We start from the raw sequence: 144,179 nt of genomic DNA, 5'->3' as shown, positions 1-144,179 counted from the left end.
CAAATTAACTGAAAATGAATCAAAGACCTAAATCAATAAAACTCTTAGAATAAAACTTAGGACAAATTCTTCATGACATTGGATTTGGCAATGATTTCTTGGATACGACATCAAAGGCATAGATAACAAAAGAAAAAATAGACAAATTGTACTTCATGAAAATTTAAAAATTTTGTGCATCAAAAGACAGTTTTGGGGCTGGCTCTGTGGCATAGTGGTTAGATTTGCTTGTTCCATTTTGGTGGTCTGTGGTTCATGGGTTCGGATCCTGGGTGTGGACTTGGCACCACTCATCAAGCCAAGTTGTGGGGGTATCCTACATAAAATAAAGGAAGATTGTCACAGATGTTAGCTCAGTGACAATCTTCCTGAAAAAAAAAGCATCAACAGCACAAAAAGGCAACACACAGAATAGCAGAAAATATTTGCAAATCATATATCCAATAAGGGATTAGTATCCGGAATATATAGAGAACTCCTAAAATTCAACAACAACAAAACAACCAGATTCAAAAGTGGGCAAAGGACTTGAATTCACATTTCTTCAATATACAAATATATGAATGGCCAATAAGCACATGAAAAGGTGCTCAACACCACTAATCACTAGGGAAATGCAAATCAAAACTACAGTGATATACCACCTCACGCCCATTGAGATGGCTACTATCAAAAAAAGAGAAAACAAGTGTTGGCCCGAATGTGGATAAATTGGAACCCTTGTACACTGTTGGTGAGAATGTAAAATGGTACAGTCACTGTGGAAAACAGTATGGCAGTTCCTCCAAAAAATCAAAAATGGAATTACCATATGATCCAGCAATTCCACTTTTAGCTATATACACCAAAGAATTGAAAGCAGACATTTGTACACCTATGTTCATAGTAGCATTATTCACAATAGCTAAAACATGGAAGCAGCCTAAGTGTCCAGTGATGGATGAATGGATAAGCAAAATGTGATATATGTACAATGAACATTGTTCAGCCTTCAAAAAAGAAGGCAGTTCTGACACATGCTACAACATGGGTGAACCTTGAGGATATTATGCTAAGGGAAATAAGCCAGTTACAAAGACAAATACTGATTTCACTTATATGAAGTGCTTAGAATATTCAAAATCATAGAGATGGAAAGTAGAATGGTGGTTTCTAGAGTGTGGCGGGGGGAGGAGGAAAGGGGAGTTACTGTTTAACAGGTATAAAGTCTCAGTTTTACAAGATGAAAAGAGTTATGAAGATGGATGATGGTGATGGTTGCACAACATTATGAATGTATTAAATACCATTGAACTATACAATTAAAAATGGTTATGATAGTAAATTTCATGTTGTATATATTTTACCATGAACAAATCCTATAAGTCAATACGTTCTCTTTTTGCTTAAGATGTTTGGGTTGGTCATTCTGTCACTTGCAGAGAGTCCTGATGTACACCTTTTTTAATTTTTTCAAGTTTTTGAAAATTATTTTTCCTTCTTCTCCTCAAATCCCCCCAGTATATAGTTGTATATTTTAGTTGTAGGTCCTTCTAGTTGTGGCATGTGGGATGCTGCCTCAGCATGGCTTGATGAGTGGTGCTAGGTCTGTGCCCAGGATCTGAACCGGCAAAACCCTGGTCTGTCAAAGCAGAGCGCATGAACTTAACCACTTGGCCATGAGGCCGGCCCCTGATGTACACGTTTTGTATCTCAAGTTTCATCTCAATCATGAGTAATACAGATGAACATGAAAGAGCTGCGCACAGCGTCCTGGAAGCCTTCCCTTAAGTTGATGTCACTCAATTAACCAATACACTTTGGGTATGGTTATTAAAGTGGTGACTACTCTATTTAATTGTAAATAGCATGTAATCCATATTTTTTTACACAGTCCATAAGCATCTCATGAAAGATTGTCAAATTCCTCGTGTGCTTTCCAGACCTTCTTGTAGCAATGCCATTGAGGAGCAAGAGAGTCTTCCAAGTCACTGGTTCTTGGTGACCCACTCAGCCATCACCACTGATGTTACTGCTTGTGGTCATGGCTTTCTAACCTGGACAGTCTCCCCAGACCTCTCCTTCCTTGACATTAAGGAGTTTGTAAAGACTCTTGATGGAGTTTCTCCACTCTCTTTCAGGTGCCTCCTCCTCTCACAAGACTGGGTTCTTTAGAGTCTGGGCACATACAGGCCAAGCTTTCCTACAGCACTTAGAGAGAACCACCCCTGTGTTAAGGGTACATGTGTGATTCCCAGAGTCTGACCCTTCACAATCAACTCATCATACTTCTTTTTAGTGATTCGTGGCAAAGTAGACTTAGAGTGACTTAGACTTGTTAGAAATTCAGAATCTCAAACTCCATCCCAGACTTTCTGAATCCAAATCTGCCTTTTAACAGGATCTCAGGTGATCTGCACATTACGGGGTGAGACACATGGATTTCAATTTTCTACAGTGGAGGCCCCTTCGCCCATGTTCTCTCAAACCTAGGTGAGTGGTGTTCTTCTGTGTTGTCTTCACTAGTCTTTCATGTTTTCTAACTCTCCATGGTCTCTCCAAGTTATATGTCCTCTTGAAGAGCAGCTCTCCATTGAAGAATTGATCTTAAAATGCCTAAGTTATTAAACAAAACAAACTTTAAAAGCCCTTGGAGTCTGGCTCAGCTTTTTCTTTTACATGTCCTAGCTTGCTATAACCTTTTGCTTCCTGCTATTTTTCTTATGTGTCTGGATTGTTCTCTTCTCTTTGTGCATGGTGCCAGTCCTGTTTCCATCTTGGTACATCACATTTAGAACTGTTGGCTCAGGGCTAGCTTTCTGGGCATAGGTTCTTGTTCTTTAGGTACCATCCATTTTCTTCCAAGATCAACTGCAAACATATTTTTAGAATTACATTTAGAGACCTTTCAAACCTCTAGGACTGCCTCTTCTTCCTTGTCTCCTTGCCCAAGAAATTTCTTATCTTTCCTCTGAAATAATTTTGTATAGTACATGCACATGGTTAAAATGTCAGGTACAGTCTCCCCCACCTATCCAAAATTAGAGTGTTCCTATGAAACCTTTCATAAGCCAAAATGGCGTACAGCAAAGAAGCAAATGCCATTAATTTATATAAGAAGAATTTTTGAGCGTTCTCTTTGTAAAAGCAAAAATCATCTTCAGATTTCTTTCCATTAACTAAAACAGTTACTAACGTAGGTCTTTCGTGAAAGAAAAAGTGGTGTAAAGTGAACATTTGTACAGTGGGGGAAACCTATACTTCTGAATTGTTTGTAATAAGAAGTATGGTCCCGGTACCTGTGATGGTCATTCCCTCTCACCCGTTTTCTCTGATGCTCAGCTTTCTGTTTCTATTTTTTGTGCTCAGACTGAAATTTGTTATCAATTTTAGATATTATCTATTGATTTTTAAAATTATATTAGATTGAAGGTTTACCTTCTTGTACCACTCTATCCCCACCTTTATTTCCCATCTCCTATCTTTCAATCATAGGTTTATCACAATTTTGATTAAATCACTGTAATGATTACTTTATAAATATTGTTAACTGTACATTCAAGTAGCATATTATGATTTTCTACATGATCAAATAAATTTTTATTTTCTTATGATTCTCTGTATGTATAGGTAATTTTTCTCATGCCTTCCTCAGCCTTTCAATTAAATTTTCCACATGGGGAGAAAATCTATCAGTTGCAGTTTTGTTCCACACACATCCCTCCTGGAGCCCTCTGGCTTCCTGTTTCAATTTGAACTAATTGATGGACAGGCCACCTCTCTGGCTAACATTCTGGGGCTTCCCTTTATTATCACCCTGAATATCACTTTGGATCCAAACAGGAGACAGATACGAGACAGTAATTTGAAAACAGGAAAGTTAACATAAAGAAGTACTAAACTATTATAGGAGAATAACTATCAAGATGTAAAGAAAATGAGAGTGTGCCCTAGGGTGGAGGGGGAGTCTCCTAGGAAAGCCACACTTGGAAGGGGACCACCTTATTAGAGAAGGTGTGATAACAGTCTCCCGGATGATTGAGAAGTTTGCTGGGCTGCTGGGCCACAGCTGGTCCACAGTCTCCAGGTAAGCAGGAAACAGGCCTCCAGGGTGCAAGTGAGTCAAGGCTGGAGGTGGGCACACAGAAGGAGTTTGGGCCCCACTGCAGACTCAAGTGCAGTGTCTGTATCAAGAGGATCACAGAGATGGCCCGTGGGCCCCAACCAGGACTGCAAAGTCTCCAAGGGGCTCATGCTCTGGGTATGTGAATGGAGCAGAGCACCACTGATGCTTCACACAAACACGCTGATGGTCTCTGCAGCAGGAGCAAGACAAAGCAAAACATAGCAACCGGAACCAGAACAGAAACTTTCCTGTGGTGCCCTCTACTGACAAAACCTAACACCATGTTCACTGTAAAAAGAGGAAAATTTAGGGTTCAGTGATTATTGCAGAGCAGGCACTGAAGGGTAAATTTGGGGCTGAGAGGCAATAAGTGGTTACCTGAAAGCCTATCCCTTTGGCTAATCAGCTTCCACGTGCACCCTTCTATACACATTTGACTTTCATACCAAGACAAAATAACTCAATATTTCTATCTAACAAGATCCTTCTTACAAGAGAAGGAGTTCTCATCTTTCCCCCACATGAGAAGATACACAGTCCCAACAGTTATGTTATCCATTACCAGCTATATTAATTAATCTTCAAATTTAGTCATGGAATATTCTGTTACCTAAAGACTATATTGAAAATTAGTCTCCAACAATTTGTATAAAAAATAAAAATGGGAAAGAGGTAAGAGAATAAAATGGTTGGTATATGCCAGTAAACACAGTCACATAACAAGCAAAGAAAAAATATGCAAAGCTTCCACAGTTCTCACTTCTGCATTTGGTCACAAGGTCATGGTTGTTACCTATGGCTACCTTCTTCCACTGCCCGTCCATATCTCCCTTTCCCTCCCTGCCAGAACCTCAGATGCTCAGGATTCTTTACCCGGTGGAGTGACCCAAATCCCAAAGGGCTGAGTCATCAACTGTTCTGTCTTTTTTTGTTGTCGCTACACAGTTTTCCATCAATCTTTACTATTGGACATGGGAATATTCAGAGATGACTTAGTGAGTCTCCTTGGGTCCCAGCCAGAGTCCTCCTTGCCTCTGTTGTGTTGCAGTAGCCCGATTTACCCTGGTAATTGGGATCAATCACTTCAGCCAGTCTGCATACTGTCATCAATGTTCTGGGCCAGTGTGATGCTTTGTGGAATGTCAGGATGATCAAGATCTCTGCAGACTATTATGGCAGATAGCAGGGCAATTGATGTAGCCCTGAGACAACACAGCGAAGTTATACTTTTGGCCCAATGGCAGCATACCAAGTGCCAGGAGCTATGCTGATTTGCTCCAGTAAAGATACTACACTGGGGACAGTAGCTGCAATTAGAATCTCACCACTTCATTTAGTTTAGGATGGTCCACAGTCATTCTCCAAGAACCATCTGGCTTCTGCACAGGCCAAATTGGTGAGTTAAATGGGGGTGTGATAGATATTGCCCACCCCTGCTTCTTTCAAGTCTTTGATGATGGTATTAATCTCTGCAATTCCACCAGGGATGCAGTACTGCTTCTGGTTTACTATTATGGTAGAGAGGCGGGGGCGGTTACCAGGGTTTCTACTTAGCATTTCCTACTGTAATGTCCCTTTTTGCCAAGTATTCAGGAACTGGAGAAGCAGCCAGAGAGTGGGTCCACTGTGAGTTGAGTTAAGACTCCAATTATCACCTGACCACCGTAAGCTTCTACTTTGACTTGTGGACTAGTGTAATTTTGAATGAGCTGACATTTGGCACTGTTTTCCCCTGGAGTCATTTGTTGGTTCTAAATCTGTACCTAAGAGGCTGAGAAGCTGAGCAGAGTTTTCAGCATTCCCGTGGTGGGAGAGAAAAACATTAGGACCCACCAAAGAGCAGAGGCCCTGAGAAGCCCCATGGCTTGCAGGTGAGACTCCAAAGCGATATACCATAGAAGGAAGAGAAATCTGGAAACAACCCTGCCTTCACAAGATTCAAGAAGACTGACTTCCAAACAGCTCACTCCCTGATTGGATTAAGATGATCTGCCCAGCCTGTTTGCAGAGTAAGAGCTAATGCTCTCTGGAAAAAGATAACATCATTCAAAGCCTCAAATTATCTTTCAGATTTTTTTATACTCAATGTCTAGTACTCAATTAAAAATAAACATACATATAATGTAAGACTTGGCTGAAGGGATCTTTTTCAATAAATGATGCGGGGTCAATTGCACATTCGCATGGTAAAAAAACACAACTATACACAAAAATTAATTCCATATAGGTTGTAGATGTAAATGTGAAAAGAAAAACAATCAGGTTTCTAGAAGATAACATAGGAGAAAAATTCAAGACACTAAGTAGGCAAGGATTTCTTAAACAGAACACAAAAAAACATTAACCATAAAGAAAAAGATTGATGGGGCTAGCCCGGCGGTGCAGGGGTTAAATGCCCACATTCTGCTTTGGTGGCCCGGAGTTCACCGGTTTGGATCCCGGGTGCGGACATAACACCGCTTGGCCTTATATATACAGAATATATATTTTTAAATTCTGATATATCAAAAAGAAAAGACCAAGCAAACTAATATAAAAATGAGCAGAATACTTAAACAAGAATTTCACAGTAGAGGATGTTCAAATAGTTGATAGACCTATGAAAATGGACTTTAGTTATCAGGAAAATGTAAATTAAAGTTACAATGAGATCCTACTGCAAATCCATTAAAATGACCCAAGTTAAGAAAACTGATCCTATTAAGTGAAAATGTGGAATAACTGAAAATACTCATATATGCTCCTGGGAGGGTAAATTGGTACAACTTGGGAAAACTATTTGGCAATATTTTCTAAAGCTGAGCATATGCATGTATTATCATCTAGCAATTCCACTTTTAAGTACATATTTGTGTGAGGCAGATTAATGGCATCCCCAAAGATGTCCGCGTCCTAATTCCTAGAAGGTGTGAATATGTTATCTGACACAACAAAAGAGATTTTTCAGGTGTGATTAAATTGAAGCTTATCAGCTACAGAAATTATCCTGGATTATGCAGGTGGGCCCAATTTAATCACATGGGTCCATATAAAAGGGAGGCAGGGGATCATATTCGGAGAAGGGATTGTGACAATGGAAGCAGGGTTTGCGGTGATGGGATTGCTGGCTGAAATGGGCCACAAGTCAAGGAACGTGGGTGTTCTTTAGAAGCTGCAAAAGGCAAGGGAAGAGATTGTCCCCTAGATTCTCCAGAAGGAATGCATCCCTGCCACCACCTTGATTTTAGCCCAATGAGACCCATTTTGGACTTCTGATCTTCAGAACTGTAAGATAATAAATTTGTGTTATTTTAAGCCGTTATGTTTGTGGTAATTTCTTACAGTAGCAATGGGCAATGAACACAATATCTAGTGGAAATGAGTGTATCTATGTACCAAAATACATTCACAAGAATATTTCAAGAGAATTATTTGTTAAATCCCAAACTGAAAACCATCTAACATCTATCAGTAGTAGAATGGATAAGCACATTGTGGTATAATCATTCAATAGAATACCATGCAGCAATGGAAACGAATGAACTACTGCTACACACAACAAGATGTGATGTAGATTATGTGTACTGGTAAGTGGTTAACAATTGTCTCTCTGGGAAAAAATTTATATATATACACACACACATATAAATTTTATTGATATAATGGATATATAGGACACAATTTACAAACAAGAAAATCTATAATACTCTTTATTGTAAATTCAATTTGCCGATTGATCCTCAGTCAATTTTGTTAATGTTTTGCAGACCTCTCGTATCTGTAGCCAACTCGTGGTTACAATTGACAAACAAGTGTAGCTCTGACATGAGTGTTAGTTGATAGTTTTACTTAAAGAATATGACAAAAGACAGTAAAGATTTCTGTCAAAGCTTCTCTCATTTGTCAATGACTTGAACAACTTCTATACTGAAGTACATAATAGTTTTGAATACTGGAAGAATATTATCTCAATTTTTTGTGTTCTTCACAATGTAATGGCTACAGACACAACATACTTTTAAGTTTAATCTGCACTATCAATTAACATTTTCTCCATCATTTTCTTAAATCTAGACAATCAACAAAACAATAAAGTAAGCCCTGATTTATAGCATTTACTGATTTCCATGATGTAAATACTCCCAATGTGGCTAATTTCAAGCTACCGATGGGACACTACTGAATGCAAGATTGGAAAGAAATATACAATAGTGCTCCATATAGAATACTTATTCCATGCAGTTATCATAGTTATAAATAGCCTCAAGAGCATAAATAATAGTAAAATGTACTTAAATAATTAGGAAATGATGAGTTTCAAGAATTTATTACCTTTGTATTTAGTATAATTTATTTAATTATGAATATTTATAATTTAGTTTTTTAATTGAGGTTATAATACTTTATAATATTGTGAAATTGCAGTTGTACATTGTTATTTGTCTGTCACTATCTGATTGTGCCCTATTAAGCCTTATACTCGCCCCCAAACCCCCTTCCCCTCTGATAACCACTAGATTGATCTCTTTTGTCCTTGTATTTGTTTATCTTCCACATATGAATGAAATCATATGGTGTTTGTCTTTCTCTGTCTGGCTTATTTCACTTAACATAATACCCTCAAGTTCTATCCATGTTGTTGCAAATGGGACAATTTTGTTTTTTTTTTATGGCTGAGTAATATTCCTATATATATATATATGTTATATATTATATACATATACACCACATCTTCTTATTCCATTCCTCAGTGGATGGGCACTTGGGTGGCTTCCATGTCTTGGCTATTGTGAATAATGCTGCAGTGAACCTAGGGGTGCATAAGTCTCTTTGAATTGTTGATTTCAAGTTCTTTGGATAAAAACCCAGTAGTGGAATAGCTAGGAAGCACAGTATTTCGATTTTCAGTTTTTTGAGAACTCTCTATACACTTTTTCCATAGTGCCTGCACCAGTTTGCATTCTCACCAGCAGTGTATGAGGGTTCCCTTTTCTCCACCTCCTCTCCGACGTTTGTTATTTTTTGTCTTGGTAATTATAGCTATTCTAATGGGTGTAACGTGATATCTCAATGTAGTTTTGATTTGCATTTCCCTGACAATCAGTGATGTTGAACATCTTTTCATGTGCCTATTGGCCATCTGTATATCTTCTTTGAAAAAATGTCTGTTCGTATCCTCTGCCTGTTTTTTGATCAGGTTGTTTCTTTTTTGTTGTTGAGTTGTGTGAGTTCTTTACATATTTTGGAGATTAACCCCTTGTGAGATATATGATTTGCAAATATTTTCTCCCACTTGGTGGGTTGTCTTTTCATTTTGTTCCTGGTTTCCTTTACCTTGCAGAATCTCTTTAGTCTGATGAAGTCCCACTTCTTTATTTTTTCTTTTGTTTCCCTTGCCCGAGTAGACATTGTAGTTGAAAAAATCCTCCTAAGACCAATGTCAAAGATGGCTATGTTTTCCTCCAGGAGTTTTATGGTTTCACATCTTACCTTCAAGTCTTTGATCCACTTTGAGTTAATTTTTGTATATGGTCTACATTCATTCTACCTTCAAGATAATGGTCTACCTTCACTCTTTTGCATGTGGCTGTGCAGTTTCCCAACACCATTTATTGAAGAGATTTTCCTTTCCATGGTATGTTCTTTGCTCCTTTGTAGAAGATTAACTGTCTGTATATATGTGGTTTTATTTCTGGGCTTTCAATTCTGTTCCATTGAACTGTGTGTCTGTTTTTGTACCAGTACCATGCTGTTTTGATTATTATAGCTTTGTAGTATATTTTGAAGTCAGGGATTGTGATGCCTCCAGCTTTGTTCTTTTTTCTCAGGATTGCTTTGGCCACTGGGGGTCTTTCATTGCCCCATCTGAATTTTAGGATTCTTTGATCTATTTCTGTGAAGAATGTCCTTGGGATTCTGATTGGGATTGCATTGAATCTGTAGATTGCTTTAGGTAGTATGGACATTTAAACTATGTTTATTCTTCCAATCCATGTACATGGAATCTCTTTCCATTTCTTTATGTTGTCATTGATTTCTTTCAGTAATGTCTCAGTTTTCATTGTTCAGGTCTTTCACCTCCTCGGTTAAATGTATTCCTAGGTATTCTATTCTTTTTGTTGTGATTGTAAATGGGATTGTATTCTTCAGTTCTCTTTCTGTTAGTTTGTTATTAGAGTTTAGAAGTGCAACTGATTTTTGTATGATGATTTTGTAACCTGCGACTCTGCTGTAGTTGCTTACTATTTCTAATAGTTTTTTGATGGATTCTTTAGGGTTTTCTTTTCTTTCTTTTTTTTTAAAGATTTTATTTTTTTTCTTTTTCTCCCCAAAGCCCCCTGGTACATAGTTGTATATTCTTCGTTGTGGGTCTTTCTAGTTGTGGCATGTGGGATACTGCCTCAGTGTGGTTTGATGAGCAGTGCCATGTCCGCACCTGGGATTCGAACCAACAAAACACTGGGCTGCCCACAGTGGAGCCTGCGAACTTAGCCACTTGGCCACAGGGCCAGCCCCACTTTAGGATTTTCTATATACAAAATCACATCATCTGCAAACAGTGAGAGTTTCACTTCTTCCTTGCCAGTTTTGATACCTTTTATTTCTTTTTCTTGCTTAATTTCTCTGGCCAAAACCTCCAGTACAACGTTGAGTAGGAGTGGTGAGTGGGCACCCTTGTCTTGTTCCTGTTCTCAGAGAGATGGCTTTCAGTTTTTCCCTGTTTAGTATGAGCTGGCTGTGGGTTTGTCATATATGGCCTTTATTACATTGAGGCACTTTCCCTATACCCATTTTATTGAGAGTTTTGATCATAAATGGCTGTTGGATCTTGTCAAATGCTTTCTCAGTGTCTGTTGAGATGATCATGTGGTTTTTATTTCTCATTTTGTTAATGTGGTGTATCACATTGATTGATTTGTGGATGTTGAACCATCCCTGCTTCCCTGGTACAGATTCCATTTGATCATGGTGTATGATCCTTTTGATGTATTGCAGTATTTGGTTTGCCAATATTTTCTTGAAGATTTTTGCATCTATGTTCATTAGTGATTTTGGCCTGTAATTTTCCTTTTTATTGTTGTCCTTGTCTGGCTTTAAGATTAGAGTCATTCAGTTTTGGGAGGTTGTATGAGTCTAAGAATTTATCCATTTCTTCCAGATTATCCAATTTGTTGGCATATAGTTTTTCATAATATTCTCTTTTAACCCTTTGTATTTCTGTGGTATACATGTAATTTTCCCTCTTTCATTTGTAATTTCATTTATTTGAGGCCTCTCACTTTTTGTTTAGTCAGTTTGGCTATGAGTTTGTCCATTTTATCTTCTCAAAGAACCAGCTCTTAATTTCATTGTTTTCTACTTTTTTTCAATTATGTTTATTTCTTCTCTCATTTTTATTACTTCCCTCCTTCTGCTGACTTTGGGCTTTGTTCTTCTTCTAGTTCTTTTAGGTGTAGTTTAAGATTGCTTATTTAAGATTTTTCTTGTTTGTTAAGGTATGCCTGTATTGCTATGAATTTTCCTCTTAGGACTGCTTTTGCTGCATCCCACGTGAGTTGGTATGGTGTTTTTTCATTTTCATTTGTCTTCAGATATTCTTTGATTTCTCTTTTAATTTCTCCATTGAGCCAAAGTTTGTTCAGTAGCATGTTGTTTAGTCTCCACATATTTGTGACTTTCCCAGCTTTTTTCTTGTAGTTGATTTCTATTTTCACAACCTTTGGTTGGAAAAGATGCTTGATATGATTTCAATCTTCTTAAATTTATTGTGGCTTGCCTTGTTTCTGAACATATGGTCTGTCCCTGAGAATGTTCCATGTGTACTTGTCAAGAATGTGTATTCTGCTGATTTTTGTGGAATATTCTATACTATATCTATTAAGTCTATCTGGTCTAATTTTTTCATTTAAATCCACTATTTCCTTGTTGACTTTCTGTCTGGATGATTTATCCATTGATGTAAGTGGGGTGTTAAGGTCCCCTACTATTATTGTGTTGTTGTTAATATCTCCTTTTAGGTTTGTTAATAGTTGCTTTATGTACTTTGCTGCTCCTGTGTTGGGTGCATAGATATTTATGTGTTACATCTTCTTGGTGGAGTGTCCATTTTATCATTATATACTGCCCCTCTTTGTCTCTAATTACCTGCTTTATCTTGAAGTCTACTTTGTCTCTTATACATATGGCAACCCCTGCTTTCTTTTATTTACCATTTAGCTCGGAGTATTGTCTTCCATCCCTTCACTTTGAGGCTGTGTTTGCCTTTAGAGCAGAAGTACGTTTCCTTGAGCCATCATATTGTTGGGTCTTATTTTTTGATCCATCCAGCCACTCTGTCTTTTGATTTGATGATTCAATCCATTTTCATTTAGAGTGATTATTGATATATGAGGACTTAATGCTGCCATTTTTTTTTAAAAGATTTTATTTTTTCCTTTTTCTCCCCAAAGCCCCCCAGTACATAGTTGTGTATTCTTCGTTGTGGGTTCTCCTGGTTGTGGCATGTGGGACGCTGCCTCAGCGTGGTCTGATGAGCAGTGCCATGTCCGCACCCAGGATTCAAACCAATGAAACACTGGGCCGCCTGCAGCGGAGCGCGCGAACCTAACCACTCAGCCACGGGGCCAGCCCCATTAATGCTGCCATTTTATCACTCGTTTTCTGGTTCTCTGTGTTTCCCTTTTTCTCTTCCCATGTATTTTGGACTACTAATTCAGTTTGGTAGTTCTCTATGATGGTTTTCTCAGTTTTCTCTTTATTTATCATTGGTGTCCCTCTTCTGATTTTTTGTTTAGTGATTGCCATGAGGTTTGTATTAAAAAATCTCATAGATGAAATAGTCCATTTCCTGATAGCCTCTTATTTCCTTAGACTAAGCCGATTCTATCCCTTTCCTTTTCTCCTTCTAAGTCATTATTTTCACAACATATTCCATCTTGTGTTGTGAGTTTGCAGTTAAAATGATGAGGTTATATTTAATATTTTCCTCCCTTTATCTTTAATGTTTTAAGTGTTTGCTAACCCATTCTGACAGAGAGCTGCAATTTTCTGATTATGTCTACCTATTTACCTCCTTGCTCAAGGCTTTTTAACACCTTTCTTTTTTTCTTCAGGTATGAGGGCCTTCTTGAGCACTTCTTCTTGGGGGAGAGGTGGTCTTGTGGCAATGAATTCCCTTAGCTTTTTTTTTATCTGGGAAAGTTTTTATTTCTCCATCACATCTGAAGGATATTTTTGCTGGCTAGAGGATTCTTGGTTGAAAGTTTTTGTCTTTCAGAATTCTGAATATATCATTACAATCTATCCTAGCCTGTAAGGTTTCTGCTGAGAAATCCACTGAAAGCCTGATAGGGATTCCCTTGTAGATTATTTTCTTCTGTCTTGCTGCTCTTCATATTTTTTTTGTCATTGACTTTTTGTCAGCTTTACTACTATGTGCCTTGGAGAAAGCCATTTTACATTCATATAATTAAGAGTTCTATCAGCTTCTTTCATTTTTATTTCCAGCCCTTTCCTCAGGTTTGGGAATTTCTCAGCTATTATTTCTTTGAACAAACTTTCTGCTCCACTCACCGTCTCTTCTCTCTCTGGAATACCTATAATCCTTATGTTCCATTTCCTAATTGATTCAGATATCTCAGAGAATTTATTCATTTCTTTTTGGTTTTAGTTCTCTCTCCTCCACCACCTGAAGCATTTCTATATTTGTGTCCTCCAGATGGCTAATAATCTCCTCCATAATATAAACTCTGTTATTCAGGGAGTCCAGACTTTTCTTTATCTCATCCATTGTGTTTTTCATCTGCAGCATTTCTGATTGGTTTTTCTTTATAGTTTCAATCTCTTCTGTGAAGAATTCTCTCTGATCATTAATTCTGTTCCTGATTTCATTGACTGTCTCTCTGTGTTTTTTTGTTACTCATTGAGTATTTTTATGATAGCTATTTTCAATTCTCTGTCCTTTAGATTATACATTTCTGTGCCTTGAGGATTGATTTCTGGCTGCTTGTCATTTTCCTTCTGGTCTTCGATATTAGCATATTTCTTCATACTGTTTGATGGCATGGATTTGTGCCTCTGCATAGGGATAGTGTCTGGTCACAGCTTCCACCCATTGTCATTGGGTCAGGGTCAAGAGCTGTGTAGTCTGAGGCTGCTGTCATCCCCAGCTCACTAGCTCACACTTGCAGCTTTTCTTCTTTGTTTTTTTATTGAGTTCCTAATAGTTTACATCACTGTGAAATTTCACTTGGATGTTACTTCTTGTCTGTCACCATATAAGTGCTCCTCTTCAACCCCTGTGCCCACCCCCCAACCCATTTTGCCTGGTAACCACTGAACTCTTCTCTTTGTCCATGTGTTTGTTTATCTTTCACATATGAGTGAAGTCATATGGTGTTCATCTTTCTCAGTCTGGCTTATTTCACTTCGCATAATATCCTCCAGGTCCATCCACGTTGTTGGAAATACAATGATTTTGTCTTTTTTATGGCTGAGTAGTATTCCATTGTGTGTGTGTGTGTGTGTATACCACATCTTCTTTACCCACTCATTGGTCAATGTGCAGTTGGATTGCTTCCATGTGTTGGCTATTGTGAATAGTGCTGAAATGAAACTAGAGATACACAAGTCACTTTGGATTGTTGACTCCAAATTTTTTGGGTAGATACCCAGTAGTGGGATAGCTGGGTCATATGGTATTTCTATTTTTAGTTTTTTGAGGAATCTCCATACTGTTTTCCATAGTGACTGCACCAGTTTGCATTCCTACCAGCAGTGTATGAGGGTTCCCTTTTCTCCACATTTGTTATTTTTAGTCTTAGTGATTATACCCATTTTAGCAGGTGTAAGTTGGTATCTTAGTGTAGTTTTGATTTGCATTTCCTTGATGATTAGTAATGTTGAACATCTTTTCATGTGCTTATGTGCCATCTGTATATCTTGTTTGGAAAAATGTCTGTTCATATCCTCTGCCTATTTTTGGATTGGGCTGTTTATTTTTTTGTTGTTGAATTGTGTGAGTTCTTTATATATTATGGAGACTAACCCCTTGTCAGATATATGATTTGCAAATATTTTCTCCCTCTTGGTGGGTTGTCTTTTTGTTTTACCCTAATTTCTTTTGCCTTGTGGAAGCTCTTTAGTCTGATGAAGTCCCACTTCTTTATTTTTTCTTTTGTTTCCCTTCTTTGAGAAGACATGGTATTTGAAAAGATCCTTTAAGTTCTATGCCAAAGAGTGTACTACCTATATTTTCTTCCAGAAGTTTTATGGTTTCAGGATTTATTTTCAAGTCTTTGATCCATTTTGAGTTTATTTTTGTGTATGGCGTGAGATGATGGTCTACTTTCATTATTTTGCAAGTGTTTGTCCAGATTTCCCAATGCCATTTATTGAAAAGACTATCTTTTCTCCATATTATGTTCTTGGCACCTGTGTTGAAGATTAACTGTCTGTAGATGTGTGATTTTATTTCTGGGCTTTCAGTTCTGTTCCATTGCAAAGCCTGTTTTTGTAACAATACCGTTCTGTTTTGATTGCTATGGCTGGTAGCACATTTTGAAGTCAGGAATTGTGATGGCTCCAGCTTTGTTCATTTTTTTCAGGATTGCTTTAGCAATTTGGGGTCTTTTGTTGCCGCATATGAATTTTAGGATTCTTTGCTCTATTTCCACGAAGAATGTCATTGAGATTCTGATTGGGATTGCGTTGAATCTGTAGATTGCTTTAGGTGGTATGGACCTTTTAACTATGTTTATTCTCCTGATAAATGTGCATGGAATCTCTTTCCATTTCTTTATGTCATCATCTATTTCTTTCCTTAATGTCTTATAGTTTTCATCATATAATTGCTTCACATCCTTAGTTAAATTTATTCCTAGATATTTTATTCTTTTTTTTTTTTAGGATTTTATTTTTTCCTTTTTCTCCCCAAAGCCCCCCAGTACATAGTTGTACATTTCTCATTGTGGGTTCTTCTAGTTGTGGTATGTAGGACGCTGCCTCATCGTGGTTTGATGAGCAGTGCCATGTCCGTGCCCAGGATTCGAACCAATGAAACACTGGGCCGCCTGCAGCGGAGCGTGCGAACTTAACCACTCGGCCACGGGGCCAGCCCCGATATTTTATTCTTTTTGTTGAGATTGTAAATGGAATTGTATTCTTGAGTCTTCTTTCTCTAAGTTTGTCATTAGAGTATAGAAATGCAACTGATTTTTGTAAGTTGATTTTGTACCCTGCAACTTTACTGTAGTTGTTGCTTGTATTTAATAGTTTTCTGATTGATTCTTTAGAGTTTTCTATATATAAGGTCATGTCATCTGCAAATAGCAAGAGTTTCACTTTTTCATTTCTTAACTGGATTCCTTTTATTCCTTTCCCTTGCCTAATTTCTCTGGCCAAAACCTCCAGTTACTATGTTCAATAAGAGTGGTGAGAGTGGGCATCCTTGTCTTGTTCCTGTTCTGAGAGGGATGGCTTTCAGTTTTTTCCCATCGAGTATGATGTTGGCTGTGGTTCATCATATATGGTCTTTATTATGTTGAGGTAATTTCCTTCTATCTCCATTTTGTTGAGAGTTTTTATCATAAATCGCTGTTGGATTTTGTCGAATACTTTCTCTGCATTTATTGAGATGATCATATTATTTTTACTCCTCATTTTGTTAATGTGGTGTGTCATACTAATTGATTTGTGGATGTTGAACCACCCTTGTGTCCTGATATAAATCCCAGTTGATCATGATGTATGATCTTTTTGATGTATTGCTGTATTTGGGTTGCCAATGTTTTGTTGAGGATTTTTGCATCAATGTTCATCAGTGATATTGGCATGTTGTTTTCCTTTTTTGTGTCGTCCGTGTCAGGCTTTGGTATCAGAGTGATGTTGGCCTCATAGAATGTGTTAGGAAGTGTTCCATATTCCCTAATTGTTTGGAATAGCTTAAGAAGGATAGGTATTAAATCCTCTTTGAAGGTTTGGTAGAATTCTCCTGTGAAGCCATCTGGTCCTAGGCTTTTATATTTTGGTGATGCTTTTGATTACTGTTTCAATATCTTTACTTTGATTGGTCTGTTCAGATTATCTATTTCTTCTTGATTCAACTTTGGAAGGATCTAGGAGTCTAAGAATTTATCCATTTCTTCTGGATTTTCCTTTTTGTTGGCATACAGGTTTTTGTAGTATTCTCTGATAGTCTTTTGTATTTCTGTGGTATCCATTGTAATTTCTCCTCTTTCATTTTTAATTTTATTTATCTGAGCTCTCTCTCTTTTTTTCTTTGTAAGTCTGCCTGGAAGTTTGTTGGTTTTGTTTATCTTCTCAAAGAACCAGCTCTTTGTTTCTTTGATCCTTTCTACTGCCTTTTTTGTTTCAATTGCATTTATTTCTGCTGTGATTTTTATTATTTTCTCTTTCTACTGACTTTGGGCTTTGTTTGTTCTTTTTCTAATTCAGTTAGGTGTAGTTTGAGATTGATTATTTTGCATTTTTCTTGTTTATTATGGCCATGACATCATGACAAATTTCCCCTTCATACCACTTTCGTTGCGTCCCGTTTGAGTTAGCATGTTTTCATTTTCATTTGTCTCCAGATATTTTTTGGTTTCTCCTTTAATTTCTTTAATAATCCATTGGTTGTTCAGTAGTATGTGGTTTAGTCTCCAAATCTTTGTCCCTTTCTCAAGTTTTTTCTTCTAATTAATTTCTAGCTTCACAGTATTGTGATCGGAAAAGATGATTGCTATTATTTCAATCTTCTTAAATTTATTGAGGCTTGCTTTGTTTTCCCATATATGGTCTATCCTTGAGGATGTTCTATGCTCACTTGAGTAGAATGTATATTCTCCTGTTTTTGAATGATGTGTTCTGTATACATCTATTAAATTCAACTGGTCTAGGTTTTCATTTCATTCCACTGTTTCCTTGTTGACTTTCTGTCTGGATGACCTATCCATTGATGTGAGGTCTCCTACTATTATTGTTCTTTTGTTAACATCTCCTTTCAGGTTTGTTAATAGTTGCTTTATGTACTTTGGTGCTCCTGTGTTGGGTGCGTGGATATTTATAAGTGTTATGTCTTCTTTGTGTCCCTTTGATTGTTATATACTGCCCCTCTTTTTCTCTCTTTACCTCTTTTATCTTGAAGTCTACTTTTCTGATATAAGTATGGCAACACCTGCTTTCTTTTGTTTGCCAGTAGCTTGGAGTATCATCTTCCATCCCTTCACTTTGAGCCTGTTTGTTGGAGCTGGGAGGTGTTTCCTGGAGGCAGCATATTTTGGGTCTTGTTCTTTAATCCATCTTGCCACTCTGTGTCTTTTTATTGGAGAATTCAATCCATTTACATTTAGGGTGACTATTGTTATATGAAGGCTTAAGGCTGCCATTTTATCACTCATTTTCTGGTTCTCCTGCATTTCCTTTGTTCTCATCCTGAGTATTTCGGTCTACCAATTGAGTTAAGTAGTTTTTTTATGTTGAGCTTCTTAGTTTTCTCCTTATTTGTTATTTGTTTCTCTGTTATGCTTTTTTTTTTTTTTTTTAGTGGTTACCATGAGGTTTGTGTGTGAAATTTCATAGATAAGATTGTCCATTTTCTGATGGCCTCTTATTTCCTTACACTAAACCAATTTAGTCCCCTGCCTCTTCCCCTCCTATGTTGTTTTTGTCACATCTTATTCCATCTTGTGTTGTGCGTATGGTTAATATGACAAGTTTATCTTTGGTTTTGGTGTTTTCCTTCCCTTTGTCTTTAATGTTATACTTGAGGATTTGGTAACCTGTTCTGATGTACAGCTACAATTTTCTGATTTTGTTTACCTATTTATCTCCTTGCTCTGGGCATTGTAACCCCTTTCTCCCCCTTTTGTTTCAGGTATGAGCACCTTCTTGAGGATTTCTTGTAGGGGGGATCTTGTGGCCATGAACTCCCTTAGCTTTTGTTTATCTGGGAACATTTTTATTTCTCCATCATATCTGAAGGATATTTTTGCTGGACAGAGTATTCTTGGCTGAAAGTTTTTGTCTTTCAAAGATTTCAATATATCATTCCAGTATCTCCTAGCCTGTAAGGTTTCTGCTGAGAAATCCACTGAAAGCCTGATAGGTGTTCCTTTGTAGATTATTTTCTTGGGACTTGCTGCCCTTAGTATTTTTTCTTTGTCCTTGACTTTTGCCAGTTTCACTACTATATGCCTTGTGGTATGTCTTTTTACATTCATATACTTAGGAGATCTGATAGCCTCTTTCACATGGGTTTCAATCTCATTCCCAGGTTTGGGAAGTTCTCCGCTATTATTTCTTTGAACAATCTTTTTGCTCTATTCTCCTTTTCTTCTTCCTCTGGAATACCTATAATTCTTATGTTGCATTTCCTAATTGAGTTGGATATTTCTCAGAGGCTTTCTTCGTTTCTTTTTAGTCTTAGTTCTCTCTCCTCCTGTATCTGGAGCATTTCAATATGTGTATCCTCAATTGTGCTGATTTGCTCCTCAGTGATATCTGCTTGAGCATTCAGGAAGTCAATATTTTGTTTTATCTCTTCCATTGTGTCTTTCATCTCCAATATTTATGATTTGTTCTTCTTTATAGTTTCAATCTCTCTTGTGAAGTAGCTCCTGAGCTCATTGAATTGTTTCTCTACACTCCTTTTTTTAACTCCTTGAGTGTTTTGATGGTAGCTGTTTTGAATTCTCTGTCATTTAGAGTACATATGTTTGTGTCTTCAGAATTGATTTCTGGATACTTTTCCTTCTGGTCTGGAGATTTAATATAAATTTTGATACTTCTAGAGGATATGGCTCTGTTCTTTCACATTGTGGTATTATTTGGTCGCCATTACCACCTATTGCCATTGGGTGGGAGTCAAGAGGTGTGTATTCTGAGCCCTCTGTGTTCTCTTGGTATCCCAGGTGCTGGAGCTGGTGCTGGGTGAGTAAGGGGAGATGTGCTTTCTTTCTCCTGCATGCTCTGCCCTGGCTATTTGCTCTCCTTGGGCATTGGCTTGATGAAGTCACCCCCATGATAGTTTTCACCTTGGTAGCCCTTAGACTGTGAGGGACCTTGGGGATCTTTGATGTTCCCATGAAGGGGTGCCCCCTCCCCACTTCCTTCCTTCTTGGAGGCTGCACACAATCCCTGGATGACAGTCTTTTGGGGAGGGAGAATATCGTTCTCTCACCCTGTTCCACCTCCTTTGAGAGGGGGCTCCAGCCTCTCCACTCTCCCATGTAGGGCTGTGTGGGACACTCTTTTGTGTTGTGTGGATGTTCTCTGTCAGAATATGAATGTCTTTTCATTCTATCATGGAGGGGAGAGATCACCGGGAGAGCTCACTCTGCCATGATGCTGACTCTTCTCTTTCTTTTTTTTTTTTTTGTGAGGAAGCTTCACCCTGAGCTAACACCCATTGCCAATCCTTCTTTGTTTTTTTTGTTGTTGTTGTTGTTGCTTGAGGAAGATTCGCTCTGACCTAAAATCTGCACCAATCTTCCTCTATTTTGCATGTGGGATGCCTTCACAGCATGGCTCATGAGCAGGAGTAGGTCTGCACCTGGGATCCAAACCTGTGTACCCAGGCTGCTGAAGTGGAGCACATGGAACTTTAACAACTTGGCCACAGGGTCTGCTTCTTGCTTACAGCTGCTGCTTTTCTGATGTATGTGTGGGTGCTCTGGCTGACCAGCTGAGCAGGACTGTGGGGTGGGGGGAGGGGTGCTTTCTTTTGCCTGTGCAATTCCAGGGGTCTTCTCATTCTACCCTTGCTATCTGCTCTCCTGGTATGCTGGCTTGATGAAGACACCCCCATGATAGTTTAGCCACCTCTGTGTGGTGCTTTCCCATGGGCTATGAGGGAACTTGGAGAGCAAAAGTGTTCCCTCAGAGAACTACCCTTTCCCCTCTTCTTTTAGAGCCACAGACAGTCCTGTGCCCTGGGTCACTGCCACTGAGGGAGGGAGAAGAGATCTGCTTACCTCCTTGCACTTTCTCTTGGAAGTCCAGCTCCACCTTCAGATGTATGGCTGCATGCTTCTCTCAGATGTCTTTTGTGTTGTGTGAATGTCCTGTGCTGGGTTATAAATGTCTTTTTTGTTGTATCTTAAGTGGGAGAGTCTAAGGGAAGAGCTCAGTTCACCATGATGTCGAGGTCTCCTCCTTCCTTCTTGGTATTTTTATTAGATGTGGAGAGGCATGGGACAGCTAAGCAAAAAGAACAGCTTGAAACCAAATCACACTGCTGATGATTAAGCAAGAGGCCTGCATTCAAGATTTAAGTAGTTAACAGCTAGCAGAGGCTGCCTTCTACCTACAAATCACGGGAAGGGAGAAAATGGACTTTGTTAGCCTTGGCCTCATTGATCAACAGCTCTCCCTTTCCCAGAACTCATCTGTCATCTGGGCATTTTCCATCTGCCTCTAGTTGAAGTGGCAGCCAGAGGTTGAAGTTCAGCAGACTGGCAGCTTAGGGACTTAAGCTGAGGGGCACTTACCTGGACACAGGGCCAGAGATGTGTGGCCTTCCCCTTTCCTCTTCCATCCTGCCTCCCTCCCCAGGGCTCCACAACAATGGGTCCTTAACAGGCTAAAAGCCTTAGGACTATCCAACTCCATCTCAAACTGGAGGGCAATCAAATACTGCACCTGCCGATGCGGAGATGAGATGTAGTATTTAAAGACAGAGCTCTTTCTTTGGAGGGAGTGAGTTTGATAAGTACCAGGAGTTTGGGGTCCCCAGAAGCTGTGCTTGAGTCGAGGATTCCTTTGCAGGTAATCCGTTAAGGAAGGGCTGATGAGTGAGCAGGGGAACTAGAAAGGGAAAGGGAGAAACCAAGGAAGAGTACACTTTCAGGCAACATCTCAACCTTAGCCTGATGGCACGGGAGCTTTGAGGTGTAAATTACATCTCTAAGTACAGCCCAACTCCCTGCAGAGAGAAGCTTTCATACCCTTACCTACTGTCACCTGCTAAGGCCCACCCAAAGGAACCTAAACCCCCAATTTAGGTTTAGGCAATTCCAGCTCTCTGCTGCTGTGGGCAAAGTGGCTCAAGGGATGTAGTCCCAAGAGAGTCACAAGTGCAGGCCTTTAGGAGAAAAGAACACAGCCGTCAACGGATGGCCACACACAAATATCAAGAAGGATCCAAGGATACCTTGGGGGAGCACCAATAGCATCCCTACAGTCCTAAAGAAGAGTGTGGCTGACAGCAGTGATGAAGGAACCCTTTCTGCATGCGTATTTGCATGTGTTTAAAAGGATATTTACACAAGAATGTTGTTTTCAGTACTATTTTTAAATAGAAAAAGATTGGAAAACACCTAACTATCCACTAATGGTGGATTGGATAAACCAATTATAATATGTTCAGATTATGTAATATTATTCAGCAGATACAAAAATATACCAGATTTTTACGCTCTTCAAGGTATATTATTAAGCAAAAAAGATCAAGTTGCAGATTAATGACCTTACTATGTAAAATATTTAAACTAAAATAAGATACGTAAATAACCTTAGTCACAGAAAAAGTCTGGAAAAGCATATGTCAAACTGAGGACATAGCAGGGTTGATGTGTCAAAGGGGATTCATAATATTTTATTCTATACACTTTATTAGATTTTTTCTAATAATTGTGTATTTAGGTATTATTTATGTAGTTACAAACAAAATTACCGTTGTAAAAGCAGGCATGACATTTTGAAATATGGAGCTATAACAGGAAATTCATGAACCAAAGGAAAAGATCAAAATTTTTACTTCCCATTCTTACTTTTTTGTTGTATGATGCCCTTGACAAAAACTGGGTTTAATTTCCGAAGACCTCCTCCCCCAATCATGATGGCCAAAAGGCAGAGCAATTTTCTGTTTTCAGTTGCCATTCTGTTATGCAACTAATTGGACCCTTATTTCTCAATTCTTCAAACTTTAAAGGGTCTTCCACAAACCTTTTAGCAGCAAACATCCCCAAGCCGTGCAAGATGCCTATTATAAGATATTATATAGTGCCTGGGACACTCTTTCATGCGGGTTCACTTCACAGCCTCTGAATGTAGAGGTTGGCTGTGTGTCACTGGCTGGCAAGCTCCCAAAGACTCTCCAGGTACATGAGTACTTTGTTCCTCAAGGGTGCTAGCATACTTATATTAATAAAGAGCTCACTCATCTTAGGGCACTTTGGTTTGGATGTAACTTGACTAATTGTAAGGTAGACATGTGGTTTTTATATGTTAATACTTATGCTGAGAAGACAGTGGAAAGCATAGACTATATAATAATTTGAGATTGGTGACAAGGAAGGGGAATAAAGGAAATAATAGAATCGTTTAGGAGAAACCGTAAGTTCAAAAAGGAGGGATGAAGAGTAGATAAGTAACTGTGTAGAAACTGAAAGAGGTTTCTCCTAGAAAGGAGGTGACTCAAAGATCTCATGCCCTTCTACTTTCTCTTTTGCTTCAGTCTCTAAAATGCTTGTGCCTCCCACTTCATAAAGAAATTCTCAACTGTCTCATGCAGATATAGCTGTGCCTCCATCTCTCTCCTTCCATTCTGAGTCAGGTCCTGATTGATTCCCTGTGATCATCACTTCCACAGCTGTTCAGCTCTTCCATTTGGCCCCACCTCCACCTCTCTTGTTAAGGTCATCTGTATCTTTAGCATTTCAGAATGTAATGGAACATTTTAATTCTTAACTTACTTGAGAGGCAGTTGAGTGTCATGAAATGAACCTCAGCTTGCTTCTCTTTTGAGATTTGACTTAAATATCACCTCTTTCAGCAAGGCACACACTGACACTTCTCAGATGAGTCAGAAACTCTCTGCTCTTTGTCCCTGTAGTATTTTGTACGGAAATTCACCTGAGAACTCATGTCTTATCATTACTTACAGACCCATCTCCCCCAGGGGTGTGTGATGTTCTTAAGGCCAAGACTGTATCTACTTCAGTACCTTGTCTCCGTGTTCAGCTTAGGGTCTGACCAAGGGGAAGAGCTTCAGTAATAACTATGGAATGAATGACTGAATGAATCTGTAAATGAATGCTTGTGAGTAAGTCTGGAGAACAAAGATAAAAAGAGACTAATTCTTCAGGTAGCTAAGACAAACGTAGCTATAACTTGGATTGAGGAGCAAGCAAAGGAGGAACCAGAAGGAAGGACTGAACAACCCCAAGTTTGGGTCTAAAAACATAAACCCTTGGAATGAAATACAGAGAGATAATTAGCTTAAGTAGTGTTTAACGAGGTCAAACCTTCTTTGAGCAGGTTGAATAAGAATAAAAAAGTTTTTGTTTAGCCTCCCTGCTTATACAGGATACGTGACTCCAGGTATCATCACATTGTAGTAAAATAGTTTAATTCTACTTCACTGACAGAGTCTGTGTTTACCACTACCAGACAGTAGGACAGGGAAAGGCCTTTGTTCCAGGGACTCAGCATATGAAGGAAAAATTCTATTCGGTTCCTTGAATAGTAGCCAAGAAGTCACTAGGCCATAATGCTGGGGAACCAATAGTTCAGGGCCAATTGCATTAGAAAGAACAAAATACATCTTTAAAGGTATCAGAATTTATTCAAACTTGTATTTCAGACAGAAATTTGCCTTGGCTGTCAGGCTTCGGAAAGAGGCCTACCTCTTCCCCTTGGTCTGGCATACCTCTCTTAAGGACAACAATGAGGCAGGTATTCTGAGAAAGGATGATCTCCCCCTCTTGGAATAATACCTGATCATCTGGTGCCAATTAGATCAGTGTCTTGGCAACAGGTTAGCCCAGCTCAGGTCTGTGTCTGGCCTCAGTGTTGATGTGCCTATTGCAGTTCTGCTCAAGTGGAAGAATCTACAAATCCCACCATCTGCTCCTGGATAGGCCTGTCCCAGGACTGGCAGAGAACCCAAAGCCTGGGAGAAATGATACTGATGCAGTGTTAGGCCCTTGCTACATTAATATTAAATATTAATGACTGGGTAAATGGCGCTCCTCCCTCCTTTGCACCTGCAGACAAAGCTATTAAGGGGCCAGGTAGAAAGGTTTATCATCTCCTACTCCTCTAAAGGGGACCACTAAAGAGAGTCAGGCCTGACTGCCCCCATCCTTAACCCCCTCAACCTCATGATTCTCAGTGTGGACTACGATATTAGGCTGTCTGGGCATACATCTCCCTTGCACTTGTTAGCTAATGATCTAACTCAACCAAACCTTATTTTCCTCCTTAGTAATGGAAATAGTATTAGGAACTCCTTAATAACATCAATTAGAAGCTTGAATGAGGGACCGGTCCGGTGGTGCAGTGGTTAAGTTCAAACCTTCCACTTTGGCAGCCAGGGATTTGCCAGTTCGGATCCCAGGTGTGGCACCCATGGCACCGCTTGGCAAGCCATGTTGTGGTAGGCATCTCACATGTAAAGTAGAGGAAGATGGGCATGGATGTTAGCTGAAGGCCAGTCTTCCTCAGCAAAAAGAGGAGGATTGGCAGCAGATGTTAGCTCAGGGCTAATTTTCCTAAAAAAAAAAAAAAAGAAGATTGAATGAGATACTGGATGTAAAGAGTTTAGCACTCCGCCTCACTAGTGTTGGATATTATTATTGGCCATGGGACCAAGAGACAAGGTCAAGGTAAGTGAACTTCCCATTGCATAGACCAACAGACAACACTCCTCAGTGGGTGACAGCCAATACCCAATAGGATCCTTCTCTCTCTGGGCACCAGGCTGATAGTACTGCTTAGTACTTGAGAGCACAGGCTTTGGAATCAAGTTTAATTCTGGCTTCTCCACTTAGAGCCTGTTGACCTTGGGCAAAAGGCTTATCACTTTTGAGCCTCATTTTTCTCATCTCTAAAATGAGGATAACAATACCCATGCCTTGTGGAGTTTGAGCTTAACTTGATGCCTGGATAAATTGTATGCCCTCAGTAAACTATAGCTTTTCCTATTGTAATAGTATTTTTCTCATTATCATTGTCTCTAGTTCCAGTATACTAGGTCAGGAAGACAAATTAGGGTTATGGAACAGAGAGTTTTGCTCAGATGTGTACCCTTTTAAATAAAAAGAGGGAGAAAAATCTAGGAAAGATGAGAAGAGATAAATGGAGACAGGGAAATCCAGTCCTTTGGTGCCTTGTCTTTCTTCCTTCTTTCCTTCTTTCTTTCTTTCCTTCATTCCTTCTTCCCTCCCTCCCTCCCTTCCTTTCTTCCTTCCTTCCTTCCTTCCTTCCTTCCTTCCTTTCTTTCTTTCTTTCTTTCTTTCATATGCACTAACCTTTCAATGGAAGAAATTTGAGTACAGGAGTTTAGTTAAACAGTATTACTTTTCAAAGCATTTTGTTTTTTATTTCCTGTAAAAACATCTGTCAAATATTTGCAAATCATATGTCTGATAAGGGATTAATATCCAGAATATATGAAGAACTCCTATGGCTCAACAAGAACAATAAAACAAACAACCAATTTAAAAATGGGCAAAAGACTTGAATAGACATTTTCCCAAAGATATAAAAATGGTCAATAAGCACATGAAAAGATGCTTAACATTAGTAGTCATTAGGGAAATGCAAATCAAACCCAAATGAGATACCACCTCATATCCACTTGGATGGCTATTATAAAAACAAAACAAAAATGGAAAATAAGCGTTGGTGAGGATGTGGAGAAATTGGAACCCTTATGCATTGATGGTAGGAAGGTAAAACATGCCAAAGTGCACACCACTGAAGCATGGATTGGACAGAGAATGGATGTAGGAAGCTATGACAATGGTACAGCCTGGGGCACACGTCCCCCACAGGACCGTAGCAGAGCTGTGCTGCCTCTTCCCCTCACTGGCCGTAACAATGGTCTCCAGACCCCTTTCCCAGGTGGCAGGAAGGGTATGAGAAAGCCTCTCACTCTCCCTGCAAATGTGTTTAAGCTCTAGCTTGTGGTTACAACTTCACATGGGTGAAGTTTCCCCCTCTGTTCTACACCAAGGAGCTGAGTGATTTTCCTTGCAATACTGGAGTGGTGGTGGGAGAGTTGGGTATATTTCCAGGTTAAGCTTACGCTGAAGGTGTGGTTGTTGGGGGTCCCCGCTTTGTGGAAAGAGGATCTCCTAGGATAGGCCACTTGCCTGTCCCAAGCTGTGTCTCTTGTCTCCTGTGCTTCACGAGGCAATGAAAACTGGAGCTCAGGTTCACTAAGTTTGACAAATGCCTGAGGCTGAGAGCTGACCCTGCTTGCTTCTCTCTGTTCCCACTTTCCCTTCGATTTTGCCCTGCGTATTTCTTGGTTTCTTGCCAGCTCATCAGTGCTCTTAAGAAACCTTTAATTTTCCACCCTTTTAGTTACTTTCAACAGAAAGGATGACTGGGGTAATTAGATTGCCGTATTGCCAGAAAGAGAACCCCCCTGTAGGGTTTGTTTCTGTGAAACATAAAGAGAAGAAAATGATGCTTAATAAAATGCACAGCTTGGTAAATAAAGCTCTGCTCTTAATCTTGTAAACAGATATATCAATCATATTACGTGACCAAAGCCCAAAGTGACTTTTCTTCCTTCCTAGGTGGTATGAAGCATTACAAGTCAACTGTGGGACTTTCTAAGAGAGAGAGAAAAGACACCTGAAGAAGGAAATGGATTACAGAATTGAAGTGGGAGGATTGCTTTTCCTTGTTTAGGATTGCGACGTTTCCAAGTAAAAGTGAACAAATCTATACCAGCGCAGAATAATTATTGGAGTGGAAACAAGTAATCCTGAATAAATAGCCCGAATGCTTCGACACTCTTAAATCAGCCTTATAAAAATATATAGAGTTTACCTGCTAACTTTCCCCCAAGTATAGACACAGAAAGTAAACTAAACACAAATTATTTTCTCTTTCACCCACATAGAAAAATGATTTTTGTCTAGGTGAAAGTGAGAGCCACCAGAAACAAGTTCTCCTATTTCAACTCATCAAAAAACGAGCAGAAACACTCGAGTGAGAGTCTCCTTTCCAAGGAACCTTGTGCCAAGTCACTCTGCCATCTGTGGATGCTCCCCTTCAATGCAGGTGGACACTGAGCTTTCCTCTTTTATGGAGGGTGGGGGTGGACTTCAGGTGCTGCTAGACTGGCTAGGGGGCTGGAGACCAGGAAGCAAGACCTTTGTCTGGACTGTGTGTATGAGCCTAGGCTCAATGCCCTGTTAATCAAACTATGAACTGAACCGGATTATCTCCAAGATCCCTCCCGCACCCTAAACAAACAAAGAAACAATCTGTCTGTAGGAAGCCTTTGTTTCTCAGGCTTTCATCTAGAACCAGCTGTTTGACTCTTCCTTCTGAAGCTTCTTCCATACCATGGGAGAGGCTGCCCTGTCCTCCCTCTGCAAGGACTTTGCACACACCCTAACCTCTCCCACAGCCCAGCCCTACTTTGGCCCTGGTCTCAGTATTCCTGCTGCAGTAGCACCTCAGATGGACTTCAGCTGCTAGAAAGGTCCTACGGAAGGACTTTTATGAGGAAGTGAGTGGCAATGGGAAGGGAGGTTTCTAGTTGGGGTGAGGTTATAGGAGGTGCTGGGAATGGAGAAGTTAGGCTCGCCTCTGATGCTAAGCTGGGCAGGTGGCCAGAAGGATGAGAAAACAAGGATTCTGTTAAGTTCAAACTGATATCCTCATGCTGAAAACAATCCATGGCTTTCATACTTTGTCCCGCTTGAACTTGTATTACAAGTCATGGTCAGTTTAATCTTCCTAAGCGTTATTATCATCTAACTCTCATGCCCTAAATAATCATGGCTGTCTTCTGCTTGCACGATACAATCAAAAAGTCTTAGCTTGGATGTCAGGGTCCTCTAGGATCTGTTACTGATTTATAACGTTCCAAAATTCTAGCATCGTAGAAGTGCCTGGATCCACACACACCCCCTTGAACTTCTTACTTTGTAGAGGTATTTATTAATTCTTTCTCTGAAATATGGTGAGACTTTGTTCTGAAGTTGGCTCCTACTTGATTAGGAAGAAGATAGAATGTTCCAGGACAGAGGCAGACAGTTGTCTCAGCTTTGAAGGCACTTAGATTTGGCTCAGTACATCCCAGTCTTGCTTCTGTAAACTATCCTCATTTGTAACCCTGTCATCCACCACTGAGTCCCACATGATTACCTATTTCTGATTACCTGGTTCTGAGTCATTGCAAGGTCTGAATTGCCTCAGGAGGAGGCCTTGACTCAAATCTGTATCTAAGCTATGGACTGACACTAATCAAGTACATATATGGTATGTGGTATTCCTTGATTCTATATGTATTAGTTATCTATGACTGTGTAATAAATTACCCCAAATTTGGCAGCTTAAAACAATAAATATTTAAGTAATTATTATCTCACATAGTTTCTGAGACTCAGGCATCTGGAAGCAGTTTTGCTGGGTTTTTCAGTCTCAGGGTCTCTCATGAGGTTACCCTCAAACTGTCAGCTGGGCCTGCAGTTGTTTGAAGGCTGGATGGTTCACCCTCAAGTTCATTCATGTGATTATTGGCAGGCTTCAGTTCTTTGCAGGGCGATGGGTGGAGGGCCTCAGTTCCTTGTCTCTAAAGGGCTGCCTGAGTCTCCTCAAGACACAATGATGAGAGGAGGAGAGAGAGAACAAACAGAAGCCCCAGTGTCTTTTATGAGCTAATCTTGGAACTGACTTGCCCCCGTTTCTGCCATATCGATCCTTCACATAGAATATGGGAGGGTACTAAACAAGGTGTTAATACCGGGATGTAGGGATCTTTGTGGTCATCCTGAAGGCTGGCTACCATGCTGAGCCACACTTTTACCCCCTATATTCTAACATCTTTGAAAAGGGGATGCATTTTACAATCAAAGGTATATCGTAGTTTAGTAGGCAAAAATCCCATTTAGTGGTATATAAAATAATCTTGTGTCTTACAGTCGTGATGTCTTACCACTACAGGGAGATGTAGTACATGCACTTCAGGCTTCGAGGTGGCTCCTGGGTCCTGGCTCGACTGCAGTTGCTCATGGCCCCATCTGCAGTCTAGGTGTCATCCTGCCATGTGCCACTTGACTCCACCTCTGTGCCCTGGCCCACACCAACCCTTCTGAAGTCTTGCTTCATGACTTAAATGACCATATCAGGCACTGAATCCTCAGAAGCTTCCCTTGCCCACCCTAAAGCATCAGTCTCTCTCTCCTCTATATTTCTATATTTCTTGGTGCTGGATTCATTCATTTGGTGCTTATGATTTTGTGCCTTATAGTAATTGTTGAGTTTTCACGTGTACATGTTTCGTGTGTAACTACTGTGTACATGCACAGTGTGCAATAAATGTTGCTTTATGCCTTTAGCGGCCTGTTTTTTTATGGCAGAATTTTTGAACCCTTCATTTAACAGCAACAGTGACGACAAATTTCTGCTCCTCAGGTGCAATTGTATCACAAATCTGATGTACATCAAAAATGTACAATTGTACAAGCATGTACAAGTCAACTGCTATAAGTCAAAGGTGCAAAAGCTGAGTTAGAGATCTCCATTTCCAAAAGTTCATCAAATTCACGATTGTTCCGTTCTCTACATCTAGGTTCTAAGGTTTATTTGGACTTGGCTTCTATGTACTGCTTTGCATGGAATGGTACAGGGGTGCCTGGTCTACTTTACTCACAAAAATACAGACCCTGACTTAAGATGATTTGACTCACAATGATTCTGCTTATGATGTTTTGACTTTACAGTGGTGCGAAAGCGATACCCATTCAGTGGAAACAGCACTTTGAATTTTGAAATGTTCTCTTTTCCTGGGCTAGTGATATGCAGTAGGATCCTTTTTCGTGATGCTGGGCAGTGGCAGCGAGCCACAGCTGCCGCTCAGCCACACGATCAAGAGGGTAACCAACGGATACACTTACAACCATTCTGTACACAGACAACCAAAATGTTTTTCACTTTCAGAACAGTATTCAATAAATTACATGAGCTGTTCAACACTTCATTATAAAATAGGCTTTGGGTTAGATGACTTTGCCCAACTGTAGCCTAATGTAAGTGTTCCAAGCACATTTAAGGTAGCAGGGCTAAGCTATGATGTTTGGTAGGTTAGATGTATTAAACACCCTTTCAACTTACAATATTTCCAACTTACAATGGGTTTATTGGGATGTAACCCCATCATAAGTCAAGGAAGATCTGTAAGGGTTTTGTAGGCCATGGGGTTAGGAATAAAAGATCAGTACTTAATGAAAGTCTTGTAAGTGGTTAATTTTGTAGTCCTGTAATTTTTTTCAGATTTAATTTTAAAAAGTGAATTGATTTGATCTACAGAAGGCAATTAAAAAAGGGAGAGGGATAAAATGAATGAACTGCAATTAAAACTGATTAGAAACCCAGTAGAGAATATTGCTAAATTTGAGGATTTTCTTTCTGTTACTCAGATCATTTACCACTTGCCTCCTTCGAAGAAAAGCACTGCTAGACCATTGCCAGAAATACATCAGGGAAGACCCAGGCTGGCTCTTCTCTGGGACTGGCTGGAAACCATGTCTACCACTGGATATATGTATAGGAAAATGAATCATCAGCCTTACCTCATACTACATCCCAAAATTAACTAGAAATGGGTCATACACTTAAACATAAAAGCTAAAACCATAAAATTTCTAAAATAAAATGTAGGACAAAATCTTCATATCCTTGGGAATAAGCAAAGGTGAGTAGGACCAGGTAAACTGTGCCCTGGGCACCACTTTTCAACTTGGGGCATGATATGGGGAGTCCTAGTTGGGTCTTGGATCTTGGTCATGTTGCCCATCTAGCCCTAAACAGGTGTCACATTGAACTGAGTTTGGTTTGTATCTGTTATCAACCTAGGTTATAACTCAGAAGAAGGAGGATTCATTGGTACCTTCCCTGATCTCTAAGAGCACATGGGTCTAATGTCCTTTAGTTTTCCCAAACTTGAGAAGAACTATCTTACAGAAGGCATTGCAAGAGTGGCTGAGAGAGTGTCTGTAAAACACTGAGATCTCTAAAGAAAGACACCTAAGATTCACCAGGGACCACTAGGGTAGCTACTCTTCCCAAGAATATGTGCTGACTTGTTGCCAGGGGCCTGTCTCTGATCTGTGTCTATGAAGGGATGTCTGTGTTCAAACAGTTAATTACTGGGCTGGTGGGGGGGTGGGGAATGGTCATTTAACACACTGTATTCCACCTGTTCTGGGCCCTCCACCTTCCTCCGTGGTCTCCAGCTCCCCTTTAGCATGTGACATGTAGAATTGGCTCGAATGAAGCTATCAAAGAACTCTCCTATTAACTTAGCCCCCAGGTGTCAGAAGAAGCCGCCCAAGTCCCTGAAACATGGGACAGAGATGTGTCCCCAACTGAACAATGTAACATCCCATTGCTTGCACACTGTGGGAAGCATTAATCATGTCCCTTAGGGAATAAGCTGCAGAGCACATATCAAAGGAGGAGGGCAGAAGTGAGGAAAAACAATTATGTTTAATAAATGAACTCAAACAATTATGTAGCCACCCACTGAGTACAGAGCTTCGAGCTCTGCTTCAAATGGAATATGAAATAATTAACTGAGAAACTGTATTGCAATAGGGCTGGACAGCTGTTTCCAAGAACTCTGTCATGGGATGAGCACACTGACATTACTGGTTAGAGAAGTCTAAAGTGCTCTCTTATCTCCTGTGAATCTACAGTGAGTGATTCTCCATAAGCTCAATCATAGCCATTTGAAGACTTTAAAATCCTATCTCTGGTGATCTTTTGACACTGAGTCACATATGCCATAATTTGTGACTGCCAGCAACTTTTCAACACTATTCCTATGTTTGAGGAACTTCCCTCATTTTACCTCTCCTCCCCTAAGAAGAAGCCAGAAACATACTTTCCCACCCTACCTTGCCACTAACACAAGGATACAACATAGGCTCTGCCGATCACACCCACCCACATGAGGCTTTGGTGGGAGAAGAGGAAGCAGGCACAAAGTGGGATCTGCTTCTGAGAAGGATGGAGGCAAAGGAATGGAGCGCTCCCACTGCTGTGGTCATAGTTCTCTCCAGGGCCCATTGTCTGGGTGTTGCTGCAGTATCTCCCCAGGGCAATCCTGTGGTGTGACGAGCCCAGTTCTGTTGGTGGCACAGCCTTGAAGCTTTCACTGGCCATCTAGAGGTTCTTCAAGGCCCCCGATAATCTTTTCTGCTCAAACTAGTTACGTTGACTGATACACATTGCTTTTCAGAAGCTAAATAACAGGAAAAGAATGTACAAGTGCTTTGAAAACTGTAAAAGACTGTACTAATCTCTGGTAGCAATTATATACTTGGCTTTTCAAGGTAAGAAGCATCAGCCAAGCTTGCAAATATATAGATCACTCAGTAGCTTGCTCAATGTTTGGCATTCTACAAAGTAATACATGGGTAACAGGATAAATGTCATGGATGTCCCTTTGTAGACACATGGCAGGAAATCTTACCCAGGATGAAGAGGTGGGTTTCCAGAAGTTCCCAAGGCCACTCGTAGTGTAAGAACTAGCTGAGATTATTCCTGTCCCCTATGCTTTGACATTGGACATTTGTCCTCTGGGAGGGCAGACAGCATGCAACACCAAATTGGTGGTCAGCCCTTGAGGGCTGCAAATGACTTCAGCTGAGTTAGATATGACCCAGGAGGGACAGCACATGGAGGTGTGAACCCTGCAGCTAACCAGCTCACAAATGACAACTTCCTTCTGTGTAGTATGGAGTGAAATGATTAGATAGGATTCCCTAAACCAATGTCCTTACTGCCATGTCTTTCTATAACTATTAGGCACTGAACACATAGAGCAACCCCACAGCAACTTGTCTAAGCAATTATGTTTTAGTTTTTTGCCAAACAGTGCTAATTTCAGTTTGTGGATATGTATTAATGTTTTGGGGTTTTTTTTTGGAGCAAGCATATCTTTGGCACCCTAATATGTCCCTCTAAAATTAATTTTGGAATTCTGTGCCTGTCAGTCTCTCTTAGGTCAAAGAAAGTCTCCTGTTATCTTAGGGGATCAGGACCCAGTGTAGAAAGACCTAGAGAACTTGAGAAGCAGTTCTCAGCATTGACTGCCATGCAGACAGGCTTTCAGACAGCTGGAGGGTTGGCTCTTGGCATGAGTTATTTTGGGGTTCTCCCAGTAGCAGGCACTCATCTGGCATTAATGCTCCATCATTGCTGTGATTCAGCTATGTTGTCACTTCTTCCTCTGCTCCTGCTACTTGGAATTACCTTCTCTCTCAACACCTGAATTCTGTCTACCTTGTGGCTTTTGCTTCCTCATAGCTACTGCTGCCTCGTGGCTTCAGCTGAATGCACTTTCTTTAAGTCTTTCAGCTTCTGCCCTACAGCTAACTGGTGATATTAACAATAGCAATTATTTTCAAATTCTCTGTGAGAGGCTCTGCTGATATTATTTAGTCATTCTCTGCATAGCACATCCTGTTAGGTGGAACTCTCCAGCAGACCTCCAGAAGGCAGATTTGATGATGTGCCGGAAGTGGTGGTCTGCCTCGTTCCAGCTGGTCAGTTACTCTTTTATGTCCCATATTGAACTCCACCTTATTGATGGCTGCTGTGCTTTCCCCCGCAGCAATCTCTCACCTATTACAGCACATGTAGGAGATGAACTGCCAGCTTATGAACATCTTGAACTTATAAATAGCAAGTTGTACAAAGTCTACCTGGGCAGATTGTATTTTCCAAAGATGGCTGCACCCATACAATCCCATCCTACATGCTCTCTTTAGAATGGGACATTGACATTCTGGGTCTGCAGTCCCTCCCCTTGAATCTGGGCAGGCCCGTGACTGCAGTGGAATGAAGCTACGGGACTGCCAAGGCTAAGTCACAGAAAGTGATGTGGCTTCCACCTATCTTCTTGGGGCCCTTGCCCTTGGAATCCGGCCACAACGCTGTGGAAAAGTCAAACAGCCAAGGGGAAAGGTGCCATAAAGGTGTTTCAGCCCAGCCTCAGCCTTGGCTGAGGTCCTTGCCAACAGCCAGCATGCACCACCACATGAGAGAGTGAGCAAATGAGTGAGTGAGAGAACTTCAGATGTTCCAGTTCCCAGGCTGGAATGGTAGGCAGAGCTCTTCTGTGTCAGCTGCCTCATGACCCAGAACCAAATCTGCTTCCTTTGGTTTCCACAGTGATTTCTCTCAGGGCCTCATCGCCCTTCTCCCAGCTGGGGGCTTGATTATGTGCAGGGTTACTCCCACACATTTTGGTATTTCCCCCACGCTACCATCAGATGGGAAAGAGGAAGTGTGCCCTCTTTATTTGTATTGTCCATTCTTCCTCATGGATCCCTACCTCCGAGGGAAAGTGAGCAAGGGAAACTGAAGGTACCTCAGTCTCTTCTCATTTAAGTAGAGCCTCTCAGACAATTCAAAATGCATCTCCCTCGCTAGGCAGGATTAAACACTCATTTGGAAGACCCAATCTTTTTCAGGTAAAGTCTCCCTCTTTCCATTTGTCCTCTGCCATCTCCTCCTTGCAATGGATCTGGTGTAGGGTGAGTTGGGACCTGAGGGCAGTGGAACAGAAGGTCCTTGGATTTGTACTGCATCCTGTGGCATTGTAGGTCTTTGCTGTGGGATTAGTGTTGAATATTATTCAGCACTAATGGTGGAGAACAGAGAGAGAGGAAGCAAACTCCCTCATGTCTCTTATAAGGGCACTGATCCCATTATTAGGGTCCCCCCTTCATATCCCATCTCTAAATATCATCACATTGGCAATTAGGGTTCTGGTATATGAATTTTGGGGGAAAGAGGGACACAAATATTCAGTCCATAGCAGAATCTAAAACTGCTCTAAAAATAAATTCTAAAATGGGAAAAAATTAACCAAAATCTATTACATGCAAAACCGATGAGTATACTTTATTACTCTATATTTATTTTATAACTGCAAATATATACTATTTACCTAATATATTCAAAGAATAAGAACGATGAGGTGATAAAAAAATGAGGAATCAGGAGTTACAGTTGATAGTTTGAGAGTCAGCATCCAAACTATGTCTTGTCTTATTTTGTGTTTGCATTTTGTTTCTTGAGAAAAATTTGGTTACAGAGATAAATAATTGCAAATAAAAATTGACTCATTACAATTTGCCTTGAAATCTCAGGACACTCCTTAATTTAGCTGATCCAGAAGCTTGAAGAAAAGATGGTAGAAAAATCTTTGCTTCAAAGTTGTGTCACTAAGAATGAATAATACATGCTTATATTCCTAAACATAAACATTTAAAAATTTTATAGAAAGCAGTCATAATTTACACCATGTTGTATTAAGCTCTCACACCTCACAGTTATTCCATAACTGGCTCTCACATCCTGTGGAGAATGTGAGAATCCCAGGGAAAAGCATGAGTCAGGCATGCCCACTTGAGCAAAACAGGTGCACATTTACCACCTTTGCCTAAGGTTTTACATGTTAGTCCAGGAGGAGACATTTTGGCCAGGTGGTGAGTGGTGCTAAAAACCATCCTGTGCTTTGCTCCCCAAGTGATATGCCCAACACAGAGCTGCCCAAAGAAAGGGGCTTCTTTTCCTAATCCACACAGAGGCATCATATAAAGATAATAAGGCGCTGTATATCCAGCAGTGTAAGGAGCAGCTATACATTCATGCATATAATTTGGTTTTATACATGTGGGAGATCAGAATTTCCCATTCCAAAATGTGTCTCTTTGGATTATTTTTCAGAACAAAAGCCTCCAATAAAAACTTTGACCTTTCCCTAACTGCCTAAAAGAACCTAAAATAGAAGGCCTGTCCCCAGGACAGGCCATCACTATAGGTAACTCTGGATGTGGTAGACTGGGAGGGTCCTCTCTAAGCCCATTTTTATCAAAGTTCTTTCTCTTGGGTCACATTGTCTAGAGATGGCCCAGCAAACATTTGTTTATCAAATATTTGCTTTTCCCTCTCCGTGCCAATTGCATTCCTCTCCTTTGAGGTCCCGAACCACTACCCTCAACATCCTTCTTTGTCTTTAGCTGAAAGTGGTATTTAAGGTGGTGGCTTCAGCCATTTTGGTAAGTTACTCAGTTTTCCTGGGTTTCTCCCACGTAAACATGTTATGAAACTTTGTTTGATCTCCCGTTATTCTGTCAAATGCCAATTTAAGTCTTAGACCAGCCAGAAGGACCCAGAGGGCAGAGGGATAGTTCTTCCTCACCTATATATGCATGAACATGCACAGGCCTGACTTTTTTAAAAGAACAGTTCAGAGATTAAATTTTCCTAATTGCATTTGGAAGATCAAAGATATGCACAGTAATGCAGAGAAAAATTTATTCAATAATCTGTACAAAGATAAATGAATCACGGCTGCATAAGTTAATGTGGTGGTGTTTTGTAATGTTGAAATGCAATATATAACACATCTAGAGTGTTGTTTTCATCATTTTAATAGAAAAATGAATGAAAATATTTTTAAGATACATGAGTAAGGACTAAAAGTGCATTCTCACAGGGTATCACTATAAAATCTAAATTAAAATGGCCTAAAGTTCTCACCCACTTGCCTAGACGGAATTTGAAGGTCAAAGACTGCTGGAGCTGTTGGTTGGGGTATCAGTGTTGGCACTGACACCTTGCAATGACAGAAATATGCACAAGGTATATGAGATCATAAGGAAGAGACACGTAAAACTGATTTAGAGGAAGAGGCTGAAAAAATGTCACGGAAGACTGCAGTAACTGTGTCTTTTATATTCTGTATTAGGATGCTTTGATATCTGGGGCCATCTGACCCTGGAGGGACTGCCCCTCCCAGAGCTAGTCAATTCCTAGGGAGAGTAAACAACTCACCTAGGGGTGTGCTTTTCAAACACAAACCAATCAATCCAGAGCCCACACCCCCACCACCTACTCTGGCAGGGTTTTACGTTCAGGGCCCTAATTATACCAGGGCCAGGTACCAAACAACTAGGGCCAGCCCCTATGCCCCAGAGTCTGCTGAAATTATTCAAACTAGCCAGTCCTAACCTGCTGACACTGCCTACCCATTCCTTCCTGTGGAAATCACAAGAAAGGTACTTCCCCACTGTCCCCACCTCCTCCTGACCAACCCTGGTGCTCCCTGTATGACTGCCCCCATGGCGTGGTATGCTCCCTGCTCTTGGGATCTGTGATCAATGGCAGTCATCTTCTCATCTGTTGGCCTTACTATACCTAGATAATAATAAAACTCATAAATTAAAACAAACACTTCCTGGAGGAGGTGATATGTAAGGTGAGTCCTGAAGGATGAGTGGAAGTTTTACCTTTGTATAATAAACCAGTAAATGGTCTTTTAGGCACAGAAAGCAGCATGTGTGACCACCTGGAGGTAAGAGAAAGCAAAAGCCATCCAAGAATTCAAGAGGTTCACTGTTGTTAGGGCACAAAACATGAGAAGGAGAAGATAAATCTGGAGTTGAAGAGGTCAGCAGACATCGGATCTGGAAGGTCTTTATATGCCATATTTAGTAAACAATGGAAGCTGTTGGCTATTGTGTTGTGAGCAACCACTGTGCTTTCTCATTTTGCTTCTTCTGGAAACAGCATGCTGTTTCCTCTGGGTAATTTCTTCCATGCTTCATGAAGTCTGGTTGGGGAACCACACATATAAACACACAGTGATTTGTCCACTTGGCTTAAGTAGGACCAATCAGAATCTTCCCTGGGATTGATATGTAAATGGTGGAAAGGAGATGTTCTCTTTTTTCTGAAGTTGCTGGCCTTTGTGGGATGTGATTCGGGAGCTGGCAGTGGCCATCTTCCCTGACACTTGAAGAGACTCTGACCAAAGAAGAAAGCAGCTGTGTGGAGACAAATAGACATAAGACATGGACAGGGAGAAATGCAGTTCTGCTGATTTTGAGTCCCTAGTTCTTAATTCTGAAATTCTAGTTCTTTAGCTCTTCCTTAGATATTATGAACTACTACAGTATCCTTCCCTACATGAACCTGAAAATTCTTTTGTTTTGTTTTGTTTGTTCGCTTTTCCTTTTTGTTCAACCAGTTTGCTTTGGATTGCTGTCACTTGGCAACCAAAGGGTTTTGCAAAAATCCTACATCAATGAAATTTGAACATCCTTAGGAGATATTGAATAATTTTAAGTAGGAGAAGGACATAAGGAAGTATACATTTTAGAATGATCCTTTTGGAGTCAGAATAGAAAATGAATTGTTATAAGGAGAGTAAGGGAGGAGACATGTGGCTGGAGATGGGAAGGTGAATTGGAAGTCTGTTGTAGTAAGCCTAGCAGAATGTGGTAAGGACCTGAAGCAGAAGGAAGGAGGAGGGAGTGGAAAAGATGAGACATCTCCAGAGATGGGAAGATTAATGAGATTTGGTGGCATCTAAAATTGTTAGGCTTCTAATATACTTATTTTGGGATTTAACATTTGAAATCTTAAAAATTATTTCTGGGAGTGATGAAACCATAATCTTTGCAGTGATTAGAGACTCTGAAATCTTAATTGGTCTGGTTTATGGACTGCCAACTGGAATTTGAGAGCAATAAAAAGCCATTGAAATGTTTTCCATTGAGTGGGTGGAGGATGGCGATAGAATTCCTTTTGCATTTTTAAAAGAACACTTTGTCTACTGTGTAGAGAATAGAGAGAATGAAGGCAAAAATAGAAACAAGTCATTCTTCAATATTTATGGAACACATACTATGTGCCAGGTGCTGTTCTAGACCCTGGAGATGGAAAAATGAAAAACAAGATAAAGTTGCTGCCCTCGTGGAGCTTCCATTTTAGTGGGGGAGGCAGATCCTAAACAAATAAATATATGCATAAATATATACATATCAGGTGTTGACACACATAGAAAGAAAAGTAAAGCTGGGTATGGGCACGTGGTTGAAGGGAGCAGGTTGGTATTTTATATAGGGTAGTGTCAGGGAAGGCTCTTTCATTTGAGCAAAGACCTGGAGGAAATTAAGGAATGAGCAGTGGTGCTATTTGAAGAAAAATATTCCAAACAAGGCAAATAGCAAACTCAAGGTGGGAGCGTGCCTGGGGTGTATGCAGAATGGCACAGAGGCCAATAGTGCTGGTGCTGGAGAAAAGTGAGCAAGAGGGCAGTGGTAGGAAATGGGTAAGACAAGTGTGGGGTCAGCTCACAGAAGGCCTCGAAGGCCATTTTAACGATTTGTCTTTAACTTTGTGCCAGATAAGAAGCCCTTGGTTTGGAATAGGAAAGAGGCCTGACCTGACTTAGATTTGAAAAGAATCCGTCAAGCTGCTGTGTGCAGAATAGACCTGGGGTGGGGAGCCAGGGTGGAGGCAGGGAAACTGGTTAGGAGATTATTTGCATTAATGTAGGTGGAAATTTCATGGCCTCTGTACTCTTGACATTTTGGGCCAGATAAATTTTTGTCATGGGAGGCTGTCCTGTGCACTGTAGCACGTTTAGCAGCACTCCTGGCCTCTACCACTAGATGCCAGTAGCACCCCTGCCCCCAGTTGTGACAACCAAAGTATATGCAGACGTTGCCAAAGTCCCCTGGGGGCAGGTGGACAAAACTGTCCAGGACCACTATCTAGGTGAGAGGTGATATTAGCATGTTCCTGAGAGGTAGATGCCAGGGTACGAAGAAGAGAGATCCTCTATTTATTTTGAAGGCAAAACACCGGATTTGTAAATACATTAATTGTGAAGTGTGTGAAAAAAAAGAGTTGGGATGGTTTTAAGATTTTTGACATCAGGCACTGGAATTGTTACTAAACCAAAGTGGGTTCACTTCTTAGTGAGTGGAAATCAAAGTCTTCACCAGAAGTAGTTGTCACACAAAGTAAAATTTGCTTGCAGCAAATAGAGACCACAGGGAATTGCTTCCAAAGCCATGGCCCCCAATCAAGTGAAAACCTTTTATTTTGGATGGGAAATGAATAGTCAAAGGGAGCTTTCATCCTCACATGTGTAGGTGGGTATTCACTTGTACAGGCGCAGTTTGAAAACATGCTTCCGCATATACCACATGTTATGGTAATAAGGCCTAAGCTCTTCCTGTGGTGGAGATCTTAACATTAAAATGATGCAAAGGTAACTCTTGGACACTCCTCGGCCTGGCCTCTGCATCTGCTCAGGTGTTGCTCTTGCTGTGGGGTTTGGACTAGTTCACAGCTGTTGGTGATTGCATCTCTTTACATAACTAAAAAACACCTTTGAGAAACAATTAAGTGCTTCTGAAACTTCCTTTGAGTTACTCAGGGCAGTTAGTGACAGAACAATGAAGTTGCCATTTACTAAAATGGGAAAAAGTATAAGAGAAGCAAGTTTGACAGGAAATCAGGAGTTTGACAAGAGTGGAAAGCAAAGGGAGTGGCAGAAGCTAAGCGAATAAAATATAATATTTCAAGAAAAATGGAGGGACTGCTATGTCAATTATGACTGACAGGTTGAGTCATTGCAGGTCTGAGAATTAACTATTGGATTTGGCAATGTGATGGTTATTAGTGACCTTGAAAAACAGCTATGTAAGTGTAGTAGTGGGGCCAAAGACTGCAGTTTCTATGGTTAAAAAAACCTCAGGGTTTGGGGCCAGCCCAGTGGCACAGCAGTTACGTGCCCACATTCTGCTTCTCAGTGGCCCTGGGTTCGCTGGTTCTGATCCCCGGTGCGTACATGGCACTGCTTGGCAAAGGTCATGCTGTATAGGCATCCCACATATAAAGTAGAGGAAGATGGGCATGGATGTTAGCTCAGGGCCAGTCTTCCTCAGCGAAAAGAGGAGGATTGGTGGTAGTTAGCTCAGGGCTAATCTTCCACAAAAGAAAAAAAAAAACACCTCAGGGTTTGGATTCAAATGGGAGCAGTGGATATGAAGAGCAGTGATCAAGTCTGAGTTCTGTTTTGGAGGTAAAATCAATAGGATTTGCTAATGGATTAGATAAGGACAAAATAAGAGAAAAGGAGAAATCATCTTGGGGTGAGTCTTTAGCCACTAGGTAGGTGGGGATGCCATTTACTAAAATCAGGGAGACTGGGAGACGAATAGGTTGAGTAGGGAGCAGGTTAGAAATTATGTTGAAAATAGCACTCCTGTTACACTTTCATATGCAGAAATCCTGTAGGTAGTAGGACATACAAGTCTGAGCTCCAAGGGCAGGTTAGGGTTGGAGATACCAACTTCAGAGCCTTCAGTTTATAGAAAGTATGTAAATCAATGACACTGAATGGCATCATGTAGAGCAGTGGTTCTTAAACTGGGGGTGGAGGTGGTCTTGCTCCCAAGGCACATAGGGCAATATCTGGAGACATTTTTGGTTGTCACAACAGTAGTCACCCTGGCATCTGGTAGGTAGAGGCCAGGGATGCTGCTAAACATCCTACAGGGCACAGGACAGCCCTACAAGAAAGAGTAATCCAGCCTATAGTGTCAATAGTGATGAGGTTGTGAAACCCTGATCTAGAAAGAACATAGCTGCGGAAGAAGGCCCCAATTCAAGCTCCAGGGTTTTTAAATACGTAGAGATCAGTTAGATAAGGAGGTTGAGAATATAGTTCCAGAGTGGTAGGAAGAGAAGCCACGTGACTATGTTAGCGCCACTGAGTCAGTTAATACTGGCATAACCAAAAGTTAGCATAAGAGAAGCCATCTTATAGAAGAAAGCCATGTTACAACTATGTATGACCCTGACTCACTAGCTCTTCTGATAAAATGTTTTAGTTTATATGTAACTGAAGTACTTAAGCACCTGTCTCTGGGAAAAATGCATGCACTACTAGTTTTATGGCCCTGGTTTGCACATAAACCTCCCTGTTGCGATAGGGCATAACTCTGTTCTTTAAGTTTTCTCAGGAATGTAACGACCTCCAGGAAGGATGCCCTATGCTGGTATCCAACACCCATGACAGAAAAAGAGATGATATGGTGTCTCCAAGTCTGCCACACCAGATAGTCAACATTCCAGACCCCCCTTTTTCAGTTTGTTTGCCCTATATAACTGCCTCAAGATTTTGTAGTTTTAAGATGGTTCTTTTGGACATTAGTTAGCCATTCGCACCTTACTGGCAAGTTGAAATAAAAAACTCTTTTGTCTCCTACCACCTTGCCTCTCAACCATTGGCTTGTCCTGCAGTGAGAAGACAATCCCACTTTGGCAGTAACAACTAGAGTGAACTGAGCAAAGAGTGGGAAGTGAGGACCTGGAGGCTGAGTGTGTGTCGTTTGCTTTTGCTAGGAGGAGACTCTTTTTTGTTCACACCCCCCCCCCCAAGAGAATTTGTGCACTACCTTGAACATTTGTAAGTTGACGACTGAAATTTTTCATCATAAATGTACTTTTTTTTTTATTAATTAGAGGTTGAAAATGTGAAAAATTTCTTAGAAATGAAGAAGGAAAGGATTGACTTCACAGGAATAAAATTTTCCTGTTACAATTTGGTATTTTTTAAAATGCAACAACCTAGTTTTCTTTTATTTTATGTGCTAAACCACACTGAATCTGATAGAAGTCAATAAAAATGCTTATTTGTGTTTTTTTTTTCCTATAGTATCTAGAAACATCTGGTAGTCTCTTTAGTTTAATTTAAAAGAATCTTTTAGTTTAATTTAAAAGAATCAGTTTCCTTAACCCAAACTGATTGTGTTTTTCTGATTCAGAGCATTTGAATATCAGTCCAAATACTCTTTCTAATGCTAACTTTCAACCTTAACAAGAAGGAGAGGGAGCCCTAAGGGTGGAAGGCACCAAGATTAACTACTGAAGGAGGTTACTTGAAATGAAACCAGTATTTCAGCTTTGGTATCACCCCAAGGCACATGCTATAACAAGATGTGTGAGGGAGGAATTTGCTGATCTTTTGGAAAGTGAGAGGAGTGTTGTGTTATCAGACTCATTCTTGGACATATCAATTTTACTAAAGAGCATACATGGAATAGAGGATCTGGAAATGGACTCCTTTAAAATGATCTGAGCACAAGGATTCTTTAGAGAGTTTTCAAGTATCCTTAGGAGCATGCTACCCCAATTGGGCAACCACAGGTCTAGACAAATATTTCAGAAGTTATACTGTGAATGAAAGGAGGGGAAAGAAATGTAGAGGTTGCTGTAGGAAGATGTAGGATCAAAGGAAACTTTTTTTTCTTTAGGAAGATTAGCTCTGAGCTAACTACTGCCAATCCTCCTCTTTGTGCTGAGGAAAACTGGACCTGAGCTAATATTCATGACCATTTTCCTCTACTTTATACTTGAGACACCTACCACAGCATGCTTTTGCCAAGTGGTGCCATGTCCGCACTGACGAACCCTGGGCCGCTGAAGCCGAATGTGTGCACTTAACTGCTGCGCCACCAGGCCAGCTCCAGGAAGCTTTTTTTTTTTTTTTTTTTTTAAAGATGGAAGCTTGTTTGTATACTGAGGGGAATGACCATTAGAAAGGAGACGTTGGAGCTGCCCCCTGGCCCAGTGGTTAAGTGTGTGTGCTCTGCTTCAGCAGCCCAGGCTTTTACTGATTCAGATTCTGGGCACGGACATGGCACTGCTCATCAACCCATACTGAGACGGCATCCCATTTGGAACAAAAAGAAGGACCCACAACTAAAATATACAACTATGTACTGGGGAGCTTTGGGGAGAAGAAGGAAAAATTAAAAATAAAAGAAAGGAGCCGTTGATGTTAACCCTGGTAGTGGAGTCCTTGAAAGGGCTGGAGGGAATGAACCCCAAGCAAAAAATGGGGGACCCAGCTGGTGAGAGCTGGGATACATACTCCCCAATAATAGTCTCTCACTGCTCCTCTCACTAATCCTACTTTATCGTTAGCTAACATTTTATTTTTCTCTGTTTATCATACATTTCTTTAACTACAATGTAAATTTCATGATGACAAGGACTTTTCTGTATTCCTCACCACTGAATAACCAACACCCAGAGCAGTGCCTAGCACTTAAGTATTTAATAAATATTTGTTGAAGAAATAACAACAACAACAAAATGGATACAGGTGCAGGTATAGATTTGATTTGATAATGGGAAGATAATGTGATTCCCGCATAATTTGCTTCTATTGTCTTAAGGTGTGACACTAGGGCATGGGAGTGAGGGATGTTGTTTGGAAGAGGTAGGGAAGTGTTGAGGCAAGTCTTGAAGGTGTGAAATAATCATCTCCAGTAGAGGGAAGGCAAACCCATCGAAGAGACAAGGGAGTGGGCAGCCAGTGTTGAGTATCCATTTGAGGCTTGTGGTTGTGTGTTTTAAAGTGCAACAGGTTGGCTCAGTTGTGTGACTCATTCTTGGGTTTTTGGTATATGCAGCTGGCATATGGTGGAGCCATTTATCAAGAAACAAAATGAAGGAGGATAGGCAGGTCTTTCAGAAAAGATGCATGAAGATTTGAATATGTTGAGTTTGAGGCACCACTAGGACATCAAAGTGGAATAGTACAAGTAGGTGGTCAGTTACATGGGTCTGGTGGGGAGGAAAGAAGTGGATAGTGGAGATGCAATGGGAGAGGTGTTAGTACGTGGATGGGAGCTGAAACCAAGGGCACAGTTGAGATCCCAACAGGAGAAGGTAGCATGGAAGAAAAAGGTTAACTGAATCCTGAGGAACACTGATGGGAGTCACATACATTTGTCTTGCATGACAATGTCTAAACAGATTATAGCTTCCACGGCCAGATGCTAGGTCTTGAGCGTCATTCATTCTCAGCCTCTGACATAAGGCTGGCCACATAGAAGGTTAATTCTAAAATTCACTCTGATTTGATTTCTCTCTACTTTCATTTACTAGAATCTTATCATAGTTTATTATTTGAAATGCTGTAAGGGGATAATTTAATTTTTTTTAAAGGTAAAAACATGACTTTCATACAAATATAAAATGAACAGTTGTAAAGATTTTATTTAATTCATTAACTAACAAGGGAATCAGTAAGAAGTTACCACTACCTCAAGGGAGAATCCAAAGAGCAGACACATATAAAATCAGTAATGCTTAATGAATTTGCTTTTATAGATGCAAATAGATAAGCAAATAGTTGCAAAATTGGCTTCTTCCAAAGGAGAGAGAGGATCAATTGTACTTCTAGTGGACAAAATTCATCTACATGTCTATAGACAAGAACTGTTTGCATTGATATCAATTATCTACAATTTACAGAGTTGTAAAATAGCCCAAAGACAAAAAAGGCACAGAATACTTCAATAGAATCAGATAGCCCATAGGGTGCACTAGATAACACCTATTTTTCCTCTGAAGACACTAATCTTTTTGGTTAATTTCAAAGTCTTCCATGTTTTCCCTATAGTGCTAAAAAAAGTTATCCCTACCATTTCTGTTAGTTGGGTCTGTTATAAAATATACATGGAAGAATATTCCAGTATACTATACCAGAATTTGAGTACTAATTGATTAGGGAGATGAGGCAGAATCTGTCTTCCAGTTGGAATGGGAAATATTTAAGAATCAAACCAAACCACCTCAATGCACTCTGAAATGAAGCAGAGTATAAACAAAATAAAGAAGATGTTGACATGGCCCTGTTGGCTCACTGTGAGCTCTCTAAGTTGAATGGAGGCCTCCATGACCATGCGTGGCCTCCCTGCTCTGTCCCCCATGCCTGACTTCCTCTCGGAATGAAGGACTGTCAGACTGTATACTCAACCCTCAATTCGTAATTTTCAGATGTAAAAATGGAAACCCTCCTTTCCTGAGGCAGTGAACAAAAACAACAGTTCAGGACAGGATCAGAAGAAGAACACACTGATGATTACTGGAGAAAATGCTCCTATGAATTTCCTGAGCACAATATTTCTTTGTGCAATTTTTGAGTGTTCTGTAGCAAACCTGCCAAAAATGTGAAAACTATAAACAGGGAAGAGTGGGAAGAAAAATGGGGACCTGTCACAATCCCACTGAAAATAGAAAACTAAGAATTTTTCAGAGATTCAAAGTCAAAGGGGGGAGGTTAGTATTTACTTAGAAATGAGGTAGCAGGCACATGCTTTAGAATGAAATGAAGGCAAGAAAGACTGAAATTAGGGAATATAATAGAGAGACTTGAAGATAGAAAAATGTGTCAACCTAAAGTCTCATTTTTAAAATTCTTTTCAGAAAGATTAGCCCTGAGCTAAAAACTGCTGCCAATCCTCATCTTTTTGTTGAGGAAGACTGGCCCTGAGCTAACATCCATGCCCATCTTCCTCTGCTTTATATGTGGGACGCCTACCACAGCATGGCTTGCCAAGTGGTGCCATGTCTGCACCCGGGATCTGAACTGGCGAATCCCAAGCCGCCGAAGCGGAATGTGTGATCTTAACTGCTGCGCCACGGGGCCGGCCCCTAAAGTCTCATTCTTAAGAAATGTACGGATCAGAGAATGGGGGAAAAATCAGGATATACCGACTGCTTATTATGTCTTGCACTGATTAGGAACTTTATATCAACTTTTTAATTTAATCTTCCAGCTCCTATTCCAGTTCCTATTTCCTACAGAATAGGTATCATTACAAAAGATGAAATTCAAATATTTAACAGTAGACAAATACTTAACATCACAGACCATTAACCAACCAGCAGCTGGCCAGAGGACCCCTGCTGAGCCAGGCATTAACCCTCTAGTGGCTGGATCCTGAGGCTTTGGTAGGGATCTTGGAAGGGGTCAGGGCAGCAGGGGACTGTCATCCACTAATTGTCCCGAGGAACTCAGGGGTGGGTTTGGAAGCGTTTAACTGTTTTTCCAAATTGGTTTTTTTTCCCCTTCATCATGTTAAGGAGATGCAATCATGAACCACCCTGAACCAGACCAAGCCTCACCACAAGAGTGATGCCTATGATCTTTGCCATATTTTATTCATTTATTTATTTTTAAAGATTTTACTTTTCTTTCTTCTCCCCAAAGCCCCCTAGTACATAGTTGTATATTTTAGTTGTGGTGCTTTCTAGTTGTGGCATGTGGGATGCTGCCTCAGTATGGCCTGATGAACGGTGCTAGGTCCATGCCCAGGATCCAAACCAGCATACCCCTGGGCTGCTGAAGCAGAGCAGATGAACCCAACCACTCAGCCACGGGGCCAGCCCCAACCTTTGCCTTATTTTTATTTTTTTTTATTTGGTTTTGGTGAGGAAGATTGGCCCTGAGCTAGCATCTGTTGCCAATCTTCCTCTTTTTTTTTCTCCCCAAAACCCCAGTACATAGTTGTATATCCTAGTTGTAAGTCCTTATAGTTCTGCTATGTGGGATGCTGCCACAGCACAGCTTGATAAGCAGTGTGTAGGTCTGTGCCCAGGATGCAAGCCAGCAAACCCTGGGCTGTCGAAGTAGAGCACACGAACTTAACCACTATGCCACTGGGCTGGCCCTGGGCCTATTTTCAATGCTAAGATCTCTCCAGGAGGAGCTTAGGCCTTATTACCACAACCTGCAGTGTATGTAGAAGCATGTTTTCCAACTCAGCCTGTGCAAGTGAATACCTACCTCTCCCTTTGGCATATTCATTCCTCATCCAAACTAAAAGGTCCCTGTTTCCCTTTGTTCAGGGAGCCATGGTTTTGGAAATGATTTCACATGGTCTCCTATTTGCTGCAAATATACTTTACTTTGTGTGACAACTACTTCTGGTAGAGAGTCTGATTTAACTCTCCAGGAGGTGAACCCACTTTGGTTTCGGTAACATGACATGCAGCAGGCTCTGGACAGAAGCTGTTCAGCAACCTTTGCATGGCTGAAATGGTGTGTCCCAACTGAATATCAGCTCTGAGTAGAAACCCAGGGCTGTATCCTCTGCACAGATTTAGGCTTACTCTCCCTCTTGCCTTTGTTCTCCTAGGGTACTCCACCAGCATCAGGGGTCTTTCCTGCTGCTCCTGGCTTTGGTGGGCTGCATCACTGCCACAGCCAATGGCTCCAAGTGGCAGCCCACTCTCTGGGGTCTTGGCTGCTCCCTACTGGTGCTTGGGAGAACAGCAGGCAGCAGGGACTCTCACTACTCTTTGCCACCTAATCCCTTCAGCATCCCCAAGGTTAGCATACCAGGCTGTACAAATTTAGGTTCCTCTCTTTACTCAAGACCTAGGAAGAATTTCAGAAGAGAATTATAAGAAAGGAAGGAAGGAGTTCAAGCTCTAGCTCATTTACACTGCTCTAGAAGGCAGCTTTGTTTGGTGTGCCCAGCATCCTCGCCCCCTTTCTTGGTGCCTTGGTTAGAAGCATGGACTTTGCAGTTTGCACTGCCTGGGTTTACACTTGTCATTCATTAGTAGTATGGCCTTGGGCTAAAAGCCACACCTCTCAGAGCCAATATGGGCTGGCCATTAGAACCGTTAATTTTGTTAGGTCTGATGATGGCATTGCAGGTTTGCAAGGAAATGTCTTATTTTTGACAAATAAAAATGGCAAGCAATAGAATATATTGGAGTATATGAGGAAGCCATTTGGTATAAACCTAATTCGGCCTGACTTTGTTTTTTCCAAAAGGGCCTGACTGTGGCCGTTGAGCATGCATTGTATATACATTTCCTATGGCAAGAACAAAGGCCCTTGAGATAAAGGTGCAACTTCCCTCCCCCACCCAACGTTGGCATTTCCTTAAAGATTAAGCATCTTTCCTTAGGCTAGGAACTGATTGTGGCACTCACCTGTGACCACTCAGCTGGAGACAACAGACTGCCACCTTGCTGTGTTCACTGAGACAGAAGGCCTACCTGCTATTTCCATCAATCGCTGTGCCCACAGAGCAGTCTGGCGACTATTGTGAAAGGGACACTTCAATCCTACGTGAAACATCCTCTCTGGGGGTATATAACCACTCTGTGCACCCCACTTCTTCGGTGCTCTTTCTTCCTTTGGGAAGAAAGGCCCTGGGCCATGGTCTTCAGATTTCAGCTCAGAATAAACTCACCCACATTTTCATTTATAGATCAGTTATGGATTATTTTCGCAGAAATTTTCTTCTTCTTCTTTGATCTGTAAACTGAGGCATCTGAGGAGCAGGAAATGATATGATGTTTGGGATTTGCTTTAAAATATATCCCAGCCAAAAAAGGAGGTGGTGGTACAGTGGTAGGAGGAAGACAGATGAAACAGGTATGACAAAATGTTGATGACCGTAGAAGCCCAGCGATGAGAGCATGGGGGGTATCCTTGTTCTCGCCAGACTTTGTGTTTGTTTGAAAATTTTCATGATAATGATGCGGGGTCGGTGAGCCAAGGAGTCGAAAGAAAGATTTCTTAGACTCTCAAGATCTGGCAGGAGTGCTCTTTTATTTAGAGAATAGTGTGGAATAGCATGGGGACAGGGCCCATGGGCAGTCAGAGCTTCTGCTGCCCCAAGTTGAGGGTTAGAGCTAAATTTAAGGCATAGGTATGTGAGTTATCTCTTTACAAGACAAAGAATATGTAAAAAAGTTAAAATGGTATCAGCGCCCACCCGTAGGGTCCAGCCATTTGGTGGTCCCCAAAACTTTTAGATAAGAATCAAACCGGATTGAGTAAATGGCAGAAGTCACCGCTTGAATTTTATCCTCAGCTAAAGACAAAGGAGGATTTGGTGGGGGGGGTCAGTTACATGAGGTTGCCAGACAGTAACCAACTTAAGTTCTTGCCTCTGGCATTGATTAAGAGTTTCTAGAGATAAGGCCATCCCCCTTCTTCCTGGCACAGAGAGGGAGGCATCTTCACAGGTAGAGGTTTCCCTTAGAAATGTAAATGTTTCCCAACAAAGGGACAAGCAAATTCTACTCCTTGGAGCCTGCCTCTCATCTGTAGTTTTAAAAGTAACCAGCCTAAAAATCCTCATTTAAAATTAAGCAGCCTAAAAATCCTCATCAATAAGAGTAAGCAAACAAAAAACAAATAACGAGGCTTTCATTCCCTGTATCCAAACAAACATAACAGGAACACAGGGGGCACTTTTTGCAATTGCACCTCTGGCAATTTATTTTGATTCTCCAGGTAAGTTCCAGTGCTCATCCTATCTCATCTTCTCTAGATGTTGGCAGGGAAGATGCTCTTTAATAGGCTTGGCAGGCCCAATGCTAGGGTGTTTTGGATTCTATATCCATATTTTAAAAGAGTGACCACTTTCCTATTTGGAGTAACTTGAATACAGGAGTCTCATTTTAAGGCATTGCCTTCCTCTGTCCCATTCCTTTTGAAGGGCTAAGATGGGTTAATGTTATGCCTAAGAAGAAGACAGCATTGGGAGGAGCAGCCTTTTCCAGGTGTCGACGAAAATAATCCATATCCAATCTATAAATGAAAATTTGGGTGAGTTTATTCTGAGCTTAAATCTGAGGATTATAACCCGGGAGAGTCTTTCCACAAAGGAACAGAGCACTCCAAAGAAGTGGGGGTATAAGGGTGGTTATATACCCTCAAAGAGGATGTTTCACATAGGATTGAAATGTCCCTCCCACAATAGTCGCGAGACAGCGATTGATGGAAATAGCAGGTAGGTCTTCTGTCTCTGTAAACACAGCAGGGTGGCAGTCTGTTGTCTCCAGCTGGGTGGTCACAGGTGAGCTGGGAGGTGAGTGCAGCAATCAGTTCCTAGCCTAAAGAAAAATGCTAATGTCGGGGGGAAGTTGCATCTTTATCTCAAGGGCCTTTGTTCTGGCCAAAGGAAATGTCTAAGCAGATATGCAATGCGTGCTCAATAGCCAGTCAGGCCCTTTTGGAGGAAAAAAAAAGAAGTCAGGCCGAATTAGGTTTATACCAAATGGCTTCCTCATATACTCCAATATATCCTATTGCTTGCCATTTTTATTTGTCACAGGTTTACAAAAGACCCATGTTGCAGGGAGGAAAGACTTGCAGAGTGAAGAGTGTGAAGTGAGCTTTGTGGTTTGAGTAGTCAGAGTGTGAAGGAGAAACAAGGGAAATGAATCGTGATCATGTAACCATGGTATTCGCTGCTAGAGGAAAGGACAGTGGGAGAAAAAGCAAGGGAAGAGAAAAAGAAAGAAAATCTCAGAATAAAATTGGAATGGATCTGGGAAGAGAAGGGAGAAAGTTTGAGAAATTGGAGGGGGTAGTGATTGCACCAATACTGGCTACAAACACAAAAATTTGCCCATTCCTGATTCAGATTAAAAATAAATATTTATGCACATGTATTTGTCTGCTGTGTTTTGACTAAGCAGCTGGTGAGGCACTCCTTGAAGAACCCTGAAGACCCAAAGCTGTGTTCAGAGGCTGCCCACCTGAAACTGAGCTCAAAATTGAGCAGCGAGCTGTCAGCTAACCACCTTCTTCTGCACAGGACCCGGGAGCTGAGCTCATGGGAGAAGACTCTACTCTCGCCTGCTGGCGCCAAGGCGAGGAGGGGAGGCCCGAGCTCCCGCAAAGGCCCCAGCGCCCGGATAGCAGCGGAGAGCGCAGGGAAGGGAGCAACGAGCGGTGTAGGGTCCAGCCCTGGAACACCCTCCTGACAACGAGGGGGCTGACATTCGACAATGACTCCTCTTTCAGCATTCCAAAGCGGTGCAATCTCGGGAAGAAGACACTGGAAAAGCGCAGCAGGCGACTTTTCCCAGCGGAAACGGTAGGGTGGCGAGTGAGCCCGGCTGGCGGATTCGGCCCTTCTCCTCCAGGGCTCAGTCCCGCCTCCTTGGGAGCCGGGCCGCCCCGCGGCGGCGAGCGCGAGGCTGCAGTGCCGCCCTCCACCGCATGGGGCAGCACTGACTGCAGCATGGCAGCGGCGGCAGACCGGTGGGACTCTTGGCGGCGGCAGGCGAGGCCGGCTGGCGGCCCTCCCTCATTGGCCGTGGCGCGGGCGCCGCCATGTTGGCGGAAGTGGTTCTTTCCGTGCGGTGGAGACGCTGTGGCGGTCGCCTGGTCCCTCGGTGGAGATTCCTGCTGCTTAGCGTCGCTGGTGTTGGCGCTGAGAGGCGGCGGCCGGCGGGATGGAGCAAAGTAGGATGAACCTGCCCAGGGGGCCGGACACGCTCTGCTTCGACAAGGACGAGTTTATGAAGGTGCGCGCCGAGCTCACCCCGAGCTGGGCTTTGGGTGCCGGCCCTGCTCCGCCGCGGGCCTCCCCTCGGCTCCTCCTGCCGCGTCTCGGCCGCCCTTTCCCGCGGCGCTCGCTCTGTGACAGGCCTCGCCCTGCCCTGCGCGGTCTCCTGGCCTCAGGTTTGGCAGGTGCACCTGGAGAGAACACGTCTGTGAAATCGTGCATGTTGAGTGAAATGGCCTGAAAGTTCTGGGCAAGGAGTTTTGAGCCAAATGTAAAAGCCCGTGTTATTACCTGACCTTGTTATCACGCAGTGCAGGCAGATTACCAATCCTCTAGTCAGAAGGAAGCTTGTTGACCAGTGCATTGCACCTGGAGGCTCAGTAAATATGCGTTGAACCTATCTCTGAACCCATGTACCTACCCAGGGATCGGGTCGGAACAAAGGGCACTTAATCTAAAGTTTTTGCCTAACATTCATCTAAAGCTTCTGGAATAAGATATTTAAAAGATTAGAATACTCTTACTGATTTTGTAGCAGTACAACAAAGCAAACCATTCTTTTCTAAAGTTGCCCTACTTTCTCTCTTTATAAATTGAACTTGAATTTGGTCTGCAGGTAATTGGAGTACATAAACTTATAGATTAGCAATATAAGCTGGAAACGTTTTACTGATAATAGAAGTTCCATCAGGCACAGCCTTGAAAACGTCCAAGATTTGAATCAGAGCTAGGAGAAGCTTTGCCTACCTATTTGGTATCTGCAGTTAAACTATCAAAAATGTAGTTATGTTTAGTTTCTAAGTATTGAAACTTTTGACATCACTTAGTAGCTGGTTTCGGTGTTAAAAAGTTAAAAAGTTTTGGCTCAGTAGATACAAAGTTTTGAACGAGTGAATTTAAATTTGTTCTTGTCCTGTCTTTTGTGATGACTTCAAGTCAGAATATGTTTTTCTTTTGCTGGGTTAATTAGCTTCTCTCTTTTTGATATTTACAGTCAGATCACATCTTCAAAACTCTGGTTTTAAAAAAGGATTTACATCTGGATCCTCTCCAGTGTGGCCATATCATTTTTAATATGTGAGCCTATCTAGACTTAGGAGTGATATACTTTTGTTCTTGTACAGCGATGTTTCTGCTAAACCACTGTAATAAAAGTTGTAACTTGACTAGGATATCGGAAAGAGAGTACAGAGTGAACTCACGGTTCTAGAAACCCTTTGTTCCACCTCCTGGCTAAGAGCTACCGTGATGTGAGGGTGGAAAGAAAGAACTGAGGAGACACGATGGGGAGAGGTGCACTGGAAGAAGAAAATGTACACACAGAGATCAGGGACTTTGTTCTGACTTCTCTTACTTCAAGGATCTTGGAGTACAGAAAACTCTTGTCCATCTTTTGACTTTTTCAGGCTTCTTCAGACCCAATACCAGCATCCTTTCTGACTCACTAGTCCCACCATCTTTCTCACTCTGAGCTGACAGAATGCCTTTGGTAAAAGCAGCTTCAGAAAGTAAAAATCTCAAAATATTAGTTCTAAAATAGAACGTAGAGGTAGGGAGAGAGCAAACTGGGGAACTAGATGGAATGCCAGCAATTCCATATTTTTTCCTGGCTCTTAAACCTCTTAATATGCCATACAATTTGTAGTGCTAATAAATGTGACCACTCCACATCAAGAAGAAAAATACATAGAACAGCTGTTTTGTGTAAAACGTTATTGATTTTCTAGGTGGGACCCGGAGATAAAGGTTATTTGCAAATTTGTGTTCCCTTCAAAGAGACATTTAATAAGTTATAGTTCCATGCACAAAGGATGGGTGGAGAGCTTGCTGTTGTTGTTGTATTTCTACATTTCTGTCTCATTCAACACATTTTGGAATTGGGTAGATTTTGTGCCTGTGGGAATGTTAGGGAATATCAGAGTTGGCATTAGGAGAGTTGAGATTGCTTGAAATCCAGTCAGTTGATTGGAAATTTTGTCATTAGTCTGCCAAATGTGATGAGCACCTGGTAGGGCAATAGTAACAATTGCTCATTTAAAATAAACAGGCATTCATTGCTCACCTACTGTGTGCCAGCCAGCAATCTAGACGTGATGGCACAAGGAAAGATAAGATATGGTTTTGGCCCTTGAGTATGGTGATAGGAAGAATGTGTGTGCCAAGAAACTGCACTTAGTTCAGAGTGGTTTGGGTATGGAAGAATGGCCAGATATGAGACTGGAAATGTAGAAAGGTAGATCGGGTGGGGTTGCAAGTTGTGCTGGGCCTTGTACACTGCACTGAGGGGTTTGTGCCTGATGCAGTATTCATTATGGAGTTATAGTCAAGTTTAAAGCAGGAAATTATGTGGTCATTTCTGTTGCATTGGAGCTGACCGGTGGCAGGAGGCTACTTAAAAAATCATTTCAGTGGCCCTTATGAGATCTAACGAAAAAAACAGAGGAGGGAACAGGTTTGTGAAAGCTGTAGGTGATCAAAAGGCAGGACTGGCACATGGAAGAATCACTTTGAGGCAGAGCTGGTGGCAACATCATACTGTTAGCTTTGTCAGCTTAAAAAAAGTACAAAAATCCTGAGAGAGCTGACTAATGAATGTAAATAGGACTTAAGATAGCAAGAGAGAAAAAGGGGCATGCTAACAAAGGTGAATTAGACCCGTTCACCTAGGTGTGCTTTCGAAATCATAGCCTCCCCTTCTCTCTCAGCATATGACTTCATTTCCTGTTTAACAGAAAAAATAAAGGCCATCAAATGGGAACTCATTCATCTTGCTGGTAACAATCCCATTCTTTAAAAAAAAAAAAAATCCAAAACAAACAAACAAAAATCTCATTCTTGTATTTGTACCCATTCTCTTTCTCATTCTTGCCTGGTACGTAGAGGGGCTTTCTTTCCTCCTAAGGTTAATTTTTCCACCCATGCTTGGATCCCATGCTCTCTTGCCTTCTCAGGACTTTCTTATCTTCTCCTTCTCTATCCTCCTATTTCAAACACACTCCTATTTTAGTCTCTTCCACTTGATCCTCCTGCCTTTAGTTATGGCCCTGTCACTCTTTTCCGTATCACAGCCAAATGCTCAAGAATTGTCTTCACTTTCTCACCTTTTACTCTTAAACTCTTTCCATTCTGGCTTCTGGCCCCATCATTCCACTGACCATTTTTGCCAGTGCTAACTAGATGTAAGTCAATCCAGCACACCTTTTTCTGTCTCCTTACTTGACCTCTCAGCAGACCAAATGCTGTCTTCATTGCTTTCTGAGACCCAGTGCTTTCTGGTTTTCTTCTTACCTCTCTGGTCTCTCTGTCTCCTGTGCATAATCATTCTCCTCCTTGTAGCCATTAAATGGCTGCTTATGGGCTCAATCACATGTCCTCACCTTTCCCTAGATGATCCTTTGTGCAGCTTCAGTGACCATCTATAGGTAGGTGACACAGATTCATATCTCTGGCCCAAATGTCTCCTGATCTCTAGTACCATACAATCAACTTCTCCTTGACATCTCTTTTTGGATATCTCTCTGGCACCTCAGACTCATCATGTTCAAAACTGAATTCATGAGTACCTCCTCCCCGCAAAACTAGATCTCTTGTAGTATTACATATCTCAGTTAATGCTCCACCATCCATCTAGTTGTGAGTTAGAAAACCAGGAGTCAGCTTCTCTCTCTGTCACCTTTCCAAAATCCAATATGTGGATTTCTACTGAGTCCTAGAGATTTCACTTCCTGAATATCTCTTGAATCCATCTGCTTCTCTCCATCTCCTCTTTTTCTACCTTCCAAGTTATCATCTCATGGAATTTTACTAGAATGCCTTCTTAATTAATCTCCTTGCATCCATCCTTGCTCTTTCTAATCCATGTTCTACATTGCACGCAGGGTGTTCTTCTCAAAATGCATATCCGATCTTGTATGTAACAGGTGGATAGTCAGTCTGCCTAGTCATGAGAAAACATTTTTCAAAACATTTGAAAATATTTTAAAGCAGCTCATTCTATTGTTGAACGGTTTTAATGGTAGACAGTTTGTTTCTCTGCTAAGTCAAAATCTGCCTCCATTGAACTTCTATTCATCAGTTCCTTTCCTGAATCCCCGCCTCTTAGTGGCTTTGTTGGCACTTTTGATAGGCACATGCTAGCTTTTTAATGAAAAGAGAAATTGGGAACTCTCCTTATGGTGACTATAAGCATCTATACTATGTTAAAGAACTAGTAGAAGATAAGTCATTGAGGCTCCTCTCTGTTCTAACTGGCTGAATTGGGAATATTGAAACTGGAAGTGTGTCCAAGAGTGTCCCTGTTCTCAAGGAGCATATATTCTGATGGAAAAAGGAAAAATGAGCAGCTGTTCAGATCTCTTTGTGTTGTGCTGGTTGAATAGCAGTGACCTGGAAATGTGGGTCCCAGTTTGAGCTCTGCTGCCCACTAGTGTGACTTTGGGCAAATTGCTGGCCTCTGGGCATCATTTTCCTCATTAGTATGATGGGGGTGGTACTTAATCTGAGTAATACTTGCAGTCTCTCCAGTTCTTGGCATTTTATGTTTCTGTGAAAAAAGACACTAGTCAATTTTTCTGGTTTGCAGTTAGGGAAACTGAGGCCCAGAGGTGCCATAACTTCCCCCAAAGTCATATACCTAGTTGGGGCACATGTGGCTCTTATCTCCTGATTCCCTGACTCCCGGGCTTCAGTCCTGGGAAAATAATAGTGTGTAACACTTTTCTTTCCAGAGTTCCAGAGGTGGGAACTTTGGAAAGTGGGAAATTTGGAATATCATCAAGAACAGCCCAAAAGATGACACAGAGTCCTTATGCCGAAGTTCCTGCATTTTACCAATAGAGAAGAGATTGGGGGCTGTCTCTTATTTTAGAAGAAATTCTTAACAAGTCTAGTGATCTGGACTCTTGACCTGTAGATTAGGTATAGGAAACATGGTGAGAGGGAAAAGGTGGACTGTTTGAAATAGACTCATTGGCAACAGCAAGAAATAGTGCCTGACAGGAAAGGAAAAGAGAAAAGTGACAAAACGCAGATAGCAGTTTGAGAGCAGTACTGTTTATGCTGCCGAGTGCTCTGTTCCTGGGAGCCATCCTCCTTTCACAGCAACTTAGCGCTTACCTTATAGGTTCATAATTTGACCCTAAGTCTTCATCAAAGCCTTGAATTCTCTTCATCAGTTTGAGACAGATGTAAGTAATGTATTTGAGACTGAGTGCCACAAAAAAATTCTGATTAGACATATATGGAACTTCATTTTGTAGAAAAATTTATGTATGTGAAATACTTTTCTTGGTGATATAAGTAACATTGATCATAAAGTTTATTTGGTTGGCACTTGGTAAAAAGAGGTTCTTTGCAAAAAGAAGTTTATTTTTGTCCTTGCTTTTGATTTTGTAATTCACTTCTTGCAATGTTATAAAGCTTATCATTTGAATAAAATGTTGAACTTACGGCCCTTTGAGTTATTATTAAAGTCATCCCTCCGTATCCACAGTGGATTGGTTCCAGGAACCCATGCTGCTGACACTCCCCCCCGCCCCCTCCCGCCATGGCACCACGTGGCAAGCCATGCTGTGGTAGGTGTCCCACATATAAAGTAGAGGCAGATGGGCATGGATGTTAGCTCAGGGCCAGTCTTCCTCAGAAAAAAGAGGAGGATTGGCAGCAGTTAGCTCAGGGCTAATCTTCCTCAGAAAAAAAAAAAAAGAGTTCTTTGTATATTTTGGATTCAAGTCCTTTGTCATGTCTGTGTTTTGTGAGTATTTTCTTCATTCTGTGACTTGTCTTTTCATGCTCTTAAAACTCTCTTTTGCAGAGAAGTTTTTAATTTTGACAAAGTCCAACTTAACAGTTTTTTCTTTCATAGCTCATGCTTTTGGTGTTGTGTCTAAATAGTCATTGTCAAATTTCAAGTTACCTGATTTTCTCCTATGTTATCTTCTGGAAGTTTTGCATTTTACATTTAGGTCTACAAACCATTTTGGATTAATTTTTTGTGAAAGGTATGAAAGATCTATGCCTTTATTCATTTTTTTCCATGTGGATTCATTCTTTTTACACTGTTACAGTACCATTTGTTGAAGACTATCCTTTCTCCATTGAATTGTCTTGCATATTTGTGTGGATCTATTTCTGAGCTCTCTATTCTGTTCCATTGATCTATTTGTCTCTTCTTTTGTCAGCGCCATTCTTTCTTAACTACTATAGCTTTAATAGTAAGTCTTGAGGTTGGGTAGTGTCAGTTCTCTGAATTTGCTTTTTTCCTTCCATATTGTGTTGGCTACTTTGGGCCTTTTGCCTTTTTGTATAAACTTTAGAATCAAATCAATTTGTTGATATCCACAAAATAACTCTGAGATTTTGATTGGGATTGCACTGAATCTATAGATCAATTTGGGAAGAACTGATAGATTAACAATATTGAGTCTTCCTATCCATGAGTATGGAATATCTCTCCATTTATTTAGATCTTATTTTCCTTACTTTCTTTCATCAGAATTTTGTTATTTTTTCTCATATTGATCTTGTACATATTTTGTTAGATTTGTGCCTGAGTATTTCATTTTTTTTTTAAGATTTTATTTTTTCCTTTTTCTCCCCAAAGCCCCCCAGTACATAGTTGTGTATTCTTCATTGTGGGTTCTTCTAGTTGTGGCATGTGGGACGCTGCCTCAGCGTGGTCTGATGAGCAGTGCCATGTCCACGCCCAGGATTCGAACTAACGAAACACTGGGCTGCCTGCAGCGGAGCGCGCGAACTTAACCACTCGGCCACGGGGCCAGCCCCTGAGTATTTCATTTTTTTGTCTGCTAAAATAACTGATGTATTTTTAATTTCAAATCCCACTTGTTCATTGTTGGTATATAGGAAAGCAATTGACTTTAGTATATTAACCTTGTATCCTGCAATCTTGCTATAATCACTTGTTAGTTTCAGGAGTTTTTGGGTCATTTCCTCAGGATTTTCTACACTGACAATCATGTAATCTATAAACAAAGTTTTATTTCTTCTTTCCCAATTTGTGCACCTTTTATATCTTTTTCTTGTCTTATTATTTTGGACTTCCAGTACAGTGTTGAATAAAAGTGGTAAAAGAGACATCCTTGCCTTGTTCCCCATTTTTTGTTTTCTCATCATTAATATGTTAGCTGTGAGCTTTTTGTAGAAATTGTTCATCAAGTTACTAAAGTTCCTCTCTATTCCTAGTTTTCTGAGAGTTTTTATCAAGAGTGGGTGTGGATTTTGTCAAATGCTTTTTCTGCATCTGTTGATATAGTAGTGTGATTTTTCTTTTAAAGTGATGGATCACATCAATAGATTTTCTAATATTGAACCAACCTTGCGTATGTTTGGTTTTGGTATTAGGATAACGGTGGCCTCATAGAATGAGTTAAGAAGTGTTCCCTCTGCTTTTATTTTCTGGAAGAGATTGTAGAGAATTGTATAATTTCTTTCTTTTCTTTTCTTTTTTTTTTTTTAAAGATGGGCACCTGAGCTAACAACTGTTGCCACTCTTTTTTTTTTTTTTCCCTGCTTTTTCTCCCCAAATCCCTCCAGCACATAGTGGTATGTTTTAGTTGTGGGTCCTTCTAATTGTGGCATGTGGGACGCTGCCTCAACGTGGCCTGATGAGCAGTGCCATGTCCACGCCCAGGATCCGAAGCAGTGAAACCCTGGGCTGCTGAAGCGGAGGGCGCGAACTTAACCACTCAGCCACAGGGCCAGCCCCTGTATAATTTCTTGTAATTGTATTCTTTCTTCCTTAAATATTTGGTTGAATTCACCATTGACAATGGGATCAGTAGTGATAATCCTTTTTTCATCTGATGTTAGTAATTTATGTCTTCTCCCTTTATTTCTTTGTTAATCTGGCTAGCAGCTTACCTGTTTTATTGTATTTTCAAAGAGCTAGATTTTGGTTTCATTGATTTTTTTTTTTTGATTTACTGGTTTTAATTTCCTTGATTTCTGCTCTAATTTTTATTTTTTCTTTTCTTATGCTTACTTTAGACTTAATGTTCTTTTTTTAGTTTCCTAAAATGAAAGCTTAGATTATTAACTTTAGAGCTTTTTTCTTTTCTAATATTTGCATTCTATACCACATACCTTTAAGCACTGTTTTTGCTTCATCCCACACATTTTCCTAAGTCATATTTTATTTTCATTTAGTTCTAAATATCTTTTCATTTCTTTTGACACTTCTTTATCTCATGTGTTATTTAGAAGTGTGTTGTTTAATTTCCAAGTATTTTGGAATTTTCCAGCTACCGTTCTGTTACTGATTTCTAGTTTAATTTCATTATAGTCTGAGAGCATACTTTGTATAATTTCTAATTTTAAAAATTTTTTAAGGTGTGTTTTATGGCCCAGAATTGGTTTGCCTTGATGAATATTCCCAGTGAACTTGAGAAGAATGTGTATTCTGCTGTTATTGGATGAAGTTGTCTATAGATGACCATTATATCCAGCTGATTGATAGTGATGTTGAGTTAACTATATCTCAGCTGATTTTTCTGGATCTGTCGGATCCTTACTGCCTTCCTCCTAGATCTGTCCATTACTGATAGAGAGGTGTTGGCCACCAGCTATAATAATAGATTTGTTTATGTCTGTATAGTTCTTTTACTTTTTGCCTCATATATTTTGAAGCTTTGTTAAGCAAATACGCATTAAGGATTGTTCTGTGTTCTTCGTGAATTGACTTCTTCCTCATTATGTAATACTCTTCTTTATGCTTGATAATTTTCCGTGCTCTGAAAACTGCTTTGTCTTAAATTAATGTAGCTACTCCAGCTTTCTTTTGGTTACTGTTACTTTGGAATTTTTAATGTATCTGAAGATTTTTCTTGTTGATATTTTTTTCTTTTTTTTGTTGAGATATAATTCATATAAAATTTACCATTTTAAAGTGTACACTTCACTGGTTTGTTCTATGTTTACTATGTTGTGCATCTGTCACCACTCTGTAATTCTAGAACATTTCCATCACCTCAGAAAGAAACCTCAGACCTATTAGTTCCAATTCTCCCGTCCCCCTGGAAACCACTAATCTGCTTTCTGTCTTTATGGATTTGCCTATTCTGGAACATCTCGTATAAATAGAGTCGTACAATATGTGGCCTTTTGTGTCTGGCTTCCTTCACTTAACGTAGTGTTTTCAAGGTTCATCTATATTCTAACAGGTAATAGTACTTTATTCCTTTTTATGGCTGAATAATATTCCACTGTGTGGATTTTTATCTGTTCATCACTTAATAGACACTTAGGTTGTGTTTTCTTGTTGGCTCTTATAAATAATGCTTCTAGGAACATTCATATACAAGTTTTTATGTGAACATCTGTTTTCAGTTAGTTCTATCAGGTGTATAGACCTAGGTAGGGAATTGCTGGGTAATTTTGTGTTCAACGTTTTAAGGAACTGCCAAACTGTTTTCTACTGCAGGTACACCATTTTACATTCTCACCAGCAATGTATGAGGGTTCTGGTTTCTCCACATCCTTGCCAACACTTTTTTTTCTTTTTCTTATTTTATTGTAGCCATCCTAGTGGGTGTGAAGTGGTATCTTGTGATTTTGATTTGTATTTCCCTAATGACTAATGATGTTGAGCATCTTTTCATGTGCTTATTGGCCATTTGTATATCATCTTTGGAGAAATGTCTGTTCAAATCCTTTGCTCATTTTTTAATTGGGTTGTCTTGTTATTGTTGTGTTGTAAGAGTTCCTTCTATAGTCTGGATATTAGACTCTTGTCAGATATATGATTTACAAATATTTTATACCATTCTATGGATTGTCTTTTCACTTTCTTAATAGTGTCCTGTGATGCACAAAACTTTTTATTGTGATCAAATTGAGTTTATCTACTATTTCTTAAGCTTTTTGTGTCATATCTAAAAAACCATTGCCTAATCCAAAGTCACACAGATTTTCACCTCTGTTTTCTTCTATGAATTTTATACTTTTAGCTCTTATTCAAATCTTTGATCCATTTTTGAGTAAATTTTTGTATATGGTGTGAGGTTCGTGTCCAAATTTATTCTTTTGCATGTAGATATTCACTTGTCCCAGCATCATTTGTTGAAAAGACTCTTCTTTCCCCATTGAATGGTCTTGGCATCCTTGTAAAAAATCAGTTGACCATAAATCTATGGGTTTTAAGTTTTTTCTTTTTAAATGTTTAGTAAATATACAATATAAAGTAAAACAATTTCTGGTAAAGAAATGTGCCTGTTGTTATATGCCGCTGTGAATTTGAGAGTGTTTGTTGCTGTAGCAAAAGCTGCCTAATTCAGTATTCGCAAATGTTCTAAGTAATTTAGTCTTAAGCTGTGCAGCATTTGTTTATCTGAGAATAAGTATATAAATGGTAAGTTGAGTATTAATATTACCTAATAGCGTTTGTTCATTGGAGCTGAGTTATATGATTTGGAATGCCATCATGAAGTTCAGATCTGAACTTCATCTGTGAGAAGTTCAGAACTTCAAAGAATATGTAACTGAGTCAGGTAAAGTGATTTGCCTAAAGTCATACAGCTGGTTAGTGGCAAGGCCAGGATTACAAGCTGTGTCCTCCCATTTTCTTTCTGTGATCTGCTATGTAACTATGAATGTAAGGTGTTGTCTGGGGTAGTCTCAAGAAGGAAAATGACCAGGCTAATCCTGGCCCCAGATAAAGAGGCAGATGGGTTTTCAGTAGGTGGCTGTGAAATTATGATTTGATAAGAAATCCTCATACCTGACACTATCAGGGCAGGTGTTTGGCTGATTGATTAAGAAAGTCAGTTTGAACAAGTACTCTTATGGGATGATGCATAGAGTCCTTAACATTTTAGATTAAAACATATATATATGTACATTTATTCTCCATTGATGTGGTGCTGAGCTCTTTTCTCTGAAAATTGATCTGCTGATGAGATTTCTGTATTGTTTTTTTTTGCATTCAGTTTCAGTTTAAGTTGAATGAGAACCCTAGGGCATTTGCAAAGAATCTGGGTGTATAATGCTTCTAGGTTTGTATGATCCTCCTCCACCTTGTGCTGCCTGATTCATGATGATCTCACTCATAGTTAATTCAACAAAAGTTTTCTTATCAATTTCCCTGTATTAAGACTTTCCAAACCATCTGCCTTAGTTTTCATAAAAACAGTTATCTTTTTGCACTTGTATTTTGTTGATTTACATAATATTTAGTAAAATTATTGGAGGGCCTGCCCCATGGCCTGATGGTTGAGTTCAGTGTGCTCCACTTCGGCAGTCTGGGTTCAGTTCCTGGGAGTGGACCTGTGCCACTTGGTGGCTGTGCTGTGGCAGTGACCCACAAATAAAATAGAGGAAGATTGGCAGGTATGTTAGCTCAGGACAAATCTTCCTCAAGCAAAAAGAGGAAGATTGGCAACAAATGTTAAGCTCAGGGCTAATTTTCCTCAGGAAAAAAATTATGTAATCATGATAAGTACAAGTGGCCTTAACAAGTTTGGGAATTATCACATCTGATTCTTTTTGACTAAACAGCTCAACTAGTAGCAGTCAAAGTCACAGGTGAAGTAGACAATAACCTGCTGGTTCTAAGCATGTCAGCCTACCAGGGGCATCAGAATGTTATAAAGGGGAAACAGAACATAGCTAATCCTGTGAGACTAGTGCTTGGAAGTTGGTTATGAGCGATTCTGAACATCTGTTCAATGGAATACTCAACATTCATATAAAATGTTAATACAAATTTATATGTAATATGAAAAGACATTAAAGTTATATTTTTATATGGGAAAAAACAGTTTGGAAAACAGCATGAGTATGAAGATTCTGTGTGTATGTCTGTGTGTGTGTACCCACAGAAAAGGGTCTGGGGTTCCACTTCAAGATGGCAAGGTAGGAGGATTGTGAATTCATCTCTTTGCATGGGCACACTGAATCTACAGCTACATATGGAACAGTTGTCTGAAAAAAAAAAAAAAAACCCAGACTAGCTCAGTGACTCCTCCACGTCAGATGAACAAGAAAAAACCCACATTGAAGCCCATGGGAGAGGCTAAGACACAGTCTTGCCATAAACCCCACGCCTGTTGCAGCGACCCACAATTGGGAGGGAACTGAAACCCTGAGCTTCTCCCTGAGGAACAAAGGGTTTGAACCCCACATCTGCCACCCCAGCTTTTACGACCTGCACCTGAGAGATGAGCTCCTAAAACATCTAGCTTTGAAAGCCAATGGGGCTTGTGTCCACAAGACCCACAGGTTATAGGGAACTGAGAAACAGTTCTTAAAGGGGTTGACTGTAGACTCACCCACCCCAGGGCCTGGCACAGGGCAGCCAACTGAAAAGCACCCAGACTTTCTGTGAAAGAGGCTTATTTGCTTATCTTAAAGCATTGGTCTGAGGCGCAGGCATCTAATTTAACACACATCTAGGGGCCTCCTGAAATACTCTCCAAAGACGGAGGCTGGCAGTTGCCTTCTTTATGCTCTCCCTCTGCCTCGCTGCAGCTCGCCAGTATCTCCTGGAAAGGAGCTTTATGCTTGTCTGGCACCCAGATTTTTGTGGCTGCTGCCCAGGGCACACCTTTAGATCACCTGGCTCTGGTGGCCAGTGAGCCTTATGCTCACAGATCCCCCATGTTCATTGCAGCATTCTTTACAATTGCCAAGGCATGGGAGCAACCTAAGTATCCATTGATGGATGAATAGATAAAGAAAATGTGTATATGTCCAATGGAATATTATTCAGCCATAAAAGAAGGAAATCTTGCCATTTGGGACAACATGGCTAGACCTTAAGGGCATAATGCTAAGCAAAATAAGTCAGACAGAGAAAGACAAGTATTGTATGATCTCACTTATATGTGGTATCTAACAAAAGAACAAAAAAACTCATAGGTACAGAGAACAGATTGGTGTCAGAGGTGGGGCGTGGGGGAGTGTGAAATAGTTGAAGGGGGGGTCATTGGATACAGACTTAGACTTATAAGATGAGTAAGTCCTGGGGATGTATTCTACAGTTAATAATACTATATTGGGGCTGGCCCGGTGGCACAGCAGTTAAGTGCGCACATTCTGCTTCTTGGTGGCCCAGGGTTCACTGGTTCGGAACCTGGGTGCGGACATGGCACCGCTTGGCAAAAAGCCAAGGTATAAAGGCGGTCCCAGGTAGGCGTCCCAGGTATAAAGTAGAGGAAGATGGGCATGGGACATGGATATTAGCTCATGGCCAGTCTTCCTCAGCAAAAAGAGGAGGATTGGCAGTAGTTAGCTCAGGGCTAATCTTCCTCAAAAAAAAAAAAATACTATATTGTTTATTCGAACTTGCTAAGAGAGTAAATCTTAAAAGTCGTTATCGCAAGAAGAAAAGTTTGTAACTTTGTGGTGATGGATGTTAGCTAGACTTATTGTGATGATCATTTGCCACTAGACAACAATATGAAATCATTGTGTTGTACATCTGAAACTAATATAATGTATGTCAATTATATCTGACTTTTAAAAAAGTAATTTATATTTTAAAGAGAAAGACAAAAAACGTCTGGAAGGATGTGAATCACATGTTAAATAGTGAAAAAATCATAAATATTGCTTATCTGTACAGCATCAGAATTTGGGTGATTTTTTTACTCTCTATTATGTAATTACTTCTTTGTTGGTTAAAAGTTTTACCTTGAACATTTATTACTTTTAAAATTAAAGGAGAGGGGCCGGCCCGGTGGCGCAGTGATTAAGTGTGAACGTTCCACTTGAGTGGCCTGGGGTTCACTGGTTCAGATCCCAGGTGCGGACATGGCACGGCTTGTCAAGCCATGCTGTGGTAGGCCCACATATAAAGTAGAGGAAGATGGGCATGGATGTTAGCTCAGGGCCAATCTTCCTCAAAAAAAAAAAAAAATTAAAGGAGAAAAGCTACTTCTGTTTTGAGAAGAGCCTATTTGAAATGTGCAATTTAACAAAATAAAATCCCTTGTAGAATTTAGGCAACAGGAGAGGATACGCTTGGTCGGACCCCCTTTTGGCACCCGTATAAAGTGACCAGGCACCTTCGTTGTTGTGTGTACTTAAAGGTACTTTTTCCCTGCAGCAATATACTCTTATTCTTTCTCTCATTTTATTTTTATATGTAAAATGTGATATCATTGCAGTAATTTTTCTTTTCTGGTTTTATTTTCAGGAAGATTTCGATGTTGATCATTTTGTGTCTGACTGTAGGAAGCGTGTCCAGCTGGAAGAATTGAGAGATGACCTGGAACTCTACTATAAACTTCTTAAAACAGCCATGGTTGAACTCATCAACAAGGATTATGCAGATTTTGTCAACCTTTCAACAAACTTGGTAAACCATAAATCCGAAATTTTTACAGTCAGTATTTACACACATAACACTTTCTCACTCATATTTATTCTTAAATGTGCTGTGTTTTTAGAAACCTTTTAGTTGATTTTTCCCCCCAGAAACTTGAAGAGATTACTAATCTCATTAATAAAAGAACTAAACTTTCTTGGTATACATTTGGTTTTTTTACTTATTTAAGATGTTCCAGCTTGATTTTTTTTAAATTAGTAATTAAGAAATAGCGAAAAGTAAAAGACGATAATATCAGAGTAATTGTTTTCGTTAGTTGCTAAGTGATCACCATGAAATCTGACTGGTTTAGATTAATTTACAAGAGCAACCACATATCAGCTATTCTTAAGGAAATGTTTAATTTACTTTCAGGCACATGTGCTAGCCACAGCTAGGTTGAAGAAACATAGGCCAATATTGATCTTTAGGAAGCTTGGTTTTTTAAAAATGTAAGACTCGTTTGTAATGAGCATATCAATCGTTTGTAAAAGTTGTTTAGAAATGCTTGAGTTTTAATATTCATGAAAATGTTTTTTTGTTCATATTTTATTTTGTTTTTAAATATGTTTGTCCAAAGAAGTACAGAAAGTAGCCATCTCCATGCGAATTTCAAGAAGTGTTAAAATTAATGAGCCATGTTTGCTTTTGGGAAATACACAACTAAGATACATGTTCTAGTAGGATTTGAAGCCCCCCAAATTTTATTTCCATTCTATTTAACTTGGATTTTTCTCATATCCAAATTATACAAGTTATAGTAATGTTTAGGAGAGATGTAGTCCATCAGACTTTAACATCAGCTGGTTGAATATCATAAATTATAGACAAGTATTCACTTCCTGTTAAACTTTTCTGAATTCATTTCTTATGACTTCCCTTATTTTTATAGTTTCATGTATGTCAACAGATTTTTTTCATATTCTATGAGCAATATTTGTGGCAAAATAACATTTCTGTTATGTAGTTACTTAGCAATATATGGTTGTCAGTTTTTGTTGTACAGAAAGAATAACCTAAGTCTAGTACTGCTTTGATCATTGAGCAGATACTTCGTTATTACTCTGGGTTGGATGTGTTTGTGCCAACGTGATTTTGCCTTTAGGTTGGTATGGACAAAGCCCTCAACCAGCTTTCTGTGCCTTTGGGACAATTACGAGAAGAGGTTCTGGTAAGTCCCCAAGTAATATTCAGCAGTCCACCATAAAGCATGTTATGCTTGTTTGCCTTCTCCAAGAAGAATTCCTTTAATCTGTTAACTTGGTTAGTAGTTGTTGTTTAATGGTCGGTGACTGTGGTCCCCACCTTCAAAAAAGTTGTGAATGATTCTCTAGTTTTTACATGCGGTATTACAACCTGAAAACCATGTTTGATTTGAAGATGACAGATTTTCAGAGTAGACAGCTTTAAAATGCCAGGGGAGGAGAAGAAGGCTATTTTAAAATTCAACTTGTTAATGCCACCTTACTTATATGTAAGTGGTCTCCAATTTACAAATGGCTTATATTTTACGAATTTGTAGTTTTGAAAGTATTTTCCAGATATTTGTCCGCAAGACAAGTTCACAAAAGCTATTTAACCCCGAATGCAACTGAAAGACAATGTAAACATAACCTACTACCTAGTAAACATTATATTTTAATGTTTCTCTGAGAAAATCTCTGGGGCCGGCCCGGTGGCACAGCAGTTAAGTTTGCACGTTCCACTTCTCGGTGGCCCGGGGTTCGCCGGGTTAGATCCCAGGTGTGGACATGGCACCGCTTGGCACGCCATGCTGTGGTAGGCGTCCCATGTATAAAGTAGAGGAAGATGGGCATGGGACATGGATGTTAGCTCAGGGCCAGTCTTCCTCAGCAAAAAGAGGAGGATTGGCAGTAGTTTGCTCAGGGCTAATCTTCCTCGAAAAAAAAAAAATCTCTGCTGCAGAAATGGGACTCCTCACCTCTAAGCCACTGGGGACAGGGACTCCATCCGGATGAACAATAGAGGAGGAATTTGGCATGACTTCCACTGTCGGATTCCACACTAGCCTCTGCGTGGCTCTCCTGCCTTCTTTTTGGTGCGCCTCTTCCTCCCCCGATCCTTGTAGCTGTGGTGTTTGCTGAGCCCCAGCCTTTCTTTAGCTTTCCACTCTTCTCTCTAACTCTGTTGAGGTAGATTTGCTCTTCTGACTTCTGCTCTGAACTTTGTGGACTGTTCTCATATGCACAGATGCTAGTCCTGCCTTGCCGGCTGCCAGCACCATATCCTCTTCCTTTTTCCAAAGCCGTGTTTATAGTCGCCTTTCTCCTAGTCAGCTACAGACCTTACCTTCCTTTTTGATCTCAACTCATGAAGTTACTCTGTGAGATTCTAAGATCATTGAGGGATAAGACTATTTCTGTCTTGTTCATCATTATATCCTCATTGGCTACCACAATAGCTGACATTTAGTAGGTATTTCATAATGTTTATTGAATGAATGAATTCACCTTTCTGTAGAATTTTTGTGATTTGTTCAGTTTATTCTAATTGTTTCCATTACCTTCATTTTTGCCCTAATTATCTCATAAGTTGTCTTAATTCGTTCTCTTCTGGACATATTTCTCCACCTGTGACCTCTCCCTTTTCCTGGCCATTCTGTACCTTACTTCTTGATTCCCAATATTCCCAAAACAACGTTTCTTCATGATATAAGTGCTTAAACATTCTCTAGTTCTCCAAAATGTATAGACTCTAGTCTAAAGATCTTATCTGAGTAAAGTCCTCCTAAATTCACTCCTTTTTTATTTCTACTTATTTCCAAAATTAAGCTTACAGTGCACCTGGGTGTATGCCTCACTGACTGATTATGTCATGCTCAGTTATATCTTCCTTCCTTTCACCTTCTGATAATCTCCTCTCCACCCTTGTCAACATACACAGATTTTCAGTTGAACTCAAGTTTCTTCTCCTTTGCCAAACTCTCCTATACTTTGATTCAGATTATCCTTTCTCTACCCTGCCCACCTGTGACATTCATTCTATGTGTATTATTATTCTTTTGGCCATTAATCCTGTGTGACCTTGGCTTTACATGTCATTTTGCCTCCGAATCAAGAGTACTCTTAGTAGCAGTTGTGTCTGATACTTTGTATTTTTGTCAATATCTGCCTAATATTGGCTTTAGATATTAAATTCTGTGGAATTGAATTAAAAGTATAAATTTCATAATGTTACCAAAACAATTTCTGCAATACATTTTCTTTATTCTTTTCAAGAGTCTTAGGTCATCTGTCATTGAAGGAATTCGGGCAGTAGATGAACGAATGTCTAAACAAGAGGACATTAGGAAAAAAAAGGTATACGTGGACTCAGGATAGCACCTTGGAGTTAAGGCACTTTCATGCATATGATCTGATTTACTCCTCTGGGGACCTTTGCAGGGAGGAAACATGAGTCTCTCTTCTCTTTAGGGATCAGTAGCTGAGCAAGGCTAGTGAGGGGAAGAGCCAGAGCTGGAGCCCAGGTCTTCTCACTCCTGGTCAGCTTAAAGTCCTGTTAGTAAGAGGGGTGTGGTAAAGTAATTAATTAAAAAAAGGAGAAAGAAAATTGTATATTCTTCTTGTGCTTTAATTTATTTGTGGTAGCATTAACATTTTTAAAGAAAACTGTAGATTTCTTATGCTGCATGCCAGCTAAAAGCCTCTCCTATGAAACTGGTTTTTTTCCAAAGCTTTTTTGCATGTATATATTTATGCATTATAATGTCATGTTACCTATTTGAAATAAGACAAAATTTTAGAGGTACCCAGTGGTCACAAAATTAAAATTGTTCATTTTTTCCAGAACAAGAAACAGTAGTAACTGACATCAGTGAAGCACTTTACAATTTAACAGGCATACATGTTTTCTGCACCCCTGTAAGAAAGATATTCATATTTTAGAGATTAGGGAGTAAGTGGGCTTTCTAAAGCAAACTTTCAATATTCTACTGTAGGCTTACTGTTTTAGAAAAAGTAGTGGGTTGCTCTCTCATTCGGCTATGCTTTTGTCTTCTTTTGTCTCCCCCCTTTAAATATACCTCTGTATGTACTGCCTTTAGTTTTTAGTGGTCCTTTGTTTTAATTTTCTTTTCTGATTTCATTTATAATCGTAATAAAACAATGACAGAGTTGGAAATAGGATTCAAGACTTCTGACTCTAGGCTGGCTCTCTATCCACTGTTTCCTAAATTTATTTATTAGCATATTTTTAAAAAATTGCAAGGGAGAGAAGCCTATTTTAGAGAGCTTCTGTTTACTTCCCCTTTAGATCTCCTCTCAGCTTTTGTCCAAAGATTTCAAGAATGTAGTGCATTTCTAGAAAAGATTGTAAGCTTCATGAGAGCAGGGAATTTTCCTTGTTTTATTCACTAGTGTCCCATTGTCTAGAAGAATGTCTAGCTCATAATAGGTTCTCAGTAACTATTTATTAATGAATGACTTTGTATCTTTTGTTCTTTTAAGGATGAGAATTTTTACAGTGCTCAACCTCTGTGATAATATTTGTAGTATAATAATGTCTTTAATGAATCTACACTTAGGCATATAGATATATCATGTAAATTGAGAGGATAAATATGATCAGAAAGTAAAATTAAGCATGAAAAAAGGGTCATAAGAAAATAGATTAGTGTCAATAGAGAGGATCATTTAAGATGGGAAAAGAAAGAAGGAATAAGAGTGGAATATGAGAAAGCAAAAAAGTCTAGTTTTTTTAAACTATAAACTTGCAATAGAATATTGAAATAAACTTGTTTTAGAAAGTTAAAATTGAGATTTGCATTCCTGCGAATTCAGTGTTATGTAGAAATATTCAAAATGTGGGATGCTCTAAATATTCTAAGTTTTAACTTTGTGTTTTTTCTGCATTTAGCATGGGGAAATAAGATAATTAAGATTAAACACCATAACTTTTCTTTTTGCTTAATTTTTATTTTTATAGATGTGTGTGTTGAGGCTTATACAAGTTATTCGATCAGTTGAGAAAATTGAAAAAATCTTAAATTCTCAAAGTTCTAAAGAAACGTCTGCACTAGAAGCAAGCAGGTAAGTATTTTTTACTAACTAGCACATAAATTAACATTTCACACCCACACTAAATTTTTTTTTTAGTTATAATTCATTTCTGAAAATGAAGAAAATCCAAGTCTATGGCTTAGTGTTTTTGAATGTACCTCAAGAGAAGTGGAGTACATGAAGTAAAGTGTATAATATGTTATGAAATCTTTGTGGTTGTAGGCCACAGTTCTAACACATCACCTTTCAGGGACTCGGAGGCAGTGTGCTTTCACTGGAAGGTTTTTATCTTTGGAATTGCCTTTAGTTAAAGGCTGGTAAAATCCTTATTAATCTTCAAGGTGTGGCATAGCATTCATCTTTCTTACATTGTTTTAGATATGCCCAGAGTATTACCATTGATGTATCTTGCACTAGCACTGTATCACTAAGAAACAGTATAGGACACATTTAGTTGAAATTTATAAACAGGAAAGAAAAAGCTTATAAGAAAAAGACCATTTCCTTTGTTATTCTGTGACTGTCTTATTACCTTCATAGTGTGAACTTTAAAGCAGCCAGGTAGATGAGTGACTCAGAAAATGAGTTGAGCAGTGCATATCAACACCAGTTGAAAGTGCTGTGGTATAGGGGAAAGAGCACAGGTTTGTGTTGCACCTGCCAGCTGGGCTGCCTGAGTCAAGGTACTTCAGCTCCCTGTGTCATCTGTAGTGTAAGGCTAACAACTCCATTTGCAGGATTGTTTGACAATCACTGAGATACTGTCACTAGCACCTGGCATATGTAGGCACTCGTATGTGTCCAGTTTGGGTCTAACAAGAGCTCTTTTTTTTTTTTTTCCAATTAAAAAAAATTTTTTTTTTATTAAGATTATGATAGTTAACCTTGTGAAATTATAGTTGTACATTATTGTTAGTCATGTTGTAGGTACACCACTTCACCCTTTGTGCCCTACCCCCACCCCCCCTTTCCCCTGGTAACCACTGATCAGTTCTCTTTGTCTATATGTTAACTTCCACCTATGAGTGGAGTCATATAGAGTTCGTCTTTCTCTGTCTGGCTTATTTCACTCAAGATAATACCCTCAAGGTCCATCCATGTTGTTGTGAATGGGATGACTTTGTCCTTTTTCATGGCTGAGTAGTATTCCATTGTGTATATATACCATATCTTCTTTATCCAGTCATCAGTTGCTGGGCACTTAGGTTGGTTCCACGTCTTGGCTATTGTGAATAATGCTGCAATGAACATAGGGGTGCATGGGACTTTTGGAATTGCTGATTTCAGGTTCTTAGGATAGATACCCAGTAGTGGAATGGCTGGGTCATAAGGTATTTCTATTTTTAACTTTTTGAGAAATCTCCATACCTAACAAGAGCTCTTTTGAAAGTCGCATTGACAGCCATAACATTTTGCCATGAGTCATATTGGATAATCTGCTGCAAAACCAACCAAAGCCAAATAGAATATACTTATGGTTCAAAGTCTTGGTCATACAATAAAGGCATGTTGAATTTCTTAATGTTGGGGATCAAAATTTTAGATTTGAAAGGACCTTTAAGAGATACGGAGATAATATGCTCCATATCTCTCATTATATAGATTAAGAAATGAGGCAACCCAAAGGGAAGTGACTCTTCTGTCCTAGGTCTCTACTTCCTCTCATAATCAAGATGTATAAATAAGTAATCAGTACCTGCCGTCTTTGTTTTCTCAGCCCACTGCTTGAGCTTCTGCCCTTTCCGTTCCCCTTCATCTCTGCTTTTCAGAGTTTCCATTAATGTACATTCTGACCAGTCCAGTAGAGCCTGTTTGTCTTGACCTGCTCTGCTTCTCTGTTGCCCTGGGCAGCATCAACAGCCCCTTTCAGCTGTGTCCTTACTTGGCATCCATGATACCTCCCTCCCCATTTTCTTTCCATCTTTGCCCATTCCTATTCTGTTCCTTTGAGAGACATACGTCAGTGATTTCTGTTTATATAATACTATTCTTTTGCAGTGTTGCATCTTTAATGTAATAGACATTATGCTGTTTCTTGCTCAGAATCACCTTTGAGGACCTTTTCTTTAATTCAGATCAGCAACTTTGAGCTGTAGAGAAGGGAAAACCAGAGCAGTGTGCCAAGAAATGTTTAGATAATTTATAAATAATAAATCCACGCTAGGTTATTCAGGTAAGAGTTAGGGATTAACCTTTTGGGTGGGTCATGCTAGGCAGTTATTCTTCCTCTAAACTAGTTGGATGCTACAAATACAAGACGGGCTAGACCGCTGATGGTCTCAATATGGTGTTTCCTATTTCCTTATGATATGGATTTTTTCCCTCACAGATTGATCCTCACTGGGTATAAGATGCCTCAGAAAAGCCCAGCACGTCCTTCAGTGCCTTTATATTTTTCTTCTTTTGCTATTAAACTTCCTGTTGAGTGGTATTGATGCTTTTTAATGTGTTTTAGGAAGAAAAGTACGTTTGCTCCACTTTGTGGGAGAGACACAACAAATGTCCTCTCAGTAGAACCGAGCATTTAGATCGACTGTTCTTTCACTATTTAGTAAATGCAAATTTAAAGTAAACTATTTTGAGGTATTTCATTGGCTGTTCGTAGAGGGTCAGTTTTATATTATTGAGGAGACAGTAGTATTTGGTATTTTATAAGTATTAGAAGTATTTTAGAAGAAGGGAGAATGAGACAGTTGGAGAAGTGGAAAAGGATTCACGTGTAAATAATAGGATAGGACGAGAGAGAGATGGGAGGTTAAACACGAAGAGGGTCATGAATGGGAGAGCCTGGAGAAGGTGGTGGAAACATGTAATTGCGCCTGTACTGACCTAGTCCGGTTCCTGCTTCCTGTCTGGGCCCTGGCCCAAGGCCAGGCAGCGTTGGTGGCCTGTACTTACTACGTCCCCGCTGCCCCTAGAACATGCTGTGCACGTGACTCGTAGTGAAAATGGGTGTTTTAGCTCTCAGCTTGTAATGAGGGGCCTGTGGAAAACACTCTGAGGAAAGTTAAAACCCAGAGGGTGCTGCTAAAGCATCACCATTGCTAACCGTGTGATGTATTCTCTTGGAAACTAGAAAACTTTAGGAATTAAATTTCTATAATTGTCTCTACAAGCCCACTTTTGACTGGACAAATTTTGGAGAGAATTGCTACAGAATTTAACCAGTTACAGTTTCATGCTGTTCAAAGCAAAGGCATGCCTCTTTTGGACAAAGTAAGACCAGTAAGTGTTGTTTTATATTTTCACCGTTTGTTATTTAGGAATTTGCTAAATAATTTTCGTTTAACCTAGTAATGCCTCTGATAATTGTTGATCTACAACATTTTGAAGCTGGTTTTGAATTTTTCTTTTTGTTTTTGGGCCCCTGTTTCCTAAGTGTCATACATTGTAGATTTTGTGTAAAGACACAGGCATATTCTCTGAATTATAAGAGTAAAATTACTTCTGAATTTCATGTAAGTGGAATTTTAACTTTATACATAGTATCTTCTGTTGGAATAAGTGATTTGTTATGTATATAGTGAATTTTTAGAAATTGTTCTGACTGGAGCTTTCTTTACTTATCTGTTTTTTTCTTGCAGCGTATAGCTGGCATTACGGCCATGTTACAGCAGTCACTCGAAGGCCTCCTGTTAGAAGGTCTTCAGACTTCTGATGTTGATATAATACGACACTGCTTACGGACTTATGCCACGATTGACAAAACACGGGATGCAGAAGCGTTAGTTGGTCAAGTACTAGTGAAACCATACGTGGATGAGGTTTGTCCATGTCAAGGCCTTCATTCAGTAGATGTTCACAGAGCATCTACTCTGTCATTGATATTTCACTAGGTGTGAGGGATAGATCAGAGATCTTTCTGTAAAGATTGTCCTAGTTACTGCAGAATCAATTGTATGCCAGGAATCGGGCATGCTCTCTAGTATTATCTAGTGATGCCACAGCCCAGGGATCATCTTAATTTAGTGAAGGTAAGGGTCTTGCCAGGTAAGAAAGTATGTATCAAAACATTTTTCGGTGAATTTTATGGTATGTAAATTATACATCAGTAAAGTTGTTACAAAGCAGTTTTGAACAACTGGTCTGGTTGGGAGACCAGAACAGTTAAGCAGATGATAATACTGCAGTGTTTGTGCCTGGTGGAGGAGCATGCAGAAAACTCTGAGCTTGGAAAGTCTCTGAACAGGGAAGTCTCCACAGAATAGATTTGGCCTAACTCTTGGAAAATGTGGAGTTTGCCAGGCCAGGAAGATGGGAGGAGGGGAATATTCGAAGATGAAGGACTGTTATAGGCAAATTAGCAGAGTAATACCTTAAATCCAGAGCTTGGCTATCCAGTATCCTTCACCTATTAGGTGAGGATCTATATTAGTTAAAAACAATATAGGAAGTAAGTATATTCTGTCTTTGAGCAGCTAGAATATAGATTGTGGCATATGAACTTGTTAATACTCAACAATTTTTGACATACAAAAATGACAGTTTCGTATGGTTTAAACTGATAGAAGTCACAAAGCCCATCCTTAATGTTTGCACACTTTCTTCCAGTCACCTGTCAATGTGAATGTTCTTTCTGTCCAGTAAGTACAAAGCTTCTACTCACCATGACTTCAGGATGAAAATCTTCCATTTTTAAAAGGGGAAAATTGAATCTCATTGATAAAAATGAAATTTAAGGATTCATTTCAATAATCATGTCAGCTTCAGTAGGATTACTAAAAATAAATGATCTGTCAATTCCCTCTGTATCCTGTTCTATTTCATACTATCTCTGTGGGGGTGAAAAAGACAAATTACCTACACTATTTCATTATCAATAAGCAAAAATATTTTAGTTACTAATATATGCCATTGTTTTTCATTGAACTGAATCTAATGTGCTAAATTAAAGAAGTATTTGAAGTTTCAGTAGCATATTAAACTGTGGCTATATTTTTATCTTATTTAAATTCATATGCTTATGAATAACCACATCAACCTTACCACCAGAAATGAAATAATAAAGTAAAATAAAGTGTATTTTCTTCCATCTTTCTCTGCCTCAAACCTTCCCCTAATCTTCATGATGGTAGAGGAAAAGGCCAAAGTTAAGACAGTACAAAGCTATCGTTGTGGGGAATCATTATTTTACTCAAGCTCAGAAGGGAAGCATATGAATGTGCCTAGTTTTTCAGCTTCAGGCCAGTCTGTGTCAACTAACCTCTGTCTCCTCCAGGGTCAGAACTGTACACGCTAATCTTATGAACTAGTTTTGAGTGTGACTCTTATGTTTACCTTACTGTTTAGAAAATATGTCAACTAGGGAAGAGAATGGGCATGAGGAAGCATATTTTTAAGTTTTTCTTTTTTTCTCTTTAGACTATAGTTCATACTTCTCTTTTAGATACTTTTAAAAAAATGATATTCCTTTTGATAGGTGATTATAGAACAGATTGTTGAGTCTCATCCAAATGGCCTTCAGATCATGTATAATAAACTCCTGGAGTTTGTTCCTCACCATTGCTGCCTTCTTCGAGAGGTTACAGGAGGAGCCATCTCAAGGTAATTTAAACTGTTGTGGTTAGACTCACCTTAGTCTAATGATTGCACCTGTTAACTTCTAGTGCACCACTGATTATTAGCTGTCTGGTATGAACTGGATACATATGTACTTTCCTGTTTAGTTGTTACCACAATGCTATGAGGCATGTATCATTAGCCTCATCTTACAGATAAGGAAACTAACAGATAAAGCTAAGATTGAAGATAACATCTCTCTGAATCCAAAGCCCATAGTTTTTCCTTCTCTGCACTTTTTCTTAAATTTGAAATCAAAATTAGTTTCTTTGCGTTATTCTAATGTCATTATCTATAAATTAATTCTGTTTAATTCAACAGGTTTTGTACTAATTGTGATTAAATTCATTTTCAGTTTTCCCTCCTTTCCAGTTTGGTTTCCTAAGTATCCCATTACCTTTCACCATTGCCATTGTCCCAGTCCAGGCCTTTGTCATCTTTTGTCCAGAGTAACAGATCTCCCACCTGGTCTCCCTGCCTCTCCTGTTAGCCTCTGGCTATCACATTTACGGCAGAATGCTGAGATTCATAGACTGCCTTCTTTGTTAGTCTATAGTGGTGTCTCACTGTTGGTGGAGGACAATCCAGGCTTCTTGATGTAGTGTGTAAGGCCCTTCCTGGTCTGGGCTGAGTAGTTCTCTACTGTAGAACTCTGTACTGTGGAACTTGCCCCTGTACCACCTGGTCTCCAGCCACACAGTAACACTTGTCCTTCCCTAACACACCTTGTATTGTGTGCTTCTGTTTTTCCTCATTGTCCCCTGTCCTTCCTTTTCCCTTTTTCTTTCTGTTAACCTGTCACTCCACAAGAAGCTCCAGCTCACATACCACTTCCTTCAACAGACCATATTTTATCCTGATGTTCAGCATTAAACACGTCCTCTTGATTCCATTACGTGTTGCTTTTACTTCTGTTAAGAACTGATTTCCATCTTAACAGTGTACTTACCTCCTGCACTGTCCGTACCTCCCCTACCTCCTGGCACAGTGTCTTGAAATAGCAACTACTCAGTGTTTGCAGAATGAAAGAATTAATCTGTTCTCAGATTAGAAAAGCAAATAAGGTCACTATCTTCATGGAGTAAGCAATATATTTGGTCTTGAATTTTTCTTTTTTGCTTAGGAAGATTTGCCCTGAGGTAATATCTGTTGCCAGTCTTCCTCTATTTTATATGCGAGCCACCGTTACAGCATGGCCACTGATAGATGAGTGGTATATGTCCATACCTGGGAACTGAACCCAGGCCACTGAGGCAGAGTGTGCTGAACTTAACCATTAGGCCACTAGGGCTGGCCCCCCCTTTTTTTTCTGCTGAGGAAGATTTTCCCTGAGCTAACATCTCTTGCGAATCTTCCTCTTTTTTTTGCTTGAAGAAGATTAGCCCTGAGCTAACATCTGTGCCTTTCTGCCTCTGTTTTGGATGTGGGTTGCCACCACAGCATGGCTGATGAGTGGGGTAGGTCTGTGCCTGGGATCCGAACCCACAAACCTGGGCTGCTGAAGCATAGTGTGCCAAACTTAACTACTATGCCACCGGGCTGGCCCAAGGCCAGAGTTTTTGTTCTTTGAAAAGAAAAAAATCTGGGGTAATAAATATACTGCTTGACTTTTGAAGTACCCTCTCTATTTCCACTACATGATTTCAGGTGAAGCCTAGTTTCGCTTCTTTTGTTTAGTAGTCATGAAGATGTAGTTGGATTTGGATTTGAGGTAAGAATTTAGTAGAAGTCATGATGTGTAAAATTCAGGAAGCCACAGTTATGAAACAGCCAGTCGTTAGATTTGACAAGGTTAGTCTTGGTCCTGAAATGTCAAGTTTCAAAGTTTTCCAAGTTCTTTTTCACAGTTTTCAGTGTGGCAGAATTCTTGTAGAAGCCTCAGAAATTTGAGGAATTTACGTTGTACTCTGGTAGGTCATGTTCATTTGCCTCCAGCCCCCCCGTCATTATGCTGCCCCTGACCTTCTCTTGCTCAGTATCTGCCTTCCGGTTTCCAAATGCTTGGTGCTTCCCTTGTCCATTGATTTCTTTGTTCTTGTATTGCCCTTAATGCTCTTTATAACTGGCAGAATGTGGATTAGCTTTTCTAATTAGCCATCTGTTTCGATTGTTAATCTTGCAGATTTTTATTTTCTCTTTGAGGCTTTACTTAGATATTTACTTTGGGGATGAGGAGATCTTATTACTTAATATTGCTTATATTATGTGCATCTGTAGTTTTAGAATCCTCAGTTTTCTTCTTTCCTTCACCAGATGCCTTAATAAAGTTAGTTCTCATCATGATTAAAAGGCTATGATATGATATGTGGAATTGGGTAGGTGGGAAGTAGGTATCTTCTTTACCCTCCCTGCTCTCCTCTAACCCTGCCAGTTATTTCTTATCATTACTTAACTATAATATTATTTGATAGCCCTTTCTAGACAGAAAAGCATGGCTTCCTTGATAACCAATCTTTCTTCATGATTTTTGCTAAACAGGAAAATTATGAAAACTTTTTTCTGTTTATTTTTAATGCTTAACAGAATGGTAAGTTCCATTTTGATATCACAACTTAGCTACAAAACTCCCAGTTTTGCTAAAATAAGGCCACATATTGGCGGCTGACCATTTTTAAAGAAAACTGTCTTAAGTAGAATATATTACCCCACATACTGCAATCAAAGTGAGTAGGTCAGTGAGGTGGTGTTTACCTAGACGATATTTCCAGGTCTTTAAGTTCGAGAGAAACTTAAAGAATCTGCCTTATTTACTTATATATATTTAACCATTACTAATATAGCACTTGCTATAAGTGAGGCACCATCTAAATGCTTTAAATATTAATCCATATAATGATCCTGTGAGGTAGGTATTATCATCATCCCCATTTTAAAGATGAAGAAACCAAATCACCGAGAAGTTAAATGACCCAAGATTGGAACTCAAGTACTCTGGCTCCTGAGTATGTGCTTTTATCTCAGCGTTGCCTCTCATCTAAGTTTGTGAATTAGAAATCCAGAGTCCAGCCTTTTGCTAAAAACTGCAAAATAAAACATGCACACACAAAAAACATTAATGTTAACAGTTTTTTTGTCAAGATTTGTGATCGAGATAGTACATGAAAAGTCATAGAATTTTACAGCTGAGGGTAATCTTAGAGATAGCTTAATAATCACGAAGCTGTTAGTAATTGGTAAATTGGCATAATTTACAGTGCTTTAGGATTTAGTCGTGTTAAGGTTGAATGCAAAGGTTGCTTTTCTTGTGGTATTAGACTGCTCCTTTCACAGGATAAAGTGTTAATGTGGTACGCTATTTTAGGGGAGAAAATTGTGCCAAGGTGATTTGATGTAGTAGTTTTGCCTTATCCTGACACTAGCTTGCTCTGCTATGTGGTACAAACAGGAGTCAGGATACAGAGGATGTGTCACCTTCAAGGTGAGACAGATCAAGTAGTGAAATAGAAGTTTGGGATTAGAAACAAACAAAGTGAGAAGTATAGTTAAAAAAAAAGGTTGAAATAAGTTTTAGGCTGAGGAACTTTTAGTAAAAGCAACACAATGGAATTTTGCTCTTTGTAAATAAAAGATTATGCTGTATTTGACTGAAATTTTTCTTATCTTACAGTGAAAAAGGCAATACTGTTCCTGGATATGATTTTTTGGTGAATTCTGTCTGGCCAGAAATAGTACGAGGACTAGAAGAAAAATTACCCTCACTTTTTAATCCTGGGAATCCTGATGCATTTCATGAGGTACCTTTTCCTCCATCATCTTGATTCTTAAAGATATTAACCTGAGGCTTTAGAATAATCATGTTCTCTTCTGCACAGTCTTGGTTCTGTGATTCATTAAAAATAAAAATTTGAGTTTCTGAGTGATCATTTACCTTAAAATACACACAGTGTTTTATCCAAGTAATAGTCTATCATACTTCTGGGAATAAGAATATTTTAATTTTAGAATGTAAGGTACAGTTCAGTCTAGACACAATTATGGTTAGAAATGTACATTATTTTCTAACTTTTTTTTTTCCAGTTATTTAGGTCATAATAGTTTATAACATTGTGTAATTTCAAGTGTACATTGTTATTTATCAATTTCTGTATAGACTACATCATACTCACCACCAATAGTCCAATTTTTATTCGTTACCATATATATGCACCCCTTTACCCCTTTTGCCCACCCACCAATCCCCTTCCCCTCTGGTAACCACTAATCTGTTCTGTTTATCCATGTGCTTGTTTATCTTGACAAATGACTGAAATGATGCGGTGTTTGTCTTTCTCTGTCTGGCTTACTTCAGTTAACATAATATCCTCAAAGTCCATCCATGTTGTTGCAAATGGGATGATTTTTTTTTTTTTTATGGCTGAGCAGTAGTCTGTTATATATATATATACCACATCTTCTTTGTCCAGTCATCAGTCACTGGACACTTGGGTTGCTTCCCTATCTTGGCTATTGTGAATAATGCTGTAATAAACATAGGGATGCATAAGTCTGTTTGAATTGTTGATTTCAAGTTCTTTGGATAAATACCCAGTAGTGGGATAGCTGGGTCGTATTCTATTTTGATTTTTAATCTTTTGAGAAGTCTTCATACTGTTTTCCATACTGCTGCACCAGTTTGCATTCCCACCAGCAGTGGATGAGGGCTCCCTTTCTCCACATCCTCTCCAACATTTGTTTTGTTATGGTCTTGGTGATTATAGCCATTCTAACTGGTGTAAGGTGATTTCTTAGTGTAGTTTTGATTTACATTTCACTGGTGATTAGTGATGTTGAACATCGTTTCATGTACATATAGGCTACTTGTATGTCCTCTTTGGAAAAATGTCTGTTCATATCTCTGCTCATTTTTTGATTGGGTTGTTTGTGTTTTTGTTGTTGAGTTGTATGAGTTCTTTATATGTTTTGGAGATTAACCCCTTGTTGGATATATGATTTGCACTTACTTTCTCCCAGGTGGTAGATTGTCTTTTCATTTTGTTCCTGGTTCCTTTGCCTTGCAGAAACTCTTTAGTTTGATGTAGTCCCATTTGTTTATTTTTAATTTTGTTTCCCGTGCCTAAGCAGACATGGTATTCGAAAAGATACTGCTAAGACCAATGTCAAAGAGTGTACTGCCTATATTTTCTCTAGGAATTTTATGGTTTCAGATCTTACCTTCAAGTGTTTAATCCATTTTGAGTTGATTTTTGTGTGTGGTGTAAGATAATGGTCTACTTTCCTTCTTTTGCACATGGCTGTCCAGTTTTCCTAACACCATTTGTTGAAAAGATTTTCCTTTCTCCATTGTATGTTCTTGGCTCCTTTGGCAAAGATTAGCTGTTCATAGATGTGTGGTTTTATTTCTAAGCTTTCAATACTGTTCCATTGATCTGTGTGTCTGTTTCTGTACCAGTACCATGCTGTTTTGATTACTGTAGCTTTGTAGTATATTTCAAAGTTGGGGATTGTGATACCTCCACCTTTGTTCTTTTTTCTCATAGGGTTTGCCTATTCGGAGTCTTCTGTTGATCCATGTAGATTTTAGAATTCTTTGTTTTATTACCTTGAAGAATATCGTTGAGATTTTGATTGGGATTGCACTGAATCTGTAGATTACTTTAGGTAATATGGACATTTTAACTATGATTATTCTCTCAATCCATGATCATGGAATATCTTCCCATTTCTTTATGTCTTTGATTTCGTTCCATAATGTCTTACAGTTTTCAGTGTATAGGTCTTTCACCTCCTTGGTTAAAGTTATTCCTAGATATTTTATCCCTTTTGTTGTGATTGTAAATGGGATTGTATTCTTGAGTTCTCTTTCTGCTAGTTGTTGTTAGAATATAGAAATGCAACTGACTTTTGTAAGTTGATTTTGTACCCTGCAACTTTGCTGTAGTTCCTGATTATTTCCACTAGTTTTCTGCTTTATTCTTTAGGGTTTTCTATACGATCATGTCATCTGTAAACAGGGAGAGTTTCACTTCTTTGTTTGTAATTTGGATACTTTTTATTTCTTTTTTTTGCCTAGTTGCTCTGTCAAAAACCTCCAGTAGTATGTTGAATAGGAGTGGCAAGAGTGGGCACCCTTGTCTTGTTCCTGTTCTCAGAGGATGGCTTTCAGTTTTCCCCCGTTTGGTATGGTGTTGATTGTGTGTCTGTCATACATGGCCTTTATTATGTTGAGGTGCTTTTCTTCTATACCAAAATTCTTGAGAGTTTTTATCATAAATGGATGTTGGATCTTGTTAGATGCTTTCTCTGCATCTATATTGAGATGGTCGTGATTTTTTTATTCCTCATTTTGTTAATGTGGTGTATAACATTGGTTGATTTGCAGATGTTGAAGCATCCTTGTGTTCCTGGTATAAATCCCACTTGATCATGGTATATGATCCTTTTAATGCATTGCTGTATTTGGTTTGCCAATAGTTTGTTGAGAATTTTTGCATCTCTGTTCATCAGCGATATTAGCCTGTAATTTTCCTTTTTTGTATTGTCCTCTGGCTTTGGGATTAGGGTGATGTTGCCCTCATAAAGTGAGTTAGGAAGCATTCTATCTTCCTCAGTCTTTTGGAATAGCTTGAAAATAATAGGTATTAAATCTTCTGTGAATGTTTGTTATAATTCTCCAGAGAAGGCTTCTAGTCCTGGACTTTTATTTTTTGGGAGGTTTTTCATTACTGTTTCAAAATCTCTTTACTTGTGATTCGTCTGTTCAGATTCTCTATTTCTTCTTGATTCAGTTTTGGGAGGTTGTACGCGTCTAAGAATTTATCCACTTCTTCTAGGTTATCCAATTTGTTGGCATATAGTTTTTCATAGTATTCTCTTATAATCCTTTGTGTTTTTGTGGTATCCATTTTAATTTCTCCTCTTTCAGTTCTAATTTTATTTTAGACTTCTCTCATTTTTTCTTAGTGAGTCTGGCTAAGGGTTTGTCAGTTTTGTTTATCTTCTCAAAGAACTAGCTCTTTGTTTCATTGATCCTTTCTACTGTTCTTTAAGTCTCAAGTTCATTTATTTCTGCTCTAATTTTTATTATTTCCCTCCTCCTGCTGACTTTGGGCTTTGTTTGTTCTTCTTTTTCTAGTTCTGTTAGGTGTAGTTTAAGATTACTTGAGATTTTCCCTGTTTGTTGAGGTGTGCCTGTATCGCTATGAATTTCCCTCCTAGCACCGCTTTTACTGCATCCCGTAAGAGTTGGTATGATGCTTTTTGATTTCCATTTGTCTCCAGGTATCTTTTGATTTCTCCTTTGATTTCTTCATTGATCCAGTGGTTGTTCAGTAGCATGTTGTTTAGTCTCCATGTATTTGTGACTTTCTCAGGTTTTTTCTTGTAGTTGATTTCTAGTTTCAAAGCATTGTGGTCAGAAAAGATGCCTCATATGATTTCAGTCTTCTTAAATTTATTGAGGCTTGCTTTGGTTCCCAACGTATGGTCTATTTTTGAGAATATTGCATGTGCACTTGAGAAGAATGTACATTCTGCTGCTTTTGGATGGAATGTTCTGATTTATCTATTAAGTCTGTCTGGTCTAGTTTTCAATTTAGGTCCACTATTTCCGTATTGACTTTCTGTCTCCATGATCTGTCCATTGATGTAAGTAGGGTGTTGAGGTCCTGTACTTTTACTGTGTTGCTGTCAGTTTCTCCCTTTAGGTCTGTTAGTAGTTGCTTTGATGCTCCTGTCTTAGGTGCATATATATTTATAAGTGTTATATATGGAATAAAGTGGAATGTGCCTTTTATTGTTACATACTGCCCCTCTTTCTCTCTCACTGCTTTTTTTTATCTTGAAGGATGCTTTGTCTGATGTAAGTATGGCAACACCTGCTTGGTTTTGCTTGCCATTTGCTTTGAGTATCATCTTCCATCCGTTTACTTTGAGCCTATGTTTGTTTTTAGAGCTGGGACGTGTTTCCTGGTGGCAGCATATTGTTGGGTCTTGTTTTTTAATCCATCCAGCCACTCATCTTTTTATTGTTTTTTTAGGAAGATTAGCCCTGAACTAACATCTGCTGCCAATCCTCCTCTTTTTTGCTGAGGAAGACTGGCCCTGAGCTAACATCCATGTCCATCTTCCTCCACTTTATACGTGGGATGCCTGCCACAGCATGGCTTGCCAAGCAGTGCCATGTGTGTACCTGTGATCCGAACCACCGAACCCTGGGCCGCCGAAGTGGAATGTGCACACTTAACCGCGGTGCTACCGGGCCAGCCCCACTCATCTTCTTTTGATTGGAGAATTCAATCCATTTACATTTAGAGTGATTATTATTTGAGACCTTACTACTGCTGTTTTATCTCTTGTTTTCCAGTTGTACATTTCCATTCTTTCTCTTCCCTTGTATTTCTGACTGCCATTTCAGTTTGGTGGTTTTCTATGATGTTTTCTCAGTTTCTCTTTGTTTATATACTGTGTCTCTACTCTGATTTTTTGTTTACTGGTTATCATGAAGTTTGTGTAAAATATCTCGTAGATGAGATAGTCCATTTTCTGATAGCCTCTTATCTCACATTGGCTGAAGCAGGTTCCATCCCTTTCCTCTTCCTCTTCGAAGTTATTGTTGTCTCAAAAAGTATCCTGGTTTGTGTTGTGAGTGTGTGATTAGAATGAAGTGTTTATAATTATTTTTGATGTTTTCCTTCCCTTTATCTTTTGTGTTATAATTGTTTCTTAAACTGTTCTGACAGCTGCAGTTTTCTCATTTTGTTTATCTTCTTGCTCAAGTCTTTGTAAACCTTTGCCTTTTTGTTTCAGGTATGAGGGTATCCTTGGTCATTTCTTGTAATAGAGGTCTAGTAGCGATGAACTCCCTCAACTTCTGTTTACATGGGAAAACTTTTTTTTCCTCCATCGTATCTGAATGATAGTTTCGCTGGATAGAGTATTCTTGGCTGAATGTTTTTGTTTTCAGAATTTTGAATGTATCACTCCACTCTCTCCTAGCCAAGGAATCTGCTAAGCCTGATAGGTGTTCCTTTGTAGGTTATTTTCTTCTGCCTTGCTGGCCTTAATATTTTTTCTTTGTCATTGACTTTTGACCATTTTAATAATAAATGCCTTGGAGAAGGTCTTTTTGCCTTGATGTTACTAGGAGTTTTATTGGCTTCATTTACTTGTAAGTCCAGTTCTTTCCCTGGGTTTGAGAAGTTCTAAGGTATTATTTCTTTGAACAAGCTCTCTGCTCCTTTCTCCCTCTTCTCTCTCTGGAATACCTGTAATCCTTATGTTGCATTTACTAATTGAGTCAGATATTTCTCAAAGAATTTCTTTATTTTATTTATTTATTTATTTAAATTTTTTATTGAGTTAATGATAGGTTACAATCTTGTGAAATTTCAGTTGTATGTTATTGTGTGTCAGTCGTGTTGTAGATGCAACCCTTCACCCTTTGTGCCCACCCCCCACTCCCCCTTTCCCCTGGTAGCTACTAATCTGTTCTCTTTGTCCACAGGTTTAAATTCCTCATATGAGTGGAGTGATACAGAGATTGTCCTTCTCTATCTGGCTTATTTCACTTAACATAATTCCCTCAAGGTCCATCCATGTTGTTGCAAATGGGATGATTTTGTTCTTTTTTACGGCTGAGTATTATTCCATTGTATATATATACCACATCTTCTTTATCCAGTCATCTGTTGATGGGCACTTAGGTTGCTTCCATGTCTTGGCTATTGTAAATAATGCTGCAGTAAACATTGGGGTGCATAGGACTTTTGGAATTGCTGACTTCAAGCTCTCTGGATAGATACCCAGTAGTGGAATAGGTGGATCATATGGTAGTTCTATTTTTAGTTTTTTGAGGAATCTCCATACTGTTTTCCATAGTGGCTGCACCAGTTTGCATTCCCACCAGCAGTGTATGAGGGTTCCTTTTTCTCCACAACCTCTCCAACATTTGTTACTATTTGTTTTAGTTATTTCTGTCATTCTAATGGGTGTAAGGTGATATCTTAGTGTAGTTTTGATTTGCATTTCTCTGATCATCAGCGATGATGAACTATTTCATGTGCCTATTGGCCATCAGTATATCTTCTTTGGAGAAATATCTGTACATGTCTCCTGCCCATTTTTTGATTGGATTGTTTTTTATTGTTCAGTTGTGTGAGTTCCTCGTATATTATGGCAATTAACCCCTTGTCAGATATATGATTTGCAAATATTTTTTCTCAATGTGGGGCTTGTCTCTGTTTTGATTCTAGTTTCTTTTGCCTTGTAGAAGCTCTTTAGTCTGACGAATTGCCACTTGTTTATTTTTTCTTTTGTTTCCCTTGTCTGAGAAGACATGGTAGTTCAAAAGATCCTTTTTAGTTCAGTGTCAGAGAGTGTACTACTGGTTATCATGAAGTTTGTGTAAAATATCTCGTAGATGAGATAGTCCATTTTCTGATAGCCTCTTATCTCACATTAGCTGAAGCAGGTACCATCCCTTTCCTCTTCCTCATCAGTACTACTGATATTATCTTCCAGGAGTTTTATAGTTTCAGGACGTATCTTCAACTCTTTGATCCATTTTGAGTTTATTTTTGTGTATGGCGAGCTACTGGTCTACCTTCATTGTTTTGCATGTAGCTGTCCAGTTTTCCTAACACCATTTATTGAAGAGACTATCTTTTCTCCATTGTATGTTCTTGGCACCTTTGTTGAAGGTTAGGTGTCCGTAGATGTGTGGTTTTATTTCTGGGCCTTCAGTTCTGTTCCATTGATCTGGGTGCCTGTTTTTGTACCAGTACCATGCTGTTTTGATCACTATGGCTTTGTAGTACATTTTGAAGTCAGGGATTGTGATACCTCCAGCTTTGTTCTTTTTTCTCAGGATAGCCTTAGCAATTTGGGGTCTTTGGTTGCCCTATATGAATTTTAGGATTCTTTGCTCTATTTCTGTGAAGAATGTCATTGGGATTCTGATTGGGATTGCACTGAATCTGTAGATTGCTTTAGGTAGTATGGACATTTTAAGTGTCTATTCTTCTGATATATGTACATGGAATCTCTTTCCATCTCTTTATGTCATTATCAATTTCTTTCAGTAATGTCTTATAGAATTCATTGTGTAAGTGCTTCACCTCCTTGGTTAAATTTATTCATTTAGTTGTGATTGCAAATGGAATTATATTCTTGAGTTCTTTTTCTGTAAGTTTGTTATTGGAGTATAGAAAAGCAACTGATTTTTGTATGTTGATTCTGTACCTTGCAACTTTACTGTAATTATTTCTATTAGTTTTCTGATGGATTTTTTGGGGTTTTCTGTATAGAAGATTGTGTCTTCTGCAAACAGGGAGAGTTTCACTTCTTCACTCCCTATTTGGGTTCCTTTTATTCCTTTCTCTTGCCTAATTGCTCTGGCCAAAACCTCCAGTACTATGTTGAATAAAAGTGGTGATAGTGGGCATTCTGGTTTTGTTCCTGTTCTCAGGGGGTGGTATTCAGTTTTTGCCCATTGAGTATGATGTTTGCTGTGGGTTGTCATATAAGGCCTTTATTATGTTGAGGTAATTTCCTTCTATCCCCATTTTGTTAAGAGTTTTTATCATAACTGGGTGTTGGATCTTATCAAATGCTTTCTTTGCATCTATTGAAATGATCATGTGGTTTTTATTCCTCAATTTGTTGATGTGGTGTATCACGTTGATTGATTTGCAGATGTTGAACTCTCCCTGTGTTCCTAGTGTGAATCCCACTTGATCATGATGTGTGAGCCTTTTGATGTACTGCTGAATTTTGGTTGCCAGTATTTTGTTGAGGATTTTTGCATCTGTGTTCATCAGCAATATTGGCCTGTCGTTTTCCTTTCCTGTGCTGTCCTTGTCAGGCTTTTGTATCAGTGATGTTGGCCTCATACAATGTGTTATGAAGTGTTTCATCTTCCTTAATTTTTTGGAATAGGTTGAGAAGGATATGTATTAAGTCCTCTTTGTATGTTTGGTAAAATTCCCCAGGAAAGCCATCTGGTCCTGGGATTTTATTCTTTGGGATGTTTTTGATTACTGTTTCAATCTCTTTCCTTGTGATTGGTCTATTCAGATTGTCTGTTTCTTCTTGACTCAGCTTTGGGAGGTTGTAAGAGTGTAAGAATTATCCATTTCCTCTAGGTTATCCATTTTGTTGGCATATAGTTTTTCATAGTAGTCTCTTATAATCTGTGTATTTCTGTGGAGTCTGTTATGTCTCCTCTTTCATTTCTGATTTTGTTTATTTGAGCTTTCTCTCTTTTTTTTCTTTGTAAATCTGGTTAGGAGTTTGTCAATTTTATTTATCTTCTCAAAGATCCAACTCTGGGGCCAGCCCCGTGGCTGAGTGGTTAAATTTTCATGCTCTGCTACAGCAGCCCATGGTTTTGCTGGTTCAGATCCTGGGCACAGACGTGGAACCACTCGTCTGGCCACGCTGAGGCAGCATCCCACATACCACAACTAGAAGGACCCACAGCTAAAATATACAAGTATGTCCTGGGTGGATTTGAGGAAAAAAAGCGGAAATAAAAAAAAGGTTGCCAACAGTTGTTAGCTCAGGTACCAACCGTTAAAAAGAAAAAGAATCAGCTCTTTGTTTCATTGATCCTTTCTACTGTCTTTTCTGTTTCAATAGCATTTATTTCTGCTCTGATTTTCATTATTTCCTTCCTCCTACTGACTTTGGGCTTTGTTTGTTCTTTTCCTAATTCAGTTAGGTGTCATTTGAGATTGGTTGTTTGGGATTTTTCTTGTTTAAGGTGTGCCTGTATTGTGAAGAATTTCCCTCTTAATTCAGCTTTTGCTGCATCCCATGTGTTTTGGTATGGTATGTTATCATTTTCGTTTGTCTCCAGATATTTGTTGATTTCTCCTTTAATTTGTTCAATGATCCATTGCTTGTTCAGTAGCATGCTGTTTAGTCTCCACATCTTTGTCCCTTTCTCAGCTTTTTTCTTGTAATTAATTTCTAGGTTTTTAGTATTATGATTGGAAAAGATGCTTGTTATTTCAATTTTCTTAAATTTATTGCGGCTTCCCTTGTGTCCTAAAATATGGTCTATCTTTGAGAATGTTCTCGGCGAGCTTGAGAACAATGTGTATTCTGCTGTTTTTGAATAGTGTTCTGTATATGTCTATTAAGTCCAACTGGTTTAGCTTTTCATTTAATTCCACTGTTTCTTTGTTGATTTTCTGTCTGGATGATCTACCCATGGATGTGAGTGGGGTGTTGAGGTCCCCTACTATTTTTATTTTTAGTATCTTCTTTTAGGTTTGTTAATCATTGCTTTGTGAAGTTCGGTGCTCCTATATTGGGTGCATAGATACTTATAAGTATTACTTCTTCTTGATGGAGTGTCCCTTTGATCATTGTATACTGCCCCTCTTTGTCTTTCTTTACTTGTCTTATCTTGAGTCTACTTTGTCTGATATAATTATAGCGCCACTCGCTTTCTTTTGTTTGCCATTAGTTTCGTGTTTCATCTTCCACCCCTTCACTCTGAGCTTGTGTTTGTCCTTGGAGCTGAGATGTATTTCCTGGAGGCAGCAAGTTGTTCACTCTTGCTCTTTAATCCATCTCACCACTCTGTGTCTTTTTATTGAAAAATTCAGTCCATTTACGTTTAGGGTGATTATTGGTGTATGAGGGCTTAATGTTGTCATATCACTCATTTTCCGATTTTCCTGCATTTCCTTTGTTTCTTGTCCTGTGTGTCTTGGTCCGCCCATTGAATTATGTAGTTTTTAATGATGTGTTTCTTTGTTTTTTCCATATTTATGTTTTGTGTTTTTCTTCTGCTTTTTTGTTCGGTGGTTACCCTGAGGTTTGTATTCAGAATCTCGTGTATAAGATAGTCTGTTTTCTCATGGCCTCTTATTTCCTTAGTCTAAACTGATTCAGTCCCTTTCCTCCTCCCCTCCTAAGTTGTTTTTCTTATATCTTACTCCATCTTGTGTTGTTTGGTTGTGGTTAAAGTGACAAGATTGTCTGTTTTTGTTGTTTTCCTTCCCTTTAGCCTAATGTTAAAATCGAATATTTGCCATCCTATTCTGATTGTGTCTACCTGTTTATCTGCTTACTCTGTGTTTTGTGACCCGTTTCTCCCTTTTTTTCTTTTTTCAGGTTTGAGCGCCTTCTTGAGGATTTCTTGTAGGGGGGTCCTCATAGCTACGAAGTCCCTTAACTTTTGTATGTCTGAGAAAGATTTAATTTCTCCCTTATATTTGAGGGATATTTTTGCTGGTTAGAGTATTCTTGGCTGAAGATTCTTGTCTTTTAAAGTTTTGAATATGTCATTGCATTCTCTCCTAGCTTGTAAGGTTTCTGCCTTGAAATCTGCTGAAAGCCTGATGGGGTTCCTTTGTAGGTTATTTTCTTCTGCCTTACTGCCCTTACTATTCTTTCTTTTTCATTCATTCTTGCTAGTTTTTCTGCTATATGCCTTGTGGTAGGTCTTTTTACTTTAACAAATCTAGGAGATCTAGAAGCTTCTTCCCCACATATTTCCCTCTCTTTCCCTAGATTTGGGAAGTTCTCTGCTATTATTTCTTTGAACATGCTTTCTGCTCCATTCTCCGCCTCCTCACCTTCTCGAATACCTATAATTCTTATGTTGCATTTCCTTATTAAGTCAGATATTTCTTGGAGACTTTCTTCATTTCTTTTTAGTCTTAGTTCTCTCTCCTCCTCTGTCTGGAGCATTTCAACATGTCTATGTTCGGTTATGCTGATACACTCCTCTATAATGTCCACTCGAGCATTCAGGGAACCGTATTTTGTTTTATCTTTTCCACTGTGTCTTTCATCCCTAATATTTCTGATTGATTCTTCATTATAGTTTCAGTCTCTTGTGAAGTAGCTCCTGAACTCGAATTGTTTCTCTACATTCTCTTTTACCTCATTGAATTTTTTGATGATAGCTATTTTGAATTCATTGTCTTTTAGCTTACATGCTTCTGTGTCCTCAGGATTGAGTTCTGGATGCTTGTAGTTTTCTCTCTGGTCTGGAGATTTGATGTAGTGTCTGATATTGGAGGATCGGGTCTTTCTCATTCTGATATTATTCGGTTGCAGTTACCACCTATCGCCACTGGGTTGGAGTCATGAGCCATGTATTCTGGGCCCTCCACCTTCAGCAGAGATCCCAGGCCCTGGAGCTGCAGGGCGTTGGGTGGGTGGGGTGAGGGGCACTTTCTCCTGGGTGCTCTCCGGGATTTATCAGTCAGCTCTCGCTGTCTGGTCTCCTGGGGTCTTGGCTTGATGAGGTCACCCCCCGTGAAAGCTTCCCTCTATTAGAGGGCTTCCTTCTAGGCTTCAAGGGCCTTAGGGCGTCACTGGTGATCCCGTGAATGAGTGACTCCTTACCCCACTCCTTTCCTCACGGATCCTCCTGGGGTTGCGATAGCAGTCTTTAGGGGAGGGAGTGAAGATCTGTCTTATGCTGTTCCAGCTTCTCTGATGGGGGCTCCAGCCCCTCCGCCCTCTGTCGCTACATCTCTCTCTGAGGTTTTGGTGTTGTTAGGATGTCTTCTGTTGGAGTCTGGATGCCCCTTTTTGTTGTATGTTGGCGGGGAGAGAGTCCCAGGCAAGTTCACTCCACCATGATGCTGATGTCACTCTGAGCTGTACCATTTTTTTAAGGCAGTGCATAGTGTCATGATGAAGATTAAAGACTCTTTGGCCAAATCTCCTTACTTCCTGTGTTGCGCAGACTTTTCGTACTTCTCCTCCTCCTACCTTCCCTGGATTTTGAAGTTTATATTCAATATGATAAGCTTTGTCTTTTAATTAGGTAATTTATTAAATTTACAATGATTTTAATTACTGATATATTTGAGTCTTATTTTGTACTTCCTATTTGTCCCACTTTTCTTCCTTCTTTTCCTTTCTCCCTTCTTTTCTTCCTTCCTTTCCCAGCTTCTTTGTATTTTGGGCTTTGAGGGATTATTTTGTGTTTTCCTCTCTACTAGTTTGGAATTTCTGCACTTTTTTTCTGTGTTTATCAAATAATCTTAGTGGTTACTTAGACTCTAAAGTTCCCTGGTGCTTCTCAGCCCCCTGAACAGTATGGGAAACTTAGAGCACTTTAATGCAACTCACCCTGTTCCGTAGTATATATTCTTATTTCCAGAATCTTGTTTCTAAATTTTGATTTTTTATTCCCCAAATTATGCATTATCTTCTTTATTTTCATGGTCATCGTTCTCTCAGAATTATCCAACACATTTCTAATTTCCTTTGCTTAACTGTTCCTTCTTGGTTGTTAGATATGCCTTTTTGGATTATTTTCCTCCTTCCTCAAATTCATCTGTTAGGAGACTTTTTAGGAAGGGTCTGCTGATAATAGACTTCATTTTTTATAGTAAACCCTCAGTTTGTATTTGTCTGAAAATAACTTTATTGCTTTTGTGTTTCAAAGGTAGTTTTGCTGGAAATAAAATTCTCTGTACCTTGAACATTGTCTTTGGCTTCTCTTATGAAATTAGGTGTTAATCTAATTGTTGTTCCTTTGTAGTTAATGCCCTTTATCTCTGGCTACATTTAAAATCTTCTCTGTGACTTTGATATGCTGTTTTGTTATGCTATGTCTAGTGTGTCTTATTTTTATTTGTTGTATTTGAGATTTGTTGAGTTTCCTGAATCTGAGGATTGATGTCTTTTATCAGTTCTGGAACATTTTTATCCATTATCTCTTCAGTTGTGCTTCCCTCCCATTCTTCTATGATTTCCTTCTAGTACTCTTGATTAGATCTCCTCACTTTATCCTTTATCTTTCCTAAATTCACATTTATATTTTTCATCTTTGTTTCTGTGCTGCATTCTGGGTAATTTTTCCAGACCAGTCTTCTATCTTCAGTTGTGTCTAAACTCTTTTCACCTGTACTCTGTTTGCAATTTTAATTATCATAATTATCATTTCTAGAAGTTCTCCCTCTTTTTCTAATCTTCTTAGTCAATTTACTTATTAATTTTTAAAGCGTAGAAATGCTCAAGATAATTGTGGTGAGCCTGGGGCCTGATAGACTTAAAAACAGATGGGCCAATATATTTGAAGTTTTATTGTCCTAGAAATACAACTTATCTGCTCACTTGGCTACTTGCCCTGTGTTGTAGTATGTTGAACAATATAATTACTTTGTGTCATTTTCAATAAATTGTGTGATGGTGATTTTTGTCATTTTAAGAAGTAGGACTTTTAAAACTAGATATCATAAGCAGAATGAAATAATGGTCTTAAGCATTAGCAATTTAAGACCCTTTACATCTTGCTGTATTTTTTAAAGAAGCATTGGTCACATTAGGGTCAGGAGATGTTTCAGCTCAGAAATGAAGCTTTCTGATAGAAGTTTGATTTTAGAACTCTAAACCAATACTTAATGTTTGTGAGTACAGTTTCTAACAAATATCTATCCATTTATTTCAAGAAATGCTTTTGGCTCTAATGTGACATGCTTCTTGTGAAGAGGGAAATATTCTTATATTCCTTTAGCATCTGTTATATGCAGAGGCATTTTTTTTTCCCAAAAGGAATGAATAGTAACTTTATTTGTCTTCACACACCTAGATCACTCAGGATTACATAAGTGTTGCTCTAAACCAGTTGAAAAATCTTTAAAACCTGTCATTTTTACTGCACTAAAATTCCTGTATAAGCACAGACATCAGCATATTTAGAAATGTTACTGGGTTTTGTGACCTGGAATTGACCCCTGCCTAAGGAGAAGTAGATGAAAAGTCCAGTAGTGTTCTCCCTAGAGCCTGAGGGCTCAGGTATTAATACCTATGAGAGAAAGGAGTGTGTGTTACAGCAGCTGCAGCTCTTCTCTATTAACTGACCAGTGTTCTGTTTTCTCTATTTCCTGGTCTTGTCTTTTGTGTATATTCTCTCTGAGCCTAAACAGCAGAGGAAACGTCATCTGCTAAATGGGGGTTGATAATAGTAATAGTTACCTGGGAGAGTAATTTTGTTGGTAAAGTTAAATAATACAGTTTTAAGCTCAGTGTGGAGATGATAAATGTTAAGTTAGTATTCACTGCTGCTCTACTGGTGGTATTAGATCCCCTGTCAGTGTTGTGCTGTCTTGTCTATAAAAATAATGTAATTACTAACATGGTTTGATTCTTTCTTTCTTAAAATTTTCTACTTCTCCTTCTTCTGGAGAGGCAATGAAAATTATACCACCTATCTGCTATGTCTTTCAATTCCAATGGACGGAGTTAGGGGTGCCCAAGAATATGATGTTCTGACATAGCATAACAAAACAGCATATCAAAGTCACAGAGAAGATTTTAAATGTAGCCGGAGATAAAAGGCATTAACTACAAAGGAACAACAATTAGATTAACACCTAATTTCATAAGAGAAGCCAAAGACAATGTTCAAGGTACAGAGAATTTTATTTCCAGCGAAACTACCTTTGAAACACAAAAGCAATAAAGTTATTTTCAGACAAATACAAACTGAGGGTTTACTGAGTTCCGTCATTTAAAGAGCAGTGGACTTAGAATAAATGTCAGGGCTTCCAGATGGGCTCGTCGCATGAGCCCTTGAGCATGGCCTCTAACCGCTTCAGGCATTACATGATCTTTAGCTGGTGACCTTGGAGGGAGGATCCCTAAAGTCCCTATCAACTCTAGAAACTATGGTTATAATATGTTGACCTTCTTTATCTTGATTACAGTTTTCATTATATGTCCCAGTTCTGGTTAGTGTGCTTACAGTGAAAATTCCACCTGTTTGTTTATATTTTAGAAATACACCGTAAGTATGGATTTTGTAAGAACATTTGAACGGCAATGTGGATCACAGGCCAGTGTAAAAAGATTAAGAGCGCATCCTGCCTATCACAGCTTCAATAATAAGTGGAACTTGCATGTTTATTTTCAAATAAGGTCAGTAATTTATTCACCACTCCTCCTCCTTTCTAAAATAGACTTTGAATAGGTCTTAAGGGTGTTACCCCCTGTTAGCCCCTCCTTTGTAATAATTATACTGTGCTTTGGGAAACAAAATTTAAAGTGGAAATGTACAATAAGTTTCATGATTGCCAAAGTTCTGGCTGGCATGACAAAAAGATAAGTTTTATGTGGGGTTAATTAGAGAGCTCAGAACACTGTGCTTGGAATGAGCTCGACTCCAAGCCCAGCTTCATTACCATGAATTCTCTCGTCCATCATGAAGAGGTAGAGAAAGTAGGAGTTATATAGCAGTCTTCTTTCCATTTTCCCTTTCTCATCACCTTCCTCAAATAGTGGATTTAGGATAAACCCTTAACAATATATGTTTCACTAAAAAATAGATGATTATATCCATTTTTGCACATTCTCCTGAATAAGGTCATGGTAAGTTCCTCCATAGAATGGCATGAACTAGAACATTTTAGTTGAAATGCTCTTTAAAGAGCATTTCCTCAGAGTCTGAGGAGAAATTAGGGAAATTTATTAAGAATTAGGTACCTTGATTATAATTGCTTGCCATGATTAAGAGTGTATGTAATCATCTTTTGATAATGAAATCACAGTTGTCAGAATGTTAGTAAGGTGCTCTTTGACATATAATACTGTGTTTTATGCTTAATTTTCCAAGGTTACATCGTCATGTAGATTGTCTTTCAATAGGAAATTAAGAATTTGTTCATCCAAGATATTCATTGACTGCACTGGAAATAATTGCTATGTAATAATAAAGATCAAGCCAGGGCAAGAAGGCCTTTGATTCATGAGCAGAGTTTAAAATAGTAAAGTATCATTTTACAGTATAAGACTGCAATAGAAAAATAATATTCAAATTCTGTCATTTCTTTTGGAGTCCAAGTTTGGAGTTAGATTGCTTTAAATATCTACCGCCTTCACATCACACGCTCCCGCCTGCTGTCTCCAAACTCTCCTTTCCTAGTCGTTTCCTCCAGATCCCTTGACTTCACGCTTAGTAAGCTTGTACTGTGGCCCCACCTTCTGGAGCCCCCTTGGGCTGCTTTCAGCCCCTACTCTGGCTCTGCCAGGCTGAGCCCCACAGTGATGGCACAGCCTCGCCTCAGCGGGTTCTCTTCTCATTACAGGTTCTCTCAAAGCTGGTCGTTGAGCCTTAAAGTATGTTGAAACTCAGCCAGTTCCCTGGAAGATTTTTTGACCATCACCAGATTTTAGCCTTAAAATTCAAATGCTCATTTGAATTTAAATAATTCAAATTTGAGAAAATTCTATTTAAAATTTATGAACTTTTTAGAAATTATGTTTGAGTTATAAAATGTGGGACTTATTTTCAGTACATTTGTTTTTTCATTTAAATAATAAATTCAAGGTAATACTTTGTGGGACTGTTCTATTGATTTTTATCACGTGTTGGATTATTTACTCTGAGGGATGACAAGAAGTTCTGCAAACAAGATTAGGGTCAGAGTTGCATTGTTAGCTGATTCATGTCAGTAAGCCTGAAAGCCAGTGAGGTGGTAATGTTTTGAAGTGTTTCTGAGAAGTTAGTATTAATATTGCACTCTCAGTAACAGGCTTATGCTCCTGGATCTGACTATATGCCTACGTCCCAGTCTTCTTCAGGAAAGAAGGCAGCACTCTCCCACCACCACCACCATTCTGTGAACACATCTGTATCCCCTCACTGTTCTGATAGCCTACTATGTCTACATTTTGTTTGTTCTTATAGAAGTATTGGAAAGTAGGTTTAGGACTCAGTTTCTTATAGGAAGAAAATAAATGGAGATGTGACCAAAATGGTCTCAAATTGTGGTGAATCAGTGGCTTCCTGGAAACTGTGGTGTTAGCCCCTCACATGCCAAAGGCTAAGTTTTAGGTTTTTTTTAATTGAAATCTTTCTAGATTGTTATATACTCCCAGAACATCCACATGTCTGTACTATATGTCTTATATTCAGTACTTTCTGAATGTAATATATCTGCTCCTTTATGACAGAATCTATACAGTATTGACGTGCTTTCCTCCACACCCCGCCCTCCTCAGGTGTGCGTCTATGCAAAGTGGAGCTGTGCCCTACAGGGTTTCTGCCACTACACAGCAGAGAAAGCACTGCCCATAACTCTTCTTATTACCATTTTTATTTTTTTATGAGTACTTTTGTATTTTGTAGACATGTGGCATGCATGGAGGAATATGTCTTAGAGAGCTTCTCCAAACCCCAATTTAAGAATTGAGAAATGTTTGTATTCGACGTTGCCTTCCTTACAAATATCCTATCCAGAGTAGAATAATATTCCATGTACATGTGAGAACCACAGCACAGCTTTTCAAGTTTCACCAAAGTATCTTCTCTCACTTTTTGCCATTTTCCAAGAGGAAATAAGACCTATCACTTCACTCCCAGAGTTATTGCCCAGTACAGCCACCTGAGGGGCTGGTGCTGGGCTCCTGGTAGAGAGGCACAATTGTGCCAAGTGCTATAGGCAGTTTGGCTTTCATGGATCTTTCCCCATGCCTGTACACAGTCACAGCATCCTTGAAGTACACCAGGACCAGGGGTCTGCTGCATTTAGTTCTTGTACTTTTCATTTGTATGTTTTTCAGAATTATCATAAATGCACATATAATTTTATATCTGTGTTGTACTTACTAAGTTATACCTATTCTTCCTCATTGCTGTATAGCTTCAAGCTGACTGCTTTTCACACTGCATTCTAGGATGAATATGCCAGCATTTACTATGTCACCATTTCCTTACTTGGGGCCTTTTGGGTTGCTTCCAGTTTTTCTCTGTTATATACAATGCTGTGTTAACCTTCAGGCCTTTTCTGTGTTGGAGGTTACTTCCTATATTTTGTAAAAATTTTGAAAAAGGGTGGAATTAGGGGTGTGAGGTTGAGATCTAGTGCTGGTTTGCTCTCGCAGCTGTAGAGGAGTCCCTTCTCTCTTCTCTTCCTTGTGCTCAGGGAAACTGCTTCCTTTTGCTGCTGTCCTTGGGTCAGTCTCCAGTGCTGTCTTCTCTTGTCCCACTTTTCTATCTGTCACTTGTTCCCTCTGTGCCTCTCAGTTGCATCTTGGAGAGACTACACTTTTGCAAACTTCCCTAGGCCATCAGAGAGTTCCTTTCCTTCCATGTAGCATACAGGAAGCTGTAGGAAACCAGCCAGCTCTAACAGTCCAGGGCAGGCTTCCAGTCTTCACCTCTCAGCCATGTTGTGCTCTTGTTGAGGGCAGAGTTGCTATTTGTTTGTCTGAAGTGCTGTCCTTTTTACTCTTCAGACAATTTCCATAAGCTCAATCTCTGAACTTCCTTTAAACAGCACATATGTGCTGTCAAAAAACTAAAATTATCCATTAGGTAAATTGTTCTTAAGCATGTCAGAATTTATTGCTAGCAAGGGAACTAGCAGGGGACAAGAGTGTGCTGGTATACAAGGTATGAAAATGGAAGAGTTATATAGTTGGGAAACAATACTACATAAGCAGCTAGTTTAAAAACTCTCTATATATGTATATAAACAGTTTCATTTCACAAAGTCATAAAAATATATACCTATCTGTTATTAAAACAGAAGTCTAGGACAGAATGATCTGAGATGCCAGGTGAGCCAGCTGTCAACAGGAAAAAAAAGAAAACTCATGTAAGAAGCAGTGGTGCAGATGCTGAGCAGCAGTATGGCGGGCCAGTACTATGTCAGCATGAGCGAGGCCCAGCAGGAATTCAAAGAGCACCGAGTAACGAGTTGTTCTAGTTTTAACTGGCTGCTGTCAGTGATTTTTCTCAAGTTGCAAACAAAAATACAGAATACAACTTTCCCATTTGTTAGTTTGGGGACATTTACTTTCCTGTGATAATGCTGATATAGATGGATTGGAGAAACCGTAGTCTTCGGCCATGAGATGATGAGACGATCCTAGCCATGTGGGGCTAGCCAGAAACAACTTCTTGATGGGCAGTTTGTTTAAACAAGGAGTTAGTTGTGATTCAGATCAGCTCCAAATAACAGAGAAACCCTAAATAACAATGGCTTAATCAAGATAAGTTTTTTGTCTTGCTTCGAAGCAAGTCTGGGAGAATTGGCATTCCATGGCTGGTTGGCCATCTCTAAGAGCATTGGACTTAACGAGCCGGTGGGGGGCGTTCCTGTTACTTAGGAAGAAGGAAGAATGGACATGGAAAGGCATCTAACAGTTGTCAATGCTAATTTGCATTCTTGTTTTTTATCTCAGATTTAGAGAAATAGCGGGATCCTTAGAAGCTTCACTTACAGATGTACTGGAAGATGCTCCAGGTAACTTCCTGAAAGTGATAAATGACAGGATGTCGCTAAATGAGTTAATTAAGCTCAAGTCATCTAGACCTTAATACCCCTAGGGTACTTTCACCTCTTCCTATCTTATAGTGAGTTATACCTTAAAGACTTAGTTTAACTTCTTTTTTCTAAAGAGGCAAAAATAAATTATTTGTTTTGGTTTATAGAGCGTCTTGCTTTATAGAGATAATAAAAAGGATGCTTTGAGAATGTAGGAAGCAGACCTCATTTTCATTCCTGAATATAACATGTCAAGTGGATATATCCCATGGTGTGCTTTGTGATCAGCCCTTTTTACAGCAAACTGGCTCTGATCTGCTTTCCTCCCAGGCTGAGGTAAAGGGTCAGGATGGCCTTCTCTCCCAGAGGATGACTTACAGTTAAGGCTTGTGCCCCGGGCCTCCAGAGCTGTTTGCCTCAGTCCTGGGACACTGGGCAGGTGACAGTGGTTGGTATGCAGACTTCCCAGACATGTTTGCATTCCTCACAGCCTCATTAATCTGCTGTTATGTTGTAGTCATTCCCAGTGGCCATTCACATAACATATGGCTGTTTCTATAGCCATGTAGGTCTCTAGGCTGTTCCACTTAAATTTCTCCTTCCTTACATGCAGCCAAGTCAATCTGAACCACCCTATTTTAGCCTCAAAGTTAAGTTTTCATCTGTCTTTGCTGAAAATGGTCATATGTAATTGACTTCCTATGTATAAGTAGTATGTTCAGGTAGGGGAAGAGAAGAATAGACAAATGAAACAGGACAAATTCAAAACTAAAGTTTAAACTCTTGCAAGTGACTGCCACTCCAGCTTGTGTTTGTTGACTTGGCATCAAGTACGTATTAACAAACTATTTCTGAATGCTATATATGTTTAATATTTATTAAATGCCTGGGAGGTGGAATCATAAAATTAGAAAATGCCTTTGCCATGAGAGATGTTGTAGTAACATGGGTTATGGCCACTTGGTCATCCATGATGCCTCCACTAGCAGCTTTACTCACTACATATAGTTCTTCAGATTGCTGCTTGCTTCGCTCTTAAATTAAACATTGAAAATATTACATTTTAGCCCTTAGTTGACTGAGATTCCTTAAATGTATGTTTTCTTCTCTAGCTGGAAGTTCGTATTGCCTTTTGGCTTCTCATAGAACATGGAGCAGCCTTCAGAGGTGTTGGTCAGATGAGCTGTTCCTACCGTTGCTGGTACATCATCTGTGGAGACTCACACTGCAGATTTTAGCCCGGTACTCCATGTTTGTCAATGAGGTGAGGGCTGGCTCATCTGTAATCATGACTGATAAGAATTAAAGATACATTAAGATAAATGCACTAAGATTTTAAAAGGCCATGTTGTCACGAGAGGTGAATTCAGAGGAGAGCAGTAGGCTAACTTCTCTTGTTTGTATCCAGCTCTTTTTGTGTGTTTCCTTTTTATTCTAGCAAGAGTTACCTTTAGGGGTGGGTCTTATCACCTCGTCAGTGCTTTGTCTTGTTGAAAAGCACCACACTGACACATTCTTCTTCCCTTCTCAAAACCAGAAACTTTGAGGTGCCTCCAAATTAAAACAAAGATGCTCATTTTAATGAAAATGATTAGAAACAAAAAGATATATTTTAATAGTTAATATTTAGCTAATTAAAAAAATCATATCATCAAGATTAAAAGGTAGTAGAATTAATTAACCTTTCTTTTCAGAGTATTCTACTTTTTCACTTTTCAAGTAGTTGAATATATTAAATGTCCACATGCCTATGATGATTATTAGATATTGTGCACAAAGCCATAGGATTGTTCGTGCAGTTCAGTACTGAGCACCCAGCCTCTACCAGGTCCTGCACCAGCATCTAGGTCTCAGAGATGCCTTTCCTCCGTGTACAGTCTCAGGTGACAGACAGACATGCACCCTGGTCATCGCTGTACGATGAGTATGAAAATGAGACGTGTGTAAGTTTTAAGAAAAGACAACATGAAGATATCATCCATTGAAAGGAATACAATCTTTGTTAACTGGAGTAGGGAGGGAACTGATTGTCTTCCTGCAGAGTGTTTTAATAGAAAAAGCACAGGCTTTGAATCAGACAAAATCAGATCTTGGCTCTGCCACTTTTTTATCTTATGGCCTTGGGGAAATTAGTTCTCTGAGTCTCAGATTCTTCATCTGTAAAACAGGAAAACAGCCTCTATACCTAGTTGTCATGAGGGGTAGAGAGAGATTTGTTGATTGAGAAACTGTTGACTGAAGTGCCTGGCAGATAATGGGAGGTCAGTGGGAGTTAGTTTCCTCTTTCTCTTTTGCCTTCCCTCTTCTTGGAAGGGTGTTAGCAGAGCATCCTGGTCCATCCAGCTGTTGCTGGAGACCACTGTGATTCCTGGGACACAGTGGGGTTGGTATGATTTTTATTAGGCCTGAGCCTGCTAAATCACGCATCCTTGCTAGCTAGTAATTCTTTTTCTTCTATCTTTAATAAGTTATTTTGCCTTGAATGGTCATTATTCTATTCTTTTCTTGATGCTAGTGTTTTTCCCTTGTAACAATAAATTATGCAAATAACACTTTCGTTTGTATTATTTGAGGCATAACAAGGTTTGGATTTTGATTGTTTATCCTTATTATAATATTAAGTCTATTCAGTAAATTATTTGCCTAATATAGTTAATTAATTTTTAAAAACCTGTGACGTTCCAGAAATTAGTTTTCTTTTGCTTTATAGACCTGTTGTTTTATTTTTGCCTGTTACTTTTTATCACCAGAAATTAGATGTGAGTTCAAGGAGGGTAAATGTACATGGAGTTGTAGTTTGTTCCTTCACACCTCTCTTAGTTCTTCACACCTGCCTGGAGAGAGATGATATGGTTTCTTTCTTTAGTAAACATAAACTGAATAATTTGTGCAGCTAGCATTTAATGATGAGTTGTTGACCCACATATATAAATGCTCATGTATCTTGCTAGTGGAAAAGTATTTAATCATTGAAATCCTTTTTCAGCTTTTACTCAGGCCCATCTCTAATGAAAGTGCCAAGGATACTAAAAAGCCTTTGGTAACCAGTAACAAAGACCCTTCCATTACCCAAGGAAACTTCAGTGAAGACCAAGGAAGTGGTCCTTCTGAAACAAAGCCTGTAGTTTCCATTTCCAGTATTCAACTTGTATATGTGGTTGCAGACCTGGACAAGCTTCAGGAGCAGGTAAATCTGTGTCCCAGAAGAAGCCTGTGTCTAAGTGCTCAGTTCAGTGTTTTCACAGAAAGTAATATGTGCAAAGGTATGACACCATCTGGCTTCATGGGACTTAGAATTGTGGGGCCCAAGGAAGCAAGATGAACATCTCATTCCTCTCCCCTTCTTGGTGTCTCTCCAGCTTTCCCTGACAGGTGTGCTCTCTTCCTCCTTGCTTACCAGTCTAGTCTCTTATTGTGTTAACCTGGAGCCTCTGTTTCTGTTTCAGTAGTGATGTTACAAGCTCAGAGCAAGCCATGCTCCACTTTTTTTTTTCGTTAGCTCAACTTTGTGCAGGCACCATCTCTAGTTAGTCAGATTTTAATTATTTCTAATTCACTTACCCAAATATTTTCTGGTAACATTTAATTTTCAGCTATACTTTGAAAGTGCTGAACTATTAAAACTTGTTCAGTTTTCTCTGTTTGGGTCCCATGTTTTTGCTTTTACCATTAAGAGAACTTTGTGGGGTGAATTTGTGTTTAAGTGCTCTGATACATAATTCTGCTTTCCTCGGGTTTACGTATTTTGTGGTGCTTGAACAAACAATGTATGTTTTGAGCAAAAATTATGGTCTTTATCGTGAGCTTTTTTGGTACTGAGAAAAGCCACAGAATAGAAAATGATTTTACTTGTTCTCTGGATGTGTTAATAGCCCTGAAACTGTGCTGTTTCCCATGTTGTTGGATTCTTGTGTAGTGAAAGCATTAAGAATTTTGCTTTCTTCTGATGAAAATTCCTGAAAGTACTGAGTTTAGTTTCATCATTCATTAGTAGTATTCTAGAGTTTTAGATGCAAATAAAGTTATCTCTTCCTTTGATTTATAAAATGTGACTGAATGTATAAAGTGCATATTTATTTCAGCTTCCAGAACTCTTGGAAACAGTCAAGCCAAAACTTGAAATGATTGGCTTTAAGAATTTTTCTTCCATCTCAGGTAAAAGCGATTCTTTCGACTCAGCAAATCTTTGAATAAGAAATAATTTAAAATAAAATTTTAGAGACTGTAGGATATATTTAAACTACCGTTTTCTTCTCTAGTTGTAAATCCTTGGTTGTTTCTATATTCTGTTCTGTGATTATAACTTCCCTAAATGAGATATTTTGTTTAATTCTCATAATTTGATTTGATTTGATTTATTGTAGTACACTATCTAAATACTTATGACAGTATTTAAGATAAAATTCGCATCTGGGCCTAAACAGTGATTGAGCATAACCCTCCTGTCTCAGCAGCAGCCCTGGAGGACTCCCAGCTGTCTCTGTCAGCCTGTCTGCCTTCCTTGAGCAACAGGATCATCCAGGACTTGAGTGAGTCTTGCTTGAGTTACCTGAAAAGTGCCCTGGAGGTTCCTCGGCTTTACCGAAGAACCAATAAGGTCAGCACCCTTCATTGAAAAGAATTTTAGAGTGGGGAGGGATGTTTTAGGAAAGTGAAAGAGGGAGGGGTGATTGACTGAGACAGAAATAAGTTGCTGGGGGTCACCTGAGACAGACGTCATCTGTCCCAGTCAAAGCAATTATATTTGTGAGAAGGGCAGTCAGGCATCACTTAGATAGTGGGACTTGGGGAGTATGGACTTTTTCTGGATTCTTTTGACTTTAAGGAAAGACAGTATTTTCAAAAGAAAGCAGTTTAATAAAATATTTGTAAGTCCTGTAATTTGTCTTCATATTTTGAAAAAAATCTAAATTTACTATGATCCCTTAATATTGTCATTGGAAGCACCTGTTCTTTTTACTGGATAAGATTTGAAAGGTTACATTAAGAAATGTTCAATCGGGGCCAGCCCTATGTCTGAGTGGTTAAGTTCTCATGCTCTGCTTTGGGCAGCCCAGGGTTTTGCCAGTTCAAATCCTGGACGTGGACATGGCAACGCTCATCAAGCCATGCTGAGGCGGCATCCCACATGCCACAACTAGAAGGACCAACAACTAAAATATACAACTATGTACCGGGGGACTTTGGGAGAAAAAGGAAAAATAAAATCTTAAAAAAAAAAAAAAAGAAATGCTAAATCCATTTATGAGGTGAAAAATTATGCAAACACTGATTTGAAGTCAAATTCTTCTGTTTTCTCATTTTATGGTATGGCGATTTGTTTTTACCAGTGTTTTAGTTTCCCTATTGAACTCTCATTTTCATGCACTTATGCTCATTTCATTCTTGCTAGATCTCACTTAATTTTCTTTTTTTCTCAGTGTAGAGTTGGATTTTAGACAGTTTACTACTGAAATTGTTCTCAGGAACTGTGAAACTCTCCTAAGACATTGTGCTGCTTTGGAATATCCCTGGGGTTCTTACAAACACACCTGGTTTAGGGCCAGCCTCTTTGTTGAGTGCTAAGTGTGGGGGCCTCGTTTGCTGTTTGTGTTACTCTTCCCATCTGACACGTGGATGCAGTGGGTGGCTCTTCATTGCTGAACTAAGACTGAGCTAATCTCCTCTGTGGCTGCTCTCCTTTTCCTTTTAAAATGTGGGACATGTGATAGAATTACCAGTTCTAGCAAGAATATACCTTATCACCTAATTTTCTCTTTCTAGTCTGACTTGAAGCTCCCACTTGGAAGTGGGAGAGAGAGACCTGTTTTATATTGCTGAATACATTATTTTTCTTTTGGTAATCTACCAACTTGCCCTTTCTATTCCATAGGATGTTATATTACTGAGTGCTTGCATTTTGGATCAGACACTGTGCTAAAAACTTTACAGAACACTCAGTAGTCCTCCTAGGAAGTGGGTGCTAGTGTCCTTTATTCACAGATGAGGAAACCAAAATTAAGAAAAGTTAAATTATTCACTCTAGATCCTTGCTTCTCAAATGGTGGTCTGTTGACCAGCAGGATTAGCATCATCTGGTGGGAGCTTTTTAGAAATGCACAATCTCAAAACTCAGCCCCCGACCCCCAACCCTCCCATATGTACACACCGCATCAGAGCCAGAATTTAATGAGATCGCTCTGTGATTAGTATGGATGTGAAATTACGGGAAGCAGCCTCATAGGTAACTGGCTGTTGGAGTTGGCCCAGCACCTGAATCCAGTTGGGCTCCCAACATCTTCCCTTGCTTACTCTTCTTGACTCCCTCCTGTTCTCCTGGTGCTTTTCTGTAGACAACATTATTGTTACTTTTTAGGAGGGATGGAGGTGGTACATGTCTCAAAACTGGTACATTGGTAGTATCCTTTTGCATTTGAAGTTTAAGTAACTTACTTTCTTTTATTTTTTTCTCTGCATCTATAACCTCTGCCAACATTATGCCAGGAGGTGCCAACTACAGCTTCCTCTTATGTGGACAGTGCTCTGAGGCCATTTTACCAGCTTCAGAGTGGGCACAAGGATAAGCTCAAACAAGCAAGAATTCGTCAGTGGTTAGAAGGTGCGCTCTCTGCGAGCACTCATAAGTAAGTAACTTAAAAGTAGATAATCCAGACTTTCTTAGAAAAGCCCTGAGTCAGACATCACTAAGACCATCACTGGTCACTTACAGATAGGGTGGGAAGAACATTAAGGCGCTTCATTGCTGGACAAGTCAGGGTGTAGATGCTCGGTCCCTTGCCATTTGTGTTGACAGTGAGCTGGTCTTGGCCTATTTACCACACCCAAGGCTCTTTGGGCCGCCTGCCTGTAGCTGGACTATGGTCATGCTGACCGGGGCTCACACTGGCTCTGGCATCTCCCATGCCATGTACCTTCTGGGGGTCCAGGCACATTCCACACTCCCCTCGTCCTGGCTGCCTTCTACTTTCCTTAACGCCATTTCATGCAGGCATCATTGTACAAATCCAGGCACATTTTTCCCTTTAAGGTTTTTTTCTCTCCTCAGCTCTTTCAGTCCAAAATGACTCTAATCATGCCAGATAACCAAAGGACTTACATTGGTGAGAGCATTGTAATGAAGGAAGAGAAAACCTATTTTGAAGTGTAATTACAACTCATAAAGGATCAGTGTCTAACACCCTAAAATCCTTGAAAATAGAGGAGGTCTTCAGAATCACTGTGGTTGAATGTCTCTTCATTTCCAGTTCAATCTACTTTGCTCAAATGCCAGCATTGAGTTATGTCAGAAAGTTTATTATTCTTTATTATTGTTGAATTTTACTTAATTATTAATTTTGCAATAGTATTTTATTTATTTCAATTACTTATGACTTAAGTACATTTGTGGGTTTATTTAGAACATAACAATGAATAATAATATTGTTTTTGTGGGCAAATGTATTCCAGATGCCAAGTAACCATCTTGTAAACAAAGTTTTGAAAAGTAACTCATTTGTAATTTGGAATATAGTTATAATATTAATGTAATATATCATTATATTTTGAAGGCAGTTTTATTTAAAATTTTGAAATTCCTTTACTCTTTAAAAGATGAACTGTTTCTAGAACTAATTGTAAATGAATTTGTTACTTGTATTTGGGGAATGAGCTACAGATGTTCACCCTTGATATAAGAAAGACAGTTTGGCCTGTGATTTTCTTAGTGTTTAGGACAAAATTTTAAACAAAATCGATGTACATATTTCTTAAGTTCTGAGGGAATGCAGTGCTAGAGAGTCAAGACTCTATTTTAAGAAACATTAGATATTTACTATGGTTGATTTTTTTATTGGAAATGAATTTTTATCTTAAAAAGTCTTTTTGGTATACAAAGCCAGTTAGTCTATTTGGTATTATATATAAATGGCTCTGTTTCACCAGTAAATGTGGTTTGTGCTCAAGGTACTATGAAACTGTGTCGGATGTCCTGAACTCTGTGAAGAAAATGGAGGAGAGCCTGAAAAGGCTAAAACAAGCCAGAAAAACCACTCCTGCCAACCCTGTTGGTTCCAGTGGCAGCGGCATGAGTGACGATGACAAAATCAGGCTGCAGTTGGCCCTGGATGTTGAATACTTAGGAGAGCAGGTAACCCCTGAGCTGTTCACAGTTCCAGTGAGTCTGAAACTGCATTCTGAGGGCTCGGCAGTCTCCTGGTGGCTCACGTGAGCCCTGAGCTGCTGCTGCGGGTCTAGGGAGTCCATTCCCTAGGTGCTCGAAAAAGGTATCAGGGCCTCAAAATACTTTTTTCTTTTTAAGGAAGATTATCCCTGAGCTAACATCTGCTGCCAATCCTCCTCTTTTTGCTGAGGAAGACTGGCCCTGAGCTAACATCCGTGCCCATCTTCCTCCACTTTATATGTGGGACACCTGCTGCAGCATGGCTTGCCAAGCGGTGCCATGGCTGAACCCGGGATCCATCCGAACCAGTGAACCCTGGGCCACTGAAGCGGAATGTGCACACTTAACTGCTGCGCCACTGGGCTGGCCCCATCAAAATGCTTTTGAAGGTCAAGGATTTGCATCTAGGAATTAGGAAAAAGAAAGGATAGAAGAATACTGAAAACTGACTTTTTGAACTTTGATGAATTGATCTTTGGTGCAGTTGACATCAGCTTGGTTCACTGGTGCATTTGTTCACAAAGCCCACTGGAATGTGAGCTCACAGACAGAGATGGTGTCCTTTTGGTGCACTCCCTGGAGAGTGCCTGATTTGTAGTCCATGCCAAATTAGGCTGCTTTCAAATATTTGTTAATTTGGCTTAAAATTGCTAGAAAAGCATTAGCCCACTGATTTCTCAGTGTGGTACTTGAGAAATCATCTGAGCACAACTTCTTTGCTTCCTTGCCTGGGTTTAATAGGTTTTCTGTAAAACATAGATCTTAGAGTCATGACATGTGGATGAATATCAATGTATGTTAATGTAAGTAGGAGGCAGATAGGGATTACATGCAAGGCCTTTCTCACCGAGGTGACTTTCTCAAGTATCATAAAACTTTTAGATGTTCAGAGACTGGCTTTCTAAACTGTATGTTTACTGTATAGCAGTAGATCCTCAAGGAAGACCTTTTTGCTAGGAAAAAGAAGTGAAATTATAAAATTCCCGTTAGAAGATGCTTGGTTTTCTAGCCCAGTAAGGACTGTCTTTTACACATCAGAGTCACCACTGAAAATTAAAATTTTTCTGCTTTGAGGTGAATTTAGAGATATATCCTGGCAGAAGTCCCTTGCCTGTTTCTTTGTTTCACAAAAGAAACTTAAAAACTTTTTACAAGCAAGAAAGTTTGTTATAGGGGCTAGGCTGGTGGTGCAGTGGTTAAGTTCACATGTATCTGCTTCAGTGGCCCGGGGTTCACTGGTTCGGATCCCGGGTGCGAACATATGCATTGCTTGTCAAGCCAGGCTGTGGCAGTGTCCCACATATAAAGTAGAGGAAGATGGGCACGGATGTTAGCTCAGGGACACTCTTCCTCAGCAAAAGAGGAGGACTGGTGGCAGATGTTAGCTCAGGGCTAGTGTTCCTCAAAGAAAGTAAGTTTGTTATAGATCGTGAAGAAAAAATAAGCAAAAGAAAAGAAAGGAAAGGATGGGAGGGAAGACGGGGAAAAGAAAAAGACAAGATCCTCCTCCATCCCGGTCCCCAGAGCACACCAGCAAATGCTAAATACTTGGTGTAGATTTTTCCAAGATCTTCCTGTGCATGAATGTGTATGTGCATGTGCGTATGTGTGTGGTTGTTGTTAAACAAAAGAGGGAACATGGTGTACCATGTCTCTGTTGCCAAAATAATCCATGGTAGTTGCTAAGCCAAAGTGTTTCCAGTTCATCAAATTCTAAGAAAAGTTGTAGATGACATGTTAAGAAATTAAGAGCTCAGAACAATCCTTTTTTGAAAATTCTTCGCTTAAAAAATTAGTTCACAGGGCCGGCCCCGTGGCTGACTGGTTAAAGTTCTGTGCACTCTGCTTCGGCAGCCCAGGTTCATGGGTTCAGATCCTGGTCACAGGTTTGCTCCACCTGTCAGCCATGCTGTGGAGGCATCCCATATACAAAGTGGAGGCAATTGGCACAGATGTTAGCTCAGGGCAAATCTTCCTCACCAAAAAAAAAAAAAAGGAAAAAAAATAGTTCACTTTATTATTTCTTTTAGTGTGAATTTTCTTTTCACTCCACAAAAGAGGCTCTTATCCTGGTAAGATCCTGATTTGATGGACTGAGATAAATTAACATACTGGCTCCTTAGAATGCTAAGTGTTTGGCCCCAAATTAAAGTTTTACAATAAGGAAATCCTTTGCTCTAAAGAAAAAATATTCTACTAGTCTTTAGGGAACTGTCTTTTTCTGATTTAGTAGAGGGTGGTGATGGATATATATGTATTTTATAAGGGTATTTTTTCCACATTCAGCTTAAATCACAGTAACTTGGTTCATTCTCATGGCCTTTGCAGATACAAAAGATGGGCCTGCAAACAAAGGACATAAAAAGCTTTGTAGCACTCACAGAGCTTGTTGTCGCTGCCAAGGACCAGGCAACAGCAGAACAGCCTTAAGCATCTGGGACAAGCCCGAGAGGAGAGGAAAGTTGGACTGGGGCCCAGAGGGAAGAAAGTGGCTCTGTTCTCTTACTGGCCTCTGCAGTAAAGAAGTGCTTCCACTCATCTCCAGGAACATGCCAATGCAGCTCTCTCAGCATATTTGGGTTTTCTCTCACCCAAAAGAATACAGAAGCCTTTTTCCATTGTATGGAATTAGTTTTTAAGACATTTGAAACTTTCTACTGTAGTTTACAGAGCAAATTATTTTATTTTTATTGTAAATCTTAGGAAGAGCTGATTTCTAAAATATGATTAGAATAAATCTATATGTATGAATATAACAAGTTGTCTCCCTGGTCCTGAAGCTAGAGGCAGTTAACTGCACTGGAGAGACCGTATTTTGTGGAAACACTCCTCTCCGAGGGGAAATTACGGTGCATTTATTCACTTTCTGAAAGAGGCTGTAAGTGGTGGTTCTCCATTCTCTCTCCAGGTATTTAAGAACAGTCCTTCTGATCTTGCTCATCACTCAGACCTCTGTCAGGAGCTAGAACCAGTAGGGAAGATTTATTTTCCAAATAAAAGAAGTGTCTGCCAAGAGCATGTGTACCTTTTATGTGTGAATTCAGCACAAGTTAAATACTCCTCGCTTGTGCCCTGTGCTGACACGTTTCCTTTGGGCACATGTCTCTCTCTCATACCTCTTGGAAGGATCCTGTCTGTCATGGAACCTCCCTTTAGATGTGTGGAAGTTCTGCTCCATGAGAGGATGACAAATGCACCTTCTCATAGAAGTCCAGGCCCCGCCTTTCCTGGCAAAATCGTCCTGGATGTAGGGAGGAGAAAGAGTTGGGAATATTGGAAAGAGGTATTAAAAGCACGTGGTTGGTTTGTTAACTTGCATACTTACACATGCATGTAGAGCATTTGTGCTTAGCTGTGGTATCTGCCCCTTTAGCTTAACAATGATCTGAAGGCACATGTGTGCTTGTTCCTCCAGCTTTGCATTTCTTTGCATCACAGTCTCTTCTTTCTTTAAAGGTTAGCTCTAGGGAGAGAAAGGAAAAGAATAAGTGATAGGGAATTGAGAAAGCAGATCTGGGAGTTAGCAGGAATGAGTTTTTTTTAGCATGGTGATGAGGTGCAGAGCTAGAGAAATAAGAGGGAGTATGAAAGAGGGACCCCAGCGAAAGCATTGAGAGCAGCAGTGTGTGGGGTACCAGGAGCTCCTGTGCAGCCTCCCAGCTCTCACAGCTGTGAGGCAGCTCCCACTCTGTGTTCAGGTGAGGGACCTCCAGAGAGCGGTGTTCTGGGCCTTTCTGTGCTCCCTGCGGAGAGCATATGCTCTAGTTTTAGCAGTGCATTCCCTGTCTTTGGATGGCTAAGTGTCTAACTCTGCAGTTTAATATTAGGAAGTTGGTCAGAGAAACAACCATGTGAGCGAAACAGTAGAAGGGATTTATTATAGAGGTTTGGCCTCACTCAACTGTGGGAGCTGGCTCACCAGTCTGCACAAGGCTGTTGCGACTTTGTATGTTGCTGGACCTGTAGGCAGCAGGGGGCGGTCGGAAGGAAAAGATGGATGTGAAGTGGGAGAGAGCAAGGGTGAGCTGGAACCAGTGGAGATAAACTGGTACCCTCAGGGAGAGAATGGAACCCGCATCTGTCTCTTGCTGCCCCCAGACTCCCAAGTGCAGTGAAGGAGTGACTTGCAGAAGAAGTTGTGCTTTCTTGAAGCTGCACATGCACATGGCTCAGGATTTGAGGAAGCTGAAGAAAGAGATCCAGTGGGCGCTGCTGCCGCATGCCAGTCGATGAGCCTGCTGCTCAGCATAACGTGTGTGAGCTGCAGCAGTGCCTGGCCCTGTGCTCGAGTGCTGAGCCCGAACATGCTGCGTGGCTCCGCCTTCCAGATCACCCAGAGATTCTCCCATGGCCAACTCAGACCATGCTCTGTACCTGGAAAGGAGTTTGGGGAAGCATAGTCCCAGCTTTACTAGCTTGACCCAGCACAAACCTACCTCAGTAACCACGTGGCTGAGCTACTCCCTCCAGCCAGCCTTAGTCAATGAAAGACTCACGGTGTTGTCCCTGTATTGCTGGCTGCTTTGCCTCTTTCATTTGTTTCAAAACATGGTTGGGAGGGATACAATTTAATGCAATTGATTAGCCCCTTCCAGCTCCAGCACTATTTTTCCCATTTTGCAGATAAGGAAACTGAGACAGAAATTAAGGAGTTGAGATAACTAATAAGTGGAAGTTAAATCCAGGTAAGGTAGTTCCAGAGCCCAGTTTATTCACTGCTAGGTAATTCTTCCTCCCTAACGTGAGCATTGGAACAGAGAAGGTAAGAATCCAGGACTGGAACCCAAGTTGTCAATTTCTTTGACACCTATCAAGCCCCAGACTCAGCCTTGATTCAATAACACCATGTTTCTGAGCTTGATTCACAATAGCGACATCCGTGATGTCATAATATCTATTTCGAGGCTTAAAAAACGAGAATCTTTAGGTAAGAAGCAAGTTCCAGAACACACATCCCTGGCTTCCTCAGAACGTCTCCTTTATCTAATATGTGTTTTATTAGCTTTGCTTTGGAGGATCATTATTGAATAAAGTTGAAGTAATACTTTTTTACTGTAAAACTATAATTTTTACTTTGTAACGTGTAGAATCAAAAAACAGTCTCAAGCACAGAGAAGTTTATTTCTTGCCAAGGTAATGCAACAGTGCTTGGGAGGCAGTGAAAGGGTCCGTCGGGGTGCTCTGTGCAGTCACTCAAGGACGTGGGCTGACTGCAAGACCGCCATGTCCATCCTGGGGCCTCCACTTTCACCCCCAGGGGTGACTTCCTATTTTAGTTTCCTAAAGCTATTGTAACAAATTACGACCAGTGTGGTGGCTTCAAACAACAGTTTTATTCTCTCACAGTTCTGGAGGCAGGAGTCCAGGCGGCAGGGCCCTGCTTCCTCTGAGGGCTCTAGGAGAGAGTCTTTCTTTGCCTTTCCCAGCTTCTTGTGGCTTGAGGTGTTTCCTGGCTTAAGTTAGTGCAACTCTAATCTCTGCATCTGTCTTCACATGGCTTTTTCCTCTTCTCTGTGTCTTCTCTTCTGTCTTTTAGAAGAACACATGTCGTTGGATTTAGGACCCACCTGGTTAATCCAGGATGATCTCATCTTGAGATCACTAACTTAATTGCATTTGCAAAGATTCTTTTTCCAGATAAACTCACATGCACAGATTCTGGGGGTTAGGATGTGGACGTTTCTTTTTGGGAGCCACCATTCAGTCTACTGCCCCTTAGCTGCAGCCAACCAGAATGGACAAGAGCATGAAGGGGTGTGAGCACACCACACTTCCACACGCTCTGGTGTCTGGGGCTCAGCCACACAGGCTGGAAACTAGCTGTGTGTCCAGATCGAAGAGACCAGATAGAAGAGAAGAAAATGGATTATGGAGCTTCTTTAGATATACACCTCAATCTCCTATTGGGGGTCTTTATCAGTAATTCCTTGCACCTCCCTAGAACTACTATATGGAGTTGCCCATATGAGAACTGCACAGTCACATGCCCTGCCTATGGAAAGGCTGCCCTATGTCTTAATACCTCTCATGGTGGGATGAAAGCAGGGTACCTCAGGAACTCTAATGCTGATTTCCTTTGGATGCTAGATGTTGCTCTGCTTTAAGGAGAGCAGCAGTTCTGGTAATTGCAATAATTGGCACTAACATGACTATATCATTGAGAATGCATAGACCTTCATGCTTATGTTCGTGTTTCAGAACTCAAGAACAGTGATAAAGTTCGGACTCTCAAGCAAGATCTGTTAGGGGTTGTTATTTGAAGGCACTGTTTATTTTCTTTGTTCATAGCATCTTAATACATATGAGAGATCTCTCCTAATCAGCAACCAAACATTCCAGATGAAAGTTTCACCACTGGTGAAAAAGCAGACCTTTCCCAGTTGGCAGTCCTCTCTTTCCTCATAATACCTCAATTTCAGCAGCTGTGAAGCAAACACTGTCATTTGAGACATGCAAACATTTCTGGCGCTGCTGGAGTCTCAGTTGCCCTTAAAAGACCCTGCCTCTCCTGACTGGCCGCTAAGCGTCACGTTGGATGGCAGTAAAGGTTTGTCAGTACCGAATGAAGGAAGTGCTACTTTCATTTGACTTTAAAAGTACCTTCACCTTCCACTTAGTTTCAATTAGTTTACACTTTCATATTGAATTTCAGAACAATCATGATTCTCATCTTTTCTTAACTCTCGATGATGTTGAACTAAAATGCATTATTAATCTTTGAGACGGCATTTTGATTGTTAAAGTTTCTATATAATCCAGCTTGATGGAGTAATGAAGACCTGATTTACATATTCCCACCTGAAACAGCTAAAAACTGAGACAAACGTATGAAATGGCACTGTTCAGACACTGTTCTGTTCAGACATTAGATGACAAAAGCATAGGGTCCCAGAGAGAAGGGAAACGAGTAAGGTAAGTCATGTGATCACCCAGCATCCTGCGTTGAGAGTGTCCAGGCCTCAGGATAGGAAGATCTGGAGCCTGGCTAACTCCCTGAGTTGAGACAGTTTGGAGTTGGCGATGATGAGGAGGCTAGAACTTGGAGGCAGAGTAACAGAGTAGGGGTCTGTGGGGGTGTTGCCTGATTTATGATCCGCCGCCTGTGTGAGGAGGTTATCAAGGCCAGGAAAGGATTCACTGAAAGGAGTAGGCGGAACAATCCCGAGTTCAAAGAGCCCAGAAATAACGTATGTTCCTGCCAGCCAGAATGGAAAGACTCTGACATGGGCTACAAGTAGAATCCTCTGAAGGATATGGCCTCAGTAGTGGCACCATACTAGCCTAGACCAAAGGCTGGTCTGGACCCACCTGACAAAACCTAAAGGCAAGCCTCAGAGGATCAAACTCTTTTCAGGTAATGCACAGAAGAATGAGGTAACTTTAATGTGGGGATGTGGGCTACGAGACCGCCACTCCCTTGAAGTGTTACAGTCACTGGTGTTCCTCACACAGTGTTTTGTGAGTCTCTCATAGTCACCCAGAACATCTCTCCTCATTCTGAAACTTTAAAAATTACATGGGGAAACTTGTGTCCACACAAAGACCTGCACATGGATATTTATATAAGCTTTATTCATCATTGCCTAAAATTGGAAGCAACCAACATGTCCTTCAGCAGGTGAATGGATAAACTGTGGCACATCCAGACAATAGAAAGCACTAAAAAGAAATAAGCTATCAAGTGATGAAGATCAAGGATGCCCCAGGGAGAAAAGCCCAAGGCGTCCTGGCCTACATATCCATCTATATCATCCTCTGGGAAGTATAGGACGTCCTGAGCTGATCCGACCTGATTCATATCCAAAGTTATAGGACTACCCAATAACCAGACCCCACTTGCACTGATACCATTTTAACGATTTTTTACATGATCTTTCCTTTGTCTTGTAAAGAAATAACTCACATACCTATGCCTTATAAATTTAGCCCTACCCTCAAGCCATTGCAGCTCTTCACTGCCCACGGGTCCTGTCCCCATGCTATTCTCTGCATAAAAGAGCACCACTACTAGACCTTGAGAGTCCAAGAATCTTTCAACTCCTCGGCTCGCTGAGCCCGCATCATTTCCTCTGGTGCCCCGTACAGGGATCTTGCTTCACTGGCTTGTGAACTTAAGTTCTGGCAAGTGCACTTTTCTTCCTTGTGCTGCCTTCTTTTTCAAGGATGGATCTAAATTCATTTCTCCATTGGGAACCTTCTCGGACAGCTGTATGAATCCACATTTGCTGCCCAAATTGTGGCATTCAGCCTGAAGTGAATCAGTACCTTAAGCCTGATGGTGATGAAGAATGAATTAATCCATTCCTTCCTAGTCCTACCTCTAATATATAAATTTTACATGGGCAGGGGTGACCACTTAAGTCATTAGGATGGTCGCCAAAGTCCCAGACTCCCGTGACAGGTTTCTTTTCCTAAGGCTGGATGGGGATCACTCCTTATGGCTCCTGACCACACTCCGAACTGCTGGAAAGTCCCAATCAAGACTCTGGTTCAAGGCAAGTACCAAACTCTAACCTTTGGTTGAGTATGGGAACCCCTCCTTGAGAGAACTGCTCCAGGACACAATTGGGTAGAATGTCCCTCAGACTGGCAGAAAATTCTTCACTGTTTATTTCTATGTTTTGATCTCTGGGACCATTCATTGCGCACCTATTACTGCCAGGCATAATAGGGAAGATATACAAGGGATGCAGTGCAGGAAAGTGCCCCCATCACCCCTTGTTAGAGGAACCCCACAGGCAGAACAATGGGTAGGATGCTGCCCTAGGTTCAGGGGGGAATTTCAAGGTAATGTACCCTTTTCTTTCATGTCTCTTAAAGTTACAGTGGCCATTTTGGGCTCCTTTTGAGCTTTGCAACTGAGAAACAAATAAATCTTTAAAGAGTCAAAGGTTCCACGCCTTGGAGCCCCCCCTCTTATTTCTGGACCCGATCACCCGGGCAACCCCAAGTGGGGTGCCTTCTCTTGGCAGTTGACTTGTTGAGTATTTTAGGCTCCTACTGAGTTGGTTATGAGGATTCTGTGAACTGTCCTGCTGGGGTCATGTGCACTGGCATGGGAACTGTTGCGTGTCCCTTATGTTGATAACCCTTGGGAAGAGGCCATGAGGGTGAGGCCTGATCTCTTTTCCTTTCTTTGTCTGTCTTGTTTGTCACCTCCTCTATTGTCACCAAGTTGAGGTTAAGTTCAGGCTGGGCCTGAGCAGAACCTGGACCTTCTGTAAAATCAAAAACTTGAAAACATTTGCCGGGGACTTAACTCTCAACCCTGGCACTGGGAGCCCAGCCCCCAGCTGGCTCCAGGCCTTTATCTTCTGCTTCCCTGGCTCACCTTGTGCTGGTTCAGGGACTAAGTGCCTGGCCTGAGTGGGACTTGACTAAATCTTATAACTGTGTTGACACCCACAGTCAGGCTCTGTACCCTTTCTCCAGCCACTGTCAGTTGGACAATGGCTTTACCACCATGGGGAACACCTCAAGCATCCCTGGAGACTCACCCCTTGAGTGTATTTTAATTAATTGGAAACACTTTCAATTGGATGGGTTATGCCCCAGAAACTCCATCTTGGAGAAAACTTGAGGGATTTCTCTGTGCCTTTGTGATGTAGTTGGACACTGAACACTAGGTAGATCAACCTATAATGTCATTTGAATTACAACTTAATTTCTGAGAACTCAAGAGCAGCTGTCCTTGGAAAATCCTTGTAAGGCTGGAAAAGCAGTTCTAGAGGTGGTTCAGGTTCCACCCATTTTCTTTATCTCAAAGAGCTTGTAAATCCTCTGGGGAATATCTAGCCCATCACTAATTCCTAAGACTGAGGGGTAAAAAAGGGAAAAAAGAAAAAATGGCCATAGAGTGCCCTTGCCAAAAAATCTAGCATCTTGAGTGTCTTCACGAATATGAGTAAAAAGGCTCAAAACAAAATTTGGATTCATAACTACAGAGCTTTAAATTACTGTACCTGATTCATGGCAGTAATTTTAAAATAATAGCTGTGGAGACTCAGTGTATGTGTCTATATGTGTGTTATATATGTGTGATATTTTACCTCTGGATGGTATGGCCAAAATTAAGAGCTCTGTTTAATTGGCTTAAGGTAAGCACTTACATAAATTCTTGGTGTAATAGAAATTAACCCAATGTCTTTCAAGTTAACATGATGTGAATTAATCTTTGGTAACTGAAAACTTATTTAAGATCATTGGCTTGATTGAAATAGGCATGTCCTTAAAGTTGTCAGTATTTGGATATGATGCAGGCATGTAGCCTGCATTTACCAGTCAAATAAGCTCATGTTGTCTGTTAGAAATTCATCAGCAAAATAATATCTTTAACTGATAGCTATTTTTTTCTAATGTCTCATGAAGTTTTTGTGGGTAATATGAATGTAACTGTTGGAAATAAATGATTTCAATAGATGAAAATGGGTAAGAGTTTGTGGGTACAATAATTATGTTTTATGGTCTGTATACTTGAAAAAAAAAAACAGCTTCCAAATTCTTTTTGGTAACTTAAAAGTTTAGAGTTTTGCCAAGTTAAGTTAAATGATAAAAATCTGTTGAGTATCTGGGTCATTTTTGGATAGGATGGAACACTGAAACATTATTGCTGAACATTGTCTAAGTTATCTACTTTTGGCTTCTTCTTGCAGAGAGGCTAAAGGATGTTTAGGTCTATTAGCAAACATACCTGTATTTTATTACTGTCAAGTAGCATGTTTCCTAGAAATTAGGAAAAGTGTTTAGAATGCTGATGAAAAAGGCAGTTCATAATTGCTTAGTTTTTTAAGTTTTTGCTAGGGTCTGTAAGAGTTAAAAATTCTAATTTACATATGTAATTAAAGCCACTAAAAATTAATGAGGAAAACAGCTCTGTATACAAGGAAATGAAAATGTATGTTTTTAGTAAAGAAGGTATAAAGAGTGGAAGTATTTTTGTTTGTAGGGTTAAGAAAGGTAAATTTGTCCTAAAGTACTAGAAAGGAAGAATGAAAGCATGGGACAAATTCTGAATGTAAAAAGAAAGTTATAGAAGGTTTGTGAAAGAGAAGGTCTGAGAGAGTTTTATGCCTGGTCACGTTGGCTAAGATTAAAGTAAATCCAATTAAGTAAATGAATTTTAATGTCAAAAATAAGCTGGTGCAAAGATTAAAATTTGGTTTCTCTCTCAAAAGGATGATTCTCTTGAATTTTTGGTCTGCTCTTGATAAAGAAGTTATAAAAGGAGTTTCTTTGAGTAAGTCTACCTAAAAGACAGAAAATCTCTATTTTGTTAATTTCTTTTGTTCAGGACTGACGTCACTCTGTTAAGATCTTTTGACTGTTTCTGTTGTCATTTTGAATATATACCTGAGCATGTTTTGCAGTGAGCATTTTTTCCTATTTGAACAAGTGTTTTAAAACATTTTGATATTTTTGACAAGCTTCTCCCTCAAAAAAAAATTCAAATCCTGAATAAAGGCTTTCTTTTGGCCTGGAAGAAGGAAGACAATTTTTCTGAGGATCTTCAGAGGGGCCCCTGAGACTTCTCAAAGAAATTGGCTCTCTCTTCCTATAAGGAGGAATATGTTAAACTAATTAGTCTTATTTGGTCTATTAAATTACATAAGAAGTATTGTCAAATAAGTGATGATAAACTTTCTTAGGTAGTATTATGTGGGTGAATGCTATTGATATAAAGGTTTTAAAATTATATAACATTCCTAAAATTCTGATCTGTCCTGGTTACCAGTCATAATTCTAGTTATTATCTTGAAGTGTTGCATGTCACAGAAGTAGCCAAATTTCTTTGTCAATTGCCCTTTTGAGTCTTTTGTCATTTGCAGATAGTTACTGTTTTACTCTGTTGCATTTGCAAATATGTTTCATCTTCAGAGAAATTAATGAAAAGGACTCTGGCACTTACTCTAGAGTACAGGTTTCTGATAAAGTTTCAGATCATAAAACTGAACTGGGTAAGAAATTACAGAATTCCAACAGAGAAACTGATGACCTCATAAAACTACTAATAGAAAATTAAGATCAAGAACTGAGTATACAAGATTGTATGAACTGATGAGGATGATTATAATTTTTTATGACTTTTGTTTGAAATATTGTTGATTTTTTGATATTTTCTTTTCTCAGATTTAAGGAAATCTTTTTCTCTTTTCTCTTATGCTAACTATGACTTATAGCAATTTGGTGAAATTACACCTTGGTGAGCAGAACTGAAACATTTATCTTTTTCTCCCTACCTGATCCCTCCAGAATATAGAAACTCTTTGTGAGTGAGTATTGTTTTGATGGCTACATAGTTATTCACGTAAGTTCAATAAGAATCTGTTCTCCTTATAAGAAGACACATTTGGAAACATTGGTTATATTACTGAGGCTTTGACTGGAATGTCATATTTGAGAGAAACACACAGGCTTGGATGTGACAAGACAGCTTTTCAGGAACAAAGATTGGACTTTATGGAATGAAACCCCTTGGAAAAATTGGCCTGGTACCTTGTTTCCTAGCCACCTTATGGGTAAGTGAGGAAGGTCACTTATCTGGCAGGTGCAAGGAATCTTGAAATATCTTGGGGGACCTCGAAAAGAGAGGAATCCACCCAAATCCGTAGGTATTGCAGGCAAAATCTGATGGCAAATCCTTGACTTGGCTTTTCTGGCCTTAAGAGGCCTTTAAAGTTCAATCTGAGGTTCCTCATAAAAAATTCCAGAAAAGCAGATTTGAAAGAGACTATGTGATCAATTGCTATTCTTGCTGCACTTATGTAAATAATTGGATCAAGTTTTATTGAAACTACACTTATTTTACAAACCAGTTAATCTTAATTTGGCTATCTTTTGTAAAAATGAGGGTGATTTTAGAAAGAAAAATTATGTTTCAGTAGCAGCTATAGTACACATTCATTGATATTAGATTCTAGCTCTTCTCTGCTACAAGATTTATCTATTACTAATCATGATGTCGCCTTGTGGCCATCTGTCTCTGATACCTGGGAACTCCCTGGCCACAATCAAATCTTTTCCTTCAGCTCTACTGCCAAAATCCTGACTAAATTTGCCTTGTCACAAGTGTCATAAACGAGTTCCTATGGTAAATTCCCCAACCTATTGGTACACACAGGATGGACTATATCAAATTTAAGATGAATATATTTGGCTCACTCCTACTAATCGTCAACTCAGTCAAAAGGTCACTTTATGTTCAGAACAAACTGATCACACCTGTGATACGTGGCCTAATACCACCTGACCTATGGGACAAATTCCCTGTTATATGTGTTCTCATATCATAGCCTTAAAAAATACTGATTGCTTTGGGACTGACTGGGATAGACGGCCAAGCATGCATTGGTTAGCCCCTAATGGCACTCAGTGGTTATGTGGCTCCCACTTATGGCCTTGGCTGCCATCTGGATGGGTTGGATGACACACCCTAGGCTTCGTCTAGATGCAAGGTAGAACTACATTTACTATATCTCCTCCTGTTAACCTACCCAACCTACAACAATGCTGGACCCGTTCTGTCTTCCACTGGTATGATCACTTTGCTCCAATTTTCCTTCCCCCAATTAGGAATCAAACGTGTCATCTGGCACATGGAAGCCCTAAACAAATTCACCATGAAGGCGTTAAATGATACACAACATACCCTTTGCTGCTAGATTTAGAAGTATCCCAAATGTGTAAGGCAGTCCTCCAAAACCAAATGGCACTGGATGTCTTGATGGCAGTACAGGGGGGCACTTGTGCCATTATAAAAACTGAATATTGTGTCTATTTTCCTTACTACCATCAAAATATCACTGGTCTCCTATCCAATATGAGTCACCAAATTAAATCCATGTCTAACCCTACCCTATCCCTAAATGATTGTTTGGATTCCTGGTCTGGTCCAGGTCTCTGGACTAATATCAAAGCTTTATTCATTGGGTTAATCATATTGTTTGTATTTCTTATTATAATTTGTTGTCTATTTCATTGTCTTCCTCATGTCAACAAAGTTTTGCCTCCTGGACCACTTCTCATCAAATGATTCTCTTGTCTCCAGAGGATCTGTATACCTTGTCAACCTTGGACTCCATCGGCGCAACCTCTGGTCCACTGAACTTCCTGCCTATACCCTTATGTCCCCCATTTGGGACAGCTCTACAGCTTTGTTACAGAAGATTGACCATCGTCCATATCCCCAAAGGATTTTGGGGCCAAATGGGTTTAAGGGGGGATTTTATGATGAGGAATCAAGGCTGCCCCAGGGAGAAGCCCAAGGCGTCCTTGCCTACATGCCAATCTATATCATCCTCCAGGAAGTATAGGATGTCCTGAGCTGAATCGACCTAATTTGTATCCAAAGTTATAGGACCACCTGATAACCAGACCCCACCTGCACTAATACCATTTTAACGATTTTTTTTACATGATCTTCCCTTGTAAATAACTCACATACCTATGCCTTATAAATTTAGCCCTACCCTCAACCCATTGCAGCTCTTCACTGCCCATGGGTCCTGTCCCCATGCTCTTCTCTGAATAAAGGAGCACTACTGCCAGACCTTGAGAGTCCAAGAAATCTTTCTTTTGACTCCTCGGCTCACCAAGCATGCATTGTCAAGCCATGACAAGACATGGAGGAAATTTAAATGCATAATACTAAGTTAAAGAAGCCAATCTGAAAGGCTACATACTGTGTGATTCCAACTACATGACATTCTGGGAAAGGCAAAACTATAGAGACAGTAAAAAGTTCAGTGGACAGGTGTTGGAGGGTTGAATAGGCAGAACACAGAGGATTTTAGGGCAGTGAAAATACTCTGTATGATACTATAATGGTGGAGACATGTCATTATACATTTGTCCAAACCTATGCAATGTACAACACCAGAGTGAGCCCTAACGTGGACTATGGACTCTGGATGATAATGATGTGTCAGTGTAGGTTCATTGACTGTAACAAATCTAACACTCTGGTGTGGGATGTTGGTCATGGGGACACTGTGCTTGTGTGAGGTTTAGGGGAACTCTGCACTTTCTGCTCAATTTTGCTGTGCACCTAAAACTGCTTTAAAAAAAATTGTCTATTAGGAAAAAAATAATCACATGGGATGATATTCAAATCCACAATCTACTGTCCAAAACCTTCAGTACATGTCTCAGTGACCATAATTTTTCAGATTTTAGAAGGGTAATGTGGCTTCCATCTTGTGTATCATGTGGCCTCCCCCGGGCCCTGGAAGAGCACGTGGTAATCAAACACATACATCTCTGTGCAGCAAACTTAGGACTATTCACACTATAAACTTCTATAATGCAGAGATCTTAAACAGCCTCATGTCTGTTTAGGATGGATTTTGCTGCCAAATGAGTAACAAACAAATCTTTCAGTTTTCTAAACTTATTAAAAGAGTTGGGATCTGGCGAATTTCCTCAGTGAGCCATGGGAAGCATCCCTGGGTCTGTGACCAAATCTCGGGTGGGAGGTGATTATAGTTGCTGAATAATTACCTTGTCTACTGGATAAGCATTTTGCAACCCCAGGAAGATTTAGAATTTAGTGAAGAAATGCTTAAAAGAAACAGATCCCTAAAGTTAATATTTTTGTAAGTAATGTGCAAAATGTTGGCATTTTGTATCCTTGTAATGTCCTGCCACAGCTTCCCATTTATAAAAGAGCCCGAGAACAGAGCACAGCAGTCAGCTGGCAAAATTCTCCTAGCAACTGCCAAAGCCGAAGCAGCCTGCTAACTAGGAGAAATCCACTAGTTTACCACCAGTTGCTTTTTAAAACAAAATTAACAACACAAATGCTCTGCTCTTCTAGCTGCAGTGTGTCAACTGTCTCAGGTTATCTGTGACTTCAAAATTCTAGTTTACAATTCAGGATGACGTCGCCAGTGGTGACTCAGCTCCCTCCTGGGTTCACCTACCCAGCACACAGCCAGGCACTCTGTTGGCTTCTCACCAATATTTGTCACAAGAAGGTAGGTATATGTGGGGGCGGGGGTGAGAGGTGGAGGAGCAGCTCTGAATCCAGTAATCCAAAACACATTTACACCATTCTCTGTTTGCAGCTGTTTTAAGGATTACAGAAGAAACTGCCACCATTGCAGTTCTGATCTGAAGATGTGTCATCCTCCTAAGAGTGTAAATTCAAGGAGTGGAGTTTGGCTGGTTGTGGCCACAGCCTCTTCTAGAAGCCTGTGCTGGGAGCAGAAATTCTGTGCACCATTTAAAGCAGCGCTTCCTACATTCTAGTGTGCAGGTTCTGACTCAGGGGATCTGGGGGAAGCATGAGGTCCCATGTTTCTAATATCCCTCTGGGGCTGCTGCTGCTGCTGCTGCAGGCTCAGGGGCCACACTGAGTAGTGAAACTTCAAAGCACTTCTGCTCCCTGAACTTCCAGTTCTCCCAAGAGGGTTGGCCTCAAGAAGCCATTTCCAAAAGACCAAACTGGAGAGCAGAGCTGCCCCAGCGTCTACCCAACAATGCCCTCTGCGGGTAGGAGAAAGCAGGGAGTGCTGAGAGGTGAAAGGTGAGCCCAAGTCAAACTGGTGATGGTGAAGTGTGATGAAGGGGCTCCAGGGATGGCTACAGTGGGCAGAGTCCCCATAGCCTGTGAACAGCACAAACTGGTCAGCACTTACAATTCACTAACACGCTGCTATGGGGAGTGAATGCCTGGACTTCAGCCTCTGCAGAGTAACAGAGCAAAGCGCAGGTGCGGTGCTGTATTTATCACATCAGGAGCTATCTCTCGGGCTGCAGTCCTGTGAGGTCGGGGGTTTATGAGGAATGTGCACCCCTTACTCAAGCTCATTTGCTCTCTAGAAGGAGGCGACAGGCCAAATAGATTAGAGTTGGAAAGCATCCATCCGTATCCATGTGACATGTTCCTGGGGGCTTCGTGTGCCGCCCAGAAAGCAAGGCTATTTGGAGAAAGGGGGAGGGAGGAAGGGAGAGGAAGGTTACTGCAAACTGAAAGGATCTCCAGCAGACAACTGCATCTTCAGCTTTAAAGGCAGGGATGGGTGCGGCCTGTATCCCAAGAGGGCTGCAAACTTGAGACCCTTCCCGGAAACCTCCCCTGGGAAATTTCATCCCCTCTGCTCCCCAAGCGCCAGCCCAGCTCTTCGATGGTCAAGGATCCTCTTTAATGGATAAGGCGAACCACTGGCTCCTGAAGAAGACACCAAAGGGAAGTCGTTTCAGAAGAGCCTGGAAGGTGAGGGGAGCAGCCTTTGAAGGACCCCCAAAGATGCCATTAGGAGATGTATCTGAGGGTGCATGTCAAGGTTGCTGTATGACTTTCCTTTTGCAGCTGTAACAAATTACCACAAACTTAATGGCTAAAAACACAAATTTATTCTCTTACAGTTCTAAGGCCAGAAGTCAAAAATAGATTTCACTAGCCCGAAATGAAGGTTTCTCAAGCAATGCCTTTTCTGGAGGGTCCAGGGGAGGGTGTTTTCTTTACCTTTTCCACCTTCTGCGGGCTGGCCTCATTCCTTGGCCTGTGGTCCTAGCCACATTGCCCTTTCTCCCCCTATTTTCAATATGACATCACCTTTCTCGTCCTTGCTCTCCCAGTCTGCCTCCCTCTCATAAGGATGCATGCGACTGCGTTGAGGGCCCACCAAGATAATCCAGGGTCACCTCCTCTCTCAAGACATTTGATCACAGCTGCAAAGCCCGCTTTGACATCTAAGACCACCTGGGTATTTTGGGGGCCATTACTCAGCCCACTATAGTTGCCCACAGGTAAGATACCTCCATTCCTGCTGCACTGTTGTGGAACAGAACTTCAAGATGGGGTGGAGGTCATGAACTTTTTATGGACTGAGTGCCACTGACATAATGGTGTTTATTATTAATTTATTCAAGCACTTCCCATTTTACACATAAGGGAAAGGAGGCTACAGGTCACACAGTGGTAAGTATTGGAGCTGGGCTTCCTGCCCAGCCTGTCCATCTCCAGAAGCCACCCTCCTACCCACCCATTGTGCTGCCTCTCATGTGCCTGGTGCAGCCACAGAGGTGGGAGGGACTACGTGTTCCCCTTGACATTGAACCTAGGGAGATGCATTCCAGATGAGAGAGGGGTGCTTGGGAATGTGGGGAAAGGAACTGAGATTTGGAGGATGTCATTGCTTTTCTGTGCAGTCCTGGGCCTCAGTGAGAGAAGATCCCACTCCCTGTCCTCAGCACAGTCTGGTTAGCTGCAGCCCCTTGGAGTGTGATGAGGATGGCCCAGTAGAGGGGAGAGTGAGGCCTGGGCACCAGTGGCCAGGGCAGTTCTCGTACAAGCAGAATACAGACACTTCTGCTTACACCAATGAAACCTCATACAGGAAAGAACTTGGTCAACTTTGAAGCCATCCATCCCCACTCCCACTCCTTGATGCTTCCTAGCTCCCTTCCCTGTTGTGGCATGCTACTGAGCTCTTATCAATAGCTACCATATTACATACAGTTATTAATATTACGGTTATTTCAATATTTCTGAAAATGAGGAAGAGAAAGTGCTTTATGTACATCAGCAAGCATCTTCACTGTTATCAGCAAGCAATGGGGCCTACCAGTACCTACCTCCTCCTCAGGCTTTGCCCAAAGTTTAGAAGGTGGAGATCTAATCCCACCAAGGGGGAACAGGCAGAAGCACTCAATGGATAGAAAGAAATGTGCAAATGGACAAATAAATGGCAAGAAATAGGATATTGGAGTATATGAGGGAGCCATTTGGTATAAACCTAATTTGGCTTGACTGTTTTTTCAAAAGGGCCTTACAGGGCCGTTGAGCATGCATTGTATATCTGCTTTAAGCCTTTGCTATGTCCCAAAGACAAGAACAAATGGCCTCAAGATAAAGGTGCAACTTCCCCCACATTGGCATTTTGTTAGGGATAAGCATCTTTCCCTAGGCTAGGAACTGATTGGTGTGCTCACCTGTGACTACCCAGCTCGAGACAGCGGACCTGCTACCTGCTATGTCCATCAATCACTGTGCCAACAGAGCAGTCTTGTGACTGTTGTAAAAGGGAAATTTCAATCATGTGAAACACGCTGTTTGAGGATATATAAGCACTCTATACACCCCACTTCTTTGGTGCCCTTCCTTCCTTGGAGAAGGAAGGCCCTGGGCTATATGGTCCTCACATTTTGACCCAATAAACTCACCCCAATTTTCACTCATAGATGGGTTATGGATTATTTGCAGCGACAAAATGTTCATTTGTGAAGATTTGTTTCTCTATCTGCTGCTCCCCGCGCAGAATGCAAGCAGCAATTTGACCCTGTGTCCCTGGAAAGGAAGAAGTGTCCATGTGCCCTGTTCCTTTCTACCTGTGTGTGGGGTGCAGGGCCTCCTCACACACCCACCTGATCATCACACAGTCAGTCACTGCTGCTTAGAAATGGAAGTGTCCACAGAAAAATCACTTAAAACTTCTCCAAATGATGGCTGAGTACCAGCCCACACATTCCATGGAAATGCCATCCAAAATATGGCTCAGAGTCTTAGAAATCACTTTTATTGATATGGCCTGTCAGCTAAATGGCATATTTATTCCACTAAGTGAAAGAATTTTTCCTTTTTGCTTATTCTTGCAAAACATTTATTAATAACACAAGGGAAAATTAGCCATGATATTACATTCTAACATACATTCAAGAAGCTTGTGTTTTTCAAAAATTACAAGTATCATGGGAAAGAAAAACTGAGAAACCAAGAAAAACTAAGGCATTGTGGAGACTGCATGCAGGTCATAGGCTCACATTCAATAAGCTAAATATAAACCCAAGACAAAGAAAAATCTGTTTTAATTTTAAAGTCCAATTTCTGTTCCCAATTAAAAAGAAAACAATGTTTGGTTTCACAAACATATTGGTCTGTGCAAACTCTTTCCAGAACAGTCATCCTGTGCTAAACATTTGGCCCTTGGCTCCCCACCACATTCCCCAAGATAAACCTAAGAACCTGGGAGGCCTGCTTCTTCCTGCAGTTTCTACTGCTCATTATACACAGTGCCACATTTACCAAGGACAAATGGCTTCTTTCCAGCTCCAAGCTAACTCATTGGAAGAAAAAGTAGAAGACTGGTGGTGACAAATTAGTGTTGCCGTGCGCTGCTGCCCTTGCGCACAGTGACAGCTGCATCTCCGTGGCAGCCGGGCCTCACACTGTGCTCAGCGGGTTGGTGACACGGCCCAGGAAGTGGAGGGCAGTTGAGTCTCGTTCATAGACAGCAAACAGGAATGGGTGGTTCAGGGTCACCTCCAAGACCTCTGACTGCTGGGCAGACTGTATGGGCTGCTCTTCTTCTGCTGCTTTTAGTTCAAAAAGAACGCTATTCAGCACCTGCAAAGCAGCAAGCATTGGGATGGCTCCTGGAGGCTTGCGGGGCCCAGGGAGGGCACAGGACAGCTGTGCAGTGCCACCCACAGGAGGACTTTTCTCCAGCCTACCAGGACAACACATGGTGCATGCATGCCCCTCAGTGTAGACGACTCTCACATGATGGCCCCTCTCTAAGATGTCCCTCAAACCTGCCTGTCCCCATCTTCCACCTCGCTGTCTGGGGCAGAACCCCTGGCCCCTCCACTGTGGCCTACCAGTGGTTGGTTCATTCCACTAATTTAACACAGAGGGCTCATTCCTCCCCCAACAGTGATCTCTGAGGCCACGACTGTGAGTGAAGACTTTTCTCCCCAGTACCTAGCATAGTTCCCAGAGCCTCGAAGCACCTTCTCAGTTGCAGAGATACACCATTCCAGGTGGCAGGTGAACAGTCTGCCTACTGCTCAGTGTTTTCCTACAGCAAGGAGATGTCTGACAGGGCCAGCACTGGGCCTGGGGGCACATACTCTCAAGACCCAAGTCCCAATCCTGCTGCAGGATCTGAGAGGGACCTCGAGGCTAGGCCAGGCTGGGCAGAGCCAGGGAACACAAGGTGGGGAGGGATTTACTGCTCTCCACCTATGCCTGGAAAGCCCCAGAAAGCTCTGGTAACTTCTCTCCCACTCTGGGCATACACCCACCTTGCCATGCTCTCCTCTTCCTCCTACACTGCCACACCCAAAGTGTCCCTCCCATTACACCTCCCACCTGTGAACAGACAGGACCCAAGTCAGGCACAGATAGACGTGGCTGCACAGTACCTTTCCAACTCTGAGATTGGCATCACTGATTTTGCCCAAGTTTGCCTCGGCACCCAGCAGGGTGGGCAGCTTGGCCTGGGTGAGCAGGTCCTGCAGGTCATAGGACCCTCGCAGCACCAGCTGAGGCACGGTCAGGTGGATGGGCCTGGGGAGATGAGGCACAGTTAGGAAGGTGGTTCCCAGTGTGAGGCCCTGGGCCAAATGGAGAAGACTTGCCAAAGACCTAGCAAGCCAGATGGCATGTGTCCTTGAAGAAGGAGATGTGTGCCTCCCTCATAAAGACAGAAAGTAGAATGGGAATTACCAGGGTCTCAGAGGAGGAGGAAATGGGAAGTTACTGTACAATGGGGACAGAGTTTCAGTTGGGGAAGATGAAAAGGTTCTGGAGAAGGATGGTGGTGCTAGTTGTACAACAATGTGAACGTTATTAATGCCACAGAGTTGTACACTTAAAAATGGTTTAAATGGTAAGTTTTATGTTACATGTTTACAACATTTTTTAAAAATTGACTTAAAAAAGAGTTGACTTCAGGAGGCGATTTGTGCCCCTCAGTGCCTGTCTCAGGGCAGATTTCTGGACCCTGCTGCTTGAGGCCTGGTTTGTAGGCCAGGTCTAGTGTCCCTGTGCAGGGAATAGGAGCAAACAAACCTGCCAGCAAACCAGGGGAATTCTGGAGTCCAGGGCAGCTCCCCGAGAAAGTCTGGCCCCAAGTCTCTTAGAGGGGTGCATACCCTCCTGGGAAGTCAGACCCAAGAAGCTCTTGGAATGTAGCAGATTGTGCATGCGTGGGTGTGGGGTCATAAAGGCCCCCCTCTAGAGGGCGTCTTGATGTGCTCTGACCTCCAAAATGGGTGGGTAAGCACAAGGAAAGCATTCTTCCTCCTTTACTTTACCTCTCCTGCACTCAGAAAGAGAGCTAGATGGATAGAGAGATGGTGGGATGGATGAACAGGCCTTCTGCTCCAGAACAGCAGGGCCACTTGCCTTGCTGGAGCCACCATGGCCCTTCCCTGCTCGTGTCCAGGGCTCAGCCTATACAGGCACATGCGTCCATCCATGCCCCCTCCCACTCTAGGCAGAAGGATTGGCAGAGCTCCCCACTTTCCAGGGGAAGCAGCCCTGCAGGTTCTGAGGGTTTCCTGGGAGACATACCGGGGAGAGAGATTCTTCATCCACATCAGGAAGTCGTGCTGGAAGGTGAGGGCCTCGACCTTGCACAGATCCGAGGAGCAGTGGGGCTGGATCAGCAGCAGACAGGCGTTCTCGCTGAGGGGCACACGGGTCATGGAAAGGTTGTTCTGGGCATCCCTCCAGTGCTGGAAGGTACCCATGCCTGAGAGCATGGGGACCAATACTGAGGTGGTGTTGTCCACCCAGAACTCCTGGAGTCCAGGCAGCAGGGAGAATCCCTTCACCTTTCCTGGAGACCCAGACAGGAGACAGGGAAGGAAGAGTCAGCTGGGGCTGGGCAGGCAGCGGGCACAGGGCTGGGGATGCTTGCTGAGCAGAGGGCAGACCAGCCCCCCCAAAAGCCCTCACTCCTGCCCTGCCCTCCTCCCAGCACAACCCAGGCTGCCTTGCATTTTCCCAGCCTCAGCACTTAACCAGCCACAGGACCCTGAGGGCCGGGCAAGTCTTTCTCCTGCAAAATCCAGCCATTTTGAGTTCACAAAGTAATAGTAACAGCCAGTGTTGAGGACATAATACATGCCAGGCAGCAACCTGAGATTTTAGACCTGTCACCTCACTTAAAGCCCATGAAGGAAATCAGAGAGCTTCAGGACCCTACCCCATTAGAAAGTGACCTGGTGAACTCACCCCAGATCTGTCCTGGTCCAAAGCCATGTCCTGGTTGGCTATGCTCACTTTTTTTAAAAAAATAAACTTTATTTTTTAGAGCAGTTTTAGGTTCACAGCAAAATTAAGAGGAAGGTGCAGAGAGTTCCCATATACCTGCTACCCCTACACACGCACAGCCTCCCCCACTATCAACATCCCAGCCAGTTGGTGCATTTGTTCCAATTGATGCACCTGCAACGACACATCATTATCACCCAGAGCTCATAGTTTACATTAGGATTCACTCTGGTGTTGTACATTCTGTGGGTTTGGACAAATGTACAACGACATGTATTCACTATTATCGTATCACACAGAAGAGTTTCACTCCTTTAAAGATCTTTGGTGCATGGTCACTTTTTAATCTGCATCTAGAGCCAGCTGTGATAGAGCCTGCTGGCTGTCCCCCAGTCTCCATCCTCCCTTTCTCAGTCAGAGTAGGAAGGGCTGGGCACATACCTCCTGGAGTGAAGGCTACATTTCTCAGGACCCCTTGCTGCTAGGGACAGATATTTGACCTAGTTGTAACCAGTGGATTTGGGCGGAAGTGCTATGTGTGACCTCCGTGCTGGGCTTTGAGGGGAGGGGCACCCTCTCCATCCCCTCCCACCAGCTGGCTGTGGCCGACAGTTGCAGAGCTGAGCTGCCAGTTGGCTCAGCTGTTGGGGAGAAGTAAGCAAACTCTTGTTGAAGGCAGTGTCACTTGGGGTCTCCCCATGACAGCAGCCAAATCTCTATCCTGAGGGCCACACTGGCACATCCTCTCCCTCTGCGATCCTCCCACTCACCTTGAAAGGCCCATCTTATGATTGTTTCTGGGAGAATAAGGTAAAGTTGAGGATGAGCCCCTGGCACTTGGCTCTTGGGATTCTGAGTAGAGGCAGCTTAAAAAGAGTCAGAGGTCCCTTTCTACTGAATCAGAGGTCTCCAAAGTGAAAGGGGGTGGACAGCTGGAAGGACAGGATCCTGGAGGGAGGGAGCTGGACTGGCTTTTCCTTCCCAGGGTCTGGATCTTGTGAGAAGGGAGTGGCAGATCCAGTGTCTTCCATGCCCTTTGTACTCAGAGATCTTTTGTCATTGACAAGATTAGCTCCTGAAAGGAAGTGCCAGCAAGAAGCTGCAGTGTCCTTCCTGACAGGCTCCCCACAGGGACCTCAGTGCTGGCCCAGAAAACCTGGAAGAGGTTTGTTAGTTTAGGGAGAAAAAAGGACTAAATTCTTTTCCACCAACAAACGAAAACAAAAAAAGTATGCTGCCTCCCAAAAGACGTGGGAAACTGAAACAAGGGTGGCTGCCCTGTCCTCTCTGCTCATCTGAAAAGTGCAGAGCACCATCCTCACCCAGAGGTTAAGTAAATCTCTCAAGGTTAAGTCAACTGGTGCTGTGGAACCTGCCAGGGCCAGCACCCAGCTCGGGGTGACAGCAAGTGCCGGTCAAAGGGCGCCCTGGAGCTCCTCGCTCCCAAATCCCAGAATCTTCACTAGTTAGAAACATCCAACTGTGTGCTGAGGTCATCTAATGGACTATTATACTAAAGGGGACTTAGCACTTCTGACATAGCCTGCTCCTCTCATAAATAGACACACTGTGGTGGGCAGGAAGAGGGTGTGCCTCTCCATAGGATGGAAACTGAGGCAAGGAAGGTTAGGAAGCAAGATCAGAGGGCTGGGAAGTGGCGGGGCTGAGCGAGCATCCAAGATTTCTGCATCCTCAGCATGGTTTGCATTTTTCTACATCTCCTCCTCCTTCCTTTCTCCTCTTCTTGTCTGGCTCTATAGTGTGAATCATGAGGCCACGTGATTTCTGAAGTGAGGCCCCATTTCTGACACCAGCAGCTCTCTGGCTCTGCCTTTTGCAGGACTTTCTCAGTGAGCACTCCTTCTGGGGCTCTCCTTAGGGACAGCAGGCCAGGCCCAGAGGCCCCCTCTGCCCTCCATGGGGTGCAGCAACCATCAGCTGGATTGCCCCTGTGCTGGACTCTGCTCTCATGTCCTGTCAGTGCTGGGATCTGAGCAATGTTGGGTCTGTCATTGTCCTCCTGTACCACCAGCAGGCTGGAGATCCTTTCCTTTGTGGTTTTATAGACTTCCAGGATATTACCCAAGGAAGAAAATGACCATGCTCTATTTAAACCTGTCTCCATCACCACAGTTCTATCTTTCAACTGCTTGCTTACTTGGCTCTCTGTCCCCCATGAATTCTCTAGAACCTCATCAATATCCCTCAAACACACCCCTCCCCAACCCACCCATCAATTCTCAGAACCACTGGCTTAGCGCGTGCTCTCGAGAGAGTTTGCCTGGACTATTGCATAACTTTCCAACGACCCTCCCCGCCTCCAATGCACACAACACAGGCCACTGGGATGACCTCTGAGCAGAATGCCTGCCCATTCAAATACCTACCCACCAATGAGCCCCAAACTTCTCAGCATCACATTCAAAGTCTCAAAATCTGGCCCAACTCATCTTTCCAGCCCTGCCCTCCCCAGGTGCTGTTCTCTCATTCTAAGCTCTGGATAAGCAAAGATGCTCTTGTTCTGATTCCCGGCCCTGAACTTGGCAGCTTTTGCTCACCTGTCTGCTCCTCCCCTTCACTGTAGCCCTACTCCCCTCACCTCCCTGAGGCCTTTACTCCGCTCCCTCCTTTGAGTGCTCTGAGCCCAGAGTCCCTTCCTAGACACTGCCACCTGCAGCTTTGTAACCAAGGTGTTTGCTTGTGGGATCTATCTCTCCCAATGAATTTTAACAAGCAGCTCAGGGTCAGTGTCTGTGCAGCCTTCCAACTTGGGCTTTCTGAGATGCTCAGCTAAAAGTCTTGATTTATTAATCCTCAACAATTATTTGTTGAATGAATGAACGATCTGTGTAGTAGGGATTTTTTGGTAATAACTTCTCCCAACATGAAAGTGACTTAAGTAAACAAATTGGTTATTTTTGCATGGGACAGGAACCCATCCCTTCTGAACATGGAGGTGGACTGTGGGGCCAGGAAATGTGGGTTTGGATCCCAGGACCTCTGCTTGTGGCTGCACCATCTGGAACATGTCACTCTGTTTCTCTGTCTCTGTTTCTTCATCGGTAAACAGAGGCAGTGATATCTCTTCACCATATTCCAAGGGGATTAAATAATGAGAGTAAAAGAATGCAGTGTAGTAGCTGTGCATAGTGGGGGCAGCTGCTCAACCAACGCTCATCCAAGGAGCCAAGTGGAACAGCCACTTTTGTCCTTGAGGGTGGTCTCCAGGTACTTCCTTGTGCCCATCACCCTTCCCATCTCCAAGGCCCAGCCCAGCCCACCTCAGCTGGAACATGGGACATTGAGACCATAGAGATAGAACTGCCACCATTTGGCACCCGCCTGGGGATAGAGCCCACCCGATGGGTTTTCCTTACCTTGGAAGTGGACATAGGCATTGAAGAGTAGCGTGCTGTCTGGGCTGCCTCCCGTCAGGGGTCTGTTCATTTTCCACCCTGTTACAGCCTCTATGAACCTGTTGATCTTCTCAGCAGCGAGATCTGGGTCTGTGGATAAGTCTAGAGAGCGTGGGAGGGTGATGGGGGCAAAGGGAGCCAGGCCCTGCACAAATGGCTGCTTTAGGTGCAGGGTTGGGGCTGTGAACAGGCCCACCACTGTGGATAGGAGCAGCCTGGCTTGGCCATTAGCCCCACCCTGGGTGACTAGAAGGCCCTGGATGGTCTGCAGAGCAGAGAGGACCTTGTGACCATCCAGCCGGGAGGTGCAGCCCTGATCTTCCCCAGGGACACCCAGGAACGCCTGTAGTCTGTTGGCCGTGGGGTCCAGGGCTCCCAGGTAGAAAGAGGCCAGGGTGCCAAAGAGAGTTGTTGGGGAGAGGATGGCGGAGCTGGCTGTGCTGCACATCTCGCTCAGCATCTTATACATGCGGAAGCCCATGAAGTTGAGCAGCATCCCCACCTCCGCAGCCCTCATTCTGTCTTCAGCCTCCAGCTTCTTGGCAGTGAGCACCTGCTGTTCTTGCAGGGCCTCCTCATCCACAGGGGACATCTTGGCCTGAATTGGGACAGGTGTGAAGGTCGAGTCTTTGGGTGTCTCTGCATTGGACTTCTCCAGCTGGTCACAGCTGCTCTTGCTGTAGACGAGGAGGTGGAAGGGGTGTATGTACACCCGGTCACCAAGGGCCAGGCCAGCCCAGGCCAAGAGACAGAGGATGGTGGCCCTCAGGCTCACACCAGCAGCAGCCATCTCTGATGGGGGCACTGGCTTCTGTGTACCCTGAAATATCTTGTGAAGGGTGAAATGTGATTATTAAGTGCCCTCTAGCCAGACTTTTACTTGTTACAATATTTCCTGCAACAATTTAGCCCAGGAGAAATCCACCCATGTCTACAAACTTCAAAGAGAAGAAATGGATTCAAAGATCCATGGGAAAGAGCTCCATGATCCAGGTGCAAATGCATGGCTATGGACTCAGTTGTGCTTTTGGAGGGTTTTATTTTGGGATTGGTTCTGTTTAATTTTTAAAATGGTGAAAATGTCTTAAGGCATTTGTGAACTTTAAAGAAAAATAAAGAATTGTCTATTAAATCAAATAAAAATGTAGACACAATGTTTTCATTGTAGAAAATGTTCAGTGTAGAAAAATGTTTTCACAAAATATTGCAAGCACTTTTCTTCGAGAATATGAGTGGCTGATATTATTTTTACCTTATGTTAATCTGTGATATTATGCTTTAGTCAAATTAATGTTTAATAGAAGAGTAATATGGAAACATTTTAACTTATTTTTAAAGGAATATTTTAACAATAAAGTATCACAATATTTGTGTGAAAATAAAATTTCATATGTTGAAGTCCTAATCCCCAGTATCTCAAAATGAGACTGTATTTGGAGCTGGAGTCTTGAAAGGGGTGATTTAGGTTAAATGGAGTCATTGGGTGGGCCCTAATCTAATCTGACAGGTGTCCTTATAAGAAGAGGGGATCAGGACACAGACACACCCAGAGGGAAAACCATGTGAAGACACAGGGAGAAGACAGCCATCTGCAAGCCACGGAGAGAGGCCTCAGTAGAGGCCAACCCTGCCAACACCTTGATCTGGACTCCTAGCCTCTTGAATCATGAGAAAATAGATTTCTATTGTTTAAGCCCCCCGTCTGGGGTACTCATTATGGCACCCTAGTAAACTAATACACCCACATGCCTATGGCTGTAAGTTTTTCCGTAGAAAACCAAATGTGGGCCAGACAGCAGGTCTTTATGGAGGCCTCCTAGCCCCTGGTAGGTGGTAAACTGGTTTGGAATATAAGACTAACACACACAGAGGTTTTCCCTACATTATAAATCAGCCTGGTGAGAAAAATCCAACTGCGCTCTATCACCCAGGAAATGCACACCTATGTTCCCAGCTAAGGTGTGTAACTTACAATAGAGACCTCATGTTTGTATTGTAAGTGATGGTTCACAAAAGCCTTTCCCCATAGATTATCCCATCTATCATTACGCTAATGATGTAAGGAAGGAATTGTTTCACTTCTTTGCAGACACAGAAAGAGGAGTCCTGAAAAGTGAAGAAATGTTCTTAAGTTCATACAGCAAATAGGTAACAGATGTGATTCAAACCTACTTTTACTCTCACAGGTCATTCTCAGCCCAGGTACGCACTGGACTCACCTGGGAAGCTTTAGAAATTGAAGGCCTGGGTCTCATCACCAGAGATGCTAATTAAGTGGTCCTGGGCATGGCCTGGGAATGGCTTTGTAGTGTCCTTGCAGTCCTAACATGCAGTCAGGAATAAGCACCATGGGCTCAGCCTGAAGCCCAGGCATTTTCCACCTGTCTCAACACCCAAACCAGCTAGCAACTATTACTGTAGAGTGGAACCCTGTGGAGCTCTAAATCATCCCTGCCCAGCCTGATTTCACTGGTCTGTGCTGGGGCCAGGTATAGAGTTTTTAAAAACTTCCCAAGTGACTCTGATGTGCAGCCGTGGTTGGGAATGTCTGCCCTAGACCTGGGTCTCTAGGGCTGGGCTACGGATCTCCAGCACCTTTCTCTCTCTAGAGCCCCATGATCCTGCTCCTGTCTCACCCTGGCCAACAGCACACAGAAGTAGCTGGGAGGAGGAGAAGGGCCTGGGTTTGGCCATGGAGGCAAACACAGCTTCTCCCTGCTTTGTGGCTCCTGCACAGCACAGGCTTCACCATTGCAGGTGAAGCAATTTCATGGATTATTTACAAGACAGAGGCTGCTGTTTGCTCTCAACTGTGATCACTTGCTGCTGCCTGGCTGGTTCTAAGTCAGCATGCAGCAGGGTCCTGAGAAGAAGAGGGCACTCCAAGTGTGTGGACATGAGGCCCTATCCTCTGACTTCTTCCTGCTCCACTCCTCCTTGCTCCCCCTCTTCACTAGCCCCTCCTTCTAGGCGTCCCTGCTCCTCGTGGCTCCGTGGCTGAATGAAAATGATGGGGATGGCAGCCAGCACTTAGGTAATGCCTATCACTGCTGGGCCCTGTTCTAGTGTTTCTCCTGCATCAATTCATCTAATTTTTACAGTTGCCCTCACCTGTTGAGGCTGCCTGACACCACATTCACACTGTGACTGTCCCTGCACGCCTGGCACTCTGAACTCATTTGTCCTGCTCCACTTTCCTTTTACCAGAACTGATCACCTTATGATACCCCATACCCATTCTTTATATGTTTCTTTAATTCTTGTGGTGTTTTTGCCTGTCTCCTCCCATCTGAATGCTAATCCTATGAGAGCGGGGTTCTTGTTCTGTTTCACTCACTGAACCCACACCCAAAAATGTGCCTGGGACATAGTAGTCACTTGATAAGTAGTTGTTACATGAATTAATTCATGCTGTTTTGCAGAGGAACAGAGAGGTTCGGTGACTTGCTCAAGGTCACACAGCTAGTAAGAGACAGAAGTAGGATTCAAATCTAGACCCCCTGACATGAGAGTCCACACATTGAAGCACCAATCTATATTGCCTCTTAAACAAAATAATAAGAATTTGCCTTTTTAGTTTATCCTAAAGTTTAGAAAGCACTGTCACATTATATTTGATCTCTTAATTTACATCATAGTCCATGAGCATGGGGCCAAGGATTGTTATTAGTCCCATTTTATGGATGAGCAAACCAAGGCTCAGGGAGACAGAATGATGAGGTTGATTGCACAGACTCGTGCCTTGAGCCCAGGACTAGGAGTCATGGCTGCCTCAAGGGAGGTTCTGGGAGACAGAGGCCACCCCTCACCTGAGCCCTGTGGGGATGCAGCTCTGGGAGGAGCCTGGCCCCTCATCCCCAGCTCTGCTGCCTATACACCAAGCCTTGCTGCTCCTTCTGGCTGGAAGAGGACCCTGCAGACTCTTGGCCACCATGACTCTGCTCTGGTGCCTGCCCCTGAGGGCCCAGCCCTGCTCAGAGGGATCAAGGGGGACCCGGCCACCCTGCCTACTGCTGAGGAGGAGAAGTTCCTGTGGTAAGAGCCAGGGTGGGCTGAGGGCAAAGACAGTCCATGTCTGGACATCTGGTATGACAGGATGGGGAGATATCTTCTGAATATTCAGTAGTCATGTCCCCTGTGGCACAGGTCACTACTGACCCCTCCGGCTTCTGGCTCCTGGGTGCCATTTAGCCACTGCCTCCCAGCAGCTCTCCCTGACCCCCCACCAGAGCCCCCGGCTTTCTGCTCTCCTCAGACCCTGAGAGAGACTAGGAAGAAGAAGGAGCTGGGGAGGAGTTCTGTGTGGAGAGGGGCTCCCAGCTTACCTTCTGCTCAGTCCCCAAGACAAAGGCAGCCTTTTCCCCTGGCCAGGCCCCTGAGGCCCTATTTATATCTGAGGGGTGGAGATGGAGCCATTCCCAGATCAATCTGTGCCCAGGCTTAGGGGGAAGGGGTTACTTACATCACTTGGCCTGGGCCGTGGGGGTGGGGCCCTCAGGCAGCCTAGGCTGACTAGGGGGATGGACGCCAGAGCGACTCTCATGCTGGGACTCCTTCCAGGAAGTCAGGGTGATTGATACACACTTTTGCTGCTGAACAGAATGAACCAGTACACACTCGAGTTACACATTTACTGAAGTTCCCTTGAGCTGGGGCCATGGTTACCAGATCAGGAAGAGTCCCACGTAGATGTGTGATGTGTCTCTTCCCTGAGATGTGAGGGCCTGAGGCCAGCCCCCCAAGCCTTCTGAATGAGCCCCCTTGAGGTGTGCTTCTGAGCAGCCCCAAAAATGTGCACACTCTTGGGCCCAAGGAGGAGGGGAAAGAGCAGTGCTCAGGTGGCTTGGGAGGGACTTCTGACCCTACGGCCTTGAGAGGCCCAGGGGTTGTCCAAACAGCCATTAGGCACCTACTCCATGCGAGGCACTCTGACAGGCATGAGGAGAAGCACAAACAAGAGATAGCACCCTCTAGAGGCTTGTGACTCAGCAGGGGGGACTGTCACACACAGTCAGTAGTACAGCCAGATGGAAAGGCACCAACAAAATACTTTCAGATCGTGGGAAGGAACCATCCATTAAAGCTTGGGAAGTGTTCAGGGAGAAATGTCATTTAAGTCAGACCTTGAAGGATAAATAAGTTGGATTTAGAAGTTGAAGAAGGGATTTTCAGAGGTAGAGGCTTATATGATAGCAACAAAGAGACAGAAAAGCTTGGGGCTTGTCTTGGGCCCACCAGCATGCCCAGGTGCTAGAAAGGAGGGCAGTGATAGCAGCAAAATTGCTGCTGCTCCCTGTACATGCCCCCCAGGGACATGAGGGTCCTCAGTCCTTCCTGCGGAGTCCCCTGGACACAGAACTTCAGGTCAAACTCTCCAGGAGTTGGAGATGACACACAAGATGAAACCTGCTTGCCACCCCAGATTTGGGGTGTGTGAAGTGAGTGATATGGAAAGGAAGGACACTGGTTAGAGCCCAAACACCACACTTGGAGATCAAAGTCAATGCCACAAGAGGGAGGGATTAACAATGTCTAACCAGGGGACTGACATGATGCTTGACTTCTGCTGTTAAAAATTTACTTTAATAGTGATACTGTGATAGGAAGGCTGGAGGAAAGATGGAGAAAGATAGGCATCAATTTTCCAAGCTCAAGCGACTGAGAGAATGATGAAACCAATAACGAAGAGAGGGATGCAGGAAGTATAAGAGCTTTGGGGAAGGAATGGCAAAAGTTTGATTTTGGATGGGCTTCTTTTGAGGCATCTATTGGAACCCAGCTGTGAATACTTGGGTAGACAGTTTTGATGGAGATCTGGAGGTCTGGAGGGCTAGAGACACAGATGTGGGAGGCAAATACATCATAGCATAATTCACGGCCTATGGATGAAGATGTTTTACCCAGGCAGAGTTAAAAATGAGGACAGGAAGGAAGAGGGAAATCTAGGGAGATGGGGGATGGGAAAGGAGTCAGCGCAGGAAGAGTCTGAGAGTCAGTGCAAGAAACAGGAGATGGTGTTCCAGAAGCCAGGGGGAAGGTTTTGAGAAGTGATGGGTTAGGGCCTGAAAGAGGTCTTTTGGGCAGTATGTCATAATGGCTTAAAGTCATTGGTGCTGAGATGTCTCCACCCAAGGCATTCTTGATCAATCATTTACCAACTCTTTATTGTTCAAAGACCAAGAGAAGGTGAGTAGAGGTCATGAGTGAGTTGGAGAGGGACTCAGAGAAGGATGAGGGAGGGGCCAGACTGAGATGGGTTGGGAAGCCAATGGAAGAAGCAGGGCAGACTGAATTGTGAGCTCCTCTTTAAAGAAATGTGGCAATGAAAGGAAAGGGATCTGGAAATCTCCAGCCTCAACTCTAAGAAGGAAGAAAGAATTAATATTTATTGAGCAGTTGCTGCTGGCCAGTTGCATAAATCTTCTCAACATGTCTGCAATACAAATTCTACCATACCCACCATCTAGAGAGAGAAAACTGAGGCCCAAAGAGGTGCAGCAAAATGTCACCCAGAAAAGATGGTGAATCCAGGTCTAACACACTCATTTTTTTCCTACCACATTCATTCATTTGGTTAACAACTATTTTTTGAAAGCCTACCAACTACACGCCAAAGAACGGAATTTGTCTCTGAGGCAACAACTGAAAACAAATCAGGCACAGTACCCCCGCATGGTAAGATGTCAGAATTAATCAATTATTGCACAAATAATGAGTTCTTTGCAGTTGGGATAAATGTTAAGAAGGAAAGAGTACAGAGCAACCTAAGTATAAAATGGAAGCCTAGTCTAGCCTGAAGGGTCAGGAAGACTTGCCTTGAGAAGGAGCTGACAGGGCAAGATCTTGAGGATGAGTGTCAGGACTACTGAGTCCTTGGAGGGAGCAGTCTGGTTGGGGGCCAGGCCCACACATTGAGGGCTAACCTAGCTGGTGTCCAGGGCCCCTCCCACATCTAACAGTCCATGATTCTGCCCTGAGTGACCATGAGCACCCTTCTAGCCTAGGATTCTGTCACCTACCTTCTTAGTAAACTTGCCTGGCCCTGCAGGTTTCCCTGCCCTGAAGGAAAGACGCACCTGGCCTAGGGAAGGGCTTGGCTGAGAAAGGAGCTCTCCTTAAGCTTATTTGGCAACCCACTTCCCCTCAGGCACTTGGTTTGAGAATTACAAATAAAATTTAGGTTGTGTCTGTTGATGTGGAATTGAAGTGTAATTTCCAATAATGAGTCTTAGTCCAGCTCTCCAGAGGACTTGGAACGCTTCACAAAAATGACAGTGTCAAGGGCAGGGGGACACCTGCTATCTGGACAAACCCACTGCACTTATCATTATTAAACTGATTAAATTTGGGGAGGGGCCTTGAACCCCAAATATGTGTGTCACTAGGTTTTGCTGTATTATCTCAAAATGGCCCGACAACAGAGGCTGAACTAAGGCATGAAGAATTGAATCATGGGACCATGGAACTGGAAGGAGCCTCCTGACAGTACCACCTTCAGATCCTGCAAGCCGTGCTCCAGAGGACCTTCCTCTAAATTTTCTAAGTTCTTTGGTGCCTGGGACTGTCAGGTGGCAGGACCATAATTCGTGTGGTCCCTGGTTCCTGTTTCTCCCACTCAGTGCACTCCTCATCCCTTCCACTCATCCCCAAGTTGCAGTAGGGGTTGACCAGACATCTAAGTAGCTCTAGAACTCTTGCCTGTGGAGCATTTGAGTTCTAGGGGGACAGTTGACTAATCGAGTCACTCTTACTGGCTGGCACAAGGTTTCTTTCACTGATATTAAATAGCATAATCACATAAGATTGGGCTGCCAGAATGTCACTGATGTTCTCCTTTGTGGGTGACTCTCATGTCACTCATAGAACTTCAGAGTTCTGAGCTACCAAGGGCCCACTGCCAACTCTTCAGCTCAAGCCATGTATGTGGGCCCATGTGTCTGCTCTCATCCACCTGTGTTCCATGTGTCCTCTCTGCTCTATAGTACCTAAGGGTGTGAGGGGCAGCAGGCATCCTTCTCATGTGACCCTGGCCTCCGGCCCTCAGAATACTCACCACACACTCTCCACAGGCTCTGTACCCCTGTGTCAGGCAATCCTCCAGGGGTGACTGTCCTATCTCTTCCAAGGACTTTCAAAATCATTGCTGTGTTAGGCAACGGGTCCTTCTGATAGATGCCCTCTCTTGCCTCAAATCAGTGCAGTAACATTGTGCTCTCCAGGGTTGGCCTTCAGCCATGCCAGATGAGGGAGGGACATTCCTTGGGACAATGAGACCCCTCTTTTCTCTCATACCATGGCTCCTTGCCTATCCTCCCTGATGGTGTTGCATGTGGAAAGCAAGTTTAGTAAACACTGAGAAAGAATACACTCTAGGAATGCACCCTGCCTGCATGGCCTACAGAGCTCAGGAAAATACACGGTTGGAAGTGTGGGAAACTGGAATTGGCCACCCCAAGATATATCTCTTTGTCATGAGGATTATTTTGGGGCTGGTTACTTTTATTTTTTTTTTTCTGATTTTT

General features: G+C 41.0%; 2 protein-coding genes across 5 annotated transcripts; one reads left to right on the top strand and one right to left on the bottom strand.

The window, feature by feature from the left end:
- Positions 1-52,397: 52,397 nt before the first annotated feature.
- On the top strand, positions 52,398-112,254 carry COG2 (component of oligomeric golgi complex 2). Of its 4 annotated transcripts, none has more exons than XM_001497369.7 (18): positions 52,398-53,014; positions 67,148-67,309; positions 68,424-68,489; positions 70,558-70,638; positions 72,263-72,366; positions 75,453-75,561; positions 75,921-76,100; positions 77,756-77,880; positions 81,503-81,629; positions 96,590-96,729; positions 100,999-101,060; positions 102,194-102,345; positions 104,068-104,268; positions 105,164-105,236; positions 105,536-105,678; positions 107,565-107,704; positions 109,023-109,206; positions 111,568-112,254. In XM_001497369.7, exons 1-18 carry the CDS (start codon positions 52,943-52,945, stop codon positions 111,667-111,669), a joined length of 2,223 nt encoding a protein of 740 aa, XP_001497419.1. In that variant the 5' UTR covers positions 52,398-52,942; the 3' UTR covers positions 111,670-112,254. The 4 variants fall into 4 exon arrangements, with proteins under 4 accessions (XP_001497419.1, XP_005602673.1, XP_070084251.1 ...); XM_005602616.4 differs by having other exon boundaries at positions 105,533-105,678; XM_070228150.1 differs by lacking the exon at positions 70,558-70,638 and having other exon boundaries at positions 52,800-53,014.
- A 16,481-nt stretch (positions 112,255-128,735) lies between these two features.
- Positions 128,736-140,020, bottom strand: AGT (angiotensinogen). Its single transcript, NM_001434702.1, is given in 5 exon segments — positions 128,736-129,583; positions 130,384-130,528; positions 131,537-131,804; positions 135,619-136,486; positions 139,983-140,020. Coding segments are annotated over 4 exon segments (1,425 nt in total). The 5' UTR covers positions 136,448-136,486; positions 139,983-140,020; the 3' UTR covers positions 128,736-129,400.
- Between the last annotated feature and the right edge of the window lie 4,159 nt (positions 140,021-144,179).

This window comes from Equus caballus, chromosome 1 (assembly GCF_041296265.1).
Source record: "Equus caballus isolate H_3958 breed thoroughbred chromosome 1, TB-T2T, whole genome shotgun sequence".
NCBI lineage: Eukaryota > Metazoa > Chordata > Mammalia > Perissodactyla > Equidae > Equus > Equus caballus.
This window is presented reverse-complemented; position numbering and strand designations above follow the sequence as displayed.

Coding starts and splice junctions, on each gene's coding strand:
- COG2 (XM_005602616.4), top strand. CDS start 52,943: ATGGAGCAAAGTAGGATGAACCTGCCCAGGGGGCCGGACACGCTCTGC. Junction 53,015..67,147: donor ACAAGGACGAGTTTATGAAG/GTGCGCGCCGAG, acceptor TTTTATTTTCAG/GAAGATTTCGATGTTGATCA. Junction 107,705..109,022: donor CTCTCTGCGAGCACTCATAA/GTAAGTAACTTA, acceptor TTTGTGCTCAAG/GTACTATGAAACTGTGTCGG.